General features: G+C 43.6%; 1 protein-coding gene across 1 annotated transcript; it reads right to left on the reverse strand.

Annotated features, from left to right (window-relative positions):
- Window positions 1-16,257: 16,257 nt before the first annotated feature.
- On the reverse strand, window positions 16,258-62,965 carry RCL1 (RNA terminal phosphate cyclase like 1). Its single transcript, XM_075827452.1, has 9 exons — window positions 62,711-62,965; window positions 60,334-60,405; window positions 51,153-51,328; window positions 50,983-51,057; window positions 48,534-48,658; window positions 47,594-47,719; window positions 47,263-47,419; window positions 17,355-17,458; window positions 16,258-16,818 (listed from the first exon to the last, which is right to left on the reverse strand). The coding sequence occupies exons 1-9, from the start codon at window positions 62,844-62,846 to the stop codon at window positions 16,671-16,673; spliced, it is 1,119 nt and encodes a 372-aa protein (XP_075683567.1). The 5' UTR covers window positions 62,847-62,965; the 3' UTR covers window positions 16,258-16,670.
- Window positions 62,966-144,179: the final 81,214 nt, after the last annotated feature.

Genomic DNA, 144,179 nt, shown 5'->3' on the forward strand with positions numbered 1-144,179 from the left:
GTCTGGTGTCTGTATTTAGGGGGTCTGTATTTAGGGGTGTGGTCTGGGGTCTGAATTAGTTTATGGGGTCTGTATTTAGGCGTCTGTATTAGTTTTGGGGTCTTTATTTAGGGGTCTGTATTAGTTAAGGGGGTCTGGTCTGAGGTCTGTATTAAGGGAGTCAGGTCTTGGGTCATTATTAGTGTAGGGGGTCAGGTCTGGGGTCTGTATTTAGGGGTCCGGTCTGAGGTCTATTTATTCAGGGTGCTTGTTATGGGGTCTGTATTTGTTTAGGGGGGTCTGGTCTGGGGACTGTAATAGTTTAGAATGTCTGGGGTCTGTATGTATTTTATAATCTAGTCTGTGGTCCAAATGTATAAGTCTGAGTAAAAGGGGTTGTCCAGGCACATCAATAGGTCATCAGTATAAAAAAACGGTCTGTGCCCGCACCACCCCTTTAATGTATGGTCCTGGGCCTTGGTGTCTAAATTTGTGTGTTTCTATAGGGGCTGGAAATGGCTGCAGAAGTGATGGGCAAAGATGTCTCATCAGGAGGAGAAGTCGCCATAACGGTCTGCGTCAGATGGAGAAGAAAAGGTCTCCCATCACAGAAACGGCGTCACTGGATCTATAGGGGATCTCCTCTCGTGACATGTCTGTTGCAGGTAAACCTTGTATTCTACATATCTCTGTGTACCCAGAGCTAATAGACAAATGCGTGTTACCATTCACATTGTCAGGAGGATGTGTCTCTACACACTGTGATACTGTCAGCGATGGTTGGAGACTGTCAGTATGTAGGGACACAGCCCTTTGACAAGGGGAATCGTAACAACCATTTGTCAATACTCACACAAAAAGGTGGTGTTCACTATAGATACGGCAGAGCGGCGGTGGGGAAGGGGGGCCCAAGTTTGTGGAACAGCCCAGGGCCTATGGTCTACTTAATCCGCCACTGCCTGCAATTCAGCGTCTTTCTACGAGTGAAGCGGCGCGATACTTTGCGCCGCTTGCGTCGTTGAAAGGCGCTGATTGATAGGGAAGCAGGTCTCCATTGCTGCCGGACGGCGTGGGAACGGGATTAAGGTGAGTTTGAATAGTTTGTTATTTTATCATAATAAAAAAGTGTGTGCCATTATCTACGGGGGTGGCTTTATCTACAGGGGGGGGGGGGCTTTATCTACGGAGGGGCTTTTTCTATGGTGGGTCTCTATCTACAGGGGGGCTATATACAGGGGTGGGCTATCTGTGGAGCACTATATACAGGGGTGGGCTATATCTGACAGGGGGGCTATATACAGGGTTGAGCTATAAGTGGAGCACTATATACAGGGGTGGGCTATATCTACAGGGGGGCTATATACAGGGGTGGGCTATCTGCAGAGCACTATGTGGGACACTATACAGGAGTGGGCTATATGGGGGGCACAATCTACAGGGGGCTCTATGGCAGGAACTATCTACAGGGGGCACAGTGTGTGTGTGAGGGACACGGTATATGGTGCTATTATAATTAGAGGTGCAGTGTATGGTGCTATTATATTTAGGGGTGTAGTATGTGGTATAATGAGAACTTTATTTTTGTTTATAGGTGTAGAAATGTTGGAAAAGTGAGAAGCTGAAGACATCTGAGCGGCAAACTGCAGAAATGGGCTGTGACCGGGAGAAGTCATCATAGACGTCTGGACCGGATGGAGAAAAAGAACTAGAATCTGAGAAGTCACTGGTGAGTCACTTAATGTAAATGTTCATTCTGCCTCTAATCAGTACTGTAGTCACTGTATGATCTGCAGCGAGATGTTGGGTGGTATGATTATGATATGATTTATTTTTTGTGAAACAGCAACTCCCAGCATATCCTTACCATTGTTCGGGCCATGCTGGGAGCTGGAAACAATTTAGTGCAAACCTATACGGCAGGGGTTGCACTAAATTGAGCTGTACTTGTGCTGGTGCTGTATATATGTACTGAGCTTGGTTCTGGGGCTGTATTTATGTACTGAGCACTATTCTTGTGTTGTGTATAGAGCTATATTGCTTGTAAAATGTACAAATATTTTTATGCTCGAGTTACATAATAAGAAATGTGGAAAAGAAATGACACGTCGATTGGTAGAGAAAACAAACATGGCGAAAGGGAAGGAGATGTCGGGAAAGAGGTTGGGGGGGGGGGCAAACTGAATCTTTGCCCCGGGTGCAGAACCTAGCTCCGCCTCTGAGTTATTAATAATTCTGCCACATCATGGAGTTCCCTCTCACAAACCTCTCCCACACATGTAGCCGCTCCAAAAAAAAACAACACCCCCCCCCACACGAGGCCGCTCCAAAAAAAGAAACACAATCAATCAATCTCTCTCACTTTCTCATATTTCTTCTGTGTATGAGTCATGAAGAGATACATACACAGATGAAATAAAAAATGGCAGCACACAGAAAAGCAAAAAAATTGAAATAAAAACATTTTATGTGAAAAAATAAAGTAAATACGTTTACAAAATAAAAACCCTACTTTTTTTTATTTTTCCATCGATGTAGTCATATATGAGCTTTTTTTTTCCGGGACAAGGTATAGTTTTCATTGGTAGTATTTTGGGGTACATGGGACTTATTGATTAACTTTTATTTTATTTTTTATGGTGGGAATGGGAGAAAAAAAGGAATTTTGCCATTGTTTTTTTGTGTTTTTTTTGGACGCCATTCACCCGGCGGTTTAATTAATGTGTTAACTTTATTGTTTGAGTTGTTACGATCGCGGTGATACCATATATGTGTATGTGTTATTTTTTTTTTTACACTTTTACTAAATCAAACCACTTTTTGGGGAAAAAAGTGGTTTTATTTTATTTTTACGGTAATCTTTTTAATTTTTTTTTCTGTCCCACTTGGGGACTTCACCATGCGTTGCTGAAGGCATGCCGGGGTGCCTTTGTTAGGCCCCAGGCTGCCATGGAAACCCGACGGCATCCAGCGATTTCTTTGCGGCGGTGCCGATGGGGTGAGAGAGGGAGCTCCCTCCCTCTGTCAAACACGTTAGATGCTGCTGTCGCTATTGACAGCGGCATCTAATGGGTTATACTTTCGGAATCGGAGCTTGCTTCTATTTCGGCAGTTGGGGCAGAAGCTAGGCTGTGTATAACAGCCATGCTCCTGCCGATGATCGTGTGGGTACACTGGCAGTACCCACCCGATCAGAGCGACGGATATATCCGTAGCTATGCGGGAACACCTGCTTGCGACGGATATATCCGTCGCTTGTCATTAAGGGGTTATACCTAATTTACAGAGTGAGAATCTTAGTGTGCCAACCATCTTACCCTTTGGAAGGTGTATATATCAAGATATAAAACGCCCCTCTGCCCCCAGTAAAATAGTGTTCAGCTATACAGTCATATACTGCCAGCTATATTGCCCCCTGGACATATACTGACAGCCAGTGCCACAAGGCCCCCAGTAAAATATTGCCAGCCGCACTGCCCCCACTAAAATAGTGCCAGCCACACTTCCTCAAACAATGCCTACTTGTGTAATGAGGGTCTCCACTTGAAGAATAAGCTCTGACATGGCAGCTCTTTCCACATAGCCTCCTCTGCGTTTTATCTGGCAATTTCCACAGTTGCCTTGGAGTTTCCAGTTCCTGTTCTATGTATCCTTATTGACAGGAAAAACGGCCGAAAATAAGCCGTGTGAACATACCCTCACACCCTATTTTCAGCCATTTTTCTGGCCGTAAACGGCTGAAAAATCGGCAGCAGAACGTAAAAAGACGGCCGCAAAAAAGAAGCGCATGTCACTTCTTGAGACGTTTTTGGAGCCTTTTTTCATTGACCCTATAGAAAAACAGCTCCGAAAACGGCCGTAAAAAACGAGAGTATGATTAAAAAACTGATGAAAATCAGGAGCGGTTTTCCCTAGAAAACAGCTCCGTATTTTCAGACGTTTTTGAGTTTGTGTGTGAACATACCCTTACATGAAATGATAATCTATAACGTTGCATCCCCACCCTATCGGAGGACAAAAACTGCATGGAATAAAATAATAATTCTACCAGTGTGAACAGGTTCATTTTGTGTCATGTTAAAATTGTTATTTTAGCCAGACACGTCACCTTTCATTGGTGAAGTAGAGAACACAGTTCTATTTTGGTCTCACAAATTGCCTTGCTTCATTCCACTGTGCAAAAATAAAATAAAAATGCATTTAGCAAATTTCTAAAAAAAACAAACAATTTGTACTTATGCTTAAGAACATCTATTACAGGCAGGGGAAAAAAATGATGGAATAAAAGTGAATCATAGGCAGCTTAGATACAATGTGCCCCAACTTGCCACAATATTTTGAAACTCTATTTTTGAAACTACATTTTTCATGTAAAGATGGAATACATTTTTTTAATTGTTATATACTCCAAACTCAAATCCAGTTGTCTCTAGCACAAAACTCTAAAGTGGAGGATTTAGATGAGAGGTTTTTGGCTGCAAGGTAAAAAAAAAAATGCATGTATGGACAGTGAAGTCAGGGGCTCCTCCATGAGCGTAATCTCCGGCCAGAGAGTCGGCAATGCTCTGGCCGGGGATTCCTCTACTAGCGGGAACCCCTATGGCGATCTCTACAGGGGGTGGCACTATCTACATGGGCAGTATTTACAGGGGATAATGACGCTATCTACACAGGCACTGTGTGTGGCACTATCTACATGGGCACTTTATATGTGGGTACTGTGGCACTATCTACAGGGGCAATGTGGTTTTTTCAGGGGTTGGGACAAATGAAATTCATCCTTTTTTTTTTTTTTTTAACGGCCATGAAAAACAGATGACAATCACCTATTACGGGGTACCTAAACTTTAAAAAAAAAACTGCTGACATGTCAGAAGTTTTGATCGGTGGGGGCTGAGTACTGCGACCCACACCAATCGCTAAAACGAAGCAGCAGAAATGCTCGGATGAGCCGCTTGGTTTCTGATCATCTTTTATCAGAAAGCCGAGCAATTAGGCTATGTTCACACGCAGTAGTTTCAGACGTAATTTGGGCGTTTTACACCCCTAATATGCCTACAAACATCTGCCCATTGCTTTCAATGGGAATTACAATGTTCTGTTCCCACGAGCCTTTATTTTACGCGTCACTGTCAAAATACGGCGCGTAAAATGACGGCTCGTCAAAAGAAGTGCAGGACACTTCTTGTGAAGTTTTTGGAGGTGTTTTTCATTGACTCCATTGTTAAAAAACGCCTGAAAATCAGGAGCTGTTTTCGCCTGAAAACATCTCCGTATTTTCAGACGTTTCTAGTCACTGCGTGTGAACATACCCTTAGAGTATGGGCTCAATAGAAAGTCTATAAGCCCTTACACCAACTGCTTGGTTTTCCGAGAAAAGCCGATCAGAAACCAATCGGCTCAGCTGTTTCGTACTGTATCATTTTATTTAGTACAGAACAGCAGTTCCGTGGGGAGGCAAAGACTCCTAGCATCATAAATGTCTATGATGCCAGGAGTCCCGTTCACCTGTACTGTGGTCAGGCCAAGAAATCCGGCCGACACACAGACCATTTTTAGCAGTCCGTCTGAGGTTTCCGTCGGAAGAACCTCTCAACGGAAAGGCAAACCTTAGCTTCCGTTTGCATCACCATTGATATCAATGGTGAAGGAAACATTTCTAATGGTTTCCGTTTGTCACCATTCCGTCAGGTTTCCATTTTTTTTACGGAATCAATAGCGCAGTCGAATCAATAGCGTAACGGCTGTCAATACATGTAACAACTGTTAAAAACGGATGTGACATAGGGATTCAAGAGAACAATTGGTTCTCTTGCTGGCTATCGGCGGCACAATGACACATACTTACCGATGCAGTGCCGTCCTCTACAGGTGTGGTCTCTAGTCTCACGGGTTCTGCGAAGGCAACAAGATGACGTAATCGTGCCACCTTCGCAGAACCCGTGAGACTAGAGACCACACGTGAAGTAGACGACGCTGCATCGGTGAGTGTGTAGGGCATTCAGGCGGACTTAAATGTCGGGTATTGTTGCGCTTACTACAAGTGTAGTGTGGCGCTAGTACAGGGGGCTTTGTTGTCAACTGTAGCAAATTTTTCGGGACTGTCCTGAATTTACAGAGACAGTCCTGGAAGATTACTACAGGGAGAGGGGGGGGTGCTTTCTTCGGAGAGGTGTGTGTGGCATCAACTACAGGGGGCTGTGTGCCATCATCTACAGGGGGGCTGTGTGCCATCATCTACAGGGGGGCTGTGTGCCATCATCTACAGGGGGGCTGTGTGCCATCATCTACAGGGGGGCTGTGTGGCATCATCTACAGGGAGTCTGTGTGGCATCATCTACAGGGGGTCTGTGTGCCATCATATACAGGGAGTCTGTGTGGAATCATATACAGGGGGTCTGTGTGGAATCATACACAGGGGGTCTGTGTGGCATCATACACAGGGGTCTGTGTGAAATCATCTACAGGGGGGCTGTGAAACAATCATGACAATCACATTCCTTTGGGTGTTTTCAGGGGGTTGGGACAAAAAAAAGCCTGACAAATGAAATTCATGAGGTTTTTTTAATGGCCATGAAAACCCGCTTTCAAACGGACATTAAAAACAGATAGACAGACCGGAAATGGATTAAAATGTGGAGACACACTGATGCAAAACGGCCATGAAAAACTGACAGTTGATCAGTTTTTAATGGCCAGTTTTTTTAACGGCCTGTGACTAAACTCCATCAAAAAATAGGACCTGTCCTATTTTTGGCCGTTTTACCGGCCTAACGGCCCCCATAGAAGTCAATGGATCAATTTTTAATGGCTGTCAATACATGTAACAACCGTTAAAAAATGGATCTGTGACATGGGGATTGGCAAGGGAACTACTAGTTTCCTTGCTGGCTATCGGCGGCTCGATGACACTCACCGATGCAGCGCCGACCTCTTAAAAGTGTGGTCTCTCGTCTTCACATGTTCTGCGTAGGCGACGCAATGACATCATCGCGCCGCCTTCACAGATCCCGTGAAGACGAGAGACCACACGTGAAGGTGGGCTGCATCGGTGAGTGTCATCGCGTCGCCTTCGCAGATCCCGTGAAGACAGCGCTGCATCAGAGAGTATGTAGAGCATTCATGTTTGGGCTGTGCGGCATCATCTACATCGGGGCTGTGTGGCATCATATGCAGGGAGGTGTGTGGCATATACAAGGTGTGTGGCATCATATACAGGGAGGTGTGTGGCATCATATACAGGGAAGCTGTAAATAGTGTCTAGGTGAACATGTGACCTTCCTTTGGGTGTTTTCAGGGGGTTGGGACAAAAAAAAAGCCTGACCAATGAAATTCATCCGTTTTTCTAACGGTCATGAAAAACTGATGCAAAATGGATGTCAAACGACCATTAAAAACGGACAGACGGACTGGAAATGGATGAAAATTTATAGACACACTGATGCAAAATGGCCATGAAAAACTGACAGTTGATCAGTTTTTAATGGACATTTTTTTTCACTGTTGTGTGAATATAGCCTTATTCACACGACAGTGAAAAAAAATGTCCATTTAAAACTGATGAACGGTCAGTTTTTCATGGCCATTTTGCATCAGTGTGCCTCTAAATTTTCATCCATTTCAAGTCCGTCTGTCCGTTTTTAATGGCCGTTTGACATCCATTTTGCATCAGCGTTAAAAAAACTGATGAATCTCATTGGTCAGGCTTTTTTTTGTCCCAACCCCCTGAAAACAACCAAAGGAAGGTCACATGTTCACCTAGACACTATTTACAGCCTCCCTGTATATGATGCCACACGCCCCCCTGTAGATGATGCCACACACCCCCTGTAGATGATGCCACACGCTACCCTGTAGATAATGCCACACGCCTCCCTGTAGATGATGCCACACCAGCCTCCCTGTAGATGATGCCACACACCTCCCTGTAGATGATGCCACACCAGCCTCCCTGCAGATCATGCAACACCTGCCTCCCTGTAGATGATGCCACACCTGTCTCCCTGTAGATGATGCCACACCAGCCTCCCTGTAGATGATGCCACACCAGCCTCGCTGCAGATCATGCCACACCAGCCTCCCTGCAGAGCATGCCACACCTGGCTCCCTGTATATGCCACACCTGCCTCCCTGTAGATGCCACACCAGCCTCCCTGTAGATGCCACACCAGCCTCCCTGTACATGCCACACCAGCTTCCCTGTAGATGCCACACCAGCCTGCCTGTAAATCGTGCCACATACTCACGAGAGCAGCGCTGTCTCTTGTCTTCTTCAGGTGTGGGCACTCGTCTGCACGGGATCTGGCAAGGCAGCGCGATGGGGCGATGACGTCATCGAGGCGCCTTCAAACCCGTGAAGACGAGTGACCACACCTGAAGAAGCGCCGCAAACGTGAGTATGCCAACGATAGCCAGCAAGGGAACTAGTAATTCCCTTGCCAATCTCCATGTAACAGATCCGTTTTTAACGGTTGTTACATGTATTGACAGCCGTTACAAACGGATCCATCGACTTCTATGGGGGCCGTCAGGCCGTTAAAACGGCCAAAAATAGGACATGTCCTATTTTTTGACGGCCATTATTCACGGGCCGTTAAAAAAACGGCCGTGTGAATACACCCATAGAATATCATTGTTCTGAAAACGGCCATGTGAAAGCCGTTAAAAGGACGGCCATCACACGGCCGTTTTTCACTGTCGTGTGAATGAGGCCTTACCTTTTAAAAACAGCCAGACGAACGGGAAATGGATGAAAATTTGGAGACAAACTGATGCAAAACGGACAGTTGATTCGTTTTTACTGGTCGTTTTCACTGTAAATATAGCCTAACCTTTTCTATGTTCTGTTTCAAACTGATGCCATCAGTATTTATCAACCCCGTCGTGATTGGTCAGAGGATGAAAGATTGGAAAACAGAGTGATGTCAATTTGTCATTAGTTTTTCAATCATTAAATTTTTGTTGTTTTTATTCACAATTTTTCTGGCCAAAACGGCTGCGGCCAAATGTTAGTTGAAAGTTTATAGTGAAATAAAAAACATATTACAAACAATGCTTTTATGTTTGTGGAGTTTTTCTGGCCTTTGTAATTTTTGAGTCAGCCGTGTTTTTTCCAAAATGCAGCATGCTCTAGGTATGCCATCTTTTCTCCATACGTTTCTCTGTAGAGCTTGAAAAACAGCGATTTTGTTTACAAGTGTTGCAGTACTTACATTCAGTAGGATATAATTATTTTTGAGCACCCTGCCTTGAATTGGGTTTGGAGAGCCCAAATCAAATATATTTTCAGCAAGAAAAGGTATCTCTTACCTTTGCCAGCTTCTTCCTTCCAACGGACAAAGATATAGTATCTGGTAAAGGCCCTATAGATATCCTTCGTTCCTGTAAAGGACATATTCCAGGATGACAAAGAACTTTACCCTCCACTTTATACAGTTTTATTCCTAGTATTGTGCGTGAGGTGGTCGCGCATGACACGTGGATTTAAAGAACACCAAAGAGACAATGTGTCATCTACCATTCCCTACGTTAACCCAGGGTGTCAGATTTGCCTACAGCATTCCAGATTTGCACTTCGCGCATTAGGACGAGCATATTCGTCCTGTGTGACAGCAGTCTCTGCCGTCTCTGTGTGTGCGATCGAGAGCGGGGCAACGGCTGTAATACACAGCCACGGCCCCGCTCTGACAGCGGAGAGAAGAGAAACATCTTCTCTCCGCTGTTAACCCTTTGAACGCCGCGATGACAGCTGATCGCGGCGTTCAAGGAGAGGGGACTACACATTGATCGTGTCACAGAAAATAACTGTGACGCGATCAAAGCCCATAACTCATATGGCCAGACAGCCCAAGGTCCAGTGAAGGACCGCAGGGCTGTCTGAACATATTTCCTGTTGTTAGGGCATACTGAGGTATGCCCTAACAACTGCCTGTGTACGATCAGTAACAGGCTAATGTACTGGCATACAGATCTATGCCAGTACATTGCAGTTACAAAATAAAAATCAAAATGATAAATCCCTTTATGGGATTAAAAAAAAAAGTTAAATGAATGTAAAAAAAAAATAATGGTAAATAAATAAATAAAAAGTAAATAAAATACACAGAAATACTCATTTTTTATAATAAATCAACTTTTTAAAATATAAGTCCCAAAACATGAAATAATATAGACATATTTGGTATCGCCACGACCGTAACAACTTGTACTACAAATGTATACCATTATTTATTATGATCGGTGTATGGTGTAAAAAAATAAATATTAAAACTGCTGCACAACTGCTTTTTTTCTGCATTTTAATCTAATTAAAAATGTATAGAAATTAAACGATAATGTATTTGTACCAAAAAATGGTACGTACATAAAGTACAACTCGTCCCGCAAAAAACAAAGTCTCATACAACTACGTCGTACAAAAAATAAAAGCGTTATGAGCGTCGGGATGCAAAGAGGGAAATGTAAAAAAAAATGCTCTGTCCTCAAGGCTAAAATTGGCCGTGTCCTTAAGGGGTTAACTACAGCGTCCTTTTGGCCAAAATGATTACCAATACCCCAGGTATTTTTCATTATTATGTATATTCGCTTCTCTTGGACACAGCCGGGTCTTTGATGCTGGGAGAGCATGGTGTGTTGTTGTTTGGCATAGCAAGCAGGGTAGCCCGCTCTATGAACTATCAAGGCGTCACAAATAGGCTTCTACCTGGCTATACACGTTGTGCCTCATGACGTACACACTATCCCTCCATGTTTCACACACTTGCACCCCATTATCCATTTATTTCTATTGAGGCACTTCACTCATTACTGCCCCCTATATTTCACTTATAGTATTACACTTGCACACACACTATTCATTTATTATTTCTTACTACACATCCCATGCACCACACACCACTCCCCTCAAGACTAGTGGGAGTGGCTATTATTATTTAAAGCACCTGCTCGCCCTTTCATCAGCGTTTCTGACCTGGCTGTGTCCATTTGTAAGTATGGCCTTTTTCGGTGTTTTTGTATATGTCCCCTTGTTTTTATCGGTTCTGTTTGTAACTATTTATACTTAGTTAGCTACATGGACCTGTTAGGTTTTATTATTGCTGCAGTCAAGGCTGATTCTTCAGACTAAGGCCAGATTCACATGAACAAGTACAAACTCGGACGTGAAAAACTGCAGTTTTTCATGTCCGAGTTGCACCTATACGGGACCCGTTTTCACGGATCCCCATAGACTTGAGTATCGAGGGATCCGTGAAAACGGAAGAAAATAGGACATGTTCTATTATTCAATGGACCCTTCACACAGTCCGTTGAAATGACGGCCGTGTGAACAACCCCATTGAAATACATGCGTCCGTGTGACGGCCATTGTTTTAACAGCCGTCACACGGACGTATACTGCGGTCGCCTGAATTCGGCCTAAGGATAGTGCTACACTATGAAATTTGGCTGATCATAAAAGAGAATAAAAAGTAGCTGTAGCAAGCATTATTACTTTGTGTTGAAGAGTATAAAAACGTTGGAGGTTCTGCCATACTACAGAGATGATATAAACCTAATTTCCAATGTAAAAAAATGTGATTGGAAGCCCCCCAACAAAAACACACTACAATACTTGCATACATCAGGAATTTAAATAGACCACCTATGAAATGTGCCTTATTAATTGTTATTGTTTATACAGTGCATTTGAAAAGTCCTCAGACCATTTAAATTTATTCACATTTTATTGTTGAGGCCTTGTGCTGAAAAAAATAAATAAAAGTTTTTCCCTATCATCCTGCACTCCATACCCCATAATGACAAAGTGAAAACAGAATGATAGTAATATTTGCTAATTTATTGAAAAGGAAAAACCAAAATATTGCATTGACATAAGTTTTCAGACCCTTTTCTCAGTACTTCGTTGAAGCCTCCAGTCTTCTCGGGTATGATGCCACAAGGTTTGCACTCCTGGATTTAGGGATTTTCTGCCATTCTTCTCTGCAGATCCTCTTAATCTCTGTCAGGTTGGATGGGGACCGTCGGTGGACAGCCATTTTCAGGTCTTTCCAGATGTTCAATTGGTTTCAAGTCAGGGTTCTGGCTGGGCCACTCAATGACATTCACAGAGTTGTCCCTAGGTCACTCCTGTGTTGTCTTGGCTGTGTGTTTAGGGTCATTGACTTGTTGGAAGGTGAACAGTTAGCCATGAGCACCCTGGATCAGATTTTCATTAAAAAAAACAATATATTTCATACATTTCCCTTTATATACACACATCAATACACAAATCTAAGAAAAAAAATTATTCAACTTAACCCTCTCTTTTTAGATTTTTGCGCCATTTGTCTACATCTATTTCAGGACAGGTTTGTTTGATGTTTCTAGCTGCGAATAAAATGTTTCCCTGCATGCATTTCAGGCTGTAATGAGCGTACATGTGTCTCCTCCCAACAGTTCATGAGTGTCTTTCGTGCTCTTCACCATTGACATCCTTCCCTTCCAAGTTTAGAATCCTGTCTATCATCGTCACTTATTAGTTGCCCCATCCCTTCTCCTCACATAGCATATCGCTATCCACTGTGTAATATATATGTTCAATTTTATCAACTGATTTCGTAGGTTGTCCTTACTTTCTGTCCCTATGCGGACAGTGGGAGCCCCTGACGTCGATAAGAGCAGCCTGGAATTCCGTTCCAGGAGGAGACCCTGAGACCTGCATATAACCCCCATCTGCCTTATATATAACCCCCAATCAGCCCTGTACAGACCATTTGGGTGGGCACTGTCCGATTGCCGTGGCATTAGAGCATTCAGTATAAACAAGTAAATGGTGTGGACATTGAGGTATATTAATAACTGCTGGTGTATTACATAAGCCCGGCATGCGCATGCACGGTCCCATTTCAGGTATTAGCGGGGGCGCACTAACAGTCAATAGCTCACTGTGAGCTTTGGACACACGTGCACAAAATAGAAAGCCGCTCCAGAAATGAATGTCATCAGTGACTTTTCGTATATCCTCGGAGGTCTCTCTGTTCCAAGACCATGTGATGGGTGTACGGCAAGTCAGAGGTGGAGCCTCAAAAAGTGACATCATAGGTCATGATGAGCAGGCAGCGCAGAGAAAAGTAAAATTTAAATAGTAAGTATATAAACATATTAAAAAGGTATGCAATATGCAATGTAATAAAAATAGCTCAGAAAATCCCGTTAAGAATATCTCTGTACTTTGCGCCATTCATCTTTCCCTCAACCCTGACCAGTCTCTCTGTCCCAGCCACTGATAAACACCCCCACAGCATGATGCTGCCACCACCATGCTTCACTGTAGGGATTGTCTTGGGCAGGTGATGAGTAGTGCCTGGTTTCCTCCAGACACAACACTTAGGGTATGTTCACACGAGGGCGTCCGTAACGGCTGAAATTACGGGGATGTTTCAGCCTGAAAACATCCCAGTAATTTCAGCCGTAACGACATGTGCAGGCGCTTGAACGCCGCGTCCATTACGGACGTAATTGGCGCTGCTATTCATTGGAGTCAATGAATAACGGCTCCAATTACGGCCAAAGAAGTGACAGGTGACTTCTTTGACGCGGGCGTCTATTTACGCGCCGTCTTTTGACAGCGGCGCGTAAATTACGCCTCGTGTGAACAGACAAACGTGTGCCCATTGCTTTCAATGGGCAGATGTTTGTCAACGCTATTGAGGCGCTATTTTCGGACGTAATTCGGGGCAAAAACGCCCGAATTACATCCGTAATTAGTGCGTGTGAACATACCATTAGGGTATGCTCACAGGCTTAGCAAAAAAAGGTCTGAAAATACGGAGCTGTTTTCAAGGGAAAACAGTTTCTGATTTTCAGACTTTTTTAATTAACAAGCGTTTTTCACAGCCATTGTTGGAGCTGTTTTTCTATTGTCAATGAAAAACGGTTCAAGAAGTGACATGCACTTCTTTTTCGCGGGCGTTCTTTAACACGGCGGTGTAAAAAACGCCCCTTCGGGACAGAACGCCGTTTTTCCCATTGAAATCAATAGGCAGATGTTTTGAGGCGTTCTGCTTCCAATTTCTCAGGCTGTTTACGGCGGAAAAACCGGCAAAAATAAGCCATGTGAACATAGAACTTTTTGGCCCCAATTCTCAGGCTATCTTGGTTTCATCAGACCACAGAATCTTGTTTCTCACAGTCAGAGTCCTTTAGGTGCTTTTTTTTTTTTTTTTTTTGCAAACTCCAGGCAGGCTTTCAGGTGTTTTCTTTTACAGAGGCGAGGCTTACTTTTGGTCACTCTGACATAAAGCCCAGATTGGTGAAATGCTGCAGTGATGGTTAACCTTCTGGAAGTTTCTCCCATCTACAGCTCAGCCATAGTGACCATTGGGCTCTTGGTCACCTCGCTTACCAAGGCTCTTCTCCCAAATTACTTAGTTTGGTGGGGCAGCCAGCTCCAGGAAGAGTCCTGATTATTCCAAACTTCTTCCATTTAAGGCTGGATTCGCACGAGCATGTTCGGCCCGTAAAGGACAGAACGTATTTCGGCCGCAAGTCCCGGACCGAACACTGCAGGGAGCCAGGCTCCTAGCATCATAGTTATGTACGACGCTAGGAGTCCCTGCCTCTCCGTGGAACTACTGTCCTGTACTGAAAACATGATTACAGGACAGTTGTCCCGCAGCGAGGCAGACTCCTAGCGTCGTACATAAGAATCATAGACCTACTATGCTCTTGGGAACCTTCATTGCCCTTTGTACCCTTCTCCAGATCTGTACCTCCACACAATATTGTCTCTGAGCTCTACAGGCAGTTCTTTCATCCTCATGGCTTAGTTTTTGCTCTGATATGCATTGTCAGCTGTGAGACCTTATATAGACAGGGCTGTGTTTTTCCAAATCATGTCCAATCAAATGAGTTTACCAAAGGTGGACTCCATTCCCGGTGTAGAAACATTTCAAAGATGATCTAGAGAAATGAGAGGCCCCTAGAGCTAAATCTCAAGCGTCACAGCAAAGGACCTGAATGCTTGTCCATGCAAAGTTAGAGGTTTTTAATCCTTGATAAATTATAAAAATTGTGTTTTTACTTTGTCATTATGGGGTATTGACTTCAGAACGCTGGGGAAAAACTTGACCTATATTTTAGTACAAGGCCTCAACAAAATAAAATGTGAAAAAAAAGTCTGAAGACTTTCCAAATGCACTGCATGTTTACACCAGTGTCTTTGTATCAGTATCAAGCTTCGTATAATGGAAGAACGCTATTACAGCTACAAATACATGTGACATAGTATTAGCATTTATGCCAGGGCTACATGGAGACATTTGTCACCTGCCTAATGTAACGCATTAACAGACCAGTCTGCTCACTCATTCCACCTAATACCATAGGGCACTGCAGCATGACCATTATATCACAGACGTATTCAATCTCACCTGTTTGCTTGGTCTTTGCACTAAAAGTTTTAAAACTGGGTCTCTGCCTCTTGCTTCCTGTACATCTTCTATACACTCACAATCCTACGACTTCTCACATTCTTCTGGTGACTTAAATATGCAATTATCAAATTTGTTTTGGGACAGACTGAGTATACCAGACTAAATCCTTAAGATGAGAACGGGTCTCCCTGACTTCAAACTACACCATATTGTGGCAATTGGCACTGGCTCTTCTATGGATCCACCAAACATTACCCTCGCACTAGCACTGGCCCCTGTACCTCTCCCCACCTTCCCTAGATTAAACCCAGAGATAGAATGTAGTCCTGTGCTCCCATCACACATCAATCACAGTTGCTTAGTTTTGGGACTGCAAATTGAAGAAAAAAAAAAGGCTCACTATGCAAATCCTTTTGGAGTATGATACTATCTACGTGAAGGTGGACAATACTGCACTATGAAATCAGTAGTCGGAGATCCCAATATACATGATTTTTCATAAGATAATGACTGACTGGATTCCTCCTTAAGGTTTATTATGTCTATCAAGATAGTTCTCAGATCAAACCATCTCACAAATCATGTGTCCTACGTGAATGTAGGTTTGTGTGTTCCAGAAGGGACACTTGAGTGTCAGGAGCACGTAGGCAACTATACATTTTTCTCAATAACATTCTGTGAAACTGGTAGCAGGTTTTTAGTGCGGATTCAGCCACACATTAACATACCCTATTAGTAAGTAGAGTGAGCCATGTCGCTAGACCTATAGGAAACATATTAGATCTGCCCTGCCCACAGTTTGCACAAACAAAATAAAAAAGGCAAATTTTATTAGTGCATTGCTTTTTAGAAAAATGCTAAAAAAAAATTACCACCTACATTTCTCCAATTTGTTAAATGAATCTGACAAAAATATTTGAAAAAGTTTAACGTATTCACAAAAAACAATGTCAGATACTATATGAAACGGAACTATCTACATATCCAAGAGTGCATCCAAACCAAAATGCAACAGGGAACATAAACACAGTAAATTAAAAAAAAAAAAAAAAATCGAACACGTTAAGAAAGTATTTAGTCAGAACTTTGTGGATATTTGGTGCCGAGCGTGTGTTTGGAAGGTCAGCGTTTTGTTGATGTGGTACCATTGGTTCAAGTCTTCAAGGTCATGTTTTTTTTTTCTTCACAGCTCCCAATTGATAAAGCACAGCAAAACACTAAATTCTGACTGTAGGACATTTAGTACATAAGTCAGTTTATCCCAGAGAGAATTTGGCTGCATTATTTTATGGTCTTGCTGAGATTAGAAAATCCAACACCGACACAGGTCATCAGCACTTTCTCCGTTCCTTTACGTTCTTCAAACGTCTTGCTTTCAATTTTAAACATGATCTGGAAAAAGCTCCTCAGATGCCGCAAAAACTCAATCCTGCCAAGTACACACACAGAACAGACACAAGTTCAAATAGATATACAATTTATCAGCTATTGTAAAGTAGGAGAATACCGTCCATCCTCCTACTTTTTGTATTTTTCAGTCTACCAAATGGTACATTTTTGGAATTAAGGAATGTTTATCTAAAATATGTCCCATAGTCATTGGCTAATGAAGGAAATTCAGTTAAGTCTTACTACAGTTCATTAACATCCATTAGTGATACCTTCAAGGAGGTCCATGTTCTGTTCAGTGAGGCCCAGAGCAGTCAGCCTCTTGATGGCACCACCATTCTTCAGTTATCACAGTACTGTACCCTATACATACACAGCACCGGTACCGTGATAACCGAAAAAGGACAGTTCACAGTCTTAGACTCCGCACCAGGCCAAGATGGTCCTCTCTACAGGACGGTCCCAAACACTACATGACTGATCCCCAAATATTATCCAAGAACCTCGAGTCAGAGCATCCAAGTGACATGGTAAGAGAATTAACGCACACTACACGATGTGAAAAAACCCACTTACGTGTAAGACGACAAAGGTCCAAGCAAGACTTTGGAAACATCCTGCTGTCCAAGGGTCATGAGGAGTAGCACTAAACTCTGATTAACTGAGTCCACACATCCTCCCTGCAGACAGAAATATGCAAGTCTTTACACAAAGATTAGGGTGAACAGGCCACAGAGCTGGACAGGAGATAAACAAGAGCAGACACCAGTTGCAAAAACTCAGGGGATTAACCACAAAGTTTACTAATATTCAAAAGCATAAAATAATTTTTAATGAAACTGGAACACACCAAATTTAACATAAGAAATAAAATGAAGACAAAAGCAAAATCACAAAACAGAGCTACCAGTAATCATGCTTGCTTTGTAGTTATATCCATCCTGCTCTGTATTGCCTGCACTGACCCTTAGTGGGGACATAAGAACATTGCAAAACATGATCCACGTTTCACTGCTATGAAGTTGAAGATATGCTCATTAGAACAAGGGTGGAAAAAAGGCAAAACTCAGTTTATCAAGGGGGGGGGGTAAAATGAAGAAAAAAATAAAAAATAAATACATTCAATTGACCATGGGTACAGAAGGATCCCCAAATGAAAGGTCTTCTGCATTAACCAATTACCTGCTATATCAAGAACAGGTGCTCTTATAATAGGGGGTTACTTATTTTATTGCCAGTTCTTTATATGGCATCAATATATTTTGCACCACTATGCACAAGTTATATTCACACACATTGGTGTCTGCCTCCAGAGGGACTCACAGTGCAATTTTCCTATCAAAGACGTGTACAAACACAAAGTACAGCCAATTTAACAGGAAGCATGTTTACCTACCTCTATGGGGACCCCACAGATGCACAGGGAAAACAAAGACTCCATGCAGATGTGGTCATGGTTGGATTTTAACTTGGATCCCCATTGCTGAAAGGTAACCCGTAAGCCACCATGCTGTCCAGCTTTAGAGGCGTGAATAAACTTATGAAAAATCTAAGAAAATTATAATAAACTAATAAAGATCTGTTATGTAACCACACGAGTTGCTGCAAACCTTGCCAGAAGCTGGAAGGTATTCAGGACACTGTGCCCTCTAAAAGTACTGGCATACGGTATGCATACTCAGCAAAGACTAAAAACCACAGTCACATTCTGATGAGTTCATATTACTCAAAGACTACTGAACTCGTGAGGACCTAGAGGTGAAGAAGAAGCAGTGTCGGGCAACACTCCTCTCAGCTATACTGCCGCATACATTAACTGCTAAAGTTGACAGCCAATGCCAAGAGCATTTGTGATCACATTGTGAATTTATTAGCACACTGTATAAGACTGATTGACTGTACATTAGATTGAAGACACAAAAATACATTATGACAGTGAAACATCTGAGACAACCACACAAAATTGCATTGAAAAATGGTCTAGAGGGTTGGTTCTCTAAAAAAAGATTGCCAGTATGCATAGTATATGATGGAACTTAAAAACCTTTAACAGGTACCTGGCATTGATAAAGGGGTGGTCTTCTCAAAGAGGTGGTCTTGAGGGGTTTGTATTTTTATATATTAACTTACTGCGTAAGAGTCTTCAGCATTGCTTTTGGCCAGCTTTTGCTGGCTGTATCCAACAGAGGAAAATATGGCTAACAACTAAAGCGCATAGACAGGAGATAGAGACCGGCCATCATATGGTAACCAATTTGGCCCAGTACAGTACTTTTGGCTGCTTCAAACAAAGGAAAAAAATTCTCATGTCTGTTGACAGCTTTATCTAACTTTCTAATACACTAAACATGGATAGGTGCCACTTTCATTGCAAGAAATCACACAAACTAAACCAACACAAGGGTTAGGGCAACAAAGACACTGTTTACCAGCTGCGAGAAGACAAGGTGTCCATTTCCAGTGTGTTACAGTAAACAATCTGTTCTGACTAACAGTCAGTCACCAACAAGCCTCCAAAACATGAGGTGCCAATGCCAATTATTTAGTCTATTTCAGCCATCATGAGCTGGGTAGAGGGTTTAAAAAAATCAATAAATTAAAAAAAAAAAAAAAAAAAAAAAAAAAAAGGGGGAGGTTGTAGCATTAGTAGCTACTGCCCCAGAGCCCAATACAAGTTACCAGGTCTCCCTAGGAGGTGCCCCACACGAGTACATAACATGACTTGACAGTGCTGTAGGAGACACGGTTAACCCCTTCCCGCACCTTGACGTTAATGAACGTCAATGTGTGCAGTAACTTCGCGCACCTTGACGTTCACTAACGTCAGTGCTTTGACAGTTAACCGCCGCGCGCCGCTACACCGCAGCGGCGGTTAACTGTGCAGGGTGTCAGCCCTGCTCTCCCTGTTGCCAATCAGCGGCCTGTCGCCGCTGAAATCGGCAATTAACCCCTTCGATGCGGTGGTCGATTGCGATCCCCACATTGAAGAGGTTTACAGCGGATCGGCAGCCCCCCACATGTATTTGCGGGGGCTGGCGATCCTTCTCACGGCAACCAGAGGCCAGACAATGACCTCCGGGTTGCCATGTACGGAAGCCTCGGAGGATCAGCCTCCGGCCGTTCCTCCTCTGCTTCCTGTCAGTGTGACAGTTACGTCACAATGACAGTTACAACACATTACACTACGTGTGTAGTGTAATGTGTTCCAGCAGCGATCAGAGCTGCAAGTCTAAGTGTCCCCTAGTGGGACAAGTAAAAAAAGTAAAAAAAAGATAATAAAAAGGTTTTGAAAAAGTGTAAAAATAAAAGTTAGAAGTGACAAAACAAAGAATGCTTTTTTTCCTATAAGAAGTCTTTTATTATAGGAAAAAAATTAACACGATAAAAAAAGTACACATATTTGGTATCACCGCGTTCGTAACGACCCCGACTATAAAACTGTAATATTATTTTTCCCGCACGGTGAACACCGCGAAAAAAAATAAACGAAAAACTTTGCCCGAATCACAATTTTTTGGTTACCAACCCTCCCAAAATCGACAATAAAAAGTGATCAAAAAGTCGCATGTACGCCAAAATGGTACCAATACAAACTACAACCCGTCCCGCAAAAAACAAGCCCTTACACCGCATTTTTGACTGAAAAATAAAAAAGTTATCGCTCTCAGAATATGGTGACACAAAAAAGAATTTATTTTATAAATAAGTGATTTTATTGCACAAACGCTGCAAAACATCAAAAAGTTATATACGTATGGTATCGCTGTAATCGTATCGACCCGCAGTATAAAATATAATGGTAATTTATAGCCCAGGGTGAACGCCATAAAAAACAGTTTCAGAATTGATGGTTTTTGGTCACCTTGCTTGCCAAAAAATTGAATAAAGCGTGATCAAAAAAATTTATAGTACCCCAAAATGGTACCAATGAAAACTACAGATTGTCCCGCAAAGAATAAACCCTCACCCAGCTCCGGTGGAAAAAAAATAAAACCGTTCTGGCTCTCAGAATATGGCGATGCAAAATGTGCAGTGTTCCAAAAGCAGATAAGATCGGGCGCCTTTTATCAGTGCGACACCGGCCCCATATCTGCCGATTATTATTTATTTACTGCATTATTATACCCTGATGTACCCCGCACAGATAACATGTACCCTGATGTACTCCGCACAGATTACATATGCCCCCACATTATATATTGAGACACCAGTAAAACACCAAACAGAACTACTACCAAGCTACATCTGCGCCCCAAAAGCCAAATGCTGCTCCCTCCCTTCTGAGCCCTGCAGCGTGCCCAAACACCAGTTTACGCCCATAGATATGGCATCGCCATACCCAGGAGAACCCGCTTAATATTTTATGAGGTATTCGTCTTCAGTGGCACAAACTGGGCATAACATGTAGTGCACTAAAATGGCATATGAGTGGAAAACTGTAATTTTTACTCTGCACATTAACCCCTGCGCGCACCACAACATAGCATGTCGTAGTGTGGGGGGGGGGGGGGGGTGATGCATGGAGCGTCTCACGTGAAAAATAAAGCATTTAAAACGGCAAAATCACTGTTTTTTGGTCACCTTGGCTCTACCTAAAAATGTAATAAAAAGTGCTCAAAAAGTTGTATGTACCAAAAAATGGTACCAATAAAAACGACCGCTCGTCCCTCAATAAATAAGCCCTCATACCGCTCTATTGACTGAAAAATAAAAAAGTTGTGGCTCTTGGAACGCGGGGAGGAAAAAACTAAAAAGGAAAAGAAAAAAAATGGATCAGTCCAGAAAGGGTTAATTACTTTCTAATGAAAAAACATTTATGACCACACGTGGGGTATTGCCGTACTCGGGAGAAATTGCTTTACAAATATTGGGCAGCATTTTCTCCTTTATCCTTTGTGAAATTGAAAAAATACAACATTTTAGTGGAAGAAATGTTGATATTCATTTTCACGGCCTAATTCTAATAAATCCTGCAAAAGACTTGTGGGGTCTAAATGCCCACTATAGCCCTAGATAGATTCTTTAAGTGGTGTAATTTCCACTTTTGGGGGGGTTCCACTGTTTGGCCTCTCAGGGGCTTTGCAAATGCAACATGGCACCCAAAAACCATTTCAGCTAAATTTGATCTCCAAAAGACAAATAGCGCTCCTTCCCTTCTGAGCCTTGCTGTGGGTCCAAACAGCAGTTTATTACCACATATGGCATATTTCCGTAATCGGGAGAAATTGTTTTACAAATGTTGGGGTGCTTTTTCTCCTTTATTCCTTGTAAAAATTAAAAATGGCTACCTTTTTTCAGAAAAAAAGTAGATTTTTACCTTTACAGAATAATTCCAATGAATTCAGCAAAACAACTGTGGCATCAAAATGCTAACTTTACCCCTAGAAAAATTCCTTGATGAGTGTAGTTTCCAAAATGGGGTCACTTTCCGGGGGTTTCCACTATTTTGTTCCCTCCAGTGCATTTCAAACGCGACACGGCACTGAAAACTATTCCAGCAAAATCAGAATTTCAAAATCCAAATTGTGCTCCTTTCCTTCTGAGTCCTGCTGTGGGTCCAAACTGCAGTTTATTACCACATATGGGGTATTGCTGTAATCGGGAGAAATTGCTTTACATATGTTGGGGTGTTTTTTCTCTTTTATTCCTTGAAAAAATAAAAAAATTCTACGTTTTTTTCAGAAAAAAAGTAGATTTTCATCTTCACATACTAATTCAAATACATTTTGCAAAAAAACTGTGGGTTCAAAATGCTAACTATACCCATAGATAAATTCCTTGAGGGGTGTAGTTTCCAAAATGGTCACTTTTGGGGTTTTTTATTGTTTTGGCCCCACAAGACCTCTTCAAACCTGACATGGTACCTAAAATATATGCTAAAAAAAAGGAGGCCCCAAAATCCACTAGGTGCTTCTTTGCTTCTGAGGCCTGTATTTCAGTAAATTAGCGCACTAGGGCTACATGTGGGATATTTCTAAAAACTGCAGAATCTGGGCAATAAATAATAAGTTCCATTTCTCGGGTAAAAACTTCTGTGGTATAGATTTTTTTTTATTACAAATGAATTTTGTAAAAAAAAAATGACATTTGTAACTTTCACCTCTACTTTGCTTTAATTCCTGTGAAACGCCTAAAGGGTTAAAACACTTTCTGAATGCTGTTTTGAATACTTTGAGGGGTGCAGTTTTCAAAATGGGGTGATTTATGGGGACTTTCTAATAAATAAGACCCTCAAAGCCACTTCAGAACTGAACTGGCCCCTGTAAAAATCGGCTTTTGAAATTTTCTTGAAAATATGAGAAATCGCTGCTAAAGTTCTAAGTCTTGTAACGTCCTAGAAAAATAAAAGAATGTTCAAAAAACGATGCCAAACTAAAGTAGACATATGGGGGATGTTAACTAGTGACTATTTTGTGTGGTATTACTATCTGTTTTACAAGCAGATACATTTAAATTTAGAAAAATGCTAATTTTTGCAAATTTTCTTCAAATTTTGGTGTTTTTTACAAATAAATATTGAATTTATCGACCAAATTTTTTCCGTAACATAAAGTACAATATGTCACGAGAAAACAATCTCAGAATCACTTTGATAGGCAAAAGCATTCCGGAGTTATCACCACATAAAGGGACACATGTCAGATTTGAAAAATCGGCTTCGTCCTGAAGGCCAAAACAGGCTCAGTCCTGAAGGGGTTAAGGGGAGGCCGGTTTATTTACCTAAGCCTTAAGTGTGGAAGTGGCAGAAAGGTTATAATCACTCAATGTAGAGGAGCAGAAAGATTCATAACAGAGCTTTTGATTCTAAGACTATACAACAAGACCAGAAAATAGAAATAAACCGTTAAAAGCATTGACAGACTTCACATCTGAAAGTAAAATTTAAAGCTTACCTGTATTTTAATTTAGGTGATCCCTTCTAGCCTTCCCTGTCTGAAATCATGTCTCCTCGACCTCGTCCTATACTTTAATGCCCACTGTGTCATCCTCACACAAGTTTGCTATGCTTTCTGGGCAAGCAGCCTTACTGGTATTTATTAACTGAAACCAAATACAACTGAGTTTGGTTGCCTTCACTCTAACAAAAAGGTTAACTAGTGCTTTGCACAACATCTTATGAAACATTTATCGCACCCTGCAAGCTTGTTTTATTCTGCACATGTTCAGAGATGTGAGCACAAACAGGAGAAAAGTGACACTGGTTGTATTTCATGGCACCGTACACGCCTATTCTGCGGGGACATTCAAATCAGTAGTAGAGAGATGTCTGACAGTTGAGCTAGCCAAGCAGTGGACTTCTGCACTACATTGACAATATTGTACAATGGAAAATGCCCCAATTATCCCAGAAGGTGGTGTAATTGCAGCATTTCTGGGGCAATTTATAAATTGCCCTTTGATATTCCGGGCAAAATCCCAGACTCTTACTAAAAGTTAAAAATTACGCTTACCGGTAATTGGATTTTCCATAAACCTGCACAACGGCACTCCTAGGAGGATTCCCCGCCTCTCGAGGGACAAGAAACATGGACACAGGAATAAAAGGCCCCTCCACCATACCTTATCCAGCAATAGAGTACCTCCATACAATAATTCAATATTTACGTGACACTAACCAACCTATGAGGGAGAAAATCCCATGCCGGTGTGGAAGTTCACGGAAAATCCAATTGCCGGTAAGAGCACTTTTGATCTTTTCCTGGCACCTCCACAACGGCACTCATAGGAGGAATAACAGAGGATTTTTAATTTAGGGAGGGACAACTGCCGAAAGTACTTTACGCCCAAAGGACAAGTCCCTGTCTGACAATACATCTGGTTTGTAATGTTTAAAGAAGGTTAAAGGTTTATCCCAGGTAGCTGCCCGAGAAATCTGGTCAATAGAAGTGGATGCCCCTTCAGCCCATGAAGTGGAAACTGCTCTCGTAGAATGCGCTTTGAGGGTATGTTCACACGAGGTCATTACGTCCGTAATTGACGGACTTATTTCAGCCGCAAGTCCCGGACCGAACACAGTGCAGGGAGCCGGGCTCCTAGCATCATAGTTATGTACAATGCTAGGAGTCCCTGCCTCGCTGCCAGACAACTGTCCCGTACTGTAATCATGTTTTCAGTACGGGACAGTAGTTACACGGAGAGGCAGGGACTCCTAGCGTTGTACATAACTATGATGCTAGGAGCCCGGCTCCCTGCACCGTGTTCGGTCTGGTACTTGCGGCCGAAATACGTCCGTCAATTACGGACGTAATGACCTCGTGTGAACATAACCGGAGACCTACTGGGGGTGAAACACTCCTGTTTTGGTAACAAGCAGAAATGGTCATCTTAATCCACCGGGCAATAGTGGCTTTACTTGCTGCCTTCCCTTTGTGCTTTCCTTGAAATTGAAAGTAGATGGTCGGTCTTTCTAAAGTCGACGACTTTTTCAAGGTAACCCAGAACACATCTTCTGACATCCGGGTGATGGTATTCCTGCTCTTCGCTGGAAGATGGATTGGGGAAAAAAAAGGTTAATGAAACCTCCTGTTGCCAGTGAAACTTTGATACGACCTTTGGAAGGAAGGAAGGTTGGTGTCTTAGAATAATTCTGTCAGGAAACAACAAGTAGTAAGGGGCTTTATAGGAAAAAGCCTGTAATTCTCCAATTCTAGTGGCTGTTGTAATTGCTAGGCGAAAAATGGTTTTAAAAGTTAAAAGCCTGAGGAAGATGTTTGAAATTGGTTCAAAGGGTGCAGTAGACCATACAGATAGTACTAGGTTTAAGTCCCAAGGAGGGACTGTGGAATGGACTACTGGATTTATACGATCATAACCCTTTAAGAATCTTTTAATGAAAGAATTTTCTGCTAGTCTACAGTCTAAAAAAAGCATTCAGAGCGGATATATGTACCCTTAAAGTGCTGGTTTTTAGGCCCTTTTCTAGACCTTTCTGTAGAAAGTCTAATATTAGAGCAATACTAGGTCTAGACCAGGGGTCTCAAACTCGGCAGGGTAAGTGGGCCGCATATAGAAAAAATGGGAAGTTGACAGGACGCATTACTTTCAAATTTGATACAACACAAAATTATTGTTAATAAATTACTTATTTGAACTACTATAACACTATATTACTATAATAATAATAATACTACATTACTATAAAATTAATACTACATTACTATAATAATACCGTTAGGTTTAAAATTTGAGATATTTCTCCACGTGTTTATTTCAACAATCCAGTTTAGGTGTCGCTAAATGCAATCCGGCGGCTCAGTTGGCAGACACGTCAGGATTGGGCAGCCCCTTTTTAGATAGTGCCGCAGTGCCCTCCGTAGATGCTGCCGCAATGCCCTCCGTAGATGCTGCCGCAGTGCCCTCCGTAGATGCTGCCGCAGTGCCCTCCGTAGATGCTGCCGCAGTGCCGCTTCTAGCACTCTGCCTGGGATTCCAGCTCTGCTCCTGACATCACTGTCCATATATGGAGTCCCGGGCAGAGCGCTAGTAGGCTCTTCCTGGGACTCCAGCTGTGGTCCTGACATCACTGGGACTCCTGCTCTGGGGAATTCCACAGAGTCCCGGAGCAGAGCCAATACTAGCGCTCTGCACGGGACTCCGCTCTGGGGGAAGACCCTGACACACTGTCCATATATGGACAGCGATGTCAGGGAATTCCACAGAGTCCCGGAGCAGAGCCGATACTAGCGCTCTGCACGGGACCGGCTCTGGGGAAGCCCCAGACATCGCTGTTCATATGTGGACAGCGATGTCAGGGAATTCCAGAGTCTAGCGGCTCTGTGTCCCGTGGGCCGCAGATGACAGCCCCAGGGGCCGCATGCGGCCTGCGGGCCGCGTGCTTGAGACCCCTGGTCTAGACAAACTGTCCCATTTGTGCTGGGAAAAAGAGAATGAACTTCTGCCAAACTCTGAGGTATATCTTTGAAGTGACTTTTTTTCGGCTATTTAAAATAGTTGAGATTACAGCGTCGGAGAACTCCATCTTCCGAAGGATCAATCGTTCAGCATCCAAGCCGTCAGCCGAAGTTGAAGTGTGTTTGGATGGAGAGAGCTGGCGGAGAAGAGGGAACCAAGATCTTCTGGCCCAAAGAGGAGCAACCAGAATTACTCTGGCATTCTCTTCCTGGATTTTTGCCTGCGGTATTAGGGAGAATGGTGGAAAGGCATAGAGGAGAGCTCTCGGCCACCTCAGACAGAGCATCTATCTTCCAAGGATGGTCTCTGTGTGAAAGGGAATAAAACGCTGGGACTTGATGGTTCTCTCTTGAAGCAAACAGATCTAGATCTGGCCACCCCCCATATTTGGGTGATCGGATTGAAGATATAAGGGTTTAACTTCCACTCACGTTACCACAAGGAGAGACTGCTGAGAAAATCTGCTGTTGTATTCACTTTGCGTCTTACATGGACCGCTGACAGGGAGAGGATGTTTTTCTCTGCCCATATCGAGATCTGAGCAGATACCTGGTACAGGTTCTTGCTTCTGGTTCCTCCCGGTTTGTTCAGGTACGCCACAGTGGTTATATTGTCTGAAAGGACCTTGATATGTTTTCCCTGCAAAGAGGATTGAAGAGCTCCAAGCGCTTATTTTACGTCTGACAGCTCCCTCAGGTTGGAAGAAGCTTTTGCCATGAGGGGATCCCATAAGCCTTGGGCTAGAGAGAGAAGAGTAGGTGTGGGCTCCCCAGCCTTGGATGCTGGCATCTGTCGTGAGGACTAGTTGAGGGTTCGGTCTCCAAGGGACTCCTTTCTGGAGATGGCTTGATATTAGCCACCAGTGTAGGGATAGCCTCACCGCAGAAGGTATTTTTACCCTTACGTCTAGGGAGGCTTGATCTTTGTCCCACACAGAGAGGAGAAACGGTTGAATGAGCTTGTGCAAAGAGGACTGCTGGGATTGTGGATGTTAGGAAACCTAAGATCGTCATAATCTCCCAAATGGAGTGGTATAGGTTTCTGCAGAACAAAAACTCTTAATGGAATGGAGATCTGCTTTTCTTCTGGAAGGTAAGAGGTCATCTTAAGGGAGTTGAGGAGGACCCCCAGGAAACATTTCTTCTGGTTCGGGAAAAGGTCTGATTTTTTGTGATTTACGAACCAGCCCAGAGAAGAAAAAACTTGAAGGTCTAAACTCTAGATCTAGAAGCAGCTGAGAAGCAGATGGGGCTGAAATAAGGAAGTCGTCCAAATAAGGAATTATCTGGACACGGTTTAGATGTAGAAAGGCTGGGACTTCTGCCATTACCTTCGTAAAGATTCTTGGGGCCAAACTGAGCCCGAATGGGAGAGCTTGAAACTGAAAACGATGGAGTCGGTTTTGGAAAAACAGAGTAGTCCTTAGGAACCTTTGAGATTCTGGGTGAATTGGAATATGGTAGTAGGCATCTGCCAGATCCAGCGTAACCATATGACAGTTTGAAGATAGAAGATTAACGGTCAATTTTATAGTCTCCATCTTGAATCTTTTGTATATTAGATAACGGTTGAGGGCTTTCAAATTTATTATGGCCCATGCCGAGCTATCCGTCTTTCGGACGAGAAATACAAGAGAATAGAAACCCTGACCTCCTTGGGATTCTGGCACCTGAATGATTACTTGCATCTGTAGTAGTAGAATTTCTTTTTCCAAGGATATCTGACATTTTGTAGAAAGACTATCCATGGCCAGGACTCTCTGTGGAGTGGAGGTGAGAAATTCTAGTTGGTAGCCCTGATGTATTATATCTAGGATCCAAGGGGGAAGGTGAGATGTTCTTCCAGGCCGCAAATTTTTTTATTTAACCTGCCCCTTACCGGACTTCTGGCGTCACTGAGGGAGGTTGGCGGGATTGAATGTCCCTGTTGAACAGAAAATTTCTCCCCCTGCCCTTATATGGTTGGAACTTTGAGGACTTCTGTTTTCGCCTATAATCCTGTCCGCTCCCAAAACGGTTCTTCTTTTGGGTCCGAAAGGATTTTCGCTGCTGAAGACACATTTCTGTTCGACAGGAAAAATTTCTCTTATCGGCAGCCTTTGCTAGGATGTCATCCAATCCTGATCCAAACAGCCGGTCTCCCCCGCAAGGAACGCCTACCAGCTTGTTCTTAGAAGGAGGATCTTCTGACCAGTTCCTTAACCAAGTAGACCTTCTTGCTGCATTGGATAAGGCAGCAGATCTAGCTGAAAGCTTTACTATATCTGCTGAGGCATCGGCTTGGGAATTAGAAGCTTTCTTTAGCATTGGTAAGGAGGAAATTATATATTTTCTGGGAGTACCAGCCCCAAGATTGTTCCCTAACTGGTCGATCCAGATGGTAAGGATCCTTGCGGTACAGGTGGCCCAGACCCCGGGCCTAAACATTGCTGTGGAGGCTTCCCATGATCTTTTTTAAAGGAGCTTTCGCTTTTTTATCCATGGGATCAGTAAGTAATGCCATGTCCTCAAATGGTAGGGTGGGCTTTTTAGAGATACCTGCAACAGGTGCATCCACTCTAGGAACTTTGTCCCAGAGTTCAGCATCTTCTTCTGAAAAGGGATATTTCCGTTTGAAGGAATCAGAAATAGTTGCTCTTTTCTGGATCCATCCAGTCTTTAGTTGTTAACTTCCTTACATTCTTATGTATCGGGAATACACATTTTCTCCTTTCCCCCAGGCCCTGGAACATCTGATCACGAATGTGACGTAGTCTACAGGAGAAAGCTCCTGTCAGTTTCTCTGATCTCATTTCTGTGAGATCCGTGAGAAGTGTAAAAAAAACAAAACAAAAAAACTTAACCCCTTCCCGCAAATGGGCGTATAGTAAAACCCAGAGGCCGGATTCACATGAGCGTGTGCGTTTTGCGCGCACAAAAGGCATTTGACAGCTCAGTGTGTCAGCCCCGTATGATGCGCGACTGCGTGCTTTTCACGCAGCTGCCATCATTATGACACTCCGTTTGGATGTTTGTAAACAGAAAAGCACGTGGTGCTTTTCTGTTTTCATTCTTCCTTTTCACAGCTGTTGCGCGAATCACGCTCATGCCACGGAAGTGCCTCCGCGCGGTGCGCGTGATTTTCACGCACTCATTGACTTCAATGGGTGCGTAATGCGCGAAATACGCCCAAAGAACGGACATGTCGTGACTTTTGCAGCGGACTCACGTTGCGGAAAAATCACGCAACTGTCTGCACTGTCCCATAAATCACGCACATTGCACGGACGTATATCCCGTTCGTCTGAATAAGCCCTGAGGATGAAGCGGGCACAGGAGCTGTGCGTGCTTCATCTTCAGAGGGTGTCGGCTGTAATATACAGCTGACATCCCGCTGCAATGGCGGCGATTACGGTTCTCTCCGATGGGCGTTGTTTAACCCCTTAAATGCTGCTGTTAATAGCGACAGCGGCATTTAAGTGATACACAGAGGAAGGGGGCTCCCTCTGCACCCCATTGGCACCCCCCGCAAAAAAATTGTGGGGTACCGATGGTTGCTATTGCAAACAGGAAGCATAGCAACGACTTTCTGGTTGCCAGGACCTAATAGACTGATTGTCAGTTGTAAAATGACAGTTACAATACACTGCACTACATAAGCAGTGCAGTGTATTGTACAGGGGATGAGAAGATCAGATCTTCAAGTCCCCTAGTAAGTTTAAAAAAAAAAAAAAAACGTCCAAAGAAATATTTTTGAAAAAATAAATAAAAGTTAACAAAAACTAATAAATTATTCTTCATCTAATAACCCTCCGTTTCCTTGATCAAGTCCCTTATAATTAGAAAAAAAACCCACTATACAGAATAGTTATCGCCGCGTTTGTATCGGCATGAACTATAAAAATATCACATTATTTAACCCGAACGTTGAACACCGTAAAAAATAAAAAACAATGGCAGAAATTCCTTTTTTGGTCACGTTTAAAAAAAAATTTGAACAACAAGTAATCAAAAAGTCGCAACTACCCCAAAATAGTACCGATGAAAACTAGTTTGTCACGCAAAAAACAAGCCTTCACTTCGCTCCAGACAAAAAAATAAAAAAAAGTTATGCCTCTCAGGATATGGTGACACTAAAAGATCTTATTTAGTAAAAAGCGTTTTTGTGTAAAAGTAGTAAAACATATAAAAACCATATAAATTTGGTATTGCCATAATCGTATCAAACCGCAAAATAAAGTAAACATGTGGTTTATACTGCACAGAGAACTCAGTTAAAAATTTATAACAAATCGTGAGAATTTCGGTTTTTTGGTCTCCTCACCTCCCAAAATATTTAATAAAAAGTGGAGAAAAAAAATAAAAATAATAATTGCATGTACCCCAAAAGGATACTAATAAAAACTACAGCTCGTCCCATGAAAATGAGGCACTCGCACAGCTAGTCAACGGGAAAACAAAAAATTATGACTATCTGAACGCAATAATGCAGTACGACGGACCAGAATAATTTATATGTGCAGCAGTTCTCAAACTAAAACCCCACATCATTATTTGCAGCCCCCACTGGTAGACCCTGTAAATGCAGCGGAAACTATGACATTTTGGGGTCTGTGCTATGGGGCTAGTGCAGAAGTCAAAGATTAGGCAATGATGGAATGCAGATTTTTTGTACAATCCCACGGACACACTTTAGAAGTGCGACTCCTGCACCCAAATATCCGGCCTGTGCATAAAGGATTGGTTCAAAGCGGACGTCACTATCCAGGGATCATTTTATTATTAATTTACCCCATTATTACATCATCATATTATGACCGGATGTACTCCACACAGCTTACATATACCCTGATGTACTCCGCCCAGCTTACATATACCCTGATGTACTCCGCCCAGCTTACATATACCCCCACATTATAAACTGAAACACAAGTAAAACACTAAAACAAAACTACTACCAAGCAAAATGTGCTCTCCAAAAGCCAAATGGCGCTCCTTCTAGGCCTGGCAGTGTGCCCAAACGACCACATATGGGGTATTACTGTACTCTGGAGAACCCACTTAATTTATGGGGTGTGTCTCCAGTGGCACAAGCTGGGCACAACACATTGGGCACTGAAATAGCATATATGTGGGAAATGGCCATTTTCAATCTGCAACATCTATTGTGTACTAATTTCTGCAAAACCTGTGGGGTCAAAATGCTCACTCCACCTCATGATAAAATTCTTTAAAGGGGTGTAGTTTCCCAAATTGGGTAACTTCTCAGTGGTTTTTCACTGTACTGGTAACTCAGTGCAATGCAACACAGCGTCAAAAAACTATTTTGTAAAATCTCCACTTCAAAAACTAAATTGCACTTTTTCCCTTTAGACCCTTGCCGTGTGTCCAAATAGCAGTTTACAACCACATATGGGGTATTTTACTCAGGAGGAATTGTGTAACAAATTATGGGGAGTCTTTGCTCCTGTATACCTTGTGGAAATGAAAAATTATGAGCTAACACTACATATATTATTTGGAAAAAATATGTTTTCATTTTCACGTCCCGATTCTAATAAAATCTATAAAACACCTGAGGGATCAAATTGCTCACTACACCTCTAATTTAATTCTTTGAGGGGGTATAGTCTCCAAAATGGGATCACACCTAGGGAATTTCTACTCCAAATGGCGCTCCTTCACTCCGGAGGCCTGGAGTGGGTCCAAACAGCAGTTTGTTATCACATATGAGGTATTGCCGTAATTAGGAGAAATTGCTTTACAAATGTTGGGGTGCTTTTTCTCCTTTATTCCTTGTAATAATTAGAAAATTCTATGTTTCTTCAGAAAAAAAAGTAGATTTTCATCTTCACAGACTAATTCAAAAAATTTTTGCAAAAAAATCTGTTGGATTAAAATGCTAACTAAACCCCTAGATAAATTCCCTGAGGGGTATATTTTCCAAAATTGGGTCACTTATGGGGGGTTTCCACTGTTTTGGCACCATAAGACCTCTTCAAACTTGACACGGCGCCTAAAATATATTCTAATAAAAAATCCACTAGGTGCTCCTTTGCTTCTGAGGCCGGTGTTTCAGTCCATTAGCACACTAGGGCCACATGTGGGAAATTTATATAAACTGCAGAATCTGGGCAATAAATATTAAGTTGCATTAAGTTAATTTACAAATTAATTTTGGCAAAAAAATGAAATTTATTATTTTCACCTTTAATTTGCTTGGATTCCTGTGAAACGCCTAAAGGGTTAAAACACTTTCTGAATGTGTTTTTTAATACTTTGAGGGGTGCAGTTTTCAAAATGGGGTGATTTACAGGGGTTTCTAATATATAGGCTGCTCAAAGCCACTTCAGAACTGAACTCGTCCCTGAAAATATAGCCTTTTGAAATTTTCATGAAAATGTGAGAAATTGCTGCTAAAGTTCCAAGCCTTGTAACGTCTTAGAAAAATAAAAGGGCGTTCAAAAAATTATGCCAACATAAAGTAGACATATGGAATATGTGAAATAGTAATACCACACCAAAAAGTTACTGTTTTACAAGCAGATACATTTAAAATTAGAAAAAACATAATTTGTGTTTTTCACAAATAAGCAATCAATTTATCGACCAAATTTTTCCACTAAGATAAAGTACAATATGTCACGAGAAAATCTCAGTCACTTGGATAACATCAAAGCATTCCCAAGTTATTACTACAAAGTGACACGTCAGATTTGAAAAAAATGGGCCTGTTCCTGAAGGCCAAAATGAGCTTGGTCCTCAAGGGGTTAAATAAATCACAAAGAAGTGTCAAAATAAGGCAACTAAGAGAGATAAGAAATCACAAAGCAACTAACTTCAGCTCTTAACTTATTTTAAGAAGGGAGGGAGAAGTATACGAGGAGGCGGGACATTCCGGGCAAGAGGCAACCACAGGATCTGCAGAGGAGACTGACATGGCTTGAGAGACACTGGAATCGCTTACCAGCAGTCTTATTTTAAATGTGGTGCCAGTTCCCTCCAGGCTCCGCCTCCTGCTGTCTGTGTCATTCCCTGCACTCCTCCAGGGACATGTCATGACACCGCATGTGCGTCATAGGTCCGCGTCCGATGAAACATGTGACTGGAGACGCTGAGAAAGGAGGAGAAGCGGGATTCCATGCCAGAGAAATCCCTATCTGCCAGGTACCTCAAACCGGTCCTGAACAGTGCCCGGGGCTGCCTCCAGCAGAGGACTTCTGCGATAGAGTGGGAGGGAAGCTGCCAGCCGCCCGTGACCCCACTCACTGCACCAGTCCTCCGGACCTCACATTCGTGAGGGCCAGTCAGAGACCAGACTGGGCTGATAATTTTCCTTCTTGCTCTTCCCCAACGGCAGGACATCCATGCTTCCCAGAGGGACAGGAAACAACTGGAGAAGGTATGGAGGAGGGGCCTTTTATTCCGGTGTCCATGTTTCCTGTCCCTCGAGAGGCGGGGAATCCTCCTCCGAGTGCCGTTGTGGAGGTGCCAGGAAAAAAAGTGTCAATGCTGCAGTTGAGACTTTACCAGTGGCTACAGGGGGAAAGCTACCTACATCAAAGACCACACATTCTCAGTTAAAGAGGCTCTGTCACCAGATTTTGCAACCCCTATCTGCTATTACAGCAGATAGGCGCTGCAATGTAGATTACAGTAACGTTTTTATTTTTAAAAAACGAGCATTTTTGGCCAAGTTATGACCATTTTCGTATTTATGCAAATGAGGCTTGCAAAAGTACAACTGGGCGTGTTGAAAAGTAAAAGTACAACTGGGCGTGTATTATGTGCGTACATCGGGGCGTGTTTACTACTTTTACTAGCTGGGCGCTCTGATGAGAAGTATCATCCACTTCTCTTCAGAACGCCCAGCTTCTGGCAGTGCAGATCTGTGACGTCACTCACAGGTCCTGCATCGTGTCGGCACCAGAGGCTACAGTTGATTCTGCAGCAGCATCAGCATTTGTAGGTAAGTAGCTACATCGACTTACCTGCTAACGCCGATGCTGCTGCAGAACCATCTGTAGCCTCTGGTGCCGATGTGTCCTCGCTCGTCTGACACGATGCAGGACCTGTGAGTGACGACACAGCGTGATCTCTGGAGAACACGGCTGTGTCTGCACTGCCAGAAGCTGGGCGTTGTGAAGAGAAGTGGATGATACTTCTATACACAACGCCCAGCTAGTAAAAGTAGTAAACACGCCCCGATGTACGCACATAATACACGCCCACTTGGACTTTTACTTTAAACACGCCCAGTTGTACTTTTGCAAGCCTCATTTGCATAAATACAAAAATGGTCATAACTTGGCCAAAAATGCTCGTTTTTTAAAAATAAAAACGTTACTGTAATCTACATTGCAGCGCCTATCTGCTGCAATAGCAGATAGGGGTTGCAAAATCTGGTGACAGAGCCTCTTTAAGCTCTCCAACCTAATTGTTTTTTACACTTCCGACAACATACTAAAATTCCTCCGATTTTCAGAAAAATAGAAGCCATTTCTCGCCAAAGATATTGAACTAGTTATTCTACCACATTCATGTGACCTTGGAGAGCATCACTTATGATTATGCAATTTGAACAGGAGACTGCAAATTATTACCTCCTGGGCATCTACACCTGTGTGATCCTAAAGAGAAACTTCCTTTTCTTGTCAAGATAGTAGGAATGTATTACAAACATTCTATAGTTAATGGTAGTCATGGATGTAAAACAATAGATTCTTTGTTCAATACTGTTGCATATGTTGACACTATATAAATAACAGGTAACTACAATGGCGCCTCTTGATTCAGTGCTGCTCAAAGTCATTACGAGTAGCTTTCAAAGGACAACTTGGCAGCATTTCTAAAAATGTGGCTTCAAGGCTGTTGTAACTTCAGATACCAATTGTTTACAAAAGAAGCGAGACATCTTTGAAGACAAAACACGGCGAGTGTTACAGGAGTAATGAATGCTCGACATTTGCAGTAACATGAGAAAGAGACCAGATGTACATATGACATGGAGTACAGCTTTGACTTCCTACTAATCTAAATCTGATGGCGTATACTATTGCAAGACAAACGTCAGTCAATATACGTACAAAGACAATATAAAAGTAAAAGAACTAAGCTTTATTTTCTATATTCTTTCCCTAGAATTTACTTTTATCCCCATTCATGTATAGTGAAAACATCATAATGAAAACAATAATGTAAGAATCCGTTGACAAACAGATGAGGTAAGCTGAACGTCTGATGTGCATTTAGGACTGCGAGTTCTCCTACTGGGATCCAACCATGTACACCTAGGAGAATATATCAGAGCCTAGGAAAATGCAAAATTCAGCAAGGGAATCCAAAGATTTTCAAATTGTTCATTGTTAAAGTATACTTTTTTTGTTTTTTTCTTAATGTGGTGAAGGACACCAGTAGTAGTACTAATTTATGGGTGGTCTCCGGTATTTTTTTTATCGAAGAAAACAAACGATGGGTAAAACAGGGTTTGCTTGTTCAATAGAGTGGTTAGCATGTTTTTAAAAGCATACCCAACCATTCAGGTTACTTTTCAGAATTAATAAGGCCTCATGCACACGACCGTAGCCATGTGCACGGCCGTGATTTTCGGGTCGGCCAGGGGCGGAGTGTCAACCGCAAGCCGCCCGCAAATCGCGGGCCGTGCACATGGCCTCGTGCATTATTTCCTATGAGCCTGGACCGCAGAACACAGCCGTAATAAGACATGCCCGTTCTTTCTGCGGTCCGGGCTCCTGGGCCATGCACGGACTGTGGAAACCACGGTCGTGTGCATGGCCCCATAGGAATTAATGGGGCCGCAATTCTCCCGTGGATTTTCGGTAGAATTGCGGCCGCAAAAGCACGTTCATGTGCATGGGGCCTTATATGTGTGTAGATGAGGAATAACATTATTGTTAAATGTTTACAAAGAACCTCATGTTCATGTTTCTAAATTATGCCTAGCGGCTCAGATCAACGTATATATTGTGGATTGTGCGGTCCATGTCTAGTCTCTCACAATGCTGATATTGTATAGTCTATCCTCCTCATTTCTTTTGTTTTACTTGGTACCAGCACTCCACGCATTTGAAAAAATACCCAGCTGATTTTAATTCAGGAATGACCTCATAAGTGTTCCTGCTCTTGCTTGTGCTCTCAGTTGGCCACTGGGGGCGCATGGCAAGGTGAGCTCATTCCATCTGTTCACATGTTGTGGTGCTGTGTGGTGGTGTCTGTTGCTGTAGTGATGCACTTGTGGGGGGACGTGGCCCAGAGCCATGGAGGCTTGGCACGGTCTGTTAGCATGGGTGCTTTTGGACCACTGGGTTGCTCCCTCTGCGGGAGCGGTGCTGCGGTGGCGGGGGCCGCCATGCGGTGCTGCAGCCGATAGAGTAGGGACCCACTTAAAAGAGGTCGCCGTGAAGTGGCAAGTGGGCTTATACAGTTTGATCAAAATGTTTACAAAGAACCTCATGTTCATGTTTCTAAATTATGCCTAGCGGCTCAGATCAACGTATATATTGTGGATTCTGCGGTCCATGTCTAGTTTCTCACAATGCTGACATTATTTCTAGCCATTATATGACTTATATCCTGCATTTATTCCTGAGCTAGTGGGAGAAGTGTAACTGCCATCAGTTCTTCTATACAGAGAGAAGAGAACATCCTGCTCCCCTCGTTGTAGCACACCCTCAAAGAGCAGTAACATGGAAGACATCTAGCAGTAAAGAGCAGTGCAGCTGTGAATCAAGCAATGGAGTGAGATATAAACACTTACAAGAAGCAGCAGCAGCGTCTTTCTCTGCTCCTCCCCTCCCCTCTATGGACTTCTATGGGCAGTTGTAACCTGATCCCTTGGTGAGCTTATAGTCCGTTTTATAGGGACGGAAAAGCAGTAAATTGAGAGTGACTAAACAGTTGGGGGGAAGGAACCTGATAAGTAAAGTTGTTTTTTTTTTTAACTTAAATTACAACATTTCTTATATTCACTTCTATTAATTTATGGGGTTCATGTGTAGGAGCGAGCACTGACTACTACCTTTCCTTGCTGTTATGGGTAAGCTATTGCTGTTTGATTCAAATAGCACTTTGATGCACTAGCACTTTATTCCATCACCAGTTTCCCCTTTTTTCCTATTCTACTACTGACTGAACATACATATATATGGTTCACTAATTATGAAATAGGGTAGCCTGTCCCTTTTGGGTTTATATATGACTTACAGCCCATATACCTATATACAATATTTTGCAAGTGTCAGTAATTGCTCCTATGTTCATTCTATGTCTTGTCCTTTTGTTCAATTTTTAAAACTTTGTCATATGTGTTAAATAAATTCTACTTTTTATATATAATTTGGCTATAAGCTCGTTTTTCTTCTGTGTTTGGTATACAATATGGAGCTGCCTTTATGGTAAATTATGGGGGGGGACGGAACGCTTCTGTTGTGAACCGTGCCCAGCCCTTAGTACAAATGCTTTTGGAGTGTATATATTGATTCTATTAATTTATGCAGTTTGTTAAACTTGTGACTGTTTAAAAAGGCAATGACTACAAAGGGAAAATGTACCAAATACACAACATATTACACATATACATATATGCCTGATGAAGAACCTGGTTCAGGGTTGAAATGCGATGCATTTCTTTTATTACTTTTAACCCCCTCTGCTACGTGGTTTTACGAATAAGAATAAAGATTTTATTTTTTCATCCAACCTGAGTTGTCTTCACCAATTGAAGCCTCCAGATGGACATCATGAACACAGGAGCTGCTCCACCAGGATTTTTCCCCCCTGCTATTCCTAATAATTAACAGTAACTGATCGGCGTTTGTGCCCATCCCCGGATCAGAATGCGTAGAACAGCCTATGTAATTTCATCATACAGGAAGTTCTGGTGCCTGTATGGATGATCATTTCACCATAGACTCAAGTACAGTAAGCGCTTGTAACCAAAGCCGGAATCAGACTATTGCTCTGCAACAGCCCGTGTGATACTGAGTAATAGAAATAGCAAGTAAAATAAAAACAGGTAAGAGACTAACCTATGGAATTCCTTAAAGGGGTATTCCGGAACTAAAAAATTACATTTATTTAAATAAAACAATGAAAATGATATAACTTTACAATGTACTTACGTTTCATCAGATGGCTGTAGCGTCGTATATCCTCCTCCGTCACCGCCCCCTTAGTGAAGCAAAATCTGCACTTCCTGTGCAGACCCGTCCATTTAGTCTTCTGCCTTGCTTCCGGTTTCCGGCTTTCACACTGTACGGTTACGTCACAAATGACGTAACCGTACCACGTGCTTCTTTATCTCAGAGCATGCGTGGTTAACACACTCCACCGCGCATGCTCTGTTAAATTATAACCCCTTATAAATTACCGACGGAATACGAAGTTGCGGGAATAACGGCCGTTTCGGCCGTCTTCCCGACAGGTGCAGGAGCTGTGACAGCTGCTGTCTCGTACAGCAGCTGCCGCAGCTCCTACAGCGGGGACCGATCGCTGTGTCCCCGCTGTCTAACCCCTTAAAAGCCGCGTTCAATAGAGATCGCGGCTTTTTAGGGGTTAAGTTACCATCGCCGGCCTGCTACACGATAGCGGCCGGCGATGGTTACTATGGCAACCGGACACCAAACAATGGCGTCCGGCTATGCCATCGACGGAAGCCTAATGGGTCCTGACAAAGTCAGGACCCACTATGCTTGCTGTCAGTGAATAGCTGACAGTTCTAATACACTGCACTACGCATGTAGTGCATTGTATTAGAATAGCGATCAGAGCCTCCTGCCCTCAAGTCCCCTAGTGGGACAAAGTAATAAAGTAAAAAAAAAAAGGTGTAAAAATAAGAAAATAAAAGTTAAAAAAAAATCCCCTTTTTTTCCCTTATCAGTCCTTTTTTATTAATAAAAATATATAAATAAATAAAATATACATAATTGGTATCGCCGCGTCCGTAACGGCCTGAACTACAAAATTATTTCGTTATTTATCCCGCGCGGTGAACGGCGTAAAAGAAAATAATAATAAACCGTACCAAAATCACAATTGTTTGGTCACTTCACCTCCCAAAAAATTTATTAAAAATAGATCAAAAAGTCGCATGTACCGAAAAATGGTCCTGATCGAAACTACAGTTCGTTACGCAAAAAATAAGTCCTCGCACGGCTTTATTGATGGAAAAATAATAAAGTTCTTGCTCTTAGAATAAGGGAACACAAAAAGTGAATGATTTTTTACAAAACGTATTTTATTGTGCAAACGCCAGAAGACATAAAAGAACTATAAACATCTGGTGTCACCGTAAGGCCGAGTTTCCACGAGCGTGTGCATTTTGTGCAAGCAAAAAGCGCGGCGTTTTGCGTGCGCAAAAGGCAACAGCTCCGTGTGTCAGCCCTTTATGATGCGCGGCTGCCTGGTTTTCGCGCAGCCGCCATCATTATGACACTCCGTTTGGATGTTTGTAAACAGAAAAGAATGTGGTGCTTTTCTGTTTTCATTCATCCTTTACAGTGCTGTTGCGCGAATCACGCGCGTGCCACGGAATTGCTTCCGTGCCACATGCGTGGTTTTCACGCACCCATTGACTTCAATGGGTGCGTGATGTGCGAACAGCGCACAAATATAGGACGTCGTGCGCTTCACGCAGCGGACATACGCTGCGTGAAAATCACGCACCTGGCTGCACGGCCCCATAGACTAACATAGGTCCCTGCGACGCGTGTTGCACGGATGTATAACACGCTCGTGTAAATGAGCCCTAATCGTATCGCCCCGCAGAATAAAGTGAATATGTCATTTATAGCGCACGGTGAACGCTGTAACAAAAATAGAATAAAAAAACAATAGTAGAATTGCTGTTTTTTTAGTCACCACGCCACTTAAAAATAGAATAAAAACTGATCAAAAAGCCGCATTCACCCCAAGAAAACTACAATGAATTCCTCAAGGGGTCTAGTTTCCAAAATGGGGGCACCTTTTGGGGGTTTCCACTGTTTTGGTACCACAAGACCTCTTCAAACCGTTTAACCCCTTAATGACGGGGCCATTTTGCACGTTAATGACCAAGGATTATTTTTGTTTTTTTCACGGTCGCATTCCAAGAGTCGTAACTTTTTTTTTATTCCGTCGACATAGCCGTATAAGGGCTTGTTTTTTGCGGGACGAGTTGTATTTTGTAATTGTACCATTTTTAGATGCTTATAACATATTAACTTTTATTAACTTTATTTTAGGAGAGAATTGAAAATAAGCAGCTATTCCAGTATTGATTTTCACGTTATAAATTTACGCCGTTTACTATGCAGCGTAAATAACATGTTAACTTTATTCTATGGCTCGGCACGGTTACGGGGATACCAAATATGTAAAGGTTTTATGTTTTGCACAATAAAAACCCTTTTAGAAAAAAATTACTTGTTTTTGCATCACCGCATTCCAAGAGCCGTAACGGTTTTATTTTTCTGTCTATGTGGCCGTACGTGGGCTTGATTTTTGCGGGACAATGTGTAGTTTTCATTAGTACTATTTTGGGGTACATAGGACTTAGATTAATTTTTATTTAATTTTTTATGGTGGGAATGGGAGAAAAGAGCGAATTTTGCCGTTGTTTTTTTGGACGCCGTTCATCAAGCGGTTTAATTAATGTGTTAATTTTATTGTTCAAGTTGTTATGATCGCGGGGATACCATATATGTGTATGTGTGATTTGTTTTGACACTTTTACTTTAAAAAAGTATTTCACTGTAATTTTTTTTTTGTTTTTTCACCAACTTTATTTAACGGATTGACATTTTTTTTTTAGTCCCACCATGGGACTTCACTATGCGATGTGCCGATCGCATATATAATGCTTTGGTATACTTCGTATACCAAAGCATTATTGCCTGTCAGTATAAAACAGAGGGAGCTCCCTCCCTCTGTCAAACACATTAGATGCCGCTGTCACTATTGACAGCGGCATTTAATGCGTTAAACTGCCGGAATCGGAGCACACTTCGATTCCCGCAGTTGCAGCAGGAGCCAGGCTGTGTATAACAGCCGTGCTCCTGCCGCTGATCGTGTGGGTACACTGGCAGTACCCGCGCGATCACAGGACGGATATATCCCTCCTCCTGCGCGAACTAGCAGCTGCAGAGGACTGATATATCCGCCCTTCGGCGTTAAGAGGTTAAAAACGCAGATATCCAGTGATTTCAGCTTGTGCTATCAGTAATAGAATGAGAGCACCAAAATGAAGACTGAGATTGCAGAAGTTAGTAGAGCTGGGTGTAGTAGGCGGAGCAAGTGCACTGCTGCATGCACATTGCATGCTGGGACTAGAGCAGTGCATGCAGGGAGGAGAAACACAGGAAGAGAAGAGGAATGAACTTACTGAGCAAAACAAACCTCTCAAGGTAAACAATAGGGAGTAATGTTACTAAAACCATTTATTATCAAGAAAAAGCTAGTCAGAGTGCACTAATATATTAATAGAGGAACATTGCATTGATTTAAAAAAAAAAACAAAAGGATTGGAAAACCCCTTTAATGGAACACATGAAAAACTTTAGTTATGGTTGGAGTTTACTTTTAATAAAAACTACAAGAAAGAAAAAATGAGCAAAAACCAACAGCAAACACATGCGCCTGTCCTAGGGCATATTTGTTTGCTAGAAGTTATTATATTTTCCTCATGAACTATTTTAAAACATGTAGTGGTGAAATCTTGTAAGGGTATGTTTACACTGAGTATTTTGCAGGCAGGAATTTCTCCCTCAAAATTCTCACTGGAATTTTGAGGCAGATTTTGATCTGCCTGCACGCCGTTTGCAGCGTTTTTCAGCCACGGCCATTGAGTGCAGCGGGCAAAAAACGCCACGAAATATGCCTTCTCTGCCTCCCATTGATGTCAATGGGAGGTCAGAGACGTAAACGCTCGGTTAGGGCATGTCGCTTCTTTTTTACGCTGGAAAAAAACACCTCTGCCTCCCATTGAAATAAATGGGAGGCTTTTTTTGGTCGTTATTTGGCAGGTTTTCCGACGCGCTTTCTGGTTTATAAAGCCTAGATAATAAAATAATGCTACACACACAGAAGTGTGGCATAGCAGACTTCAGCAGGAATAAAACCAGAAAAACAAAGCCTTTCCATCGACGCTTGGAAATTGAGCCTAGCAGACGCTAATACTTGGAAGGTAACATAGAAAGCATTTCCAAGACTAGTCAGTACAGATTTAGTTTTGCAGAGCTCTGGAGGCTCGCACCCCATGTTCAACTGAAAAACATTGCAAAATTCTTCAGAATGCTACATTACGGAAAATCTAAAAATGTATACAAAACAAATAGAAATTGTCAAAACTCCAAGGCATTGCCACCATTTTATTTAAAAACATGTCTGCTTTATCGGATGCATTGCCACTTTAAAATAAGAGGCAAACGGAAATCATAAAAGGAGCATGCTAAATATGAACATGCCAGAAGGATTTCCAAAGCATTTATGCAAGCGCCATCTTCTTTAACCCCTTAAGGATGCAGCCTAGTTTTGGCCTTAACCCCTTAATGACCAGCCTAATTTAAACCTTAATGACCAAGCCATTTTTTACGTTTTTCCATTGTCACATTCCAAGAGCTATAACTTTTTTATTTTTGAGTCGACATAGCTGTATAAGGTCTTGTTTTTTGTGGGGCAAGTTGTATTTTTTAATAGCACAATTTTGAGGTACATATTATTTATTGATTACATTTTATTAACTTTTTTTTGGGGGGGGGGGGGGGCTTGAAATTTCGCCACTCTTTTTCACGTCCTAAATCTACGCCGTTTACCGTGTGATATAAATAACACAATAACTTTATTCAGCGGGTTGTTACGATTACGATACCAAGGTTGAAGGACCTGTGGGTGACGTCACGCTGTGTGTCTGCAGTGAAAGAAGCTGGGTGGGAACAATGAGAAGTGTATGATGCCGATTCGTCAGCGTCATACACTTCTATTCACAATGCCCAGTAGGTAAAAACACAACACACGCCCAGTTGGTAAAAACACAATACACGCCCAGTTGGTAAAACGAGAAAAAAGGCCCAGTTGTCCATTGAAAAGCTAATTTGCATAAATATAAAATTGCTCATAACTTGGACAAAAATTATCGTTTTTAAAAAAAATAAAAAATAAGTTTGCTGTTATGTACATTGCAGCGCCGACCACATTCAATAGGAGATAGGGATTTAATAATCTGGTGACAGAGCCTCTAAGCTTATCTTTGAGGGCCACTTCTAGCAAAAAGGTCCAAACCATTTAGACTTTTTTTTTTTTACACAATGCACTACTGAATCTTACAAACGGCAATTACTTTATAAATTTTAACAATCTCGTTATGAAACATGGATAAGAATTTCTCAATAGCCAGTAATGGTCCAAAGTCAAAAGCCAGCTACATTAATAACAAGAGTGAGATACCAAAAACTCAAATCTAGTTGCATAGTGCAGTCAAGTCACCGCAAATACATATACCTAGCTTATCCTTGGAAAACTAAGGTTTATAAAATGGTTTGCCAATGTTCGAAACCAATTTATCATAGTGAAATACCAAATATAAACACTTCTGAAAGGTTTTTGACATGGTTTAGAGCATGCTGCATAATTTTTTTTTTTTTTTTTTTTTTTTAAACGTGTGGATTTTTTTTGTGGGATTTTTGCCACACCAACTTGAATACGGAAAACCTTAAAGGAACAGTGTCATCGCAAATAATTTTTTTATATGTTAAAGATGTTAGTGCTTTAATAAAAACGTTTTTATTCATTTGTGTGTTTGTGTTTTACTTTTTCTTATTTTTACACTTTTTCTTCCCTATGGGGGCTGCCATTTTTTGTTCCATTTCTGTGTGTGTCGATTAACGACACACACAGACATGGAATACGGCAGCCACAGTCCCATAGGGACTGCGAACGGCTCCCGTCCCATTGACTGCCGTGTACGGCGTCTGTGTGGGAACTGCGCATGCGCCGCTCCCACACAGTCCTATTCGAAATTGGCGCCGTCCGGCGCCATTTTCCTGTGGACCGGAAGTCGCGGCCGGACAGTAATATTACTACTTCCGGTCGCGGCTTCCGGACTTGTGCACATGGAACAGCGGCAGCAAACGGAGCGGACGGGCCGGAGGGAGCCGCGGCGGCAGGAGCAGGTAAGAGATTTCAATGTATGTTAGTGTTTGTGTGTGTTTACTACTGTATGTAAACCTACTACACTGTGGGTTACCTCAAAAAATGGCGACACACAGTGTAGGAGGTTAAACCTTTCAAACCCCTCGTTTATCCCGGCACTAGCCAGGATAAAGGAGGGGGGGATGCTGAGAGCTCACTAGAGCGAGGGCTTTTAACCCAATGTTGCAATGCTGCAATTTTGGGAACAGCCCCATCTAGTGACCAAAAATGGGTAGTATTATAAATTAGAAATAATTTATAATATTTCCTGGCTCGTGCCAAAAAAAAAAAAAAAATTTGAACAATGTTTAATCACCCACACACTAAATGTTTAATTTTTAAAAAAAAAACATGTTTTTCTGGCAACACATTCCCTTTAAAGGCTATGGACACCTTTGAAAGGGATTTTTTTTGTTCATTAAAAAGATCAGTGTGTTTTGTGAAACTTGAGAAATAATTTAATAAAAACTAATTATACTTTTTGAGAGACAGCTATATACAGAGCAGCTGTATTGGTCACAGAATCCTGTACCTCTCAGGTCCAAGGGACGATGGGTTCAGTGTCAGCGGATCACATCCAAGTACATAACTTACAAAATAGAGAATGAGGCAGCACTACCAAATAAGAAGTGATCATGTTTAATTCCACATGCAACATTTCAGCTCATTGTGAGCCGGTCTCAAGCATGGCTCACCCAGAGCTGAAACGTTGTTGCATGTGGAATTAAACATGATCACTTCTTATTTTGTAGTGCTGCCTCATTCTCTATTTTGTCACATTAAAGGGTCATTGGACTGTGACCCAGGAGTCGTGCACCCACCCAATTTGTTCATCCAGTGCTGCTGATCTTGGTTTGTACGTTCATAACCTAGATGTGATAGATTACAGGTGGATTCGGTGTGTCAAAGACACACAGGACCTGCTGTCACTGAACTAGTCCGTCCCATAGACCTGATGGATTTAAAGTCTTGGCACACGATGCAGCTGCTCCGTAAAAGTAACAATTATTTTTCAATAAAAACTAATTATAAAGCTGCACAAAACACACTGACCTTTTTATTTAAAAAAATAAAAAATTATATACTTTTGAACGGTAGTGTATATATATATATATATATATATATATATATATATATATAAAGATCCCTTTCAAAAGGTGTACATACTTTTCAGTGATCTAGTAAGATTCTAATCTAGTGTCCTCAAGGCCTCCGAGTTGCTGAATTCGATCATGTTTTGCATGTATATGCTGAAGTTCCCACATAATGGGTCCAATGTATCCCAGATGGTAGAGGTCCACAGCATGTGTTTTAGTGTGATGGCACAGACAAATACTACTGCTGTCATCAGATGCAGTGGACCTGCACTTGAGATACTTAATGGTCAGCACATCAGGTAAATTATATCAAGTACTATACCTATATGGAGAGCACCAAAGGAGCAACGCCAGCCAAACCCCAATTCCCAAAGGTTAAACATTAATGAGATAAGTATCTATATATAAATATGAGATATTCTAGAGGGAACAAGAAAAGAGGAGGGGGGCAAGACTTATAGGCCCTAAATAAACATGATAGTATCGGTGGGGATACACACTGAATGAATTATAAACCTAAAATCACCAGACAGTGCTGATTGTGACATGGGTAAGGTGTTCTGCTCTATTTCAGAGCCTCTACTCTTGACCTTTTTTGTTATTATTTTCATGCATACACCTATAGGTGCTCTTATGTGTGAGTGATTTGCTGTTGTACCTGAACCCCTGCATCTGGCTACGATTAACACGTACCACTTGATTGTGGTCTCTACTTATTGAATATGATGCAGGATTTTGAATGCATTGCGGCTACACTCACACTTATTAATTAATTATTTATTAATTAATCAACTGTTAATCTTCATCTTTCCAGTGTCACTCTGCTACCTAGTGTATTACAACTTTAATATCATATGTATCATTGTCTGGTATCTTTTTTTACACTGTGGCAATCATCTTTAACTTTTAATTGTCTTTTTGTTAATTGTTCTAATAAAACTTGTTACTTTTATCAATCCTTGGTGTGTCGGACTCCGTTTTTAGGTTTATAAATTATATCAAGTGTTTTTTTTATTTTTTAGAAAGTGGTGCAGTTGAGATATGCACTGCTATCAGACTTCAGCCCCTATTTTTCAACACAGCCTTAGAATATCTATTCCTGCAGCAAAACAAATTTATACTTGAGAATTGCCAATTGTGGTGAGTTTGCAACAGAAAAGGCATACGTTTCTGGAGGTTAAAAGCAGATCACATTTACTATAGTAGTATTGCTGTAAACCAATATATAATTTACACTATTATATTATATATGTCTTTCTTCAGTTGCAGATAAAAAAATTCAAAGTGGTAGAAGCCAACTTTAAGCCTACTTACTCTAAAGACTTCTTCCAAAAGCAGCTTAGCACAGTTCTTGCCCAGATCTTCTGGAAGTACAGTTGCTCCCTGCCCCTGGGGATTTGATGCAAGCTCAGCACTCATCACATAACCTTCAGTTGTTTCAGCCACTAGAGATAGACCAAAGCCAGGAGACCTAGGCATATACTTTACATAGTTATAAAACAGAAAAAAACAAAACAAAAAAAAACACTCAACCGCCCCTACTAAACCATGTGGCAAAACCGATTTAGAATGCACAATATTTAAGTGATAAAATGTACTTATGAAATAGAAGAAAGAAAGGTGTACCAAACTTATCCACACTTACTTTCCAGAGTTTGCCCCTTTAAGGTGGTCTGTGTGTATATAAATATCTGGAATAAACTTATTCAAAATGCTTCGTGCTGAATCCACAACTCTATTGCCCATTTGTGGAGATACTCGGACAGAATATCTGTTAAACAAGGGTTAAAGAAAAAAAATCATACAACAAGAAAATTAAGGGTTGACTCCAGAACACTAACAGCTGTGGGAAAAAAAAAAAAAAAAAAAAATGACATTAGGAAAAAGATTTTTGTAAATTACTACAAGTAGGAAAATAAGAGATTTGCATCTCTGCCCAATAGGGTGTTACATTAAAGCCATTATAGCAAATTATTATTATTTTTTTTAGTTTAAAGGATTACTAAACACAAAACTATCCCAGCAATTTCTCCCGTCCTTTTATCCTATTTTTTTTTTTTATCATACTGAATTTAATACCGAGAAATAAACAAAGAATTTGTCTATATATGTCCCAGATTATCCTGTGTCTGGCTGTAAGACAACTAGCTGCAGCAGGAGCCTCCCCCTCTGCCTTGTCTGCAGTAGGACTATTTAGATTGTGAGCCCCAATGGGGACAGTAAAAAAGAGAACCTCTGTACAGCGCTGCGTAATATGTTGGCGCTATACAAGTAACTGAAATAAATAAATAGGACAGAGATCGCTAAGCCCTGGCCCCAGCCGAAAAGGGCAGTCATCAGTAGGAAATTAACCCAGTGTTCCTTGTAGTCTTTTTACAGGTTTTGTTTCAGGAACATTAAAAATATCCTACAGATTGATCAGCAGTGTGAGCAACGTTATATCCAGTTTACTTTGATCATTGATTTCTAGGTTGTGTTCCTTTAAGATAGTGGAGTTTCTTATTGACACGAGACAAAAGATTGATCTTCCTGACATCACCACAGTGACCAGAGAAGTTTGTACACAGCACTTGATTAAAGGATACGCCACTCCTCGGATACGCTTTATTTTGCCAGGATCCGTCAGGTGAACGGGTCTGAGAACTTTTCTAATTGGACATGAGAAAATTACTTCCCCACCTCCTCCAGGCGGCATCCCCCTCTTTACGATCTAGAAAGGCATTCAAATTTTAAAAATTAAAAAACTGCTAGACAAAAGCATTAAATACTTTTCAATTCCTAATTTAGCTCCAAAGTCCTTTATTGTGATATAACCCAAACACTGTGCAAGGATACTTGCTTGATATTTTGCCTAGAGGAGGAAGATGACATAGCATTGGAAATAAAAAAATATACATAAAATAAGAAGTCGTAGTCATTAAATCACCAATAAACCATGGGTCGGAATTAGCGAATCTTAGCATCAGGGAGTGTAGGGGGAGCAGGAGGTGACACTAGTGAAAAAGAAAAAAAAAAAAATGTAGAGCATTTAACCCGTTTGACTGCCCATAGTTGTTTTTATGGTGGCCTCTAACAGGCTTTATTCCGATGCAGTAGCCTTTTTATGGTGCTGCACTGGAATAAAAGAACACCGCCAGGAGCAGTTAAATCTCCCTGTTCTCAGCTACTAGAGGTAGCAGAGGGCTGGTGCAGACCTGCTCGAGCGAGCGTGATCGATCCCGCTTGTATAACAACTCAGATGCAGTGCTCAATAGCGAGCGCCGCATCCGAGTGGTTTCAGAGGGAGGGCGCTCCCTCTTTTACCCCACCGGCACCCTGCGATGCTATCGCAGGGTGTCGGTGGTTTCTCTGGCAGCCGGGGGCCTAACAAAGGCCCCCAGGTCTGCCTCTAGTTGATGCCTGTTTGGCCATGCCAGAAGCATGGCCTAACAGGTATAATACACTGCAATACAGAAGTTTTGCAGTGTATTATAAAAGCGATCAGATGATCGCACAGTAAAGTCTCAGAAGCGATTTTAGCTTTATGCGAATTAGTTTCTTAATGCCCAAGTAGGCATTTTTACTTTAGACCAAGTGGGCGTTGTACAGAGGAGTGTATGACGCTGACCAATCAGCATCATGCACTTCTCTCCATTCATTTAGTCAGCGCATAGTGACACTGCGTTATTCACTATGTGCAATCCTATACTGACATATTTACGTTACTAAAGTGTTTAGACAGTGAATAGACATTCCTTCCAACCAGGACGGGATGTCTATTCACAATCCCTGCACTTCGTTAACGTTTGTTTGGTATTTACAGCAGAGCAAGCGTAATCTCGCTGTAACCTATCATTTACAGCGAGATCTTGCGAGATTACGCTTGCTCTGCTGTAAGTACCACAGAAACGTTAACGAAGTGCCGGGATTGTGAATAGACATCCCATCCTGGCTGGAAGGAAAGTCTATTCACTGTCTAAACACTTCAGTAACATTAATATGTCAGTATAAGACCGCACATAGTGAATAACGCAGTGTCACTATGCGCTGACTAAATGAATGGAGAGAAGTGCATGACGCTGATTGGTCAGCGTCATACACTCCTCTGTACAACGCCCACTTGGTCTAAAAGTAAAAACACGCCCACTTGGGCATTAAGAAACTAATTAGAATAAAGCTAAAAATCGCTCCTAACGTGGTAAAAATAGATTGTTTTTCTAAATAAAAAGCACTGCTGTCACCTACATTACAGCGCCGATCTCCTTATGTAGAAGGGCACTTATAATGTGGTGACAGTCTCTTTAAATTCATAATGTAAAAATATAAAAATGTATGGCTTTTAGAAATGAACATTTAAAGATCTATCCTCAAAAACATGCATCGTTGGATCCAACGTGACGATGAAGACTCAAAGTCCATTTACACTGGCCAATAACCATTACAACTCACTTTCCAGGTGATCTGAGCAATAATTGGCAAAGGTGTATACGTCTAAAGTCACAGCCTAAGTTCCAATAAAAACTATAGATTATCATTAACTGTAACCAATCGTGGCGGCGTAAAAATAAATAAAGAGATCATTGCTTGAGGCATGATAGGTTTGCTGCCCACATCGACATTTACATTAAGCAAGCCATCTCTAGCAAACAATGATACTCACTACTCCAGATCCCTGCCAACAATTTTTCAAACCACCAACCATTTGTTTAAATCATTACAAAATAGGGTTTCCCAGAAGCAAAGTATTACAAATGCAAAGATCCAATACAAAATATAAAACAGACAATTCCAATCTGAAATTGGTCTTATTATAAATATACTATTGAATTATGTACCTTTTTCTTGGCAAAAACGGTTAGAAGATACATAATTCTATTTACCACAATACACTTTTATTTTCTATCATTTGTATGTTCTGTATGAGGTAATTTAATTCTATATACATATTTTAATAAATTTGATTCTGTATATAGAAAAATCAAAAAACAAAAAAAACGCAGAGATCTTTATAATAAATCCACTGCTAATTTTTTTTCAAGTGAACGGAAATCTTACCTTTAGATCAAAATGCTCACCATCAATACCAAACCTTTTTAGTAATGGAATGGCTGTGGCCTTCAGAGTGTCCACCTAAAATAAAAATAGTAAAGCGCAACTTAAGCTTCGACATTAAACAAGATAAAAGAAGAAAAAAAAAGTGTCATTTCATTTTTATAAAAACTTACTGAGGGGTCAATTTGATCATTGGTGACACCACGAAGGGTAATTTTTAATGAATTCTTCATAAATGGAGCCAAGCAGATCAAACTCTCTAAGTAGTAGCCAATAGAGCGTTGTATATTACAGTCATGTTCCAAAGTTCCACCAAAAAGAAGGCCTGGCTGATAATACAATGAAGTACCTAGAAGAGACAGAAAGGCGTTAACCGTATACATGAAGCAAGCTGGGTTGGCAAAATGAATGACTAACAACGTACAAAGCTATTAAAAATTTAACGAGTAAGAATCAAACTTAATAGGCAGCAATTCTTGTCAAAATTGAACCGGACATTTAGGCTTTATTCACACCGTTTTTTTTTATACGTTCAGTGTATACATGGGGAAATGCCCCACGACACATGCAACTGAATGCCTAACAGCTTCACACATCGCACATTGTATAAAAACGTATTCAACTATGCGTTTCAATTAAAAAGAAGTTACGCTAACAGAAACTTCCTGTACATATGTTAAACCTTTACCCTCGCTATACTTGGCCTAATATACGCCGTTAGGTGTATAGGTTGGGTGCATTTCCCGACATACCGCAAAGGTAGAGAAAATTACATGTGAACTTAAAGCGGTTTTCCCATCAGAGATATTTATGACATATCCACAGGATATGTCAAATGTCAGATAGATGCAGGTTGGATTGTTGCAATAATCACTGTGCTAAGAAGTCACAATGTTATACATTCATTGTTTTCTGCCTCCATGACCTGTAGAAACAGCTCAGGTATATGAAATAAAAGGCATTAATGTTGTAATAAGCAAACAAGTCCATGCGTGATATTGTGGTGTACATAACTCCTATAAAACTGGAACAGGATTGCACAATATTTCACAACATGCGTTGTAAAGACCTGTACGGCTGGGTTCACACTTGCGACGCTACTTTACATTGTTCTGCTCTGTCAGAGGAGCAGAACAAGAGGAAACCAGACGCTATTATTCCATTTCACCACGGACACCACCGGTGGCAGACGGAACCCATTGACTAATAGGTTCCGCCGTGTCGCCCGTGGGTTTTACCGGAAACCATAGTGCAGCATGCAAGCACTATAGTCTCCGGTACTCTTGGCCGGATCTGCGACGGAGGCTCCTAATGGAGTTTCCAACACCGATGTGAACGAGGCCTAAAACTACAAAACCAAAAAGGTAGACTGCACTGCTATACGGAGTAAAAACAATATGTTTAGAAGCAAATTGGACTTTTTTTTATTTTTTGCAAGGGGAAAAAAAAAAAGTTATGTAACAAAGTGGTTTCAAATTTACATGTGTTTTCCGTTTGTTCCTAAAATAAAAGGCTTATTATGGGGAAAAAGGCTGTTCTAGTGTTTAACATGAAACATTTTTTTTACAACATTTTTCTTAACGTTTTAACTTTATTTTTTGTCTCACTAGGGGATAGGCATGAAGCCCTGATCGCTATTCTAATACACTGCACTACCTACATAGTGCAGTGTATTAGAGCTGTCAGCTATTCACTGACAGCAAGCCTATTAGGCTTCGCATCCCGGTGGGGCCTAATAGGCTTTCGTACTAGGAAGTGATTGTTAGGCTACGGTTGCGATAGCAACCGTCTGCACCCCAGCAGGTGCTGATGGTTGCAATTAGCAACCATAGTGTGCGATCTAACCACCTGGATGCAGCGATAGCTGCATCGAAGTGGTTAATCGGCCGGATCGGAGCTTAGCTCCGGTCGTGGCAGTTAGAGCAGGATGTCAGCTGTGACAAACAGCTGACTCCCGCACCCATGGCAACCATCATTGTTGCCGAAAGGCTAGAAGACACTTCGATGCAGCGATCAAAGCGATCGCTGCATCTAAGGAGTTAATCAGCCAGAACAGAGCCTAGCTTCGGTCCTGGCCGTTACAGCGGGGAGTCGGACAGCCGATAACTGGCAGTGATGGCGCTGGCTCAGCTTCTGAGCCAGCGCCATCACATACACATTCTCATGGAGCTGCGATTGGTCAGTCTGCTGTGACTGACCAATCACAGCAATCGCCAGCCGGGACCGCTGTGATTGGTCCCCTGCCGTCTTACTGTGCCGATCAACTGTCAAACAGTTGACGACACAGTTCTGTTACCCTGTCCTTTGACAGGGTGACAGTTTTTAGACAGGACGTACCGGTACATGCCGGTGCCATAAAGCACTGTAATACAGGACATACCGATGCGGTAAGGGGTTAAAGAGGCTCTGTCACCAGATTATAAGTGCCCTATCTCCTACATAATCTGATTGGCGCTGTAATGTAGAGAACAGCAGTGGTTTTTATTTTGAAAAACGATCATTTTTTAGCAAGTTATGAGTTAGTTTAGATTTATGCTAATGAGTTTCTCAATGGACCACTGGGTGTGTTTTTACTTTTTACCAACTGGGTGTTGTACAGAGGAGTGTATGACGCTGACCAATCAGTGACTAATCAGTGTCCTACACTTCTCATTGTTCCAGCCCAGCATGATACGCAGCACAGTGTGATTCTGCAGTGAAAGAAGCTGGGCTGGAACAATGAGAAGTGTATGACACTGGTCACTGATTGGTCACTGATTGGTCAGCCTCATACACTCCTCTGTACAACACCCAGTTGGTAAAAAGGAAACACGCCCAGTTGTCCATTGAGAGTCATTAGCATAAATCTAAACTAGCTCATAACTTGCTCAAAAATGATCGTTTTTCAAAATAAAAACCACTGCTGTTATCTACATTACAGCGCCAATCAGATTATGTAGGAGATAGAGCACTTATAATCTGGTGACAGAGCCTCTTTAAGCTCCATAAGTCAAATGGCGCTCTTTCCCTTCTAGGCCCTGCCGTGTGTCCAAACATAAGTTTCTGACCACATGTGGGGTATTGTTTTACTCGGGAGAAATTGCTTCACAAATGTTGCAGTGCTTTTTCTCCTTTAATCCTTGTGGAAATGAGAAAAAAATGAGCTAAACCTAAACATTTTTTGAAAATTTTTTCGATTTTAGTTTTCACAGCCTACTTCCAATAATTTCTGCAATAAACCTGTGGGGTCAAAATGCTAGATAATTTCCTTGAGGGGTGTGGTTTCCTAAATGGGATCACTTTTGGGGGATTTCCACTGTTTTGGCACCGCAAGAGCCCTTCAAACCTGACATGGTGCCTAAAATATATTGTAATAAAAAGGAGGCCCAAAATCTACTAGGTGCTCCTTTGCTTCTGAGGCCGGTGCTTCAGTCCATTAGCACGCTAGAGAAATATGTGGGATATTTCCTAACTGCAGAACCTGGGCAATAAATATGGAGTTGCGTTTCTCTGGTAAAACTTTGTGTTACAAAAAAATGGCTTAAAATGATTTTCTGCACACAAAAAAATAAATTAAAAAAAGTGAAATGTGTAAATTTCACCTCTACTTTGGTTTAATTCCTGTGAAAACATCTAAAGCGTTAAGAAACATTCTAAAGGCTATTTTCAAAACTTTGAGGGGTGAAGTTTTTTTTTTTAAATGGGGTGATTTATTGGGGGTTTCTAAGATATAAGGCTCTAAAAGCCACTTCACAAGTGAACTACCCCCTGGAAAAATGGCCTTTTGAAATTTTCTTGAATGTGAGAAATTGCTGCTAAAGTTCTAAGGCTGGGTTCACACTGAGTTTTTATGCAGGCAGAAAATCTGCCTCAAAATTCCGTTTGGAATTTTGAGGCAGATTTTGCTCTGCCTGCACGTCGATTTTCGCAGCATTTTTCGCCCGCGTCCATTGAGTGCCGCGGGCAAAAAACGCTGCGAAATACGCTTTTTCTGCCTCCCATTGATGTCACAGGGAGGTCAGAGACGTAAACGCCTGAAGATAGGGCATTTCGCTTCTTTTTCCCGCTCGCGGGAAAAAAACACCTCCGCCTCTTATTGAAATCAATGGGAGGCATTTTGGGCCGTTTTTTGCCAAGTTTTCCGACGCAGTTTCCGCGTCAAAAAAACTCAGTGTGAAATTTGGGGTCACTTGTGGAGGGTTAAAGGGAAGGTGTCATGATTTTTTTTTTAATTATTATATTGCTTTTAACCCCTTAGTGACCAGCCCATTTTAGGCCCTAATGACCAAGCTATTTTATTCGTTTTTCTATAGTCGCATTCAAAGAGCTATAACTTTTATTTTTTCGTCTACATAGCTGTATGAGGACTTGTTTTTTGCGGGATTAGTTGTACTTTTTAACAGCACCATTTTTGGGTACATATAATTTTTTTATTAACTTTTTTTTGGGGGGGATTATAAAAAAAAAACCTGAAATTCCGCCATTGTTCTATGCGTTTTTAAATTGACGCCGTTCACTGTGCGACGTAAATAACATGTTACCTTTATTCTGTGGGTCGGTACGATTACGGCGATACCACATATGTAGAGGTTTTTTTTATGTTTTACGACTTTTGCACAATAAAAACACTTTTGAACTAAAATTATTTGTTTTTGCATCGTCGCTTTCCAAGAGCCGTAACTTTTTTATTTTTCCATCAATGTAGTGATTTTTTGGGCTTGTTTTCTGCGGGACGAGACGTAGTTTTGATTGGTACTGTTTTGGGGTGCATGGGACTTATGGATTCATTTTTATTATGACTTTTTTGGGGGGCAATGGAAAAAAATAGCAATTTCGCCATTGTTTTTTGCGTTTTTTTTTACGGTGTTCACTTTGCGGTTTAAATTACATATTAACTTTATTAATGGAGTTACGGTCGCGGCGTACACTTTTACTAAACAAAACCACTTTTTATGGGAAAAATTGTTTTTTTTACTGTAACTTTTATTATTAATCTTTATTTCACATTTATTATTTATTTCACTAGTCCCACTAGGGGACTTTACTGCGCGATCTTCAGATCGCTGCTATAATGCTCTGATATACTTCGTATACCAGAGCATTATTGCCTGTCAGTGTAAATCTGACAGGCAATCTGTTAGGACGTGCCTTCGGCAGGCATATGTCCAGGGCAGACCATGACACCCCATCGGAGACCCGCGATTGCATTCGCGGGCCGCCGATGGGTGACAGGGGGAGCTCACTCCCTTTGTAAACAAAGTTAAATGCCGCGGTCGCTATTGACGGCGGCATTTAACGGGTTAAACGGCCGCGATCGAAGTAAACTTCGATCGCGGGCGTTGGAGCAGGAGCTCAGCTGTCATCAGACAGCAGAGCCCCGGCTCCTGCCTGCACGGGAGACCCGTGCAGGACTTAGACTAGGCGAACGTGAAAAGGCGTCAGCCTAGCCTAAGGCCCCTTAGTGACCGACGTGAAAAGGCGTATTGGTGGTCACTAAGGGGTTAATATATTAACATAAATTGTATTTATTTGTTTTCCCATGTTCTACTTTTTACTTCTCTATGGGGCAGCCATTTTTTTTTCATCTCTGTATGTGTCGATTAACGACACATACAGATGGAATACGGCACATACAACCCCATAGTGGATGCGAACGGGAGCTGTTCCATTCTCTGAAGCGTACGCCGTCTGTGTGGGAACGGCACGTGCGCGGCTCCCACACAGACCAAAACGAAGCTCGTTCGCAGAGCGAAATCTGGCGCCATTTTCATGTGGACCGGAAGTCGCTGTAAGACGACTACTTCCGGATACGGCTTCCGAACATATGTTCAAGGAAGCAAAGGTGCAAGGAATAGGAGCGGAGGCGGCAGGTAATTCATGTTCGTGTATGTGATGTGTGTATTAGGTTCGTGTTATACTGTTTGCTGAACCCTGTACCCTACACTGTACAGTCGCTCAGAAAATGGCAGCACAGTGTGTAGGAGGTTTGAAAATTCAAACCCCTTCTTCTCCTGGCACTAGGAGGACACTAGAGGAGAGTGTGTCCACCCCAAATTTGCAGCATAAATCAGTGACCATGCTGCAATTTTGGGAACTGCTCCCTCTAGTGCCCAGCACATGTAAATGTTATAAATTAGAATCTAATTTATAATATTTCCTGACTTGTGAAAAAATTAAAACAATGTGTAATCACTCAAATACGAATTGTTTAACTGAAAAAAAATAAAAAATTTCTAGCGACACATTCCCTTTAAAGTTCTAAGCCTTGTAACGTCCTAGAAAAATAAAAAGGATGTTCAAAAAACTATGCCAATCTAGAGTAGACATATGGGGGATGTTAATTGCAACAATTTTGTGTGGTATAACTGCCTAACTTACAAGCAGATACATTTAAATTTAGAAAAATGCAAATTCTTGCAATTTTTCACAAAATGTTGGTGTTTCTCACAATTAAATACTAAATGTATCGAGCAAATTTTAACAGTAACAAAGTCCAACATGTCACGAGAAAACAATCTCAGAATCGCTTGGATTGGTAAAAGCATTCCGAAGTTATTACCACATAAAGTGAAACATGTCAGATTTGAAAAATGATGCTCAGGAAGGTCAAAAGTGGCCAAAGCGGGAAGGGGTTAAATCAATTCTTAGACTTTCTTCACATGACAGGGTTTCCCAGCCGTGTGACGGCCGCAGTAGGAACAGTAGACCCCTAATGGGGCTATTAATACGACCGATTTTTTGACCGTTCTCCTGGCCGCCCGGCTCCCTTAGAAGTCTATGTGGCCGGGTAGTGTATTACCCTGCCATCACTGGAATGTGTCCCGAGTGACGGCCGTGTCTTCCAATCGCTCGCTCTCTCTCCTTCTCACCGTGCGAAGTGCATGTGAGGAGGAGGAGGGTATTTTTTTTGTAGGAGCAGAATCCCCAATCCTCGACCACAGCTTCGGCAACCATATATATGGACAGTGACGTCAGGCACTTCTGAAGCGGAATCCCCGACCCTGTGGCCAGTGTTTCCGCTCCAGGAGAAGTCCCTAACTTCACTGTCCATATATGGACAGTGAAGTCACGGACTTCTCCTGGAACGGTGGCGCTATCTACAGACAGGCAGGGGGGGGGGGGTGGGTGCAATGTATGGGGGGGGGGCTGTGCGGCCCTACCTACAGGGGGGTAGTATCCCAACGTAAACCACGACAAACAGATGCTATTTTGGTCTACGTTTGACCCATTATAGTCTATGTATACGCTGAGCTATACGTTTAAATACTTTTTTTTAGTGTTTAAAAACGTACACGCCCGACGGATAGTACAAACGCGATGTGAATGGGGCCTCAGCCGAAATATACCTGAAAGAACTCTGTGTGAACATACAATACTCTTACTATTGGCCAGAAAACCAGAGGCCGGCAGCCTGGAGCAGTTATCCCACTGTATGGATCCATATGAATCCACTTCACAGGGTCAGTTCACACAGCGGATTTTGCTTGGCGGGGCCCACCGTAGAATTATTCCTGCCGTCAGCAGGAAGTTTCTTCATCCAATTTACTTCAAATGGGAGGTTCGGGCAGAATACGCCCGAAAATCGGGCAAGACGCTTCTTTTCCCCCACTAGTTGAAAAAAAAATCAGCTAGCGGGAAACAGAAGAGTCTGGCTCCCATTGGAACGAATTGGAGGCAGAATTTTGCAGCGGATTCCGTCGCGTGAAGTGACCTTAAGGCTAAGTTCACACGGAGTATTTTGGGGGAGGAATATCTGCCTCAAAGCTCCAAACGGAATTTTGAGGCAGATATTCCTCCCCCAAAATACTCCGTGTGAATAGCAATTATCGCGCCGTTTTTCGCCCGCGGCCATTGAGCGCCGCGGGCATAAAACACGCTTTCTCCTGCCTCCCATTGAAGTCAATGGGAGGTCGGACGCGAAAGCGCCCGAAGATAGGGCATGTCGCTTCTTTTTCCCGCGAGGCAGTTTTACTGCTCGCGGGAAAAAGACGCCGACGCCTCCCATTGAAATCAATGGGAGGCGTTCTCGGGCCGTTTCTGCCCAGTTTTGCGACGCGGTTTCCGCGTCAAAAAACTCGGCAAAAGACCCCGTGTGAACATAGCCTTACAGTCTTGTGCCTGGCCGTTGCACAACCTGTTCTGGTGAGCATAATATTTTGACTTTTTTGCACATCAATTCATCGAGTAAGTATTGCACTATGGAGGGTTTTCTTTTCATATTTAGTAGAATATGAAAACCTTAAAATCTATTTAATATTATTACATCATCATTGGACGGTCCTATAATAAAATTCTTCTGGACCGCCAGTCACATTTCACAATTATATCGCACTCCAATACGGTGACTGCTTTTACTCCAAAATTAAGCAGCAAGTTGTCTGGCGCGGGATATCAGGTTTTTGACGCTTTCTCTAGTATAAAGTAGGTAACAGCAATCTGGGATGCATGTTTTTTGTAACCCCATTTTTTTCTTAGGGGGTCACGATTTACAATAGTGGCTGCATAAAAGATAGGGTCGCCCAAATTCTGCTTTTTAAATCACAATATACACAACCCTTAAAAAGAGGTTCTCTGCTTTGGACAATCCCTACTTGTTAGAAGGGTTTCTTGACAATAAGTAGATCACAAAGTATGCCATAAATGTAGGTCGCAGCTCTGGAAGCAGCAGCTATGTCAAGAACAGGGGTCACCCTGACCCCCGTTTCGCTTGATGGGGCAGCTGCAGATTCCAGGCGGGGACTAGTGAAGAGGGGACATTGTTTTATGGGAGTTACGGAAACAGCCGAGCAAGTGCTGAAGCGAAAAAATGGTGAAGGGATAGGGCCAGTTATCAGTCATAGTACTATAGTAAGAAAATGCCTCCATTGTAATTCAAATATACAATCAGACTGAAGCATGCCCTTCATTTACAGTAGTCCAATGACATAACATTTGTGGTACAAGTCCGGGGACTATCCGTCCATACTACTTAGCGCCGGTTTCCAGCTCCATCAATCACAGTCATACAAAAGCTAAAAGAAAAACCAGCGAGCCAAATTCACAGAGAGAACACAAGGTTGGCCCCGTAACAAGCACGGAGACAGGAATTCTGGGTGTGGTTACCAGCGCCAGTCTACGCCATTTGGAAGGACAAATTGAGGTGGGTACAAACTGCAGAAACATACAAGTACCTGGTTCAATATCAGATTTGAAAACAGTCAGCAGTTTAATAGAAAAGGACTGAACAAAGCTAAACTACAACACAATCTGCTTGTTAATGAACGTGAATTTGCTGCAAACAGCGTCGTTCTATCCCCACCAGTAGATAAATTACTTGAACTTGTCTAATACAGCCTGGAAGCACACGACCCTCAGTACGGCTTAAGAAACACTTACCAGTTTCGTTGATCTCGATTCTAGTCCCATTGGTTATTTTATCCATCAGTCTGATGAAACTTGCTTCAAAGTCTGTAAAGAAGAAAATGGTTGCTCAATATATATTTTATATATATATATATATATATATATATACACACACACACTATAAAGTGGATGGAAACAGGAGTGTCTCTCGCTGTTCTAAAGCCGAAGTACTCCCACATTACATAGAAGTACCACCAAGGCTATCATTATACATATATCCCTAAAGGCTACGTACACCTCTGAATGGATTTTTTATTTTTTTTTATAAATCAAAGTGTTATGTGTTTTTAAGCAACTTTCAAATTTGCTTTTATTTAAAAAGACAAAAAAAAAAAAGTGTTTTACTTTTTACAATACAGCTTTTATGTATTCGGTACACTTAGAAGCTCAGTTCAGGATACATAGAAGCTGTATCATATATATATATATATATATATATATATATATATATATATGTATAAAATTTAAAAAAAAGGGACACTGGGGGGAATTTATCAACCTTTCTGCACCAGTTTTCAGGCGTAAAAGTCACAAAAGCTCCAAGCGTCGCAATTTGTGTTGAACATTACTACTTCTGGGCATTTTATGTCACCCTCGCCACTTTTGGAGAAGGCATGGCTTAACAGAAGGGGCAGGATCTCCGCAGCGCTACAAATTAATTATAGTTCGTGCCAGAAATTAAAGCAGTATTCACAACGGTGCGTAGCAGGGTATAGGCCAAATACCTTGTGAGGAGGAACAGGGCATTCGGGACTCCTGAACTCTAAATCGGTGGGGGTCCCAGCATATAGGTGAACATTGTCCATCCTGGGAAAACCCCTTTAGGGAAACGTGCGTATATTTAATAATTAGGGTATTGATATTTATGCAGTTCGCTAAATGTTTATAGAATTTCCAGCTTTACTTTAAAGGGCTTGTCTTACCAACCTACATCATAGAGGGGTGTCCCCCACTCAGCCACCTAGTATGACCCAGAGAACTCCAGCTCTGTCCCATCTATGTATTCAATAGCCAGCACTTCAAACTACATTTTGGCCGCTGCAGGGTGTATAGGTGGATAATACTTCCCATGATAACAGTGGATCAATGTGGGGGCTGCTTATAAAAAAAAAAAAAAAAGTTGTCTTCATGATAGCACATAAAAAAAAAAAAAATAAGCTTTGCAACAAAAGCCTAAGGCTGGATTCACACGAGGTCATTACGTCCGTAATTGACGGACGTATTTCGGCCGCAAGTACCGGACCGAACACACTGCAGGGAGCCGGGCTCCTAGCATCATACTTATGTACGACGCTAGGAGTCCCTGCCGGACAACTGTCCCGTACTGAAAACATGATTACAGTACGGGACAGTTGTCCCGCAGCGAGGCAGGGACTCCTAGCGTCGTACATAACTATGATGCTAGGAGCCCGGGTCCCTGCAGTGTGTTCGGTCCGGGACTTGTGGCCGAAATACGTCCGTCAATTACGGACGTAACACGCTCGTGTGAATCCAGCCTTACACTATGCATGAGTGGGGAGGTGACCGCGCATTCGAGCAGAACTTTCTATTCAGGACTTACTGAACAGCCGAATGGATATGCTATAAATGTGCGAGATGGGAATACCCCTCTAAGAATAAGGACTTGTTGGAAGTAAAATTTCATCAAATGATTTTCATAAGAGCTAACGGCATTAATGTGCATGAAGTGTTAGTGTAGTGTCCACCCCAAAGACGTATTGATAGGGAACTTAGATTGTGAGCCCCAATGGGGACTGTAAGCGTGGACCTTAGTACGGCGCTGCAGAATATGTTGGCGCTATAGAAGTAACAGAAATAAATGAATACCGCCACTGGATATGACAGAATTTTAGCGTGCTCCGCATCATGACAAACATCACATGTATACAACATAAACGTGGCTGCCTGTACTAATAACAATCACTTTGTAAGGACATTATCAAGACCTTGGAAAGTACTGGGAGTTGTACCGATTTATACTAGATCTGAAAAAAAACTAACATAATAAGCAGAGCAGACGTATGTACTTGGGTGATAACAGAACAGCTCCAAAGAGCCAAATCTAAAGTGTGCACCTTATATTAAACAGAGCTTCATAGGACTGGAGATATGAAGTAGGGATCATGGGGACAGAAGAAAGTCAGCCTGACATGGCTGATAACAGAGAACAACAGATGAGTGTCGTAAAACAAATAAAGATGGGCTGTAGGCGTAAAAAACTCCATGCAGAAGGCTTAGCTATTGTAATAAGAGGACTAGGCACTGGCTAGTAACGACTTCTATGCGGTCTGTCAGCCATCAGCACGTCTCCTCGCTAGCTGCCTGCCACGGAACTCCCGGAATACATTACCCCTTATTCCGGGGCTCTCATCTTTCACTCTGATCCTCTGGATTTTCACTGGTCTCCCGGTTAAGGTGGACAGTACAAGCCGCTGCCTAAAGAAATTGCAACCCTCGAAGCGGAGGCAGTGCCCCTTGCTCGCCATGCTGCCCCGATAGAAGCTGGACTAGGTGCCAGGAGCACACAGCATGCACATGAGGTTTGGAACAGGAAGTCGGATAGAACGCTCAAACACTGAGGTAAGAGGTCATGTGAAAAGAGAGGCGTAAAACACTACAAAAACAGGAGTTTTTTTGTTTTTTTTTTAAATTCAAAAAACTTTATTAACAAGTGCCTGAAAACATTAGTCAGTTGGCAAGTTGCTAGCCTGCCTTTTATGTGCATAGCGGAAAACACGATACAGCAGGGGATTGTTCAGTACAAGTTGACGTTCAACTTTTATTTCAATATATATAACTAACTTTAATCCAAGTACATGAAACTCTACAAATGAGCAATAAACAAATAAAATCCTGTCGCTTTCCAGTGATTTCGCCCAGCAGGTAATTAACTCCTTAATAACAAGGCCATTTTCCGCTTTTTCATTTTCGTATTTCCCTCCTCGCCTTCCAAGAGCCATAACTTTTTTCTTTTTCTGTCGACATAGCTGTATGAAGACTTTTTTTATTTTGTGGGACGAGTTGTAGTTTTTAATGGCGCTATTTAATTAACCATATAATGTACTGGGAAGCTTCGAAACATTATTTTGTCGTGTGGCATGGAAAAAAACAGCAATTTCCCCATTGTTTTTGGGTTTTGTTTTAACGGCGTTCACACGTGATATGTTAACTTTATTTTGTGGGTCAATGCGATTACAGCAATACCAAATTTCTATAGTCATTTTTGGTTTACTATTACAAAATAAAAACATTTTGTTAAAAAAAAAAAATAGAACTTTAATATTTTTCCATCTATGGAGCGGTGTAAGGGTTTATTTTCTTTTGTGGGGCAAGCTGTAGTTTTAATTGGTACATACGACTTTTTGATCACTTTTTAATTTCATATTTCCTTCGAAAACTAGGTAAATTCTGGCGGTTTTATTTTTTTTTACAGCGTTTACCGTGCAGGTTCAACAATGTTATATTGTACTAGTTCAGATTTTTATAGACACGGCGATACCAGTTATGATTTGAGGTTTTTTTTTCACATTCATTTTGGAGTAAAATGGGAAAAAGCGTTTTGTTTTGACTTTTTAGACTTTTTGTTGTGTATACACTATATGGACAAAAGTATTGGGACACCTACTCATTACACCTACAGAAGCTTTAAGGACATCCCATTCTGAATCCATCGGCATTAATATGGAGTTGGTCGCCCCTTTGCAGCTGAAAAAGCTTCCACTCTTCTGGGAAGACTTTCTACAAGATTTTGAAATGTGTTTCTGTGGGAATATTTGCCCATTCACCCACAAGAGGATTTGTGAGGTCAGACACTGATGTCGGACGAGAGGGCCTGACTCACAATCTCCGCTCTTGTTCATCCTAAGGATATGTTCACACGAGGGCATTAAGTCAGTAATTGACGGACGTATTTCGGCCGCAAGTACCGGACCGAACACACTGCAGGGAGCCGGGCTCCTAGCATCATACTTATGTACGACGCTAGGAGTCCCTGCCTCTCTGTGGAACTACTGTGCCGTACTGTAATCATGTTTTCAGTACGAGACAGTTGCCCTGCAGCGAGGCAGGGACTCCTAGCACCGTACATAACTATGATGCTAGGAGCCCGGCTCCCTGCAGTGTGTTCGGTCCGGTACTTGCGGCCGAAATACGTCCGTCAATTACGGACGTAATGCCCTCGTGTGCCCTCGTGCCCTAAAGGTGTTCGATGAGGTTGAGGGCAGGGTTTTGGGCCAGCCAATTTCTTCCACACCAAACTCTCCCAACCATGTCTTTATGGACCTTGCTTTGTGCACTGGGGCACAGTCATACTGGAACACAAAAGGGCCTTTTCCAAACTGCACCCAGTTGGAAGCTACAATTGTCTAAAATGTATTGGAATGCTGAATCATTAAGAATTCCCTTCACTGGAACTAAGAGGCCTAGGCCAACCACTAAAAAACAACCCCATAGCATTACCCCTCCTCCTCCAAACTTTACAGTTGGCACAATGCAATAAGACAGGTAATGTCCTCCTGGCATTCACCAAACCCAGAGTCCATCAGATGGCCAGATAGAGAAGTTTGATTTGTCACTCCACAGAACACGTTTCCACTTCTTTAGGACGGGTTCTAAGGGGTAAAACGCTGCGTAAAGTTACACAGCGTATCCGACCTGGAACCCGCAGTACATTCCGTCCGCAAACATCGCAACTCAGAAAAAAACAATAAAACATTCATACATGCCCCCGCCGTTATCGTGGTGACGCGTCCCTTCTTTGACGTCCAGTCCGGCCTCCCTGGATAAAGCTGCAGCGGTCACATGGGATGTAACGTCACCCCAGGAGGCCGGACTGGAGGAAGAAGCAGGGAGTTCTGGGTAAGTAAAAACTTTTTTTTGAGTTGCGATTTTTGTGGCGGAATCGATGCGATTCCTCCGTAAAAGTCACAACAATTGTCTATTTGTTGCAGGTTTTGCATCGCTATTAAATTCAATGGGAATACCCCACAACAGAAAAGCAATGAAAACGCAGCATGAATTTACATGCTGCAGATTTAAATTCCGCACCGCAGTTCAATTTATTAACATTTTAGTTGCATGGTTTTTTTCATCAAAGTGTGCATGAGATTTTCTAAATTTCATCCACTTTGCTTCTACTGTAAATGCTGCGGAATTTCCGCACAGAATTCTGTTGCGGAGATTCTCCAGCGTTTATGCTACGTGGGAACCCTGCCTTATAGTCAAGTGGCGGTGTGTTTTACATCACACTAACCAACTCTTGGGATTGTGCTTGGGGATGCATACCTCCAAACCGTCCCGGAATCAGTGGGACAGTCCCGGATTCCGGGCGGTGTCCCACTGTCCCGGTCAGCCGGTGGTATGTCACGGTTTCAACTGTATCTGTGTCCTCAGGACGCAGATACAGTTGGATACAATGCTGAAGCAGGGAACTGTCAGCTCCCTGCTTCAGCACTCAACTATGGAGTCCTGGGCAAGAGCAGCGTAAGCTCTCAGGCCGGGGACTCCTGTCTTGGGAAAGCCCTTGACGTCACTGTCCATATATGGAGAGTGACGTCAGTGGCTTCTCCAGAAGCGGAATCCCCGGCCAGAACGTTGTCGACTCCGACACCTTAAAGCCCCTAACATCACTGTCCATAAATGGACGCCTGTGACTGCAAATATACAGCACACAAAAAAATGGCGACAGCACACTGAGAACACTAATGTCACCTAAACCGCTAAATAAATAAATATGCATTACATGCTAAATCTACTTACAATAGGGAGGTTCTTAGTGCACATTTTGATCAAAAAGTGTTTGCCCACCTGCAACGACAAGGCGTCCTCCATAGATGGGGACCTACTCTGCACATACACCCAGAACTGGGACTAAGCCTACATATACCTGGGGATGGTAGGAACCAGCATTAAACTAATTAAAATCACCCAGGGCAGAATGAGAGCAGTGCAAGAACAAAAAATGGAGGCAGTCACTAACCCCACATATATGAATCACATAAACACAAAAGTGCTGTACTATCCATATATGGACAGTGATGTCAAGGGCTCCTCCTGAAGAGGAATCCCCGGCCAGAGCGTTGTCGATTCCATCACCTTAAAGCCCCTAACATCAATGTCCATATAAGGGTTGCCGACGCTCTGGCCAGGGATTCCGCTCCTAGAGGGAGCCCCAATGGTGCTATCTACAAAGGGGGGAGGGTTAGCACTATCTACAGAGTGGGGCTATCTACAGGGGGATAGCGCTATCTACAGCAGGGTGGCACTATTTTCAAGGGGGTGTGGCACTATCTACATGGACACTGTGGCACTATATGGGCACTATCTACATGGGCACTGGCAGTTAATTACTGTATGGGGGCATTATACTGTGTGGGGGCAGCTATTTGGCATTATAATGTGTGGGAGGCATTATACTGCGGGGAGGCACTATGGGAGCATAATACTCTGTGGGGAGGACTATGGGGCATTAATCCGCGTGGGGAGCACTATACTGTGGGGGGGCAGTTTCAGGGGATATATTATATGCCGGTTATGTTTAGGCAGGGTTAGAGGCGTGTCTTAAAAGGAAAATAAATTGCTACTCGTGCCGCATTGGTTGACCCTCTTTGCAATACTTGAAAGTTGATATGGGGATGTAAGGCTTGCGTGTAGCTGCTTGGCCATGAATACCCATTCCATTAATCCCCATGCACACAGTTTGTGCTGATGTTATTGCCAGAAGAGGCATTATGCGCCTCAGTAGTCGGCGACCCCACTCTGTAACTTTACGTAATCTGCCAATTCGAGGCGTTGCTGTGTTTCCTAAAGGCTCCACTTTGCAATAATACAGATATTGTGGAATATCTAGGAGGGAAGAAATTTAGGCATCCTATTACAGTACCACTCTGGAATTCAGTGAGCTCTTTAGAACAACCCATGACCATGGGATTCCATAGCTCGTCCAGTCTGTATGTTGATATCCTATTTCTGTTACTATGGCCCATCCCCTTTATTATCCCAACTCAACTCACCCCTTCCAGTAAACACTCCGAGACCTTGGGTTGGATAAAATTGGCCACAGCAGACATACAACAAACATACATAAAACAACCATTATTTTCATCAATAAAATACACAATGAGAAAGGGGAGTCCTTAAAGCTACAAAACTCTGGTGCCAAATAGCCCACCATATATATGTTTACCCCCAGCCATTTCCCCACAGGCTCAGGAGCACCGTTATAACCGCAGTTGGCTTGCCATGAATGTAAACTACTTCCCGGGACACCACCCAGCAGGAGCCCAAAATAAGCCAGACTACTGACCAATTGTATAATTTGGGGGGTACCATACCCACCATGAATCCCCCTACACCAATTTACCACCAACTCCAAGGACCCCCCGATCCGCCACAAGAGCATACGTAGAACACCTTCAAGTATGTGAGACCCCACCACTCAACAAGGCCCGCTCTATCCCCTCCTGTATCCGCAAGGCCCCATAGTCAATACCGACAGCGTTCAGATGAACCCCATCTCCCAACCAGAAATTGCCCAGGCCATCCTTGAAATTGTAATGGCGACAAAAACGCCGCCCTTTCTAAACAGAAAACTGAAAACCGCCCAATTAACCTTACCCTGTGCTTTGTTAAGGCGCGCCACCGACCGAGCATGTCTCCAAACCCTACGAGGGACTATTTCGGACCAAACCACTACCACCCCTGGAAAGCATGACCAGAGACGGACTAGGTCGTATTTTATATCCTTAACCAATTCCCGAAAGGGGCGTGCACCCAGGTCATTACCCCCTACATGTAGCACCAACACGTCCGGTGCTCTGTCTAACTGGGCATACCGATGGACATCCGGGAGGACCCTATTCCACACCATACCTCTAGAGCCAAGCCAATGAATTATGGCATCGGACCTCGAAAAACCCAATTATCGCCCAATAGGGTGAACATCTGCCCGCACAGCCCCCCAGTGCACGTATGAGTGTCCTAATATCCACACCAACCGAGGACCCCGATCTACAATGAAAGGAAGCAAAATTAATTAGAAGGATCGAGAGAAGCAAACAAAGAAAGGGAGGGGGAGAGAGGAAGCCAACTCAAATCACTGTATCACAACATAGCGACAACATAAATTCCACAAGTACAAATGTAGTTATGCCAACTGAGGACGAACATAAGACCTAAAACGATTAGACTCCCAACAACCTATCCGTTTTACTATCTCTGGTCCTAAACCCCAAGCAGCCGCCTCCGTAGCGGCCCAATACGAAACAATGGGGAGAGAAAACCGATCCATCCAACCCCATAGCCTCTAAACATCTACGGAAAACCCATGTGAACTGATACCAAGACAAAAAGGTCCCATCAGAGTGACACAAAAACTGACCCTCTTCCCCCCTCCTAACCGCCCTGTAGCGAGAACAGGTCACCAGGCACATACGCGACGCAGGCACCGCCCCCAGCACCACGTGCTTACCCCTACCCTCTTTGTAATGAATCGGGGTAGGGAGACGACAGGTGAGCCCTAATCTACCCGCAACTCAGTCCCTGCCTACTTGCACGGCCCGTCCTAAGTGAAGGCGTACAACTGGGCGACGGTCCCTACGCTCAGTAAGTGCAAGACAGACAACACAAGACAAGGGCACACAGAAGCAAAGGGGAAGTAGGGGCAGATGCCCACGGAAAACCGTGAGCAACAGGCAGTGGTGAACGAGCCGAATCAAACCAGGAGAGTACGTAGTAGCAAAACAGAGCAGGAGAATAGTCAGGCAAGCCAGGGTCAAAAAGTTACAGCGGTCAATCAGGTAAATAGCAGGAATAGCAGAGCCAGGAAACCAGAGAATCACAGGCAAGGAACATGCTGCAAGTGAGGATATAAATAGACCAAGGGCGGGAGCCAGAAACTTCAGGCCAGGCTGTGATAGGTACTCCCTCTCCTGAGCCTGCAAGCCTGAGTGGTAACAGATCGCGTCACTCTAGCAGACCTTTGAGCTGATGAAGGCTAATTAACCCCGGACGTCGACACAGAACCTGTGTCAGGCAAAACCTTTACACTCTTGATCTGTTTTTATCACCTAATCCAAAACTCCACTCTGTCTTCAAATAACATCACATCCCCCGCCTGCAACCCTCCCGTCTGCTTGGTACTTGGCGCCACCAGTTTCCCCACCCACAGAGCCCCAAAAACTCCCACGAAAATGCCAATCTGTTCAAACTGAGTTTGAACTCAGAAAAACAAACCTCCGTCTCCTATCCGTTCCAACATTAAGAAAGAAACTGGGCGGTGCCCATCTGGCCAAACCCTGCCCCTGCGGTACCCCCTCAGGGCCTGGACCACCAAGAAGTCTTTTGTTACATCCCGCAAACCTCGAACCTTAAACCCGAGAGCTGACACGAACCGATTTACTTTGGACACTGACCAGCCCGTTACTGAAACCCGGCCTAAGAAACCCAGCAAAGCTACCACATGATCGCTGTCCCCCTCCACACGTCAGTCACGCTAACCATGCCTCCCAATCCCTCCACGCCGGTACGCTACCCACGTACCAGGCGCTAGAGAAGAAGTAAGCATAGGAAATTGAACAGCCCATCTGCAGACACCGATCCACGAAATAAGCCCCGTTCCAATAACACCCCAACAGCCGTAAGCTGTCCGGGTGCAACGGAAGGAGGCGAAAGGCTGACTCAATATCCATTTTTGCCATCAACGCCCCCTTGCCGCACCGTTGCACCAACTTAACTGCCGCATGGAAGGAGGTATATACCACTGAGCAAAGTTCCGGGGCAATGCCATAGTTTACTGACAACCCCTTGGGATGAGAGAGGTGGTGAATGAGCCGAAATTTATTCGGCTCCTTTTTTGGCACCACCTCCAAAGGTGACACAATCAGATCGGGTAAGGGAATGGTCAAAAACGGGTCCGCCATCCTCCCCAACAACACTTCCTTATTCAATTTTTCGGTCACCACACCGGGATACTGCATAGCTGAACATAAATTGCGCTGAGAAAAAAGGGACCACATACAGTGGGGAAGGGATCTTAAAACCAAAATGAAAACCCTCCAATAACAACTCTGCCCACTTTTTGTCTGGATATCTACTTAGATAAGGCTCCATTCTTTCCCAGCTCACAGGCGTCCGACCATTGGCTAGCACCACCTGCTCCCCGCCCTTTTCCTTTTCTAAAACATTTTGAGGAGCTGTGTGACGTTTCTCCACATAACGAACAGGAATGTTTGAATTTGCATCCTGCCACGAACTTGCACTGGCCGTCGTTGAACTGCCAGCATAAGCCCAACTTCCCTCCCGACGCTCCGTTACTCTGACTGGATTGCCCAGAGGGGCCGGCGCCTCCACCCCCCCTGGAAAGGACTGACCGAACCGGGGCCATAACCCGCAACCATAGCCCAAAGTCTTTATTGTCCCACTTGATATTGGGACGAACCGCCTTCCTTTGCCTGAACTGCTCGTCGTATCTGAGCCAATTCTGTCCCCCATAAACCCTATGCACTTCCCCTATAGTGTCCATATAACAGAAGAGGGCGAAACAATTTTATGGTGCCTTTTCCCCTATGACGCTCGGCAAAATGGCGAACGCCTGCAACCAATTGGCAAAAGTTTGTGGAATCAACCGATAGCGACGCTTTTCCTCCTCTTTTGCTCTCTAAGTGTTTACTCTTATCTAAATAGAATTTTTCAAGGGGGAGAAGGGAAAATATCTCCACATAGTCATCCCTCCAAATCTTGTCTCTAACATCCTGCTTCAAATGAGCGCTCAAAACAAACATATACCTCGCCCTTAGCTTTGTCATCCAACCCCCCCTGTCTACCTCTTTATCCTTATTCGTCTGAATCGCGACTGTTACCCCCGCGTCCCTGGCCAGTGACCCCTCCCCCGAGAGATGACCACTCCCTACAACGGGAGCCCAACTGCCGGCGGCACCCACGCTAGAACCGGTGAAGAAGCTTGCAACAAACCGCCCTCACAGCGCAATAAGTTCCCTCACATAGCCTAACAATTCCTGGACCTCACCCGCAACACCACGCCACTGCAACAACCCACTAACACTTAAAACCTTTGCAATTCCACCCTGTGAACCACCCCCTAACCCTGGGGACCTAAATATAGCAGGAAAAGTATATGAAGGTGATATAGGCTCACCGGGCTGCACAGGTGCTGTGTTCCTAGCAGCCGGGTCAAAGGATCCCTCCTGACAACCATCATCATCGACAAATCCGTCTGCTTCATCCATACCGACCAGGCCTGGATAAATGTACTCGGCACGACCACCGCGATCAAACACAGCGACATCATGGACCTCCACAGACGACCGGGGCCTTCCAGACCGTCCTGCAGGAACCGCCAGATCCACAGCAACGCGCATTCCCTCTCACCCACGCTGCATCACCGCCGACTGCGGGCTACGAGTAACTTCAGGGGCGTCGTCCAGGTGGCGGGCGGCCTGTCCGACTGGAGCATCGCCAGATCGGCCCGCCGCAGCTCCACGACTTCTGTGGCGGGACAGAGGCCCCCCATCTCCGCAGTGCCAGGCCGGTTCCTTGCATTCCTCTCAGACCGGACCCTGCGACCCCGGTCGTTGGTGCCGGGGGCCCAGCTGAAGGGTCCCGAGTGGCGTCCCAACCCTGCGCCTGGCCCTTGGCTGGGTAGCGTCCATGGCTGCGGGCCGTTGGGTCTACTCACCTCCTGACGCCCGCAGCCATGGATCTGTGAACACTGGTCCCCATCTCCTTCCCTGGAGACGCCAGCACTCACTTCTGCTCCGGTCCGCTGTGTCCCAAAGGGTGCGTGCGCACGTTTGTGCCTGCTCTTAAAGGGCCAGCGCACATGAAGAAAATCATCATCATCAACACACATGATTTCCTGGACTATAAGAATGCCCCAGCCCTTCTGATCTTTGCCTGAGCGTTGTTAGTATTCCCAAGTCTGTCTTGAAAATGGTCCCTTAGTGTTTCCCATTCCAGTTGTTACCCGTGCCCTGTTACCTGTTCCTGTATCCTGTGCTGTGTCCTTGTTCCTTTGCCTACTAGTGTTGGAGTCGTGTCCTACTGCACCTGCTGTCGTTTGCCACGTTCAGTGTCTTCTGCCATGTCCAGTGTCTTCTACCATGTCCAAGTGTCTTCTGCCACGTCTTGTATTGCCCGCCACGTCTGGTGCAACCTGCTGCACCGACCTTCATCCATGCTGAAGCCACAGCCACTGTCTGGACTAGTTCAGGTACCCGAGTGTTACGAACTGCTGTAGACTTTCGTATAGACTGAGACCTGGTCAGCTGCCTCTCCGCTACGGCGGAGTGGCCTAGTGGGTCCACATACCCTGTGATCGTGACATCCTCTCTCCTTGCCAGAGTCTCTATCCATGTCGGACTATATCAAGGAGACTTTGGAGAGGGGTTACATATGAAAGTCTTCCTCCCCGGCCGGGGCTGGGTTCTTCTTTGTTAAAAAGAAAGACAGATCCCTTCGACCCTGCATTGACTACCGTGGTCTCAACCAGATCACGGTCAAGAACAAATACCCGTTGCCACTTATATCTGAACTGTTTGACTGTATACAAGGAGCCAGAATTTTTTCTAAACTAGACTTGCGTGGGGCTTATAATTTGATCCAAATCCGTCAAGGTGACGAGTGGAAGACAGCGTTCAACACTCGAGATGGGCACTATGAATACCTGGTGATACGATTTGGACTGTTAACGCTCCCACGGTCTTCCAGGAATTCGTTAATGATATCTTCCGAGATCTCCTCTATATCTGTGTTGTTGTTTATCTCGATGATATTTTGATTTTCTCCCCAGATCTGACGACTCATCGGAAGCATGTCCGTCAAGTTCTGCTACGATTAAGGGAGAATCGTTTATACGCCAAGCTGGAGAAGTGTGTCTTTGAGAAGAGTTCTCTGCCCTTCCTGGGCTATATCATCTCGGATCAAGGTCTCACGATGGATCCTGAGAAAGTGAGAGCTGTCCTGGAGTGGCCACGTCCTCAAGGCCTGAGGTCCATACAGCGTTTCCTGGGATTTGCCAATTTCTACCGGCAGTTTATCCCAAACTTCTCATCACTGACATCTCCCATTTCCACCCTTACCAAGAAGGGTGTGAATGCCAAGGTGTGGACCCCAGAGGCAGTCTGCATTTATTAGTCTCAAAAAAGTCTTCACTTCAGCCTCGATCCTCCATCATCCTGACGTATCTCGGCAGTTTTCTTTGGAGGTGGACGCCTCTTCTGATGGTGCAGGTGCACTTCTGTTCCAGCGGAGCTCCAAAGAAAAGGCAGTAGTATGTGGCTACTACTCAAGACTTTTTCTTCTGCAGAGCGCAATTACTCTATTGGGGATCGGGAGCTACTGGCCATAAAATTGGCTCTGGAGGAGTGGAGACATCTGCTGGAGGGCGCAGCTCACACCATCCTGATCTACACCGATCACAAGAACCTCACCTACCTTCAGTCCGCTCAACAACTAAATCACCGTCAAGCCAGGTGGTCACTGTTCTTCACCCGTTTCCAATTTGTGCTCCACTACCGTCCCGCTGGCAAGAATCTGAGGACCGATGCTCTGTCCAGGTCATTTGAGACGGATGACACGGTGGAGTCCCTTCAAAGTATCATAGACCCGTCCTGCATTGTCACTGCCAATCCTTTGCAGGTTAGAGACATCCCTCCGGGGAGGACTTTTGTTCGGTTGGCACACAGAAGAAGAGGGGCGCATGGCAAGGTGAGCTCATTCCATCTGTTCACATGTTGTGGTGGTGTATAGTGGTTGTTGCTGTAGTGCTGCACTTGTGGGGGAACGTGGCCCAGAGCCAAGGAGGCTTGGCACGGTCTATTAGCATGGGTGCTTTTGGACCACTGGGTTGCTCCCTCATTGGATATTTCAAGAAAACGTAAGCGTGATCATCGTACTGTGAAAAGATTTGTGGCTGATTCAGAGCACAGACGGGTTCCTTCAGATAAAGGCATAATGAGGAAGGTTTCTGTCAGACAAATTAATAGGATTAGGAGAGCAGCTGCTAAAATTCCATTGCAAAGCAGCAAACAGGTATTTGAAGCCGCTGGTGCCTCTGGAGTCCCGCAAACCTCAAGGTGTAGGATCCTCCAGAGGTTTGCAAGTGTGCATAAAGCTATTATTCGGCCACCCCTAAACAATGCTCACAAGCAGAAACTGTTGCAGTGGGCTCAGAAATACATGAAGACTAATTTTCAAACCGTGTAGTTTACTGATGAGTGCCGTGCAACCCTGGATCGTCCAGATGGATGGAGTAATGGATGGTTGGTGAATGGCCACCATGTCCCAACAAGGCTGCAACGTCAGCAAGGAGGTGGCGGAGTCATGTTTTGGGCTGGAAACATGGGGAGAGAGCTGGTAGGCCCCTTTAGGGTCCCTGACGGTGTGAAAATGACCTCTGCAAAGTACGTAGAGTTTATGACTGACCACTTTCTTCCGTGGTACAAAAAGAAGAACCGTGCCTTCCGTAGCAAAATTATCTTCATGCATGACAATGCACCATCTCATGCTGCAAAGAATACCTCTGTGTTATTGGCTGCTATGGGAATAAAAGGAGAGAAACTCATGGTGTGGCCCCCATGTTCCCCTGACCTCAACCCTATTGAGAAACTTTGGAGCATCCTCAAGCAAAATATCTATGAGGGTGGGCGGCAGTTCACATCAAAACATAAGCTCTGGGATGCTATTCTGACATCCTGCAAAGATATTCAAGCAGAAACTGTCCAAATACTCACAAATTCAATGGATGCAAGAATTGTGAAGGTGATATCAAAGAAGGGGTCCTATGTTAACATGTAACTTGGCCTTTTAAGTTTTTTTTTGATTGAAAGATCTTTTGATTTCTGTAAATATGACCTCCTGATGCTGCAAATTCAACAAATTACCATTTTAGTTCTCTTTACAACCTTTAAAATGTTTTGATCTCTGTTGTGCATAATAATTTGAAACAGTGCATTTTGAGTTTTTTACTTCTAAAAAAAAACCTGTTATCATTAGGAGATTTGTTCAATAAAATTCACATTATACTCCAACGGTTGATGGCTTGAAGATTATACTGACTGTCATTTGCTTCGACTATTTAGGAAAATCAGCGAAAAATAACATTTGCATAATAATTTGGAACGCGGTGTAGTAATGATAAAAGGTGAAAAAAGTGTGTAGTGAAATATAACATGACAATGTTATTAGAAAATTATGATAATAAAAAAAAATATAACCATCAATATTGTGTACAAATGTGGGATTTCTGAAAAATCAAAAAGTGAAAAAAATGTGAAATAAAAAATAATAAAGAAAAAAAAAAATAAAAAAAAAAAAATATATATATATATATATATATATATATATATATATATATACACTACCGTTCAAAAGTTTAGGGTCACTCAGACATTTCCTTATTTTTGCAAGAAAAGTATAGTTTTTTTCAATGAAGATAACATTAAATTAATCAGAAATACACTCTATACATTGTTAATGTGCTAAATGACTATTCTAGCTGCAAACGTCTGGTTTTTAATGCAATAGCTACATAGGTGTACAGAGGCCCATTTCCAGCAACCATCACTCCAGTGTTCTAATGGTACATTGTGTTTGCTAACTGTGTTAGAAGGCTAATGGATGATTAGAAAACACTTGAAAACCCTTGGGCAATTATGTTAGCACCGCTGTAAACAGTTTTGCTGATTATTGGAGTTATAAAACTGACCTTCCTTTGAGCTAGTTGAGAATCTGAAGCATTACATTTGTGGGTTCATTTAAACTCTCAATATGGCTAGAAAAAGAGAGCTTTCATGTGAAACTCAACAGTCTATTCTTGTTCTTAGAAATTAAGGCTATTCCATGCGAGAAATTGCCAAGAAACTGAAGATCTCCTACAACGGTGTGTACTACTCCCTTCAGAGGACAGCACAAACAGGCTCTAACCAAAGTAGAAAGAGAAGTGGGAGGCCCCGCTGCACAACTGAGCAACAAGACAAGTACATTAGAGTCTCTAGTTTGAGAAATAGACGCCTCACAGGTCCTCAACTGGCAGCTTCATTAAATAGTACCCGCAAAACGCCAGTGTCAACGTCTACAGTGAAGAGGCGACTCCGGGATTCTGGCCTTCAGGGCAGAGTGGCAAAGAAAAAGCCATATCTGAGACTGGCTAATAAAAGGAAAAGATTAATATGGGCAAAAGCACACAGACATTGGACAGAGGAAGATTGGAAAAAAGTGTTATGGACAGACGAATCGAAGTTTGAGGTGTTTGGATCACACAGAAGAACATTTGTGAGACGCAGAACAACTGAAAAGATACTGGAAGAGCGCCTGACGCCATCTGTCAAGCATGGTGGAGGTAATGTGATGGTCTGGGGTTGCTTTGGTGCTGGTAAAGTGGGAGATTTGTACAAGGTAAAAGGGATTTTGAATAAGGACGGCTATCACTCCATTTTGCAACGCCATGCCATACCCTGTGGACAGCGCTTGATTGGAGCCAATTTCATCCTACAACAGGACAATGACCCAAAGCACACCTCCAAATTATGCAAGAACTATTTAGGGAAGAAGCAGGCAGCTGGTATTCTATCTGTAATGGAGTGGCCAGCGCAGTCACCAGATCTCAACCCCATAGAGCTGTAGTGGGAGCAGCTTGAACGTATGGTACGCAAGAAGTGCCCATCAAGCCAATCCAACTTGTGGGAGGGGCTTCTGCAAGCATGGGGTGAAATTTCTCCCGATTACCTCAGCAACTTAACAGCTAGAATGCCAAAGGTCTGCAATGCTGTAATTGCTGCAAATGGAGCATTCTTTGACGAAAGCAAAGTTTGAAGGAGAAAATTATTATTTCAAATAAAAATTATTATTTCTAACCTTGTCAATGTCTTGACTATATTTTCTAGTCATTTTGCAACTCATTTGATAAATATAAGTGTGAGTTTTCATGGAAAACACAAAATTGTCTGGGTGACCCCAAACTTTTGAACGGTAGTGTGTATATATATATATATATATATATATATATATATATATATAATAAATATAAGTATAAAAATATAATAAATATGAAAATAAATATAAAAATAAATATGAATAAATATAAAAATAATAAATAAATGTACATATAAAATTAGAATAATGATAATAAAGACCCTTCAATTAACCCCTTCCGGACTGAGCCTGTTTTGGTCTCCAGGACGAAGCCGATTTTTCAAATCTGACGTGTCAATTTATGTGGTAATAACTCTGGAATGCTTTTACCTATCCAAGCGATTCTGAGATTGTTTTCTCGTGACATATTGTACTTTATGTTAGTGAAAAAATTTGGTCGATAAATTCAATATTTATTTGTGATAAACATCAAATTTGAGAAAATTTGCAAAAATTTAAATTTTTCGAAATTTAAATCTGTCTGCTTGGAAGACAGATAGTATTACCACACAAAATACTTACTAGTTTATATTTCTTATATGTCTACTTTATATTTGCATTGTTTTCGGAACATTCTTTTATTTTTCTAGGACGTTACAAGGCTTAGAACTTTAGCAGCAATTTCTCATATTTTCAAGAAAATTTCAAAAGGCTATTTTTTCAGTGACCACTTCAGTTCTGAAGTTAGTTTGGGGGCCTTATATATTAGAAAGTCCCCATAAATCGACCTATTTTGAAAACGGCACCCCTCAGAGTATTCAAAACAGCATTCAGAAAGTGTTTTAACCCTTTAGGCATTTCAGAGGAATTAAAGCAAACTACAGGTGAAATTTTCAAATTTCATTTTTTATGCCAAAATTCATATGTAATCCATTTTTTCCTGTAACACGAAGGTTTTTCCCAAGAAATGCAACTGAATATTTATTGCCCAGATACTGCACTTTTTAGAAATATCCCACATGTGGCCCTAGTGTACTAACGGACTGAAGCACAGGCCTCAGAAGCAAAGGAGTACCTATGGGATTTTGGAGCCTCCTTTTTTTAGAATATATTTTAGGCACCATGTCAGGTTTGAAGAGTTCTTGTGCTGCCGATACAGTAAAAACAGAGAAAAAGTGACCACATTTTGGAAACTGCACCCCTCAAGGAATTTTTCTAGCGGTATAGTTAGCATTTTGACCCCACAATTGTTTTGCGAAATGTATTTGAATTTGTGTGTGAAGATGAAAATCTACTTTTTTTCTGAAAAAACATAGAAATTTTAAATTTTTACAAGGAATAAAGGAGAAAAAGCACCACGACATTTGTAAAGCAATTCGTCCCGATTACGGCAATACCACATATGTGGTAATACACTGCTGTTTGGACCCACAGCAGGGCTCAGAAGAGAAGGAGCGTCATTTGGATTTTGGAGCACGGATTTTGCTGGAATAGTTTTCAGTGCCATGTCGTGTTTGCAATGCCCTGGAGGGACCAAAACAGTGGAAACCCCCCAAAAGTAACCCCAGTTTGGAAACTGCACCCCTCAAGGAATCTTTCTAGTGGTATAGTTATCATTTTGACCCCACAGTTGTTTGCAAAATTTATTTGAATTTGTGTGTGAAGATGAAAATCTACTTTTTTTCTGAAAAAAAACTAGAAATTTTTAATTTTTACAAGGAATAAAGGAGAAAAAGCACCCCAACATTTGTAAAGCAATTTCTCCCGATTATGGCAATACCACATATGTGGTAATACACTGCTGATTGGACCCACAGCAGGGCTCAGAAGGGAAGGAGCACCATTTGGATTTTGGAGCACGGATTTTGCTGGATTGGTTTTTGGTGCCATGTCGCGTTTGTAACGCCCTGGAGGCACCAAAACAGTGGAAACCCCCCAAAAGTGACCCCATTTTCAAAACTACGCCCCTCAAGGAATTTTTTGTAGGGGTGTGATCACTTTTTTAACCCTATTGTTTTTTTGCAGAATCTTGTGGATATCTGGCGTGAAAAAGAACATATGACAAATGCGTCATTTATAGGACAGATTTTTCAGACACAGAGCATGCAAGTGAAGAAAAGCACCTCAACATTTATCATGATATTACTTCTGAGTTTATAAATACCCCCAAATTGGCCATAATTCTCTGTCGCTGGACATATGGCAGGGCTAGAAAGTATTGGAACATCACAAGGATTTTGAGGCCTTATTTTACTTGGATGATTTTTGGGCACATGTCATGTTTGCATAGGCCTAAAAAATTGTGCAGATACTACACCATATTACAAATCCTACATATTCATCTAGTGGTATAATGGGAATTTTTAGTTTTGTTATGGAGATGTTCACATTTTAAATGGTGAAATGGTTATGGTAAATGTGAGAGACGGTAATTGTAAATGAAAGGGCCGAAAATTATAAATGAAAGGGACAGATGAAAATAAAATGTAGGAATCCAGAGAGGTATGGTATATCCTGAAGCATTCCTTCATACACAGTCCAGGGTGGGTGGGACAGGTGTTACACTGGTATGTCATGTCTTTTCTTATGCCTCTTTTGGCACAGACACGACACCTCTTCTGGGGGTGGATTTTTTTTGCGGTGGACGGCACTTCACCAGGAAAGTGCTGCCCTGGAACTATCCTGGGGACATCCGTACTTGCAGAGGCAGAACTTTCTCCTACCTCTGCCACATTCCCAAAGAGAAGGGATTTGATCACCTTCTCTTGGTACTCCAGGTATGTCCCCTCCTGACCAGTGCTCCTATATATTACAAAGGAGTTGTACAATGCCATTTGGATAAAGTACACCGCAAGTTTTTTATACCAAATTTTTGATTTCCGCATGGCATTGTACAGCTTGAGCATCTGGTCAGAAAGGTCCACTCCCTCTATAAATTTGTTATATGCCTGGATACAGACAGGCCGTGACGTGGTGGTGGGTGTTGCACCACGCACAGGAATAAGAGAGCAGGTGGCATCATGAATGGATGTTAGCATCAACACATCCTTCTTGTTCCTGAATTTCAAAAATAGGACCCCTTCGCTTTGGAGCGCCCTGCTCTCCCCACGCTGCAGGGGTTGGCCGAGAAGGGTTTTTGGGAGCTGTCTCTGTTTTTTGCGGACCATCCCACACGCCACCGTTTTTTGTTCCGCCAGGCATTTGAACAGGGGTACACTTGTGTACTAGTTGTCAATATACAAGTGGTACCCCTGATTAAACAGTGGGTGCAGGAGGTCCCAGACAATCCTCCCAGTTGTGGTCAGGACGGGTGGACAGTTTGGGGGTTCAATCTGACTGTCTCTTCCCTCGTATATTCTAAAAGTATGTGTGTAGCCTGACTCCGACTCACACAACTTGTAGATCTTGATGCCATACCTGGCACGTTTGTTGGGCAAATACTGACTGAACTTCACCCTTCCCTTGAAATGCACCAGGGACTCGTCAATGGCAATTTCTCTTCCAGGGGTATATGACATGGAAAACTTTTGGGCCAAATGGGAAATAAGGGGTCTAATTTTATAGAGTCGATAGAAATTGGGGTCATCCTGGGGGGGGGGGGGAGGCACTGTGAATTATCATTGAAATACAAAAACTTCTGTATTGCCTCAAAACGAGCCCTGGGCATTGTGGTGCGGTATAAGGGGCAGTGGTAAAGAATATCAGTGGACCAATAGGCCCTCACCGATGGCTTCTTTGTTAGGCCCATATTTAGGACCAATCCCCAGTACTGCAGCATTTCTGCTTTGTTGGTGGGATGCCACCTGTATGGCCTGGCATAAAAACTACCAGGGTTGAAAGCAATAAATTGTTGAGCACAAACATTAGTTTGCTCAACAATTTTGTCCACAATGCTGTCCGAAAAAATGAGCTGAAAAAACTCCATTTCAGACAGCCATGCTGTTTGGACTTGGACCCCTGCAGCAGCAGTAAAGTCCGGCACTTGGGGGGTGTAGGAGGTTGGGGGAAACCAATTAGGTTCAGGTGCAGGTGTAACCTGAACACTAACCCTCCTGCGACTGCAAGAAGGTTCCTTGGTGTCACTTGAGGAAGAGGACAGCACAAAAGCGGACCAAGCATTACTCGCAGTATCTGTGTCCGATGCCAGCATCTCATACGCCTCCTCTGCGGAGAATGTTTTGCGGGACATTTTTTATTTTTGTGTACAGTAAATGTTTATGTACACTTATATACTGTAGAAAGTGTATACAGGGTGGGCCATTTATATGGATACACCTAAATAAAATGGGAATGGTTGGTGATATTAACTTCCTGTTTGTGGCACATTAGTATATGGGAGGGGGGAAACTTTTCAAGCTGGGTGTTGACCATGGCGGCCATTTTGAAGTCGGCCATTTTGTGTCCAACTTTAGTTTTTTCAATGGGAAGAGGGTCATGTGACACATCAAACTTATCGAGAATTTCACAAGAAAAATAATGGTGTGCTTTGTTTTAACGTTACTTTATTCTTTCATGAGTTATTTAGAAACTTCTCTTTGTTTACAGCCATTGACATGTCGCAGAGGTTAACACGTGAGGAGCGGATAGAAATTGTGTTGATGTCTTGTGAACGCAGTACCCGGGTCATTGCAGCAGAATTCAATGCAAGACACCCTACGAGACCACCCATCTCACATGCTACAGTTTGCAAACTGCAAACACCAAGCTTGAAAAGTTTCCCCCCTCCCATATACTAATGTGCCACAAACAGGAAGTTAATATCACCAACCATTCCCATTTTATTTAGGTGTATCCATATAAATGGCCCACCCTGTACAAAAAAATGTAGAATAGAACTTTTTTTTTTTACATAAAACGCTAAATATATATACACTAATATATGTACACTAATATATTTTATTTTATTTTATGACAATATAACTGATTAACACTAAACTACACTTGCAAAAAGACGATGACTAACTGAAGGACGCTAACTGACAGACTAACTGACGCTGACGAACAGGCGGTCTGACGATAACAGGCAATCTGACGCTGATAGGCGGTCTGACGCTGACTAAACTGACGCTGACTAACACTGACTAAATTGACACTAACACTGCCTAGTGACGCTGACAAACACTGACTAAATTGACGCTGACTAGATCTGACTAAACTAACACTGACGATGACTAACGGACGATCTGACGCGAACAGGCGATCTGACGCTAACGGGCAATCTGACGCTGACAGGCGGTCTGACGCTGACTAAATTGACGCTGACTAACACTAAATTGACACTGACTAGTGACACTGACTAACTGACTAAATTGAAGCTGACTAGATCTGACTAAATTGACGCTGACTAGATCTGACTAAACTAACACTGGCTAAATTGACACTGACTAGATCTGACTAAACTAACTAAAGGAACAAAAGAAAAGCTCCCTTATAGACTGGGAGAGGAGGGGAGGGGGTGATCACAGTTTGGGACTGCGATCAAGGGGTTAATGTGGGTTTTAAGTGTTTTTTTGTTAAACACTTGTTGCACACGACGGCTGCAGGCTCTGATCTCCTCGACTTCCTGACTCCAACAGAGGAGATCAGAGCCTGTGACGTTGAGCTCTAATGTGCTAAGCTCCAATTGATAAGTCTGTACAGACTAACCAATCGGAGCCTCTCTAACAAGGGACCGCTTCGATTGGTCCCTTGTACTCTGCCTGGACACCAGGGCAGACGGACTACACAGTTAACCGCTGCTGCGGTAAACTTTTAAAGTGCCGACGTAACTGCACGTCAAGGTGCATGAACTTACTTCACAGCTTAACGTGCAGTTACGTCAAGGCGCGGGAAGGGGTTAATAGTGTTGTAAAACGTGACATACCAAAACGTGCATGGCCTGAAAAGCACATGCCCTTACATACTCAGGCGTACCATGCATACAACCACTCATACAAAAAAACAAGGATGTGAAATTGCTTTAACCCCTTAGTGTCTAAGCCTGTTTTGGCCTTCAGGACCAGCCCCATTTTTGCAAATCTGACATGTGTCACTTTATGTGGTAATAACTCCAGAATGCTTTTGCCTATCCAAGCGATTCTGAGATTGTTTTCTCGTGACATGTTGTACTTTATGATACTGAAAAAATGTCGTCGTTAAATTCAATATTTATTTGTAAGAAACGCCAAGATTTAGAGAAAATTAGCAAAAATTTGCATTTTTCTAAATTTAAATGTATCTGCTTGTAAAACAGATAGTAATACCACACAAAATACTTACTAGTTTATATTTCCCATATGTCTACTTTATATTTGCGTCGTTTTTTGAACATTCTTTTATTTTTCTAGGACGTTACAAGGCTTAGAACTTTAGAAGCAATTTCTCATATTTTCAAGAAAATTTCAAAAGGCTATTTTTTAGGGACCAGTTCAGTTCTGAAGTGGCTTTGAGGGCCTTATATATTAGAAAGTCCCCAGAAGTCACCCCATTTTGAAAACTGCACCCATCAAAGTATTCAAAACAGCATTCAGAAAGTGTTTTAACCCTTTAGGCGTTTCACAGGAATTAAAGCAAAGTAGAGGTGAAATTTACAAATTTCATTTTTTTTCTTCGAAAATTCATTTGTAATACATTTTTTCTGTACCACAGAAGGTTTTACCCAAGAAATGCAACTCAATATTTATTGCCCAGATTCTGCAGTTTTTAGAAATATCCCACATATGCCCTAGTGTGATAATGGGCTGAAACACAGGCCTCAGAAGCAAAGGAGCACCTAGTGGATTTTGGGGCCTCCTTTTTTTAGAATATATTTTAGGCACCATGTCAGGTTTGAATAGGTCTTGTGGTACCAAAACAGTAAAGACCCCCAAAAAGTGACCCCATTTTGGAAACTATACCCCTCAAGGAATTTATCTATGGGTATAGTTAGCATTTTGAACCCACAGTTTTTTTGCTAAATTTATTTGAATTAGTATGTGAAGATGAAAATCTACTTTTTTTGTGAAAAAACGTAGAAATTTTACATTTTTACAAGGAATAAAGTAGAAAAAACACCCCAACATATGTAAAGCAATTTTTTCCGATTATAGCAATACCCCATATATGGTAATAAACTGCTGTTTGGACCCACAGCAGGCCTCAGAAGAGAAGGAGCACCATTTGGATTTTGGATTTCTGATTTTGCTGGAATAGTTTTCAGTGCCGTGTCGCGTTTGCAATGCACTGGAGGGATGAAAACCGTGGAAACCCCCCAATAGTGACCCCATTTTGGAAGCTACACCCCTCAAGGAATTTTTCTAGGGGTAAAGTTAGCATTTTGACCCCACAGTTGTTTTGCTGAATTCATTGGAATTAGTCTGTAAAGGTAAAAATCTACTTTTTTTCTGAAAAAAGGTAGCCATTTTTTATTTTTACAAGGAATAAAGGAGAAAAAGCACCCCAACATTTGTAAAACAATTTCTCCTGATTACGTAAATACCCCATATGTGGTAATAAACTGCTGTTTGGACCCACACCGGGGCTTAGAAGGGAAGGAGCGCTATTTGGCTTTTGGAGCTCAAATTTAGCTGGAATAGTTTTTGCGTGTTATGTCGAATTTGCAAAGCCCCCACGAGACCGAAACAGTGGAAGCCCCTCAAAAGTAACCCCATTTGGGAAACTACACCACTTAAGGAATCTATCTAGGGGTATAGTGAGCATTTAGGCCCCACATGTCTTTTGCAGAATTTTATTAGAATTAGGGCGTGAAAATTAATATCAACATTATTTCCAATAAAATGTTGAATTTTTTCAATTTCACAAAGGATAAAGGAGAAAATGCAACCCAACATTTGTAAAGTAATTTCTCCCGAGTACGGCAATACCCCACATGTGGTCATAAATACTTTTTCATTAGAAAGTAATTAACCCTTTACGAACTGATTCATGTTTTGCTTTTTCGTTTTTCCTCCCCGCTTTCCGAGAGCCACAACTTTTTTATTTTTCCGTCAATAGAGTGGTGTGAGGGTATATTTTTTGCGGGACGAGCTGTAGTTTTTATTGGTGCCATTTTTTGGTACATAAGACTTTTTGAGCACTTTTTATTACATTTTTTGGTAGAGCCAGGGTGACCAAAAAACTGCGATTTTGCAGTTTAAAATTCTTTATTTTTCACGGCGTTCACCGTGTGAGTTAAATAATGGTATATTCTAATAGCTTGGACTTTTACGGACGCAGTGATACCAATTTTGTGTATTTTTTAAATTTTTTACATTACTTTAGAGAAAGAATGTGAAAAGGGTTTCTTTTTGGACTTTAAATATTTATTTAATTTTTTCCACTGATAATAACTATTTACTTTTGTTTTTACATATTTTATTAGTCCCCCTGGGAGACTTGAACCAGCGATCGTTAGATCACTGGTAGAATACACTGCAATACTAATGTATTGCAGTATATTGTGATTTTTACAGGCTCCTGTAACAGCGTGATCACTGTTTCTGTCCGTTAGTCCCGGGTATCAGCTGTAATACACAGCTGACACCCACAGCGTATGACGCGGGCTCAGCGCGTGAGATGCTCCATATATCACCCCCCACACCACGACATGCTATTAAGTCATGGTGCGCGGAGGGTTTAATGCGCAGCGGACGGTGCAGAGTGAAAATTAACATTTTCCACTCATATGCCATTTTAGTGCACTATATGTTGTGCCCAGTTTGTGCCACAAATACCACATAAAATATTAACCGGGTTCTCCCGGGTATGGCGATGCCATATCGGTGGACGTAAACGGCTATTTGGGCACGCTGTAGGGCTCAGAAGGGAGGGACGCCATTTGGCTTTTGGAGCGCATATTTTGCTTGGTAGTAGCTCTGGCGGTTTGCTGGTATTTCAGTTTATAATGTGGGGGCACATGAAGGCTGGGCAGAGTACATCAGGGGCATAATAAGAGGGTATAATAATGGGGTAAATAAATAATAATCCACAGATATGTGGCCAGTGTCGCACTTATAAATGGCACCCGATCCTTTCCGCTTTTGGAACGCTCTGTACATTTTGCATCGCCATAATCTGGGAGCCGGAACTTTTTTTATTTTTTCACCACCGGAGCCGTGTGAGGGCTTATTTGTTGCGGGACAATCTGTAATTTTCATTGGTACCATTTTGGGGTACATGCGATTTTGTTGATCACTTTTTATTCAATTTTTCGGCAAGCCAGGTGACCAAAAACCATCAATTCTGACAATGATTTTTATTTATTTTTGACGGCGTTTACCCTGGGCTATAAATGACTATTAGACTTTATTCTGCGGGTCGGTACGATTATGGCGATACCATATGTATACGTTTTTTTATGTTTTGCAGCGTTTGCGCAATAAAATAACTAATTTAGAAAATAAATTATTTTCTGTGTCACCATATTCTGAGAGCCATAACTTTTTTATTTTTCAGTCAAAAAAGCTGTGTAAGGGCTTGTTTTTTGCGGGACGGGTTGTAGTTTGTATCGGTACTATTTTGGCGTACATGCGACTTTTTGATCACTTTTTATTACATATTTTGGGAGGGGTGGTGACCAAAAAATAGTGATTCTGGCATTGTTTTTCGTTTATTTTTTTTGCGGTGTTCACTGTGCGGGAAAAATAATATTATAGTTTTATAGTTGGGGTCGTTACGAACGCGGTGATACCAAATATGTGTAATTTTTTTTTACATATTCATCTTTTTTCCTATAATAAAAGACTTATAATAGGAAAAAAAGCAGTTCTTGTTTATATCACTTATAACTTTTATTTTTACACTTTTTAAAAAAAAACATTTTTATTCTTTTTTTTACTTTTTTCACTTGTCCCACTAGGGGACACTTAGACTTGCAGCTTTGATCGCTGCTGGAATACATTACACTACACACGTAGTGTAATGCATTCCAACTGTCATTGTGACGTGACAGTCACACTGACAGGAAGCCTACGACGACTACCCTCCGGGTGGTCCTCATAGGCTTCTGTACATGGCAACCCGGAAGCCATTGTCTGGCGTCCGGTTGCCATGGGTACCATCGCCAGCCCCCGTGATTTCACGTGGGGGCTGCCGATCGGCGCTAAACACCTTAATTGTGGCGTTCAAAATCGAGCGCCGCAATTAAGGGGTTAACTGCCGATATCAGCTGCGATGGGCCGCTGATCGGCAACGGGGAATGCAGGGCAGACACCCTCCATAGTTAACCGCCGCTGCAGTGTAGCGCCGCGTGACGATTAACTGTCAAAGCACAGACGTAACTGCACGTCAAGGTGCGCGAACTTACTGCTCACCTTGACGTACAGTTACGTCATGGTGCGTTAAGGGGTTAAATACTGGGTTGTTATTAGGTAATTAAACAATGCAATATAGTGAAAATGTGAGAAAGTTGTTGCAACTGGCTGTTTTAGCGTGGGTGCATGTGCACCGTGACCCGTATATGGGTGAAGCATACCGAATGGGAAAGAGGGAGAGAAAAGCAAGAGGACAAGGCTTATGAACAGGAGGCATGTAAAAAATATATATAAATAAATACAAATATATATAATGATATACATATATGCATGCGCTGGATATGTTAACAAGGGAGACAGCAAAAAGTTTTACATATGAAAGCTGTTCTACTGCTTCTTCTAATTGCGCGTATCACAAGTTCAGAGGTATACCGAAGATTTTCTTTATGTGTGTGACGATATATGGTACCTAGAATTGGAATAAAGAATTATTAATTTAGCTTAGAGGCATCTACGTACTGTTAAATGATGGTACAAGCCCTGGATTTGGAATGCAAGGGGAATGGAATAAAAAGTATGTACTCCAAAATATCATTAAAACTACAGCTTATCCCGCAAAAAATAAGCCCCCATACCACTTAATCGACGGAAAAATAAAAAAGTTATGGCTCTCAGAACTTGGCGACACAAAATAAATAAATTTTTTTACACTTAGTCTTTTACTTGTAAAATATAGAAAAACTTATATATTTTTGGTATCGCCATAATTGTATTGACCCGCAGAATATAGTTAACATATTGTTTTAATTGCATGGTGAATTCCGTAAAAACGAAGCGCAAAAAACAATGGAGGAATCACTGTTTTTTTTCATTTTCTACTCGACAAATAATTTTTTCCCCGTTTCCTAGTACATTATATGGCACAATAAATGGCGCTACGAAAAACTAAAACTCGTCCCGCAAAAATCAAGCCCACATAGGACTATATTGACGGAAAAATATAAAAGTTATGGCTTTTGGAAGGTGAGGAGGATAAAATGAAAATGAAAATCTGAAAGTTGTTTACGACGGGAAGGGGTTAATGTTTCTGTCTCTTGGGACTTTTGTTAAAGGTTGAAAGTTTCTCCTTAAATCAAACGAAAGTTTGGAAATGTTTTGGTATATGGCGATCTCTGTGTCATCGTATTCTATGCGCTTTGCTATGCGAGATTTCTGGAGTATTTCTTCTTTAATCTTGTAGCTCAAGAGATAACAGAGTACATTTTTAGGTTTGTCTATGTGTTGTTCTCGGACGGAATACTCTATGGGCTCTTTCGATCCTCAAATCAAAAGAATCTTCTGTGTTAAGCAATCCATTAAAGATTTGTGAAAGAACTGGGGTGATATCTTTATCTTCCACAGATTCTGAGAGACCTTTAATCCAATTGTTGCGTCTTGATCTATTCTCAAGGTCATCTAATTGCAGTTTTATGGAAAATGTCTCTTTCCTTTTCTGATGACAATTTTTGTCATTTTCTCTGAATGTTGGATTATCTGGGAGCATGAATCTTCGAGTATGTTAACTCTAGAGTAGATTTGCTTAATGTAATTTCTCAAGTCTGAGAGTTCCTCGTTAACTGATTGTGTGTGAACTCTTTGAAGAGATCTCTAATACGTTCTGTGGTTGGTAGCGCTTTAATATAAGATTTGAGATCATTTATATCTTAAAGGAATAGTGTCACCCAAATTTTTTTTTTCATGTCAGTTTTATGTTAGTGTTTTATTAAAAACGTTTTTATTTATTTGTGTGTTTGTGTGTTACTTTTTTCTATTTTTTCACTTTTTCTTCCCTATGGGGGCTGCCATTTTTTGTTCCATTTCTGTCTGTGTCGATTAACGACACATACAGACATGGAATACGGCAGCCACAGTCCCATAGGGACTGCGAACGGCTCCCGTCCCATTGACTTCCGTGTACGGCGTCTGTGTGGGAACTGCGCATGCGCCGCTCCCACACAGTCCAATTCGAAATTGGCGCCATCTGGCGCCATTTTCCTGTGGACCGGAAGTCGCGGCCGGACAGTAATATTACTACTTCCGGTCGCGGCTTCCGGATTTGTGCACTTGGACCAGCGGCAGCAAACGGAGCGGACGGGCCGGAGGGAGCCGCGGCGGCAGGAGCAGGTAAGAGATTTCAATGTATGTTCGTGTTTGTGTGTGTTTACTACTGTATGTAAACCTACTACGCTGTGTGTTAGCTCAAAAAATGGCGACACACAGTGTAGGAGTTTACACCGTTCAAACCCCTCGTTTATCCCGGCACTAGCCAGGATAAAGGAGGGGGGGATGCTGAGAGCTCACTAGAGCGAGAGCTTTTAACCCAATGTTGCAATGCTGCAATTTTGGGAAATAGCTCCATCTAGTGACCAAAAATGGGTAGTATTATAAATTAGAAATAATTTATAATATTTCCTGACTCGTGAAAAAAATAAAAAAAATGTGAACAATGTTTAATCACCCACACACTAAATGTTTAATAAAAAAAAAACAAACATGTTTTTCGGGCAACACCATGCCTTTAAAGATTATCTTCTTCACTCTAAGAACCAGAGGCATTTGCACCTTTACTGTTTAGGAAGTCTTTGTGTCTAGAGTCTTGAATTGTTTCGAACATTAATCTTTTACTTGTCTTTTCGGTATCTTAGTATTTTGGGGGTTTTATTATTTTTAGAGGATTCCTCTCCCATAGCTTTCTGAGTTCTCCCCATGATCTGCCTAAGTAGAGTCGTGTGTTAGTGAACCTTCGCTTATCCCTTCCTATCCCTCCACCCCCACCATTTAGAAAGACACGTGACACCGAGGTTGGATGTGAAATGGCCACAGCAGCCGTTTATTAATTTCACAGTTTTATAAAATACAATTTACATCCGAAACATTCGGATAACTAATTAGGAATCCAACCAGAGAATTCCTCCTAATAATTCACATGACCCAACATGGGTCAGAATCATAAATAACAATTTAACGTTAACCTTAATCCGAGCAGGGGAAGTCCTTGAAGACATTTTAGATATTCCTTTTTAAACACCCCGAGTTAGCCATCTGCAACTACCACCAACCAATTACCTCCAGCCGTAAACCAGCTCGGAGGCACCGCTCACCTCTGCAGATGGCTCCAACCACCAGAAGACCACTTCAAAGGGATAACACCCGATGAAGTCTTCAACCATGTACCTTTTTTGGGGGACGCATACCCCCGATGCGACCCCCCCACCATTTTGTACTGACTGACCTCAAGGACTCCCCCCGCCAGCTGCTATGACACCTGGACCTGCTCCGAATGAAAAATAAAACAACATGTTAAATAAGCACACAGGAAAATTAAAACACTCATAGACAAACTCACATAAAGACCACAGGGATAACGAACAAAGGGCGGGAGGGTGGGAGCTTATGCAGTGCGTGTTACTCCTCCCGCTGCTTCCGGCTCAATGCCGAAAACAGCGGGAAGCTTGGTAACGGCCCCTAACTCCTCCCTGTCCCCAATACACCCCCTCCTAACTCCCCCTCATAATTAACCCTTCATTAACCCTTTCCCTACTATGTCCGTCATGGAGGCTTCCCTCCTAAGCCGTGCGGGCTGTGTCCAGCCTCTTCTTGACCTGCCTAAGTAGAGTCGTGTGTTAGTGAACCTTCGCTTATCCCTTCCTATCCCTCCACCCCCACCATTTAGAAAGACACGTGACACCGAGGTTGGATGTGAAATGGCCACAGCAGCTGTTTATTAATTTCACAGTTTTATAAAATACAATTTACATCCGAAACATTCGGATAACTAATTAGGAATCCAACCAGAGAATTCCTCCTAATAATTCACATGACCCAACATGGGTCAGAATCATAAATAACAATTTAACGTTAACCTTAATCCGAGCAAGGGAAGTCCTTGAAGCCATTTTAGATATTCCTTTTTAAACACCCCGAGTTAGCCATCTGCAACCACCACCAACCAATTACCTCCAGCCGTAAACCAGCTCGGAGGCACCGCTCACCTCTGCAGATGGCTCCAACCACCAGAAGACCACTTCAAAGGGATAACACCCGATGAAGTCTTCAACCATGTACCTTTTTTGGGGGACGCATACCCCCGATGCGACCCCCCCACCATTTTGTACTGACTGACCTCAAGGACTCCCCCCGCCACAGCGAAACAGGCCTTGACCACCTTAAGCCTGTGAGTTCCGCCACACCACCACCGCCCTTTCAATTCCCTCAGCTATTGCCAGGCTCCACAAATCAATCCCAACCTCGGTCAAATGAACCCCATCACTCCTCCAATAGTTCCCCATTCCTGACTCCAAATCCCTATGCCGCACGCAAGTGCCCCCATTTTTGGCTACAAAACGGGACACCGCCCGGTTAACTTTTATCCGAGCCTTATTGACTCTTTCCACTGACCTAGCCAGTCGCCAATGTTTCCTTGGGACAATGTCCGACCACACTATCACCAACCTGGGATAAGAAACCCACAAGCACAACATATCGTGTTTAATATCCCGCACCAACTCACGAAAGGGGCGGACTCCCAAATCATTCCCACCCACGTGCAATACCAAGACCTCTGGGACCCTATCAAGCCGGGCATATGTCTGGAATTCAGCTAACACCCTGCTCCATGACATACCTCTAAATCCCAGCCAATGCAAAACCGCATCCCGCCGCGGAATGCGCAACTGGCGACCGTCCGGGCGGACGTCCGCCCTCAAAGCCCCCCAATGCACGTAAGAGTGGCCCAGCAACCACACCAAACACGGAGGCGGATCTGAAACGGAAAAGAAAGTTAGATACCAGCACACAAACATGTTTTTAACCACTAACAACAAGACTCATAACAGATGGGGGCGGACATAAGACCTAAATCTGTTGGACTCCCAACGACCGATGCGCCGCACCCCTTCATCATCCAACCCCCAGCGCCCTGCTTCTGTTGCTGCGCCAATCCCGAAGGAATGAGATGAATACGAGCCCGCCGAAACACCGACCGCCGCCAAACATTTTTTAAATACAGCTCCAAATTGAAATCTGGACAAAAATGATCCGTCCTCGTGACATAGCAATGGCAATTCCTGAGACCCCCCTCGTGGCTTAAAACCCCGCATGCACGCGACCGGGCACATAGCCGAACCCGGGAGGGCAAATAAAACTATCAGCTTTCCCTTTCCTACTTGGTCAGTTTTAGACCGGCGCAACCATACCTCAAACCGATCCGCATATAGGCTCACCTCCCCCAGTCTCAACCCCCCTGCCCGCTTGGTACTAGGCGACACCAGCTCGCCAATTCTAAATGCCCCAAAGAACGCTAAAGAAAAAGCTAACCGAAACAGCTCCATCTCAGCCGAAGAACGACAGACCGATGCCAATGATCCGCCCAAAGAGCCAAGCAGAGAAAACGACACAGGCCTTCTACGATCCGCCTCGACCCTACCTCGGCGCAAACCCTTCAAAGCCTGTCCCACTACAAATTCCTTAGATACATCCCGAAAGCCTCGCAACTTAAAACCAAACGCCACCGCAGACATGAAACGATTAACCTTTGCCACTGAAAACCCCCCATCCCAGGCGTCCCCTAACCAGTACAAAAGTGGCACCAACCTGTCTCTATTCGTGTTGACGTCCCCCAACTCTCTTACCCACTCCTCCCACTGCCTCCAACAAGCAGAATAAGCACTCCACGTTGTGCGCGCCAAGGCCCTCTCCACCAGTCGTTCTACGGGACCGAGACCAGATCCCAGAGATGTTCCGGACAAGCCAAACGGAGACGGTCCGCTCCCAGTGCCAATTGCCGAAACCGGTCCCACTGCGAGCGAGAAAGAGCATCAGCGATACAATTCCGTACCCCCGGCACATGAACCGCCACCACCCACGCGTTCAATGACAAGCACACCAGCACTAAATGTCGCAACAACTGAACTACCGACGGAGATGATGCCGTGATATTATTAATGGCTAGCACCACCGCCATGTTGTCGCAGTAGAAACGAACCTTCTTATCCCTGAGCCTGTCCCCCCAAATGGTCGCCGCGACCACGATGGGGAACAGCTCGAGCAGGGCCAGATTCCGCGTGAGTCCACTGGACACCCAGCTAGCCGGCCATTGACCTGCGCACCACGGACCTCCCCCGTACACTCCAAAACCGCCCGCCCCAGCCGCATCCGTAAAAATATTGAAATCACTCGTATCCTCTGCCGGAGCCATCCATAGCGAGCGACCGTTATACTGGCCCAAGAAGTCATCCCATACCTGCAGGTCAGCTCGATGCTCCTCCTTGAGCCGCACGAAATGATGTGGCGCGCGCACCCCCGCTGTTGCCGCCGCCAAACGTCTACCAAATACCCTCCCCATTGGCATAATCCGGCAAGCGAAATTCAACTTCCCCAGTAACGACTGAAGCTCACGCAGCGTAATTTTCTTTAACCTACAAGCCCGGCGTACCTTCTGAATCAAAGCCCCCAACTTATCCTCAGGAAGACGACACTCCATTGCCACCGAGTCAATTTCGATACCCAAAAAGCAAATAGTCGATACCGGGCCCTCAGTCTTTTCTGGCACCAAAGGGATCCCGAAATCCCCCGCCACCTTCTGCAATGCATGAAGCAAATTACCGCAAACCGGCGAACCCCCCGAGCCGACGCACAAGAAATCGTCCAAGTAATGTATCAACGAATCGATCCCAGCTACTCCCTTCGTCACCCACTCAACGAAACTACTAAACGCCTCGAAGTATGCGCAAGAAAGGGAACATCCCATCGGAAGGCACCTATCCATGTAAAAGGCCCCATTCCAAAAACAACCCAACAGCCGTTGGCTCTTTGGATGAACTGGCAACAACCTGAAAGCCGCCTCGATGTCGGTTTTTGCTAACAGCGCACCGGGACCCGAAGCCCGAACTAACCCCACCGCCTTATCGAATGAGGTATACACTACGGAGCACAACTCGTGATCAATCCCGTCATTCACCGACGAACCCCTGGGAAACGATAAGTGCTGAATCAAACGAAATTTCCGAGGCTCGCGCTTTGGAACAATACCCAACGGGGACACCACTAAATCTTTTGTTGGCGGATCAACAAAAGGCCCCGCCATACGGCCCAACGAAACTTCTTTGAACAATTTTTCCGACACGACCTGAGCATGCAAATAGGCCGACTTAAGGTTCCTCCGCGTAACCGGGACCTCATAAGGAGGCGGAGGAATAATAAAACCAACAGAAAACCCTTCGTAAAGTAACTTGGCCGCCGCCCTATCCGGATACTCATTTAGATAAGGGACCATCCTTTCCACCCTCACCGGTGACGACCCCTTGACTAACAGAGGAGGACTGGTTCCCTGACTTTTTCTTTCGCATACATTTTGCAGCGCCGTGGGATGCACCATTACACTCTGAACACACGTGCTTGAACTTGCACGTGGCCCCGAACTTACACTGGCCATCGTTGAATTGCCAGCAGAATCCCAACTTTGCCCCGGCGCCTTGCCCGACCTGACTGGACTGGCCTCCCTGGCCGACGCTCCCGGGAAAGGACTGCCTAACCGGAGCCGTAACCCTTAACCAGAGAGCAATATCCTTCTGGTCCCACCGAATCGCTGGCCTAACCGCTTTCCGCTGACGGAATTGCTCGTCGTATCTTAGCCACGCCTGCCCCCCGTACACCCTATGAGCCTCCCCAATGGCATCAAAATAGCAAAACAACGCCGAACAATTTTCCGGCGCCCTTTCCCCCTATCACACTGGCCAATATTGCAAACGCCTGCGACCAATTGACAAACGTCTGCGGGATAAGCCTATACCGCCGACGTTCCTCCTCATCCTTCTTACTCTCGTCCCGCTTGCTCTTATCCAAATTGAATTTAGCAAGCGGCAGGAGAGAAAAAATCTCGACGTATTCGTCCTTCCATATTCGCTCGCGCACCTCCTGCTTTAAATGCGCCCCCAACGGACCCTCGAAGCAAACATACACCTCCCCACGAGCACGATCATCAATACGCACCCTATCGCCTTCCTTTTGCGCCTCGGTCTGTACTGACACCGCGACCGCCTCTTTCGCCGCCATCCCTGGCCGCGCCTGTAACGATCCCCCTTCCCGGGGTCCTTCCCAAACTACCGCCGGGGACACCTCCATAACTACTGGAGCCGCCGCCTTATCTAAACGCCCGACCAGCTCCCGCAAGCAACCCACTAAGTCCGCTAGACCCGCGCCGTTGCGCCTGACCGCGTCGCTACCGGCCGCCGACGCTACGCTAGCAGCCCCCCCGCCGACACCCGACATAAAAATCGCAGGATATGGCAAAGACGGAGTTATGCACTCACCGGGCTGCACAGGCGCTGTGTTCCCGTCAGCCGGACCATCCTGACCTCGCCGATAAACGTCCAGTTCACCTTCCTCCAGCTCCTCTCTCGCAGACTGGCCATCCCACCGACATCTCCTACACGGTGACGACGACGCGCTGACAGATGGGCCGGCAACCTGCCGCCCGACCGCTGGGACCCAGACTTCTGACCGGACCTGTTGCCTCGTCGTCGCTGCAGCTCTAGGCGTCCGTCTAAACGATCCCGATGAAGCCTGCCCCCCGGCCGGAGCATCACCAGGCGGGGCGGCCGTAGATTGTCCTCCAAATCTTCCATCCGATGGGGGAGGGGTGACAGGGAGCCCGGCCTGCGACTCCCTGATTGCCGCTGGACCCCGTCGCGGCCGGGGATTCCTGCCAGGACGCAGGGCCTGGGAAGAGGCGGCCCCCCCAGCTGCCTGGCCTGCAGCATCCTTTGTAGGGCTCCCTCTGCGACGCCGTGTCCGCGGGACCACCTCAGGGCTGAGGCGTTCTGGAGGGCGAGAGCGCCGGGAGCGACGGGTAGACCCGGCCTGAGTAGGAGCGGGGGTTGCCGACTCCCCCCCCGCCTCCATATTACAGCTAGGAAGGGGGCCGGGGGAGGGGAGCCTATCCCCTTCAGCCACAGACCTCGGGTGCCGTGCCTGACGTGGCGACGATTCGGCGTCCGGGATCGCGGTGAGTGCCGCCACGGTCTCCTCCAACCATCCGGGACCGTGGTGCACAGCTGCGGCTCGCAGCCGCGCAAGTATGTCGGCCTCCGACATAAAACCGAACAGGACAGCGGAGGAGCTTATGCAGTGCGTGTTACTCCTCCCGCTGCTTCCGGCTCAATGCCGAAAACAGCGGGAAGCTTGGTAACGGCCCCTAACTCCTCCCTGTCCCCAATACACCCCCTCCTAACTCCCCCTCATAATTAACCCTTCATTAACCCTTTCCCTACTATGTCCGTCATGGAGGCTTCCCTCCTAAGCCCTGCGGGCTGTGTCCAGCCTCTTCTTTTCCTTCTTTCTTATGTGACAACACTGGAGTCAGTGTAGAGTAGAGTTACATTTACAGATATTACAATGCTATTACTGCAAAACCTGTGGTGTCAGTGTCACAGCATAAGCAAGATGAAACAAAATGTTCTAGAAGCTATTTCTTTCTGTGTAATACCTATCAAGCTGAACTGAGATAATTTCAGAATTATCTACAGCGAGTAGCAGTTTGAAGGTTGAATCAATATATGTATAAGATGAATCGCTGTTCTTTCAAACTGTCAGATTAGTTTTAATATCTTGATATGGAATTGTTTCTGCAGCATGCAGATGTTAGGAGGGGGTCTGATTCTTGCAGGAGTATCAGACCAGATTTTCCCAAAATTTGACTATTGAATTTGAAAGATGAGGAGATAAATACAGTATTTCTCTGACTCCTTCTTATAAGTAAATGTGTTATTAACCCCTTGAGTACCCAGCTCATTTTGGCCTTGAGGACCAGACCCATTTTTTCAAATCTGACATGTATCAATTTATGTGGTAATAACTCCGGAATGCTTTTACCTATCCAATTGATTCTGAGATTGTTTTCTCGTGACATATTGTACTTTAGTTTAGTGCAAAAATTTGGTCGATAAATTCATTGCTTATTTGTGAAAAACACCAACATTTAGCGAAAATATGAAGAAATTATGATTTTTCCAATTTTAAATGTATCTGCTTGTAAAACAGATGGTAATACCACACAAAATAGTTACCAATTAACATCTCCCATATGTCTACTTTATGTTTGCATCGTTTTTTGAACATCCTTTTATTTTTATATGACCTCACAAGGCTTAGAACTTTAGCAGCAATTTCTCATATTTTTAAGAAAATTTCAAAAAGCGATTTTTTCAGGGACGAGTTCAGTTCTGAAGTGGTTTTGAGTGCCCTATATATTAGAAACCCCATTTTGAAAACTGCACCCCTCAAAGTATCCAAAACAGCATTCAGAAAGTGTTTCAACTCTTTAGGCGTTTTACAGGAATTGAAGGAAAGTAGAGCTGAAATTTTCAAATTTCATTTTTTTTTACGAAGTACAGTAAAAAATAGTGTAGTACCGTGTTAGCCAGAGACAATATGAAATGTTAAATACTTTTGTGTCAAAAAAGACAAAAGTATAATAGGTATGATACCTTTATTGGCTAACCATAAAAGTTCTATATGCAAGCTTTCAGAGCACAGAGGCCCCTTCTTCAGGCAGTTTACAAATGAATGACTTAGAAAAAAGCACAACATTTAGATGTTACACAAAGACAATTAGTACATGAGGTGATACATCATTAAGATAAGCCGGGGCAATAAAACTGAGGTTATAGGGGTGATGACTTAGGAGTTAAGGCATCTGGAGTCAGTCTGATGGGGGACGTGACGTGTGTCCATGTAGTGGCTCATAAATCCTGGTGTTAGATTGAGGCCTTGTGTCAATGACTGGAATTTTATCATCATCTTGAATTCCCAAATTTTTCTTTCTCTGTTGTTTTTAAAATGACCCTTCAGAATGAGTACCTTTAAATCTGCCAAACTGTGGTCTGGTCCAGACCACAGTTTGGCAGATTTAAACACGCAGCAGGACTATAAAATCACTGGCACGTTCTCCTGTACATCCTCCAATGTAGTGTACATGATCCTGTGTACAAGGTGCATCAATAAAGGAATCTACATTGGAGAAACAATACAAAAACTACAAACCAGGATGAATCTTCACAGACATACAATAAAACAGGAGGTGGATACACCCGTGGGAAAACACTTCTCTGGACCAGACCACAGTTTGGCAGATTTAAAGGTACTCATTCTGAAGGGTCATTTTAAAAACAACAGAGAAAGAAAAATTTGGGAATTCAAGATGATGATAAAATTCCAGTCATTGACACAAGGCCTCAATCTAACACCAGGATTTATGAGCCACTACATGGACACACGTCACGTCCCCCATCAGACTGACTCCAGATGCCTTAACTCCTAAGTCATCACCCCTATAACCTCAGTTTTATTGCCCCGGCTTATCTTAATGATGTATCACCTCATGTACTAATTGTCTTTGTGTAACATCTAAATGTTGTGCTTTTTTCTAAGTCATTCATTTGTAAACTGCCTGAAGAAGGGGCCTCTGTGCTCTGAAAGCTTGCATATAGAACTTTTATGGTTAGCCAATAAAGGTATCATACCTATTATACTTTTGTCTTTTTTGACACAAAAGTATTTAACATTTCATATTTTTTTTTACAAAATTCATATGTAATACATTTTCTTCTGTACCACAGAAGGTTTTACCTGAGAAACGCAACTCAATATTTATTGCCCAGATACTGCAGTTTTTAGAAATATCCCACATGTGGCCCTAGTGTGATAATGGACTGAAACACCGGCCTCAGAAGCAAAGGAGCACCTCTTGGATTTTGGGGCCTCCTTTTTTCAGAATATATTTTAGGCACCATGTCAGGTTTGAAGAGGTCTTGTGGTGCCAAAACAGTGGAAACCCCCAAAAGTGACCCCCATTTTTTAAACTACACCCCTCAGGGAATTTATCTAGGGGTATAGTTAGCATTTTGACCCCACAGGTATTTTGTTATATTTTCTGGAGTTAGTCTGTGAAAATGAAAATCTACTTTTTTTCTGGAAAAACGTAAAAATTTCTAATTTTTGCAAGAAATAAAGGAGAGAAAGCACCCCAACATTTGTAAAGCAATTTCTCGCGATTACGGAAATACCCCATATGTGGTAATAAACTGCTGTTTGGACCCACAGCAGGGCTCAGAAGGGAAGGAGCGCCATTTGGATTTTGGAGCTCTGATTTTACTGGAATGGTTTTCAGTGCCGTGTCACGTTTGCAACGCCCTGGAGGGACCTAAACAGTGGAATCCCCCCAAAAGTCACCCCATTTTGGAAACTATACCCCTCAAGAAATTTTTCTAGTGGTATAGTTATCATTTTGGCCCACAGGTTTTTTGCTGAATTTATTGGAATTAGTCTGTGAAGATGAAAAGAGACTTTTTTTTGGAAAAAACACTGAATTTTCTAATTTTTATAAGGAATAAAGGAGAAAAAGCACCTCAACATTTGTAAAGCAATTTCTCCTGATTACGGAAATACCCCATTATGTGGTAATAAACTGCTGTTTGGACCCATGGCAGGGCTCAGAAGGGACGGAGCACCATTTGGATTTTGCAGCTCAGATTTTGCTGAATTGGTTTCTGGGGGCCATGTCGCATTTGCAGAGTCCCTGAAGTACCAGTACAGTAGAAATTCCCCAGATGTGATCACAATTTGGAGACTATACCCCTGAAAGAATTAAATTAGAGGTGTAGTGAGCATTTTGAGCCCTCAGGTGTTTTATAGATTTTATTAGAATTGGTCCGTGAAAATGAAAACATTTTTTTTTTCCAATAACCTGTAGCTTTAGCTCAGAATTTATCATTTCCACAAGGAATACAGGAGAAAAGACACCCCAAAATGTGTTACACAATTTCTCCTGATTACGGAAATACCCCATATGTGGTTGTAAACGGCTATTTGGACATACGGCAAGGGTCTAAACGGAAAAAGTGCAATTTCGTTTTTGGAGTGGAGATTTTACAAAATTTGTTTTTGACGCCATGTTGCATTGCGCTGAGGTACGAGTACAGTGAAAACTCAGAAGAAGTGACCCCATTTAGGAAGCTACACCCCTCAAGGAATTCATCTAGAAGTGTAGTGAACATTTTGACCCCCAAAGGTTTTGCATAAATTAGTGCACAGTGGATGTTGCAGATTGAAAATTGACATTTTCCACATATATGCTATTTCAGTGCCCAATGCATTGGGCCCAGCTTGTACCACTGGAGACATACGCCCCATAAATTGTTAAGCAGTTCTCCAGAGTACGGTAATACCCCATATGTGGTCATAAACCGCTGTTTGGGCACACTGCCAGGCCCAGAAGGAGCGCCATTTGGCTTTTGGAGCGCAGATTTTGCTTGGTAGTAGTTTTGCTTAGTGTTTTACTGGTGTTTCAGTTTCTAATGTGGGGGCATATGTAATCTGCAGAGTACATACATTTTTTGCGTGACACACTGTCGTTTTTATTGGTACCATGTTTGGCTACGCGCGACTTTTTGATCACTTTTTATTCCATTTTTTTGGAAACAACGTGATTAAAAAAGGAAATTCTGCCATTGTTTTTTATGGTATTTTTTTACGGTGTTCACCGTGCGGGATAAATAATATGATATTTTTTTAGGTCAGGCCGATATGAACGCGGCAATACCTATTATGTCTAGTTTTTGTCTTTTTTTTCATTTTTTTTCTAATTATAAAGGGCTTGATCAGGGAAACAAGGCGATTATTGTTTTTATTACGTAATACTTGTATTTATTTATTTATCTAAAACTTTTTTTTCACTTTTTATTTTACACATACTAGGGGACTGGAAGATCTGATCTTCTGATCCTCTGTACAATACACTGCACTACTTCTGTATGTACTGATGTAGTGCAGTGTATTGTAACTGTCACTTTACAACTGACAGTTGAGCCTATTACGTCCTGCCTTGGGCAGGACCTAATAGGCTCCCATACCTGGCAACCAGGAAGCCGTTGCTAGGCTTCCTGGTTGCCGTTGCAACCATCAGAACCCCGCGATTTTTCGCGGGGGGGGGGGCAATGGGGTGCAGAGGGAGCCCCCTCCCTCTGTATCAATCACTTAAATGCCGCTGTCGCTATTGACAGCGGCATTTAAGGGGTTAAACTACAGCGATCGGAGAGGACAGTGATCGCTGTAGTTGCAGTGGGATGTCGGCTGTATATTACAGCCGACATCCGATGAAGATGGAGCGAGCACAGCTCCTGTGCCCGCTTCATCCTCAGGGCGTTACTATACGCCCATTTTCGGGAAGGGGTTAATAAAAAGTTTTTGTTTTCTTTTACACCGCTTTCTCTGATCTCCTCACGTATCTCACAGAAGTGAGGAGATCAGAGAAAGTGACAGGAGCTTTCTCCTGCAGACGACGTCACAGACGGCTGTGATTGGTCAGTCTTCAGAGACTGACCAATCACAGCAATCGCCGGCATTGGGGACTGCTAATTGGTCCCCAGGCCGGTAGCAGAGACGGTTAGCTGTCAATGACAGCTGCCGCCGCTGTTCTGTCACTATGTGATTTCACATAGTGACAGTTTATTCCTGCGCCGTAATAGTACGTCGAAGGTACGCTGGAATAAGCGGCCAGCGACGTACTATTACGTCGAAGGTACGCAAGGGGTTAAGTAGTGTGTGATATCTTCCTCTATGGGTAAATAGCATTTCCCTTATGTCTTTTATGAAGGAGATAAAATGGAGGAAGTCTCTGTGCTCTCCCCAGGTCTCCGTGCAATTGTGTTTTGTACTGTATGTCTGCAATTGCTCACCTGTTGTCCTCCTCTTTCTTCCAGCTATATTTGCTGTCCCAGGTATGTGGGAAGGGGAAAGATCATCCGCGCCGTCTGCTTTCCCGACGATCATGACCTCCATTGGGTCTTCTCAAAAATCGAGTAGGCCCGAACTGGAAATTTCTTAATCTTCTGGGCAGATTATAGGTTTAATTATAGTACCATCCCACAACACTTCCAAAGAGCCAATTCCACAAGGAAAAATTTAAGTTCGGGAGTAGCTCCCAAAAAAGGTTGAGACGAAGATCAGCTAATTTCAGCTTAAGGGCCGAGGTTCTTCTAATATTTTTATCCCACATTTTCAGGACTGTGCTTGTTGAATCTAAACCTGTCAGGAATTCCACGCGTGCCCATCATTGGTTTGACTAGAGTACTTTTAAGCGAAGGTTCCCCCATTTGTTTCTATTCAATATACATCCAGGGTTCTTCAATTCCTTCCCTCCAATAAAATTTCAAAGGTTCTAATATTTCCGAAATTTGGTAGCTCTCTAATTTGGGCACTCCCATCCCTCCCATATTCAAACGACTAAGGCTCCTTTCACACTACAATTATAGTACAAGCAGAAAAAATGGGACATAGATAACATCAAAACCACAAAAAAGGCCATACTTACTAGGTAGGTGGGTGGGTGAAAACCCGTTCCCAGCAGGACGCAGACAGGTCAAAAAATGCTGCAGAAGGAGTGTGCATTAAATAGTGATAGCCACTCCCACTAGTCTTGAGGGGAGTGGCGAACTAAGTGCTCAAAGGTGTGCGATAAATGAGTGTCAGTGTTAGTGTAGTGCTAGGGTGTGAATGTATGGTAAAAAAGAAATATGTATGTATGAAAGTGTCAGAACTGTGTGATAATGTAATAAAAATAAATAAATGTGATGAATAGGGGTCAGTGCTGTGAATAGTACATGGGGTGTCAGTACTATGTGTAATACGTGGAGGGATAATGTGCTGGTCGTCAGGCATATCATATCTTGCCGAATAATAGCCTATTTGTAACTGTTAGCTAAAGCGGGCTGCTCTGCATGCCAAACCAAACGCCAGCACATCATGCCCTCCCAGCATATAAGACCTGGCTGCGTCCTGAAAAAAAGTAGTATACACTACCGCTCAAATGTTTAGGGTCACTTAGAAATTTCCTTATTTTTGAAAGAAAAGCACAGTTTTTTTCAATGAAGATAACATTAAATGAATCATAAATACATTGTTAATGTGGTAAATGACTATTCTAGCTGCAAACGTCTGGTTTTTAATGCAATATCTACATAGGTGTATAGAGCCCCATTTCCAGCAACCATCACTCCAGTGTTCTAATGGTACATTGTGTTTGCTAACTGTGTTAGAAGGCTAATGGATGATTAGAAAACACTTGAAAACCCTTGTGCAATTATGTTAGCACCGCTGTAAACAGTTTTGCTGTTTAGAGGAGCTATAAAACTGACCGTCCTTTGAGCTAGTTGAGAATCTGGAGCATTACATTTGTGGGTTCGATTAAACGCTCCAAATGGCTAGAAAAAGAGAGCTTTCATGTGAAACTCGACAGTCTATTCTTGTTCTTAGAAATAAAGGCTATTCAATGCGAGAAATTGCCAAGAAACTGAAGATTTCCTACAACGGTGTGTACTACTCCCTTCAGAGGACAGCACAAACAGGCTCTAACCAGAGTAGAAAGAGAAGTGGGAGGCCCCGCTGCACAACTGAGCAACAAGACAAGTACATTAGAGTCTCTAGTTTGAGAAATAGACGCCTCACAGGTCCTCAACTGGCAGCTTCATTAAAAAGTACCCGCAAAACGCCAGTGTCAACGTCTACAGTGAAGAGGCGACTCCGGGATGCTGGCCTTCAGGGCAGAGTTGCAAAGAAAAAGCCATATCTGAGACTGGCTAATAAAAGGAAAAGATTAACATGGGCAAAAGCACACAGACATTGGACAGAGGAAGATTGGAAAAAAGTGTTATGGACAGGCGAATCGAAGTTTGAGGTGTTTGGATCACACAGAAGAACATTTGTGAGACGCAGAACAACTGAAAAGATGTTGGAAGAGTGCCTGACGCCATCTGTCAAGCATGGTGGAGGTAATGTGATGGTCTGGGGTTACTTTGGTGCTGGTAAAGTGGGAGATTTGTACAAGGTAAAAGGGATTTTGAATAAGGAAGGCTATCACTCCATTTTGCAACGCCATGCCATACCCTGTGGACAGCGCTTGATTGGAGCCAATTTCATCCTACAACAGGACAATGACCCAAAGCACACCTCCAAATTATGCAAGAACTATTTAGGGAAGAAGCAGGCAGCTGGTATTCTATCTGTAATGGAGTGGTCAGCGCAGTCACCAGATCTCAACCCCATAGATCTGTTGTGGGAGCAGCTTGACCGTATGGTACGCAAGAAGTGCCCATCAAGCCAATCCAACTTGTGGGAGGGGCTTCTGGAAGCATGGGGTGAAATTTCTCCCGATTACCTTAGCAAATTAACAGCTAGAATGCCAAAGTTCTGCAATGCTGTAATTGCTGCAAATGGAGCATTCTTTGACGAAAGCAAAGTTTGAAGGAGAAAATTATTATTTCAAATAAAAATCATTATTTCTAACCTTGTCAATGTCTTGACTATATTTTCTAGTCATTTTGCAACTCATTTGATAAATATAAGTGTGAGTTTTCATGGAAAACACAAAATTGTCTGGGTGACCCCAAACTTTTGAACGGTAGTGTACATAGTAAAAAATATCCATGAAACATGGGGTATTAGTTGTTATTTTGGCCAAAATATGCAAAGCTCGCAACCCAGCGTCAAGGGTCCCCAGTGCCTTGCGAGTCCCTAACTAGAACTTTTTGTTCCTAATTTAAAAACACAAGCAGAAAAAATGGGACATAGATAACATCAAAACCACAAAAAAGGCCATACTTACTAGGTAGGTGGGTGGGTGAAAACCCGTTCCCAGCAGGACGCAGACTCCACACTCCTTCTGCAGCATTTTTTGACCTGTCTGCGTCCTGCTGGGAACGGGTTTTCACCCACCCACCTACCTAGTAAGTATGGCCTTTTTTGTGGTTTTGATGTTACAATTATAGTACGTTTAAGACTCTTCCATCGGAGGAAGAGGTGAATGAGAGTCCAAATGGAAAGCATCCGTTGGAATTGCCATTGATTTCAATGGTAATTCTTTTGTTTCAGAAGCTTTCCATTTGCCTCCATTTTTTTTTGTTCTCGGAAGCAAAAGTGCTGCAGATTGCATTTTTGCTTCCATAAAAAAAAAAATCTAGCAAACGGAGGCAAACGGAAAGCAACTGAAACAAAATAGTTACCATTGAAATCAGTAATAATTCTAACGGAAGTGATGCTTTTCCGAAGGACTCTCGTTCATCTCTTTCTCCGACGGAAGAGAGCTAAACGGAGTTTAAATATAGCGTGAACGTTTCAGTCCAAGTGACGGCTGCAGCCAATCACAGACTGCACCAGTCACATGGACTGCCGTGTCATCCAGGGAGGTCGGGCTGGATGTCAAGAGAGGGACGCGTCACCAAGGCAACGGCCGGGTAAGTAAGAATTTCTGTTACTTTTACTAGTGAAAGGGCTGTCCCTTCTCTCTATCCTGCACTGATAGAGAGAAGGGAAGTACTTTCACCTGAATACGCAACGGCTAGTCCGAATCAATTTAATGCCGATTTTAGGCAGAGCCGCAACAGAATCTGCAACGCAGATTCTGCGCGGAATTGATGCGGACAGTGTATGCAGAACTCCGCCACGTCTGGTCATGCCCTAAGAGTGGAATACATCTAAAAGTCTATAGTATGAGTGGGGGTGTATTCATCTTGATAACATTCATTTTTGCAATCCAGGAAAGGCCAGATCTCCTATGTTTTGTAAATTCATCTAAAACCTGGGACCTCAGCTTATAAGCATTATGCCTGACACTCACCTATGACGTATATGAAATAAATATTCCCAAGTAGGCAAAACCCTTTTCTGTTCATTCATATTGGAACTTCTTTTTGAGGGAGTGCCTAAGAGCATCCGAGCAGTTTATTCCTAAGATTTGGCATTATTCTTCATTTAGTTTATAATAAGAGACCTGTGCAAACTGATCTAGAACTTTTTTGCTAGCTTCCATTGAATCACAATTCTATTACAGCTTGATCTGTACTTATCAGTTATAGGAGCAACATTATATTAGCTACATACAGCCCATACAATAGATCAGAGGTTAAACAGGATTTATAGCCATGATTTTTAATTTTGTTGAGTTGGATTATAGGATTTAAATAAAAACAATAAAGGTTATATTTTATAATAGGGGAGTGAAATTTGTGTATTTGTTAGGGTATGTTCACATGGCCTATTTTCAGCCATTTTTCGGGCCGTAAAAATGCGGGGGCTGAATGCCTCCAAACATCTAACCATTGATTTCAATGGGAAAAACGGTGTTCCGTTCCCACGGGGCGTTTTTTACATTTTTAAGAACTCATTGACACAATAGAAAAACAGCTCCAAAAACCGACGTAAAAAACGCAGCAAAAAACACTAGTTGCTTAAAAAACGGCCGAAAATTAGGGGCTGTTTTCCCTTGAAAACCGCTCCATATTTACAGCCGTTTTTTGTTAAGCGTGTGAACATAGCCTAATTGTTTAACGTCTTATTCTGTACTTATTTGAATCTTCTGCTTTTCTCTCAGATATATATCGATTACCTATGATTTGGAACTGGATAAATCACTGGAGGGCAAGTATCGGTTGACATACCCAATACAAATTTCAGTCTAATATATTTTGGCCCATGATTGCGATAACAGCGACCATCAACAATGCTTTTATTCTACCCATAGACTTAGGGATGTGTACGGTGTATGTGGCACAATTTACAGGGGGCACAGTGTAAGTGGTACTATCTATAGGGGGCACAATGTGTGTATCACAATCTAAAGGGGCACAGTGTATGTGGCACAATCTACTGGGGGCACAGTGTATGTGGCACAATCTACAGGGGGCAGAGTGTATGTGACACAATCCCCAGGGGGTACAGTGTATGTGACACTTTCTACAGGGGGACAGTGTGTGTCAGTGTGTGTGGCACAATCTACAGGGGCCACAGTGTATATGGCACAATCTACAGGGGGCAGTGTATGTAGCACAATCTCGCGAGATTACGTGTGCTGTCATTCACAGAAACTTTACAGAAGTGTCAGGAGTGTGACTAGACATTGCGTCCTGGCTGGAGGTGATGTCTATTCACTCCCAAGACACTTCGGTAAAGTTAATGTGGGAGTATGTGACTGCACAGCGTGATCTCACGAGATCACGCTGTGTTGCGAGTACTGCTAAAAATGAATGGAGAGAAGTGGATGACGCTGATTAGTCAGCATCATACACTTCTCTTTACAATGCCCAGTTGGTAAAAAAGTAAATACACTTCCAGTTGTCTATCAAGAAACTAATTAGCATAAATCTAAAATTGTGCATAACTTGCTCAAAATTGATTGTTTTTCAAAATAAAAAACACTTATCTACATTACAGAGCCGATCACATTATATAGGAGATAGGGCACTTGTAATGTGGTGACAGAGCCTCTTTAAGTGTAGTCCAATATTACACAGCTATTGTTACATAGTTACATAGGCTGAAAAAAGACACAGGTCCATCGGGTTCAATCTTTCTCAATAAATTACCCGTCATTCATTGCTTGATTAATTATAACCCTCAATGCCATTTGTAAATACTGACATAGTATCTGCCATCACTACCTCTTGGGGAAGGGCATTCCATAGCTTGACCACTAACTGTAAAGAACCCTTTTCTATATTGATGTCTGAAACGTCTTTCTTCCACGCGCAATGGGTGTCCCCTTGTCCTTTGTAGAGTCCTTGGAAGGAACAGATCATGTGCTAGTTCTCTGTATTGACCACACATATACTTATACATATTAATAATATCCCTGTGGTGTTATAGGTAAGAGAATCAAAAGTAGGTTACTAGGAGGTAATTTCATAACTCCCTCTGACACAGAAGATACATCTGATTTGCATAGGAAATGCAGATCTTTGGCCATCAAAGGATGTCCACTGTCTGACAAATGTTTAATTGGCTCTTTCCTCACCAAGGTGCGAGATGTGCTGATTAAGGATTTGTCACTAGGGCTGACCAAACATCCTGACCAAACATCTAAAGCTATGCAAATGGATGCCTGTGGTGTGTCTGTCTGTGGACCAGGAGAAACATGGGAGAATGGCATGGTGTTCAAAGAAAGTATGATACATCAAGGCAAACCCCGTCATAATTTATATTTGTAATGACCCACATAGCTAGTTATGATCAGGGAAAATAGCCCTCATATATATGTCAAATTCAGATCCCTACACTCAGAGGAACTACCTGGGATTGGCTATTGGCTAAAAACATGGGCCTATTATAGTGGTGTTTGATATGCCCTGGTTGGTAAATGTCTGCACAGGTGAATGCAGGTAATATTATATTTCTAGGGGATTCCTGCAAGGACACATGATCACTTTTATGTTTCTCTATAGAAATACAACTGTGTAATGGGAGGAGTACCCTTCATTATCATATGAACAGCCTCCTCTCAGTGACATCACCAGCCAGTGAACTGGAGGGAAAAAACTGGGTTTAAAATGCCATGAGAAGTGAGGGTCAGTGTCAGTCGTTGGGGATCCATATCTCGGTTGGAGTGACTGCCCATATTTTCAGCTGTCCCCACAGCCAGGATATCGCCGCTGTACATCAGTAAGGTTTTGTTCTGTTTCTTTTATCCCTTTTATTTTCATAAACTGTTTGATTGCATTGTAACTGTATGTATATTTTTTATCTTTTATTCTGACAACTATTTTATGTATTGCACTGCACTATTGTGTATTAAATCTGAAATATTTATAAGTCTCTTCCTTGTAGTCTTACAGAACTTAATCTTCCGAAGGTGAGGAACGTTACCTGTGTTTTATGTTCAATTTAGATAACCTGTGTTATAGGAACTGGTGTTAAGGGAACATAGAGACTTAGGCCCCTATTGCCTAGATAAGTATAGGTGGTGGTAGCATACTGTGGTATAAATTATTGGGGTGTTGGAAACTACGGGAGTAATTTAGCATAATCCTGTCATCTAGAGTAGGTGGGCGTGGATTTATGAGGTAAATTAATAAACTCAGTAGTGTAGTTCACCCCTGTGACGTGACCTGAGATCGGCGATCGTCACAGAGTGGTGGCAGCGGTGGGATAGTGTTATTGTAATTTACACTGTTAAAGACGTTAAGTGTTTTGTTTAAGAAATTAACCTTTACACTTAAGGGCTGGAGTATCTTTGAAAATAATACAACAGTCCACAAGGAAGAACTCAGTGCATACTATTTGTCAGCTAACATACATACGTGCAAAACAGTTTCCCTTCCCCTTCTTGTTTTTTTCTTTTCTTTCTTTTATTTTTAAAAACCACTGATAAGATGGCAGAGGTGTATAGAAATAAGAGGAAAGATGAACTGCTAGTCCTCTGTGAGGAGAGAAGGCTGGACGGAACGAACAAAAGTAAAGCGGATCTGATCCAAGCGTTGGTGGCAGATGATACACAGCTCCACCATCCCGAGGGACCAGAGCAGGAAACTTCAGCCTCAGAGGAACGGACAGGAGACTCCAGTCAGGAACTGGCTGGGCATGGCAGTACCAGCAGTACCAGGTCTCAAAACGGTATGGAGTCTTCTCTTTCTCTAATCCTCCAGCAGATTGGCAACTGTGATCCGAATATGCGGATGCAACTGGTGATGCAAGAGCGCCAAGCAGAGCGAGAAGCTGCACAACGCCAAGCAGAGTTTGCACAACGCCAAGCAGAGTTTGCACAACGCCAAGCAGAGTTTGCAGAACGTCAAGCGGAGCGAGAAGAACGCCAGGCAGAGCGGGAGTACCAGCTCAAGTTGACCCAAATGCAGCTGCCAAGTGCTTCATCCTCACCTCAGAGTGAGTCCACAGGCACAATCAACCTTAAACCCCGTCTAGAGCGTTTCCCTGTCATGGAGAAAGACGGCGATCTGGATGTTTATTTGAAAGGTTTTGAAAAGGTCTGCAGACAATTCCAACTGCCACCTGCAGACTGGGCTAAGTATCTGACTCCAGGGCTGAAAGGCAAAGCTCTGGAGGTGTTTGCAGCCCTGCCCACAACTATCGATCAAGATTATGAGGCTATTAAAAAGGCCTTAATCCAACGATTTAACCTCACCCCAGAGGTATACAGGAAGCGATTTCGGGCTTTGCAGCGCGCGGGTACTGACAGTTACTCAGACCTGGCCGATGGACTAAAGAACCACTTCAGGCAGTGGACGCAGGGATTAGCTGTCAACACTTTTGAAGATTTGGAGGATCTGATGATCATGGACCAGTTTCTCCACACCTGTCCTATGGAAGTACGACAGTTTATTTTGTACCGTGAGCCCAAGACCCTGGATAAAGCTGCCCAGATAGCGGATGTATATGCCGCCAACAGAGCGCCAGAGGCGCGAAAGCCTGCTGTTCCAGGCTGGAAAGGGGGAAAGCCCCCTCTTAACACTTTTGCCCCTACTCGCAGATCACCAGGAGGTGTTGCCCCTGCCCCACTTCCCAGGCCTGCTGTTGATAATCGCAGGTGTTTTGGATGCAACCAAGTGGGGCATATCAGCACTGCTTGCCCAGAGAAGAGGAAAACTACCCCTTTGCCCAAACCATCTATTTTGTCCCCAGCAGTTTTGTTTGTGGGTGGGAGGGAGAGGGCATCTTGTGACAATTTACAAGCGGTCACTGTGGGCAAGACGGTTACCATGGGACTGAGGGACACTGGTGCCGAAATGACTCTTGTCCACCCAGAGCTTGTTTCTTCAGAAGACATTATCCCAGGAAAAACTCTAACTGTTTCTGGAGTTGGTGGTCTGATCCCGGCCTTACCCATGGCACGAGTTTACCTGGGTTGGGGGGCGGGAAGAGGGATGATGGATGTGGGAGTGACGGATAAAATCCCCACTAATGTGTTACTAGGAACCGATCTGGGACGTTTAGTCTCCAGATATATTTCTTCAGACCTTGAGGAGGACTCTAGCGTACTTGCTGCCCCATGTGTGTCACCGCAGGTAGTATATGATAATAATGAAACTGTCAATACTATGGAATGTGATGACCCTGTGTCCAGCAATGTTATAGACTTACATAATGTTACTGTGCTTAGTGATAGCCTAGACTCATCTAACAATGCATTGGATATAGACTGTATAACTAGCAATGATGTAGGTGATTGTATAGCGTCAGATAATGATTTGTGTGTAGATTTAGTAGCGGAAAACGTCATAAACATGCATGAAATCCCTGTCACATCCACACACACACCAGTACACCAAGACGGGGAGAAGGTTGTGTCCATTTCTCCTGTGACGCGCAGTCAGGGTGCCTGTAACACAAACCTGGGTTCTGGGCCCCCTACTGTGTCTGCTGCAGAGGAAGTGGGGACAGCTGACAGCCCGCAGCCAGCGGCAGAACTTAGTCAGAATGTGTTGCTATCAGCCAGTACAGACGCAGAATGTCAGTTGTTTCAGACGGCCCTACGCACTGACGATAGTCTGCAGAAGCTGCGACAGCTGGCTGATCGGACCCCAGAGGAGGGGGACACTGAAAAAATAACCTGGGACCAGGGGAGACTGTATAGACAAAGTATTTCCACTGACCCCCAGCAGGATGTATTAAAAGACAGGCAACTAGTGGTGCCACGTCAGTTCAGGGAACAACTCCTGCGGGTGGCTCATGAGATACCACTAGCTGGTCACCTAGGGATAAGTAAGACTAAGAGTCGTTTAAAACACAATTTTTACTGGCCTGGCCTGGGGAATGATGTGACAGATTACTGCCGTTCCTGTATTGTGTGCCAAAGGATGGGGAAGTCGGGACCTGTGCACCGGGCCCCCCTCATTCCTTTGCGCATAATTGATGAGCCTTTTCGACGGATTGCTGTGGATCTGGTAGGGCCCTTGGCCATACCCAGCAGTTCTGGAAAGCGCTTTATCCTGACGGTAGTGGATTATGCCACACGTTACCCAGAAGCCATAGCATTATCCTCCATCAGGGCTGATAAGGTAGCAGACGCCCTTCTGACCATATTTTCCCGTGTAGGATTTCCCAGGGAGATGCTCACAGATCAGGGGACCCAGTTTATGTCAAATTTGATGCAGTGCCTCTGTAAGAAAATACAGGTGCAACACCTGGTGGCCAGCCCTTACCATCCTCAGACTAATGGTCTGTGTGAAAGGTTTAACGGGACCCTCAAGCAGATGCTACGAATGCTTGTGGCGTCCCAAGGGCGAGACTGGGAGCGTTATCTCCCGCACCTGCTATTTGCTTACAGAGAGGTACCGCAGGCATCAACCGGTTTCTCACCCTTTGAGCTCCTGTATGGAAGGAGGGTACGGGGACCCCTAGATCTCATGAAAGAAGCATGGGAGGGAGAATTGGTTACACCAGAGGTCTCTGTGATAGATTATGTCTTGAAATTCAGAGAGAGGATGCAGGAACTGACAGGCCTAGTACATGAGAACATGGTGCAGGCACAGGCAAGTCAGAAGAGGTGGTATGATAGGAATGCCCGAGAGAGAGTGTATGCGGTGGGTCAGAAGGTATGGGTACTGGTCCCTATGACCCAAAACAAACTCCAGGCGGCATGGGAAGGCCCATATCCAATTCATCAACGCCTCAACGATGTGGACTACGTAGTCACGATCGATCATGTTCGCAAGAAACACAAAGTTTTTCATGTGAATATGATCAAGGCGCATTATGACCGGGATATGTGCGCTCTGCCAGTCTGCAGTTTGCCAGAGGAGGGAGAAAGTGAAACACTGCTGGATTTAGTGGCTTCCGCAAAGGAGATAGGATCCATTGAGGATGCCGTAGTCAATTCACAGCTGTCTGAGGGTCAGAAGTTCCAGCTGCAGGAGGTACTTAACCCCTTCCTTGCCACTTTTACAGGGAGACCTGGGAGAACTCCGCTAGCAACTCACCATGTAGACACGGGGCATCACCAACCTGTTAGGCAAGCAGCTTATAGAGTTTCCCTAGAAGTGAGGGCTGACATGAAGAAAGAAATAGAGGAAATGTTAGGGCTGGGCGTGATCCAGGAGTCTCAAAGTGCCTGGGCATCACCTGTAGTGCTTGTCCCCAAAAAGGACAAGACAACACGATTTTGCGTGGACTACAGGAAGTTGAATACCATCACTGTGTTTGATGCGTATCCAATGCCCCGCATAGATGAGCTTTTGGATCAGCTAGCCGGTGCCCGGTACCTAACAATTATGGATTTAAGTCGGGGGTATTGGCAAATCCCTATGTCCGTGGAAGCGCAGGAGAGGTCCGCTTTCATCACCCCCTTTGGACTCTATGAGTCCAAGGTAATGCCCTTTGGTATGAAAAATGCTCCTGCCACATTCCAGCGCTTGGTGAACAAGCTGTTAGAGAAGTTTGAAGGGTTTGCTGTCGCTTACCTGGATGACATTGCTGTATTCAGTCAGACCTGGGAGGATCACCTGACCCACCTGTCACAGGTGCTCAGGCGTATCCAGGATGCAGGACTGACCATCAAGCCTGGAAAGTGTCAAATCGGCATGACCGAAGTGCAGTACCTCGGGCACAAGGTGGGTGGAGGGACACTAAAGCCAGAGCCAGGAAAGGTTGATGCAATTTCTGCCTGGCCCACTCCTAAGACCAAAAAACAGGTTATGTCCTTTTTGGGGACCGCAGGATACTATAGAAAGTTTGTTCCTAACTATAGTTCCCTAGCAAAACCTTTGACAGACCTCACAAAGAAGAAACAGCCTCAAATAGTTAATTGGACTGCCGACTGCGAGAGTTCTCTGTCAGCTTTAAAAGCTGCCCTTGCTAGCTCCCCAGTCTTGCAAAGCCCGGATTTCACTCGTAAGTTTGTGGTGCAGACTGACGCCAGCGCCTATGGGCTAGGCGCAGTGCTCAGCCAGGTAAATCCAGAAGGGCATGAACATCCAATAATGTATTTGAGCAGAAAGCTTCTACCGAGGGAGGTTGCGTATGCCACTGTAGAGAAGGAATGTTTGGCCATTGTATGGGCCTTGCAGAAATTACAGGCATACCTCTATGGGCGCAGATTTACCGTAGTGACCGACCACAACCCACTTAGTTGGTTGCACAGGGTAGCAGGTGATAACGGGAAGCTGCTGAGATGGAGTTTAGCCTTGCAACAATATGATTTCACTATCCAGCACAAAAAGGGCAGTGAGCATGGCAACGCAGATGGGTTATCGCGCCAGGGGGAAGCTGCGGAGATCGGCTTGGGATATTGATGGCTATATCAATGATCCCATGCCATGTCTTAAGGGGGGAGGTGTGGTGTTATAGGTAAGAGAATCAAAAGTAGGTTACTAGGAGGTAATTTCATAACTCCCTCTGACACAGAAGATACATCTGATTTGCATAGGAAATGCAGATCTTTGGCCATCAAAGGATGTCCACTGTCTGACAAATGTTTAATTGGCTCTTTCCTCACCAAGGTGCGAGATGTGCTGATTAAGGATTTGTCACTAGGGCTGACCAAACATCCTGACCAAACATCTAAAGCTATGCAAATGGATGCCTGTGGTGTGTCTGTCTGTGGACCAGGAGAAACATGGGAGAATGGCATGGTGTTCAAAGAAAGTATGATACATCAAGGCAAACCCCGTCATAATTTATATTTGTAATGACCCACATAGCTAGTTATGATCAGGGAAAATAGCCCTCATATATATGTCAAATTCAGATCCCTACACTCAGAGGAACTACCTGGGATTGGCTATTGGCTAAAAACATGGGCCTATTATAGTGGTGTTTGATATGCCCTGGTTGGTAAATGTCTGCACAGGTGAATGCAGGTAATATTATATTTCTAGGGGATTCCTGCAAGGACACATGATCACTTTTATGTTTCTCTATAGAAATACAACTGTGTAATGGGAGGAGTACCCTTCATTATCATATGAACAGCCTCCTCTCAGTGACATCACCAGCCAGTGAACTGGAGGGAAAAAACTGGGTTTAAAATGCCATGAGAAGTGAGGGTCAGTGTCAGTCGTTGGGGATCCATATCTCGGTTGGAGTGACTGCCCATATTTTCAGCTGTCCCCACAGCCAGGATATCGCCGCTGTACATCAGTAAGGTTTTGTTCTGTTTCTTTTATCCCTTTTATTTTCATAAACTGTTTGATTGCATTGTAACTGTATGTATATTTTTTATCTTTTATTCTGACAACTATTTTATGTATTGCACTGCACTATTGTGTATTAAATCTGAAATATTTATAAGTCTCTTCCTTGTAGTCTTACAGAACTTAATCTTCCGAAGGTGAGGAACGTTACCTGTGTTTTATGTTCAATTTAGATAACCTGTGTTATAGGAACTGGTGTTAAGGGAACATAGAGACTTAGGCCCCTATTGCCTAGATAAGTATAGGTGGTGGTAGCATACTGTGGTATAAATTATTGGGGTGTTGGAAACTACGGGAGTAATTTAGCATAATCCTGTCATCTAGAGTAGGTGGGCGTGGATTTATGAGGTAAATTAATAAACTCAGTAGTGTAGTTCACCCCTGTGACGTGACCTGAGATCGGCGATCGTCACAATCCCCATTAAGGGTATGTTCACACGCTTAACAAAATGGCTGAAAATACAGAGCTGTTTTCAAGGGAAAAAAGCCTCTGATTTTCAGATGTTTTTTAAGCAACTCGCGTTTTTGCAGCTGTTTTTCTATTCAGTCAATGAAAAATGGCTCCAAAAACAACTCAAGAAGTGACATGCACTTCTTTTTATGGGGCGTCTTTTCACGCAGTGTTATTTAAAAATGAAGCGTAAAATAATGCCCCATCGGAACAGAACGCCGTATTTCCCATTGAAATCAATGGGCAGATGTTTGTAGACGTTCTGCTTCTGATTTTTCAGCCGTTTTTCGGGACGTTTACGGCCCGAAAAACGGCTGAAAATAGCCCGTGTGAACATACCCTAAGGCCTCATGCACACGAACGTATTTTTTTCCTCCCGTAAATACTGGCCTAAATACGGGTCCTTGGTCACACGTATTCCACCCGTATTGCACTAGTATTTACAGACCCGTGCCCGTAAATACGGGTCCGGTGTCACCAGTATTCCACCCGTATTTACGGGCACGTTTTCGCTGCAGAATTGCACTGCACTAATTGGCAGCCCCTTCTCTCTATCAGTGCAGGATAGAGGGAAGGGGAAGCCCTTTACGTAGTAAAAGTAAAAGAAATTCATACTTACCCGGCCGTTGTCTTGGTGACGCGTCCCTCTCTTGACATCCAGTCCGACCTCCCTGGATGACACGGCAGTCCATGTGACCGCTGCAGCCTGTGATTGGCCTGTGATTGGCTGCAGCGGTCACATGGGCTGAAACGTCATCCCGGGAGGCCGAACTAGAGGAAGAAGCAGGGAGTTCTGGGTAAGTATGAACTTCTATATTTTTTTACACGTGACTATCCCCTGACGTCAACCTAGCAACGCTCCCGTAATTACCTAATTGCCTAAGACGTCTTTTTTCCAAGCTGAACAAGCCCAATTTTTCTAGCCTTTCATTGTAAGCGACACCTCCCATCCCATTTGATAATCTTGTTGCCCGCCGTTTTTACAAAAGTGGAGCCCAAAACTGAATTCCATATTCTAGATGTGGCCTTACAAGGGATTTATAGAGTGGTGATATTACATTTTAATCCTGGGTTTTTATGTCTCTTTTTATACGCTCCAAAATCCTATTTGCTTTTTGTAGCTGCTGCCTGACATTGAGTGCTGCTTAGCTTATTTCTTACCAGAATACCCAGGTCCTTCTCTTTTTCCGTTATTCACAGTTTTATTCTATTTAATGTATATGAATTAATGCTATTATTGCATCCTAAGTGCATTACTTTACATTTATCAACATTACATTTCATCTGCCATGTTTTTGCCCATGCTGCCAGCTTATCTAGGTCTTTCTGTAATATTTTAAAGTCAAGCTGAGTTTTAAATATCCTACAAAGTTTTGTACCGTCAGCAAAAACGGAAACCTTGCTATCAATCCCATCCACAAGGTCATTAATAAAGAGATTAAAAAGAATTGGGCCTAACAACGATCCTTGTGGTACCCCGCTGCTGACTTCAACCCATTTTGAGTAAGTTCCATTTATAACAACTCTTTGTTTTCTGTCCCTTAACCAATTCTTTACCCACTTGCATACATGGTCCCCCAGTCCCTGTGTCTGTAGCTTCAGAAAAAGACTGTTGTGTTGAACAGAATCAAAAGCTTTTGCAAAATCCAAATAAATCACATCAGCCGCATGACCAACATCCAGATTTGCACTTACCTCCTCATAGAAACCGAGCATGTTGGTTAGGCACGACCTGTTTTTCATGAATCCATGCTGGTTATCAGTAATTAGACTTTTCTTTGCTATATACTTTTGTAGTTCATCTCTTAGAATACCATCAAATACTTTACATACCATAGATGTCAAACTTACTGGACGGTAGTTACTCGGTTCCACCGTTTTACCCTTCTTAAAGGGAATGTGTTGCCAGAAAAACATGTTTTTTTTTTAAAAATTAAACATTTAGTGTGTGGGTGATTAAACATTGTTCAAATTTTTTTTATTTTTTTCACGAGTCAGGAAATATTATAAATTAATTCTAATTTATAACATTTCCCATTTCTGGTCACTAGATGGAGCTATTCCCAAAATTGCAGCATTGCAAAATTGGGTAAAAAGCCCTCGCTCTAGTGAGCTCTCAGCATCCCCCCCCCTCCTTTATCCTGGCTAGTGCCGGGATAAACGAGGGGTTTGAACGGTGTAACCTCCTACACTGTGTGTCGCCATTTTTTGAGCTAACACACAGTGTAGTAGGTTTACATACAGTAGTAAACACACACAAACACGAACATACATTGAAATCTCTTACCTGCTCCTGCCGCCGCGGCTCCCTCCGGCCCGTCCGCTCCGTCTGCTGCCGCTGGTCCAAGTGCACAAGTCCGGAAGCCGCGACCGGAAGTAGTAATATTACTGTCCGGCCGCGACTTCCGGTTCACAGGAAAATGGCTCCGGACGGCGCCAATTTCAAATTGGACTGTGTGGGAGCGGCGCATGCGCAGTTCCCACACAGACGCCGTACACACAAGTGAATGGGACGGGAGCCGTTCGCAGTCCCTATGGGACTGTGGCTGCCATATTCCATGTCTGTATGTGTCGTTAATCGACACATACAGAAATGGAACAAAAAATGGCAGCCCCCATAGGGAAGAAAAAGTGTAAAAATAAGAAAAAGTAAAACACAAACACACAAATAAATATAAACGTTTTTAATAAAGCACTAACATCTTTAACATATAAAAAAATAATTTGTGATGACACTGTTCCTTTAAATATTGGTACAACATCAGCCATCCTCCAATCCTGTGGCACTGATCCTGTTACAAGAGAGTCTAAGATAAGATACAATGGTCTGTCCAATACTGAGCTTAATTCCCTTAATACTCGTGGATGTATGCCGTCTGGGCCAGGGGTTTATCAATATTTAATTTGCTCAGACATAGCTGTACTTCCTTATACACAAAAAAACTCCTATTGCAATAAGCGGCAAAGGGTTAGATGCTATTAATGTAAAGCATACTACCTAACTGGTATTAAGGCAACTCCTATATAAGCAGTTATACACAAGAGAGAGAAAGGAGCATGAAAGCCATTTGATAAAAAAGTGAAAAAACTTTATTAAACATGTTTACATACACAGAAAAAGTTAATTTAAAAAGGTACAAATGGACAGAGAAACTCTATATAATTCCAGTGTAACAAGACTGACAGACTCAGTATAACAAATATAAGGGTATAATAGACAATCTAGAAAGGAGATATGGAGAGTAACTGGAAGGCAGTATATAATGAGTACTGAGCAACATATCATGACATAAGTATGCAGTAATGAGAGTATAAATGGAATACACTGCTTGTGCAAGTATAAATTATTCAAAAAAGTGCCAATAGAGATAACCAGTCAGTCAAAGACTGATACTTCCATGAATTCCCCAAGTGCTAGAAGATCTTACCCATTAGAGAAGTGTATGCGAGAGTCTGACAGACGTGTAGAAACCCCAACGCACGTTTCGCGGTATGCTTCCTCAAGGGTCTTGTTACACTGGAATTATATAGAGTTTCTCTGTCCATTTGTACCTTTTTAAATTAACTTTTTCTGTGTATGTAAACATGCTTAATAAAGTTTTTTCACTTTTTTTATCAAATGGCTTTCATGCTCCTTTCTCTCTCTTGTGTATAATAGCTGTACTTCCTCCTGTGTTAAGCACTTAATATTGGGTGGGGAATCTTTATTACTGTCCCACTGAATATCTGGTACTGGGAGCTCATAGTCACGATCTAGGAGTATGTGGACCCACTAGGCCGCTCCGCCATAGTGGAGAGGCAGCTGGCCAAGTCACAGTCTGTGCAAAAGTTTATACAAGTTCGTAGCAGAAGGTTACCTGACATAGTCAAGATGGTGGCAGGGGCTCTGGCACAGATGGTAGTAGGTGCAGCAGGTTGCGAAAGTTGTGGCGAATGACAGCAGGTGCAGTAGGTTACACCAGACGTGGCAGATGACAACGGGTGCAGTAGGTTGCACCAGACATGGCGGATGACAACGATTTGCAGTAGGTTGCGCCAGACATGGCGGAGGACAACGGGTGTAGTAGGACACAACTCCAATCACTAAATCGGCTCAGGAACAATAACATAGCATGGGATACAGGTAGCAGGGCACGGGAACACTGGAAAGGGACAACACTAAGAAACCATTTACAAACAACGGTCAGGCAAGAATCAGAAGGGCAGGGCCCTTTTTATAATTCAGGGTGATCTGGGAATAATTAATAAATTATTTACATATGCGCGCGCAGACACTCAAAGGCCGGGAAGCAGCGCGTCTCTAGTGAGCACAACGGGACAGAGCGGACGCATGTGCTGGCGTCTCCGGGGAGGGAGACACCGGCAGGAAGAGGAGGATCTGCAGGAGGCAGGTAGGTGGAGGTTGTGGTCCGTGACCACGGCCGTAACACTCATCAGTGAACACAGAGGAAAAGTACATGTTTAATATCTCAGCCCTCCCTTTGTCTTCTACAATTATATTCCCATGCTCATCTTTGCCAATATTATCAAATTTGTTCTTTTTGGCATTAATAAATTTATGAAATTTTGTGTGATTTATTTTAATGTCGCTAGCGGTTTGTTTTTCTGAAGATAACTTTACTGACTTGATTTTATTTTTACGTTTTCTATTGAGATCTTTGTAAACCTGGAAAGCTTCTGCTAAGCCCTCAGCATTCAATGTTTTGAATGCTTTTTGTTTTTGTCTTACTATATTCAGTAATTCCCTATTCATCCATATTGGTCTCCTTTTATTCCTAGACATTTTGTTACCGGTGGGTATAAACTTACTACACGATTCATGTAATATATCTTCAAAAGCTCCCCATTTAGCGTCAGTATCCCTATTTACTATTACATAATCCTAGTCAACAAGACTAAGTGTTTCCCTCAGTCTATTGAATTTTTCTTTCTTAAAATTCCAGGTTTTTGTTTTATTGAAAATTATATTAAAACTTACCATATTGTGGTCACTATTGCCCAAGTGCTCCCGGACCTCCACATCTGATATTGTGTCTGGTCTATTAGATAAGACCAGATCCAGCACATTATCCACTCTGGTTGGTTTATTAACCAACTGAGCAAAATAATTGTCTTGAATTGTGTATAAAAACGTATCTTTTAGCACATCCAGCGGCCTCTATGTCCCAATTAATGTCAGGATAGTTAAAATCCCCCATAATAAGGACCCCAATATTATTTGCTGCTTATTGTATTTGTTACAGCATTTCATCCTGTGCCTGTTCCGCTATGTTCAGTGGCTTATAACAAACTCCAATTAGCAGTTTACCGTTATTAACCGTTCCATGAATATTTACTCATAAAGATTCCACACTGTCAGTCTCCCCCAATATCTTCATTCAGGACTGGTCTTAGGCTGGATTTTACAAACAGACAAACCCCTCCACCTTTTTTATCTTTTCTATCCATTCTGAATACGGTGTAGCCCCCCCACATTTGTTACCCAGTCATCGCTCTCATCCAGCCAGGTTTTTGTTATGCCCACTACATCATAAGCCACGTCGGTCATTAGAATCTTCAACTCGTCCATTTTACTTGCAAGACTTCTTGCATTGACCAGCATACATGTAATCTTACCAACACCTTTAATATTCTTAGGTCCGTATTTATTCCTAGTCACCTCTCTACTCGGCTTGCTAACCCCAGCCCCCACTAAATCCCCATTATCCCCTTCTTTATCCCACTCCCTTAGTGCGCTATCTAACCCAGCTTGTGTATCCCCACCCTCCCTCCCCAGATCCTAGTTTAAAAGCTCCTCCAGCCATCTAACCATTCTTTCCCCCAGCACAGCTGCACCCTCCCAATTTAGATGCAGCCCGTCCCTAGAGCATGTAGCTGACAATAGAGCCTGTAGCCGACAGAGAAGTCAGCCCAGTTCTCCATGAACCCAAACCCTTCTTTCCTGCACCAATTTCTAAGCCACTTATTTAACTCCCTAATCTCCCTCTGTCTTTCTAGTGACGCTCGTGGCACTGGTAATATTTCCGAAAACACTACCTTGGAGGTCCTGGACTTTAGCTTCTCTCCTAGTTCCCTAAAATCGTTTTTAAGGATCTTCCATCTCCCACTGACTTTGTCGTTGGTACCGATGTGTACCATGACTGCCGGGTCTTCCCCAGCCCCACCCAGTAATCTGTCTATTTGATCCGCTATATGCCGAACCCGAGCACCCGGCAGACAACACACTGTTCGGCATTCACGGTCGCGGCGACAGATGACCCTATCTGTTCCCCTAATAATAGAATCCCCTACCACCAGTATCTGTTTGACCTTTGCTGCACTCCTTCTTACATTCTTCCTACAGCAGTCCTTGTCCTGGTTGCTGGAAGCAAGGCCCTGCTGTAGTGATGCTGGCTCTGGACTTACATCCATAATATCAGCCAAACAGGCATATTTACTAGGTTGTGCCCGTTCAGGACTAGCCTCCCTGGCACTTTTTCCCCTACCCCTTCCTATAACTTTCCCAGCTACTAATCTCTGGATCCCGAGCTTGCCCGCCTCCACCCACGTTCATCTCACTGGCCCCAACCAGTGTTTACTCAGCGAGCTCTAAACTCCTCTCCAGGTTTGCAATGCTGCTAAGTGTTGCAAGCTGCATATTTAGATCCAGTACCTGGGCTTCCAAATACACAACATGCGTGTATCTAGTGCAGAGATATTCACCATCAAATGGCTGTTCAAGGCATGCATACATTGCACAAGAAAATCTATCAAACCTTATTTTCCTATGTGCTTTAGTTAAACTATGTCCCCTTGTTTAACTATGAACTTATCTGCAAACTCGCACTTTGCTGTACACTCACTTCACTCAGTATATAATCATCATGACTGCATTGCAGAGTGTAAGGCACTGTAGCTAAAAATTATACAGGGGGCACTGTGTATGTGGCACTATCTACAGGGGACACGGTGTATGAGGCACTACTATCTACAGGGGGCACAGTGTATGTGGCACAAGCTACACGGGGCAGAGTGTGTAAGTTGTGCTTTATTTTCTAGGGGCACCATGTGTCAGACAATTGTATTTGGTGTATAGTGCTATTGTATTTAAGGGTGCTGTGTGTGGCATTATGAGTAGCTTGTGTTTATAGGTGAAATAGTGAGGAGCCACAGACTTCTGAGTGACAAACTCTTCAGAGGCAAGGTGTAGCTGGTCATCATAAAGGTCTGGACAAAAGGGGGAAAAAAAGGAAAAAGAACTACTCCAGTCAGAGAAGATGTCCCCTGTGAGTCACTGAATGTAATGTTTATTCTCCCTCTGATTGCGTTATATCAGTACTGTAGTCACTGTATGATCTGCAGAAAGATTATGGTTGGTGCCATTATTTTTTTGTGAAACAACAACTCTCAGCACATCCATACCATTGTTCAGGCCATACTGGGAGCTTTAGTTTCACATGGTACAAAATTATATGGCAGGGGTTGACCTGACTTCCAAAATTATTTCTGTACTGAGCTTAATTCTGTTACTGTATATATGTACTAAGCTTAGTTCTGGTAATGTAGTTATATACTGAGCTTTGTTCTGGTGCTGTTTTTATGTACTGAGCTTAGTTCTGTTGCTGTGTTTATGTACTGAGCTTGGTTCTGGTACTGTATTTATGTACTAAACTTGGTTCTTGTATTATATTTATGTTCTGAGCTTGGTTTTGAGCTTGCATTTTATTTATGCATTAAGCGTGAATCTAATACTGTATCTGTACATTAAACTTTTGTATTTGGGGATTGTGTCAGAAAGCGAAGAGCAGAGAGATTTGCTGCACAAGGCGCACAGTTCTCCACCGTTCTCAAGGTACACACCCTAACTAAATGGGCTGCACACGTCTATGGTACTGAATGTGAACAAATTTTAATATAATAACTGTGGGTATTATAGGTAGGTATGCTTATGTAATTATTTACATTGTGTGGCAAACTTGTTAAACACTATGGACAGGGAATCACACAAGTTTAAAAAGTTTATAGGATATTACTAATACATACAAAAAAAAACTTTCGATTTTACAATAATATATAGTATTTGAAATATTGTAATTGTTTTATTTTATTATTATGAATAATTTTCTATGGCACACTGCACCATGATTTTTATTCCGAACCATAGACCAAATTCATGCACCCTCCTTATAACCCTGTACAGCGAGTACTCAGTATTGCCAAAACCTTTTATTGCAAAAAAAATTGAAATTGTAAATGTTCAATCACAGACAACACTATTGTTACATCATGACAGCAAAATACAGCCACAGAATACAGACATCATCACCATTGAACACAGCATATGACTGAATACATAGGCCTCATGCACACGATCGTAGCCATGGGCACGGCAATGATTTTCGGGTTTGTCGGCAGCGGAGTGTCACCCGCGAGCCGCCCACAAATCGCAGGCCGTGCACAAGTCCATTATTTCCTATGAGCCTGTTCCGCAGAACATGGCCGTAATAAGACATGGCCGTTCTTTCTGCGGTCCGGGCTCCTGGGCCATGCATGGACCGTGGAAACCACGGTCATGTGCATGGCCCCATAGGAATGAATGGGGCCGCAATTCTCCCGTGGATTTTCAGGGGAATTGCGGTTGCAAAAGCACGTTCGTGTGCATAGGGCCATACTGTTTTATAACCTTATCAAATTAGTCAAAACACTATGATTATCAATATCAAAACACTGCTTATAAATGAAGACAGGCCACTGTGACATCAAATGAAGACAAAAACTATTATGACATCATCTCACTAGAACAACAGCCTTGAGATAAAGACAGACACATTTGGACATCATCACAATAGAACACATGCTATTTATGAAGACATAGTCTATTGTGACATCATCACATTAGAACACAGGCTATAAATAAAGACTTAGGACATTGTGAAGTCTCACACCCTGATCCCCATCGACCAGCAATTGATGGTATATCCTAGTGATATGCTATCCCTTGTAATAGTGGAAAAAAAACACTTTCAACTTCTCTTGAGAAATGGAAACTACACTGTAAGTGGTTGCTATGGCCACCAAGGCCAATTTTACTGTTAGGGTATGTTCACACGCAGTGTTTTCAGGCGTAATTCGGGCGTTTTACGCCTCGAATTATGCCTGAAAAAACTGCTCCATTACGCCTACAAACATCTGCCCATTGCTTGCAATGGGATTTACGATGTTCTGTTCCCACAAGCTTTTATTTTATGCGTAGCTGTCAAAATTCGGCGCATAAAATGACGGCTCGTCAAAAGAAGTGCAGGACAATTCTTGGGACGTTTTTGGAGCCGTTTTTCATAGACTCTATTGAAAACAGCTCCAAAAACGGCCGTAAAAAACGCAGCAAAAAATGCGAGTGGCATAAAAAACGTCTGAAAATCAGGAGCTGTTTTCCCTTGAAAACAGCTCCGTATTTTCAGACGTTTTTGAGTTTGCGTGTGAACCCTTAGACAATTTTGAGAAATGAGTCCCAATGCCAAATGGCAATCATAGCACTTCAAAAAAGTTGATCTGTCTCCTCCATGACTAGGATGCTGTAAAGTAAATTCCTATTTGATTGTGTGACAAGGGAGTAGGGTAGGTGATACAGTGAGAGAACTGAGATGTATAGAGATTACAGCTGGTGTTTTCTGTGAAATTGGCACCCCATGCTACAAAAATATATTTAAAATACTTATTTTATATTTATACTTATTTATACATACTATTTTAGAAACAGGACACTTTAGCATTTAGCCATATGGCCAGATTATAGATAGGGCCTCCAATGGAGCCAGAGCCCTCTCTTTAGACTCAGCCCTGCAACAAAAAATCCTCAGTTTTACGAAAATTGCGGCAAAACTTCAAATAGCAAAACTACAGAATCTTTAGTGACGTAATAATCAAATGACCAAGGTCCTGCCCCCAGGCAACGCAGAGGAGGATTAAAACTTGGTAGTGTGTGTATGTAGTGTTTGTGTATGTGCGTTTAGTGTCTCTGTGTGAGTTGTATATGTGTACGTGGTGAGTGTGTATCATATCCCTGCAGGCGTGGAATTGTGGTTGTTAAGCATCTGCAATTTTTTACAGGTATTTTCTCAACTTCCTGTGATGCTTGGCAGATAAAAAACACTGTCAATAAATCCAGACTGACTTCAGTCATTGTTTGTACCGACGACATGCACAGTGCAAACAAGGCTGCGCAGAGGGGAAGCTGGAGGGAGAAGGCAGTAATTTGCGACATACGTATACTCAGCTCAATCCATTCTCCCTGCCAGCCGCTGAAGCACTTCTTTCTGGCCCTGCATCATGTGCAGTTTCCTCAGCTCTGAATTGTCTTTGCAGTCTAAGGTCTGAATTAATTTTGGGGTATGAAATCTGGAGTCTGAATTAATGGTCTGGGGTCTGATGTCTGAATACCTTTTGGGTCTGATGAAGGGGTCTGAATTAATTTTAGGGATCTGATAGCAAAACTGCCATACGATTATGTCCTATTTGTGAGCTACTGTTGCCTTTAATAAAAACCTAAATTATGGTGGGCCCCCCAAGATTTTATGCCCACTAACTTTAATCTGGCCCTCTTCATTCTGCAATATTATACTTTATAAATAATATTTATTGCCACAATACCCCAAATCTGGGAATATGGCATATTTGTAACTACAGCTTTCCAATAGATTAGCAAGAAGTCGTGTTATATTTTACCAGTGACCTTTGGAGAGTCTAAATTAAGTTCTCTGCTGATACTTTACTAAAACAATATTATAACATGTGCCAGCAGATTCCGTAGCTCAGCCTGTTTATAGTATGTGTTTGGATTCTGGCATAATGAAAAGCATACAAAAAATTAATCACTGACCCTTGTAGAAAGATATTCATTCCTAATTCTAATTCCTTATATTTTACAACTTAATTTTACATGACATGTATATCATTTGCGGTTGAGCAGGATGTTTTTGCCAAACAATGTCCATAACTCATCCAACAATACTCTGTAAATCAAAACTTCACTTTTACAGTTCAGGCCATCTCGGACACACTTGGATAATTTTTTGTTTTTAAATATACTTTATAAATATACTTTTTTTTTTTTTACTCCTAGGAAACAGTCTTAAAAATATTATAAATGTGACATTTAAACAATAGAGAGATAAAAACAGCACTCTACTTGTACTTTCTCCCAAACGCTGCATCCCTATCATATATAACTTGATAGCTTCAGCAAACATGTTTCCATAATGCCTTATATATATACTACCAGCGGGGATACACACACTTAGCCCTTATTCACACGACAGGGTTTCCCGGCCGGGTGACGGCCGTTTATAAATCGGGCTAATGGGGCTATTCTCACGACCGATTTTTTGACGGCCCGGGAAACCTGGCCATCAAAAAATGGGACATGCCCTATTTTCAGCCGTTTACCAGGCCGCCCGGCTCCCATAGAAGTCTATGGGGCCGGGTAATAGACGGCCATCACCGGAATGTGTCCCGAGTGATGGCCATGTATTCCGTCGCTCGCGCTCTCTCTCCTCCTCCTCCTCACAGTGCAGAGTGCATGTGAGGAGGAGGAGGGTCTTTTTACGCTCCCTGTAGAAGTCGGAATCTCCAATCCCCGGCCGGGGATTGGGGATTTCGCTACAGGAGAAGTGAGTGACTACACTGTCCATATATGGACACAGCGACGTCACTCACTTCTGAAGCGGAATCCCGACACCTTGGCGGGGGATTCCGCTACAGGAGAAGTGAGTGACTACGCTGTCCATATATGGACACAGCGACGTCACTCACTTCTGAAGCGGAATCCCCGACACCTTGGCCGGGGATTCCGCTACAGGAAGAGTGAGTGACTACGCTGTCCATATATGGACACAGCGACGTCATTCACTTCTGAAGCGGAATCCCCGACACCTTGGCCGGGGATTCCGCTACAGGAGAAGTGAGTGACAACGCTGTCCATATATGGACACAGCGACGTCATTCACTTCTGAAGCGGAATCCCCGACACCTTGGCCGGGGATTCCGCTACAGGAGAAGTGGGTGACTACGCTATCCATATATGGACACAGCGGCGTCACTCACTTCTGAAGCGGAATCCCCGTCCCTGTGGCCGGGGATTCCGCTACAGGAGAAGTGAGTGACTACACAGTCCATATATGGACACAGTGACGTCACTCACTTCAGAAGCGGAATCCCCGACCCTGTGGCCGGGGATTCCTCTCCAGGAGAAGTCAGTGACTAAACTGTCCATATATGGACATTGAAGTCAGTGACTTCTCCTGTAAGGGGGGGGGGGAAGGAATGGGTGCAACCTACAGGGGGCTGTGTGGCATTACCTACAGGGGCCAGGGTGGCATTGCCAACAGGGGGCTGGGTGGAATTACCAACAGGGGGCTGTGTGGCATTACCTACAGGGGACTGGGTGACATTACCTACAGGGGGCAGGGTGGCATTACCTACAGGGGGCAGGGTGGCATTGCCAACAGGGGGCTGGGTGGAATTACCAACAGGGGGCTGTGTGGAATTACCAACAGGGGGCTGTGTGGCATTACCTACAGGGGGCTGTGTGGCATTACCTACAGGGGACTTGGTGGCATTACCTACAGGGGACTCGGTGGCATTACATACAGGGAGCTGGGTGGCATTACCTACAAGGGGCAGGTGGCATTACCTACAGGGGCAGGGTGGCATTACCTGCAGGGGGCTGGGTGGTATTAACTGCAGGGGGCTGGGTGGCATTACCTGCAGGGGGCTGGGCGGCATTACCTGCAGGGGGCTGGGTGGCATTACCTGCAGGGGGATGGGTGGCATTACCTGCAGGGGGCTGGGTGGCATTACCAACAGGGGGCTGGGTGGCATTACCTACAGGGTGCTGTGTGGCATTATCTACAGAGGGCTGTGTGTGGCAACAAATTTAAATGAGATTCATCCGATTTTAAAACGGACAGGGAAAAAAACGGATGCAAAACGGGTCAAAATCGGCCGTTAAAAACGGCAACACGGTCCGGAATGGAATCGGAACGGATGCAAACCGGCCGGGAAAAATGGCCCAAAACGGCCGATTTTATCGGCCGACACTCGTACCCTGTCGTGTGAATGAGGCGTAACTGCAGTTGCCTTTCCACCCGGCTGCTTGATGTCAAATAAATGTGTGGAAATAAACTAAGATATAACTTTTATAAAATCTAGCTAAAAGGATTAATCCTTTAGCTAGACTAAATAAAAGTTATATCTTAGTTTCTGTCTTTCTCTAAACAAATTTTGATAGGGGGGCCCTGAGCAAATTTTATTTTTCCAGTGCTGCCTCGAGTCTGAAAAGGTTGGGAAACTCTGTACTAGGCTACAGGATCCCATCATGGAGCAGCTCAGTTCGTCATGGGAGTGGGGCCTGGGTGAGTACAATTTTTGTTTTTGTTTGGGGGCACTGTCTACAAGAGGTGGGAGACTGTATGGCACTGTCTACAAGGGGGAAGTGGGGGACTATATGGCACTGTCTACAAGGGCGACGTGGGGAACTGTATGGCACTGTCTACAAGGGGGAGGTGGGGGGGGGGGCTGTATGGCACGATCTACAAAAAGGAGGTGGGGGATTATGGCACTGTCTACAGGGAGGCTATATGGCAAAATCTGCAGGGGGGCACTATACTGTGTGGGGGCCACTAAGCGGACATTATACTGTGTAGGGGTACTACAGATGGCATAATACTGTGCGCACAATTAAAGGACAAAATACTGTGTCCTTGAAGAGGTTGTAATTTATTATTAAATATTAATATTATACCGTATGTGGCACTAAAGGGGCATTATAATTTTTTTATGGGGCTATTTTTTTTAATGATGGGGTAGGGCGCCGAAAGATCATTTTACACAGGGCGCCATCAATCCTAAGGCCGGCCCTGTGTATATATATATATATATATATATATATATATATATATATATACAGGGGCGGATTATAATGAGGGCAATCTGGGCAAGTGCCCGGGCCCAGCTGGCTGTTAAAATTACAGCTGGTTCAGAGAACCGGAGTGAAGCGGGACCTCTCACCCAACCAGTGGCGTAGCTATAGGGGCCACACTACATCAATAAAAAGTTACTATAGTAACTGGAGCAATGGGCCCGTTACTATAGTACCTACAGTACTTACCTTCCTGTTTCCGGTGCGCAGCGCATGACGTCACAACGCTATGAGCCACGCACAGCATCCTGGATAGAGTCAGGACATCCGCCGCGGCTGAAGAGGAGGGTAAGTTTAATATCCATGCTTGAAGTTGATTGGCTGGGTCCGACTCCCAGGACCCCCGCCAATCACCTGTTTTGAAGGGGCCGCAGCGCTCGTACGACAGCTGGTGCTTCCCCTTCATTCCGGTCACTTGCTCACATTGTGAATCCGTGTCGGCGATTCACAGTGTGAGCCAGTAAGGGAAATGAAGGGGAAGCTGTAAAGGATCTGCCAGGCACTACATCTGGGTATACTCCCAGGATTAATCAGTCGACACCTGAGGCCAGACCTCTGAGACTGACACCTGCTCCCACCAATCAGGGTGGCAGGCTCAGGAGTGGGAGAGCCTATCGCGGCCTGGTCAGTCAGAGTTAGCTCCGCCCCCTGTCCATTTATACCTGCCGTTTTCTCTTCCTCCTTGCTTGTTATTCTTTTTGGATTCCTGGCCCCACTGCTGCCTTGCTCCAGCCTGCTTCTGCCGTGCTTCTGCCTTGCTTCAGTTCCGTTTATCCTGCGTTGCTCTGCCCCTGGCTTGCTTCTGCTCCGTGCTCCCGTTTGTATACTCCACTACTTCCTGATCCTGACTGGCTCATTCACCGCTCCGTTTCCTCGCGGCGTTCCGTGGGCTACTGTATTCCCTTGCGTGTTCCCTGTTTGTCTCCCTTGCACTTAGACAGCGTAGGGACCGCCGCCAAGTTGTACCCCGTCGCCTAGGGCGGGTCGTTGCAAGTAGGCAGGGACAGGGCGGTGGGTAGATTAGGGCTCACTTGTTCCCTTCACCTCCTTCCTGCCATTACATAATAACAAGCCCTTACCTAGTCTACCATTTCTTCTACGCTGACGCTATCATGGACCCCCTTGAGACCCTGACCCAGCAGATGCAGGGCCTCTCCCTACAGGTCCAGGCCCTGGCTCAGAGAGTCAATCAGTCTGACGCTGCCTTTGTAGTACCCCTCACCTCACCTTTAGAACCCAACCTCAAGTTACCTGACCGGTTCTCAGGGGACCGTAAGACTTTTCTCTCCTTCCGGGAGAGTTGCAGACTTTATTTCCGCCTAAGACCTCACTCCTCAGGTTCCGAGAACCAGCGGGTGGGTATCATTATATCCCGACTCCAGGAAGGGCCCCAAGAGTGGGCCTTCTCCTTGGCTCCTGACGCCCCTGAACTTTCCTCCGTTGATCGGTTTTTCTCTGCCCTCTGTCTCATTTACGACGAGACTGACAGGACTGCCTTAGCCGAGAGTCAGCTGGTGACCTTACGTCAGGGTGGGAGACCTGTTGAGGAATACTGTTCTGATTTTAGAAAGTGGTGCGTAGCTTCTCGGTGGAACGACCCGGCCCTAAAGTGCCAGTTTAGGTTAGGATTATCTGACGCCCTGAAGGATCTGCTGGTTAGCTACCCCTCTTCTGACTCCCTAGACCAGGTTATGGCCCTAGCAGTACGACTTGACCGACGTCTCAGGGAACGTCAGCTTGAACGTTTCAATGTTTTCCCCTCTGACTGCCCTGCGATTCCCCCCGAGGTCCCGTCTCCTCGCTCTTCCACGGAGGACTCGGAGGTACCTATGCAACTCGGGGCCTCCATGTCCCCTCGACAACGTAGAGAGTTTCGCAGGAAGAATGGTCTCTGCTTCTATTGTGGGGACGACAAGCATCTACTGAACACCTGTCCCAGGCGCAAGAATAAGCAGCCGGAAAACTTCCGCGCCTAAGTGATCATCGGGGAGGTCACTTGGGCGCACAGGTATTTCCCGTTAATACTAAACGCAATAAGATTTTGCTTCCCTTTCAGGTCTCGTTTGCTGGCCGGTCTGCCACTGGCAGTGCCTTCGTGGATTCGGGCTCATCTGCTAATATCATGTCTGTGGAATTTGCTATGTCTCTAAAGATGCCTTTTATTGATTTACCTTATCCTATCCCTGTAGTAGGTATCGACTCCACTCCTCTTGCTAATGGTTATTTTACTCAGCATACTCCTGTTTTTGAACTCCGTGTTGGCTCCATGCATTTGGAGCAGTGCTCTGTACTGGTGATGCAGGGATTATCGTCCGATCTGGTATTAGGTCTTCCCTGGTTGCAGCTGCATAATCCCACGTTTGATTGGAATACTGGGGATCTCACCAAATGGGGTAGTGATTGCCTGATGTCATGTCTTTCGGTTAACTCTATTTCTCCCCGGGAGGAGGTAAACTCGCTTCCTGAGTTTGTTCAGGGCTTCGCTGATGTGTTTTCTAAGGAGGCCTCCGAGGTGTTGCCCCCTCATAGAGATTACGATTGCGCCATCGATTTGGTGCCAAGCTTCCTAAGGGGAGGATATTTAATCTTTCATGTCCTGAACGTAAAGCTATGAGGGAGTATATCCAAGAATGCCTGGCCAAGGGTTTCATTCGCCCCTCGACTTCTCCTGTAGGTGCTGGCTTCTTTTTCGTGGGGAAGAAGGATGGTGGTCTTAGGCCGTGCATTGATTATCGGAACTTGAATAAGGTCACAGTAAGGAACCAGTATCCCCTTCCTTTGATTCCGGATCTTTTTAATCAGGTTCAGGGGGCCCAATGGTTCTCTAAGTTCGATCTACGGGGGGCATATAACCTTATCCGCATCAAAGAGGGGGATGAGTGGAAAACTGCGTTCAACACGCCCGAAGGTCATTTCGAATACCTAGTCATGCCCTTTGGGTTGTGTAATGCCCCTGCCGTCTTCCAGAATTTTATTAATGAAATTCTGAGAGATTACCTGGGTAATTTTCTTGTAGTGTACCTTGATGACATACTGGTGTTTTCCAAGGACTGGTCCTCCCACGTGGAGCATGTCAGGAAGGTCCTCCAGGTCCTTCGGGAAAATAATCTGTTTGCGAAGACCGAAAAATGTGTGTTTGGGGTACAGGAGATACCATTTTTAGGTCAAATCCTCACTCCTCATGAATTCCGCATGGACCCTGCCAAGGTTCAGGCTGTGGCGGAATGGGTCCAACCTGCCTCCCTGAAGGCGCTACAGTGTTTTTTGGGGTTCGCTAACTATTACAGGAGATTTATTGCCAACTTCTCGGTCGTCGCTAAGCCTCTTACGGACCTCACTCGCAAGGGTGCTGATGTCCTCCATTGGCCCCCTGAGGCCGTCCAGGCTTTTGAGACCCTCAAGAAGTGCTTTATCTCGGCCCCCGTGCTGGTTCAGCCCAACCAAAGGGAGCCATTTATTGTGGAGGTTGACGCGTCCGAGGTGGGAGTGGGGGCCGTCTTGTCCCAGGGTACCAGCTCCCTCACCCATCTCCGCCCCTGTGCTTACTTCTCTCGGAAGTTTTCGCCCACGGAGTGTAACTATGATATTGGCAACCGCGAACTTTTAGCCATTAAATGGGCTTTTGAAGAGTGGCGTCACTTCTTGGAGGGGGCCAGACACCAGGTAACGGTCCTTACTGACCACAAGAATCTGGTTTTCCTAGAATCTGCCCGGAGGCTTAATCCTAGACAAGCTCGTTGGGCACTGTTCTTTACCAGATTTAATTTCTTGGTTACCTATAGGGCTGGGTCCAAAAATATTAAGGCTGATGCACTGTCACGTAGTTTCATGGCTAATCCTCCTTCTGAGAAGGATCCTGCTTGTATTTTACCCCCTGGTATAATTGTTTCTGCCACTGATTCTGACTTAGCCTCTGACATCGTGGCTGATCAAGGTTCAGCTCCCGGGAACCTCCCTGGGGACAAACTGTTTGTCCCCCTGCAATACCGGCTAAGGGTACTCAGGGAAAACCATGACTCCGCTCTATCTGGTCATCCTGGCATCTTGGGTACCAAACTCCTCATTACCAGAAACTATTGGTGGCCTGGGTTGCCTAAAGACGTTAGGGCTTACGTCGCCGCTTGTGAGGTCTGTGCTAGGTCCAAGACCCCTAGGTCCCGACCTGCGGGCTTACTACGTTCCTTGCCCATTCCCCAGAGACCTTGGACCCATATCTCCATGGATTTTATCACCGATTTGCCTCCATCTCAGGGCAAGTCGGTGGTGTGGGTGGTAGTAGACCGCTTCAGCAAGATGTGCCACTTTGTGCCCCTTAAGAAACTACCTAACGCCAAGACGTTAGCTTCTTTGTTTGTGAAACACATTCTGCGTCTCCACGGGGCCCCGGTCAATATAGTTTCGGACAGAGGGGTACAATTTGTTTCCTTATTTTGGAGAGCTTTTTGTAAAAAGTTGGAGATTGATCTATCCTTCTCCTCCGCCTTCCATCCCGAAACTAATGGCCAAACGGAAAGGACTAACCAATCCCTGGAACAATATTTAAGGTGTTTCATTTCTGACTGTCAATTTGATTGGGTCTCATTCCTTCCCCTCGCCGAATTTTCCCTGAATAACCGGGTCAGTAACTCGTCAGGGGTCTCCCCGTTTTTCTGTAATTTTGGGTTTAATCCTAGGTTCTCCTCCGTTTCCCCTGGTTGTTCCAATAATCCCGAGGTAGAGGACGTTCATCGGGAACTGTGCACAGTCTGGGCCCAGGTTCAGAAGAACCTCGAGGCGTCCCAGAGCGTACAAAAGATTCAGGCTGATTGTAGACGTTCTGCTAACCCCCGGTTTGTCGTCGGGGATCTGGTGTGGTTGTCGTCGAGGAACTTGCGCCTTAAGGTCCCGTCCAGGAAGTTTGCTCCCTGATTTATTGGATCTTATAAGGTCATTGAAGTCCTCAACCCTGTATCCTTCCGTCTGGAGCTGCCCCCATCCTTTCGCATACACGACGTCTTCCATGCCTCCCTCCTGAAACGCTGCTCCCCGTCCTGGTCCCCCTCGAGGGAACCTCCTGTTCCCGTTCTCACCCCTGAGGGGGTGGAATTCGAGGTAGCCAAGATTGTGGACAGTAGGATGATCCAGGGCTCCCTCCAGTACCTGGTCCATTGGAGAGGATACGGGCCGGAGGAGAGGACTTGGGTACCTGCTCGAGATGTTCACGCTGGGGTATTGATAAGGAGGTTCCACCTTCTCTTCCCCACTAAACTGGGTCCTCTTAGTAAGGGTCCGGTGGCCCCTCATAAAAGGGGGAGTACTGTAAAGGATCTGCCAGGCACTACATCTGGGTATACTCCCAGGATTAATCAGTCGACACCTGAGGCCAGACCTCTGAGACTGACACCTGCTCCCACCAATCAGGGTGGCAGGCTCAGGAGTGGGAGAGCCTATTGCGGCCTGGTCAGTCAGAGTTAGCTCCGCCCCCTGTCCATTTATACCTGCCGTTTTCTCTTCCTCCTTGCTTGTTATTCTTTTTGGATTCCTGGCCCCACTGCTGCCTTGCTCCAGCCTGCTTCTGCCGTGCTTCTGCCTTGCTTCAGTTCCGTTTATCCTGCGTTGCTCTGCCCCTGGCTTGCTTCTGCTCCGTGCTCCCGTTTGTATACTCCACTACTTCCTGATCCTGACTGGCTCATTCACCGCTCCGTTTCCTCGCGGCGTTCCGTGGGCTACTGTATTCCCTTGCGTGTTCCCTGTTTGTCTCCCTTGCACTTAGACAGTGTAGGGACCGCCGCCAAGTTGTACCCCGTCGCCTAGGGCGGGTCGTTGCAAGTAGGCAGGGACAGGGCGGTGGGTAGATTAGGGCTCACTTGTTCCCTTCACCTCCTTCCTGCCATTACAGAAGCAGCTGTCGTACCAGCGCTGCGGCCCCTTCAAAACAGGTGATTGGCGGGTCCCGCGAGACGGACCCCGACCCATCAGATATTGATGGCCTATCCTGACGATAGGCCATCAATGTTTAGGGACTGGACAATCCCTTTAATAATAATAATAATAATAATAATCTTTATTTATATAGCGCCAACATATTACGCAGCACTTTACAATTTAGAGGGGACATGAAACTATATCAGACATTATAGTGACAAAGTTCATTTACAATTCAAACCTGCGGAGTGAGGACCCTGCTCGCAAGAGCTTACAATCTATGAAGAGCTTACAATCTATGAAGCCTACGATGTTGCAGGCTTAGAGGGCCCATGAGACAGGATCACAGATTGTGTGATCCTGTCTGCTGGGCCCTGTATCTAAGAATCTTAAATAAGCACATGTTAGGCTTAGATACATGGCCCATGTGTGATCCTGTCTGATGGGCCCTGTATATAAGCCTACCACATTTACTGTATAAGATTACTGTCTGCTGGACCCTGTATCTAAGCCTGCCTTGACAGACACTATTACACATGGGCCCTATACCTAAGCCTACCACATGTGTTACTAATCGTTTTTGTTGTGTTTGTGTTGTGTGTGTTTTTTACAGGTTCGGTCGTTGGACTACGTCGGATTCAAGGACTACTTAGATGACGGCATTTTTATTATAAATAAAATGGTTAATGAGGGTTGTCTGGATGTTTTTTATTTTAATAAAATATTTTTTCTATGCCTTTGTTTGTTTTTTAAACTTTATTACTACCGCCTAAGAAATGGCCGCCGGCTGATTGACAGCGTCCATTACTAAGGCGAGGCTTAGTGTTAGCCGGTGCAGAGGGTGTCGGGAAAAGCTGGGTAAGATCCAGTACCTGACCATCTGTAGTGATGGTCGGGTAACAGGGCGGCCGCAGGCTGGTATCATTAGGCTGAGAAAGGCCAAAAACTGTGGCCCTTCCACCCTGGTAATGTCAACCTGCTGCTGCTTTCTTGTATCTGGCTGGTTATGAAAAATGGTGGGGATCCCGCCAGATACAACAACAGCAGCAGCCTAGCATTACCAGGGGGGGAAGGGTCACTGTTTTTGGCCTTTCCCAGGATATTACCAGCCTGTGGCTGACCCAGTATCCGACCATCACTACAGATCACTAAAGATGGTCGGGTACTGGTTCGTACCCAGCTCTTCGCAGTACCACTGGTGGTGGTGGGTACCGGGGTAATGGGGGTTAGATTTAGCCTCTGCGCCTGCTAACATTAAGCCTCGCCTTAGTAATGGATGTTGTCAATCAGCCAGAAGCTATTACTAAGGCGGTAATACTAAAGTTTAAGGACATAGAAAAAATATTTTATTGAAATAAAAAAACAAACACAACCCCCATTAACCATTTTACGCTGTCATTGAAGTAGTCCTCAAATCCGACGTAGTCCAACAACCGAAACTGTAAAATAACACAAACACACAAAAATAATTAGTAACACATAAAAAAGCAAAACAATTCTTATACTTACCTTTTCTGGGTCCAGCGCTGGAACCACAATGTCAGCGAGCTGGTCCCTATATCTAATCCTATCATGTGTGATACTGTCTGCTGAGCCACTGTATCTAATCCTATCATGTGATATACTGTCTGTTGAGCTACTGTGTCTAATCCTATAATGTGTGATACTGTCTGTTGAGCTACTGTATCTAATCCTATCATGTGTGATACTGTCTGCTGAGCCACTGTATCTAATCCTATCCGTAGTTTATAGGGTCGTAGTGCTATAGATATGCTGTCTCCTATACACACATATACAGACATACACACACACACACACACACACACATATATATATTCAGGAGCGCAGTGTATAGTACTATTATATTCAGGAGCACAGTGTAAAGTACTATTATATTCAGGAGCGCAGTGTATAGTACTATTATATTCAGGAGTACAGTGTATAGTACTATTATATTCAGGGGCACAGTGTATAGTACTATTACATTCAGGGGTGCAGTGTATAGTACTATTATATTCAGGGGTGCAGTGTATAGTACAATTATATTCAGGAGCAGAGTGTATAGTAGTATTATATTCAAGAGTACTGTGTATAGTACTATTATATTCAGGAGCACAGTGTATAGTACTATTATATTCAGGAGCACAGTATATAGTACTACTATATTCAGGGGCGCAATGTATAGTACTATTATGTTCAGGAGTACAGTGTATAGTATTATTATATTCAGGAGCGCAGTGTATAGTACTATTATATTCAGGAGTACAGTGTATAGTACTATTATATTTATGGGCACAGTGTATAGTACTATCATATTCAGGAGTACAGTGTATAGTTGTAATGACGGGGGTGGGGAGACAGACAAGTGAGCCCTAATCTACCCGCCACTCAGTCCCTGCCTACTTGCAACGACCCGCCCTAGACGACGGGGTACAACTGGGCGACGGTCCCTACGCTCAATAAGTGCACGACAGACAAACAGACAAGGGTACACAGAGCTAGGGGGAGAAAGGGGCAGTTGCCCACGGCAACACCGTGAGCAACAAGAGAAGTGAACAAGCCGAGTCAAACCAGGAGAGTACGAGGTGCCAAACGCAGAGCAGAAGAGTAGTAAACAAGCCGAGTCAAACCAGGAGTGTACGAGGTACCAAACGCAGAGCAGGAGAGTAGTCAGCAAGCCGGGGTCAATATGAAGCAAGGACAATAGTACAAGAAGCTGCAGCAGGGCCAGGAAACCAAACGAGAAGAATCACAAGCAAAGGAGGAACAGGAAAGGCAGGTATAAATAGACAGAGGGCGGGAGCTAGCTCCGTCTGGCCAGGCTGTGATAGGTTCTCCCACTCCTAAGCCTGCCACCCTGAGTGGTGGAAGATGGAGTCAGTCTCACAGACATAGAAGCAGGTGCAGACTGATTATCTATGGGCGTTAACCCCGAAGCTGTGCCTGGCAGATCCTTTACAATAGTACTATTATATTCAGGGGCACAGTGTATAGTACTATTATATTCAGCACAGTGTATAGTACTATAATATTCAGGAGTACAGTGTATAGTATTATTATATTCAGGGGCACAGTGTATAGTACTATTATATTCAGGGGTGCAGTGTATATTATAGACTATCATAGACCCGTCCTGCATTGTCACTGCTAATCCTCTGCAGATTAGAGACATCCCTCCGGGGAGGACTTTTGTTCGGTTGGCAGACAGGAGAGGAATTTTCCGCTGGGGACACAGTACTAAACTAGCTGGGCACGCTGGTGTCCGTAAAACCCGAGACCTGATTGCTCGTCACTTCTGGTGGCCCACGTTACCTAAAGATGTTCTGGACTTTGACTCTTCTTGCACGGTGTGTGCTTCTAACAAAGTTACTCACTCCAAGCCGGCCGGCCTGCTTCAACCTCTGCCTGTACCCAATGCCCCCTGGCAGCACATTGCGATGGACTTTGTCATAGACCTTCCCCCCTCAGCAGGATGCAACACAGACTGGGTGGTGGTGAACCGGTTCTCTAAGATGGCACATTTTATCCCGCTGACCGGCCTACCTTCTGCTCCCCGACTGGCGAGTCTCTTCATTCAACACATCTTCCGCTTGCATGGTGTAATGATGGGGTAGGGAGACAGACAGGTGAGCCCTAATCTACCCGCCACTCAGTCCCTGCCTACTTGCACGACCCGTCCTAGGCGACAGCGTACTACTGACAACTGCAGTGTATCGAGCAGGGTCCGGGCGTGAACCCACTCCAAACATCACATAACATGTTGGCATCGATTTTTGAACGTCCTTTTATTTTTCTACGACGGAACAAGGTTTATAACTTAAGCAGCAATTTCTCACATTTTCAAGAAAATTTCCAAAACCTATTTTTTTTAGGAACCAGTTCAGTTCTGAAGTGGCTTTGAAAGCCCTATATATTAGAACCCCCCATAAATCACCCCATTTTAAAAACTGCACCCCTCAAAGTATTCAAAACAGCATTTAGAAAGTTTCTTAACCCTTTATGCGTTTCACACGAATTAAAGCAAAGTGGAGGTGAAATGTATTTTTATAATTACATTTTTTTTTGTAGAAAATCCATTTTTTTCCTGTAACACAGAAGGTTTTTACCAGAGAAACGCGACTCAATAATTATTGCCCAGATTCTTCAATTTTAAGAAATATCCCACGTGTGGCCCTAGTGTGCTAATGGACTGAAGCCCAGGCCTCAGAAGCAAAGGAGCACCTAGTGGATTTTGTGGCCGCCTTTTTATTAGAATATATTTTAGGCACCATGTCAGGTTTGAAGAGGTCTTGTGGTGTCAAAACAAATAATTTTATCGAGGGGTATAGTGAGCATTTTAATTCCATGGGATTTTTGCTGAATTTAGTGGAATTAGGCTGAGAAAATAAAAATCTACATTTTTTACACTAAAACATAGACATTTTACATTTTTACAAGGAATAAAGCAGAAAAAGCACCCCAACATTTGTAAAGCAATTTCTCCCAAGACTCGCAATACCCCATATGTGGTCATAATCTGCTTTTTGGACACACGGCACGGCTCAGAAAGGCAGGAGCGCTATTTGGCATGCAGATTTTGCTGAATTAGTTTGTGGGGCGCTATGTCGCTTTTGCAGAACCCCTGAGGTATGACTACAGTGGAAACCCCTGAAAAGTGACTCCATTTTGGAAACAACACCCTCGGGGCATTCATCTAGGTGTGTTGTGAGCATTTTGACTCCACAGGTGTTTTATAGATTTTATTTGAATTAGGCAGTGAAAATTTTTAAAAAAAAATTCCCAAAAATATGTAATTTTAGCTCAATTTTTTATTTTCACAATGGGAGAAAAAACACCCCACAATTTGTTACTCAAGTTCTTCCGAGCTTTGCAATACCCCATATGTGACCCTAAACTGCTGCTTGGGCACATGGCAGGGCTCAAATTGGAAGGAGTGCCATTTGGCTTTTGGAGCGCAGATTTTGCTGGATTGGTGTTCGGGCGCCATGTTGCATTACCAGAGTACAGTGGAAACCCCCAAGAAGTGACCAAATTTTGCCTCAAGGCATTTATTTCATTTGACTGGACATTTGACTGACAGGACTGAGGAGTGAAAGAGCACAATGGGCATTTGAGGCATATTTGAATGACTTTCGCAACATTGGCCGACAATTGCAGGGCTCTGAGGTCAAATAGTAAAATAAACCCACTAAACAGTGACCCCCATTTTGGAAACTAACCGCTTAAGGCATTTTAATGGGTGTAGTGAGCATTTTGACCCCACATGTATTTTTCATTAGAAATTAATGCGCAGTGTGTGGTGCAAAGTGAAAATTGCAATTTCACGCTGCTATGCCATTTTAGTACACAATGTTATGCCCAGTTTCTGCCACTGAAGACAATTACCTCATAAACTGTAAAGCGGGTTCTCCCGGGTATGGGAAAGCCACATATGTACCAATGGACAGCTTAGAGCGGTCACTGCTTAGTTTACTGTTACTGACCCAGGAAGGTAAGTATAATATAGGTTTTGCTTTTTTAGTTATTACTGTTACTAATGGGTTTTTTGTGTGTTTCAGGTTTGGTTATTGGACTACTTCGGATTTTAGGACTACTTCGATGATAGCGTTTTTATTTTCAATACAATGGTTAAGAAGGGTTCTGTGGGGGGGTTTATTTCAATAAAATATTTTTTCTGTGTTGGTGTCTTTTTGAAATTTATTCCTACTGTCTTATTAATGGCGGCTGTCTGATAGACAGTGTCCATTACTAAGGCAGGGCTTAGTGTTAGCCAGTGAAGAGGCTAACACTAACCCCTCCATTACTACCCGGTACCCACCGCCACCATGGGTGCTGGGTAAATCCAGTACCTAAACACCTGAAGTGATGGTCGGGCACTGGGGCGACCGCAGGCTGGTAATATTAGGCTGGGAAAGCCCAAAAACAATGGGCATTCCCATCCTGGTAATGCTAGGCTGCGGTTGCTTTATTGAATCTGGCTGGTTATGAAAAATGGGGGGAGCCCATGTAGTTTTTTTTCAATTATTTATTAAATACAATGTAGGGTTCCCCCACTTGTAATAACCAGCTAGATACAATAAAGCAGCCACAGTCTAGCATTATCAGGGTGGGAAAGCCCATTGTTTTTGGGCGTTCCCAGCCTAATAACACCAGCCTGCGGCCGCCTCAGTACCCGACCGTCACTTTAGATGGTCGGGTACTGGATTGTACCCGGCTCCCATGGTGGCGGTGGGTATCAGGGTAATAATAGGGGGTTAGTATTAGCCTCTTCACCGGCTAACACTAAGCCCCGCCTTAGTAATGGACGCTGTGTGTGAGACAGCCGCTTTTACTAAGGCAGTAGTAATAGTTAAAAAAACCATTTTATTGACATAAACCCCCCTACACAATCCTCGTTAACCAATTTATTGAAAATAAAAACACTGTCATCGAAGTAGCCCTCGAATCCGACGTAGTCCAACGACCGAACCCCCGGAAATTCTTTTATTTGTAACACTAATAACTAAAAAAGCTAAATCATTATAAGGGTATGTTCACACAGGGTTTTATGCAGGCAGAAAAATCTGCCTCAAAATTCCTTCATGGATTTATGGACAGTGACGCCAGGGGCTTCTCCTGGAGCCAAATCACCGACCACCACGCCGGCAGCGATGTGGGCGGGGATTCCGCTTCAGGAGTTGCCCCTGATATCACTGTCAATATATTGACAGAGACATCAAGCACTCCATCCAGGGCGGAATCCCTGGCCACAGTGGGATTCCGCTCCTTCAGGGAGCTACGGTGGCACTTTGTACAGGAAGGGGGGTGCTATCTACAAAGGGGCTGCAAAAAATCTCACATGCAGTACGCGCTGTGAAGAGGAGAGAAAGCCCGGCCTGGCAGTGGTTCAGAGGAGTGTTGCAGAACCCCTGGATGGTTCTCGTGGCAGCCCGCTTGGGAACCACTGCAGTGGTACATGACAGTATAAGATTTATACATACCTGCCCTGGACCTGGTGCGGCGCCCTCCTGCTCTTCCGTCCGTTCCCCACAGTGCTTCTTAGACTATGAGTCTAAGACGCGACAACTGTTCTCGGATTGGCCACAGCTGCTCTGGCCAATCCAATAACAGAGAGCGTGTATTACAGTCTGAGGAGCGCTGGTGAAATGCACCCCCTCCGCCTGCCCTGTTAGTGACCTGACCGCTGGTCAGTCAGGTCATAAGTTCAACTCAGGAAAAAAATATATATATTTTGCAGCCACCGACCCCCCCCTGCTGGACACCCTAGGCACTGCACCCCCAGTGCCTAGAGGCAAATACGGCCCTGCCTAAGGTATGTTCCCTCAATGAGGTCATTAGGCCCCAGGAGACACAACCAAGAACAGTACCCGTGGAAAGCAAAGTTAACATTTAGGAATTAAATTGCTTGTGACAAAAATAGAGTCAACTTATGACAGTCCCACATTGCATGAAGAAAATTACCTCTATAAATGACACCTAAAACAGAGATCATTATGCATTCCTATTAATGGAGTAGCAGACCTATAAAAAGCAATACAAGTCTTAAAATCTTGTCATAAGTTAAATAGTGCAAAAGGGAAATTAAGTGCATGTAAAATAGTTCAGATGAATAACTGCTAACAATTTACAATGGTATCCAGTGACAGTCTGCTACTGAAAAGCTAAATTGTAAACCTCAGCACAGTAATATTAATAAAAAATTATAATCAACTAATGACAATTGCAGTAAGTGTACAAAAAAGGACTTGTATACAGTGGTAAATTGCTGGCATGGGCCAGACTATGGCTAACGTCATAGGTCCCCTTCCTAATACTTTTTTATTTCCCAGATCACCCACTGGAAAACTAATATTTTATTTGAGAGCTTACACAGCGAGCATCCTGGACCAAGTAAAAGGAATAAGTATGATTTTCTTACAGTTCACTATGTTCTTTGTCAAATTTCTGGACGACAAAATTTCCATGAGTTCAGGGTGACAACTCAGATCTGTATCACTAGATGCAAAATTAAATCCTGTGTCAGTGGACCTAAACGAAGACATTATTTTTTGTAAGATTAACACTTTCATGACCAAGGGTCACTGATGTCCCTGTGTCCAGGTCAAATTTTACATTTCTGATATGCACCACTTTAAACGATTTTATCTTTGCAACCGCTTTGAATATCACAACTATTTTTTCTTTTATCAGGCTTTCGTTTTCTAGATTAGTTTAATTCGATGTTTTTAAATTTTATTATGAGCAGACAAATCCCTAAAAATTTGAAAACAGGAGGGCGTGGCTTGGACATGGCGCTGACCAGACGTGCTGCTTGAGAGCTCCGTTCCTGCACTTCCCTAACCCGATCATAAGCACATTAATAAGCATCATTTTATCACCCTGATGGTCAGGAAATCCAAGGCCTCCACGGGGACTCCTTACTGTACACAGCA

The sequence above is a fragment of the Rhinoderma darwinii genome, chromosome 1 (genome assembly GCF_050947455.1).
Source record: "Rhinoderma darwinii isolate aRhiDar2 chromosome 1, aRhiDar2.hap1, whole genome shotgun sequence".
In the NCBI taxonomy this organism is placed as follows: domain Eukaryota; kingdom Metazoa; phylum Chordata; class Amphibia; order Anura; family Rhinodermatidae; genus Rhinoderma; species Rhinoderma darwinii.

Coding starts and splice junctions, on each gene's coding strand:
- RCL1 (XM_075827452.1), bottom strand. CDS start 62,846: ATGGCGAGCAAGGGGCACTGCCTCCGCTTCGAGGGTTGCAATTTCTTT. Junction 17,459..47,262: donor TTTTGGAAGAAGTCTTTAGA/GTAAGTAGGCTT, acceptor TTCTGTCTGCAG/GGAGGATGTGTGGACTCAGT. Junction 16,819..17,354: donor GGACCTTTGTCGTCTTACAC/GTAAGTGGGTTT, acceptor TGTACTTGGCAG/GATTGAGTTTTTGCGGCATC.